The 144,179-nt window shown below is 39.9% G+C and overlaps 4 protein-coding genes and 1 long non-coding RNA gene across 5 annotated transcripts in view; 4 read left to right on the forward strand and 1 right to left on the reverse strand.

The window, feature by feature from the left end:
• Positions 1-6,763: 6,763 nt before the first annotated feature.
• Positions 6,764-7,695, forward strand: LOC129658543 (probable G-protein coupled receptor 141). Its single transcript, XM_055589466.1, has one exon. It carries the CDS (start codon positions 6,780-6,782, stop codon positions 7,659-7,661), a length of 882 nt encoding a protein of 293 aa, XP_055445441.1. The 5' UTR covers positions 6,764-6,779; the 3' UTR covers positions 7,662-7,695.
• Positions 7,696-21,738: 14,043 nt separating this feature from the next.
• NME8 (NME/NM23 family member 8) lies at positions 21,739-61,961 on the forward strand. Its single transcript, XM_055589641.1, has 16 exons — positions 21,739-21,848; positions 22,877-22,916; positions 22,994-23,051; positions 23,241-23,347; positions 27,333-27,404; positions 32,235-32,351; positions 38,054-38,120; positions 39,134-39,207; positions 40,589-40,681; positions 41,792-41,976; positions 48,226-48,398; positions 55,329-55,473; positions 56,147-56,254; positions 59,811-59,962; positions 60,827-60,971; positions 61,724-61,961. The coding sequence occupies exons 2-16, from the start codon at positions 22,884-22,886 to the stop codon at positions 61,959-61,961; spliced, it is 1,767 nt and encodes a 588-aa protein (XP_055445616.1). The 5' UTR covers positions 21,739-21,848; positions 22,877-22,883.
• An 8,795-nt stretch (positions 61,962-70,756) lies between these two features.
• On the reverse strand, positions 70,757-81,423 carry SFRP4 (secreted frizzled related protein 4). The gene is made up of 6 exons (XM_055589467.1): positions 80,704-81,423; positions 79,320-79,400; positions 79,160-79,225; positions 76,723-76,921; positions 74,120-74,183; positions 70,757-71,622 (listed from the first exon to the last, which is right to left on the reverse strand). The coding sequence occupies exons 1-6, from the start codon at positions 81,146-81,148 to the stop codon at positions 71,437-71,439; spliced, it is 1,041 nt and encodes a 346-aa protein (XP_055445442.1). The 5' UTR covers positions 81,149-81,423; the 3' UTR covers positions 70,757-71,436.
• Positions 81,424-89,869: 8,446 nt separating this feature from the next.
• EPDR1 (ependymin related 1) lies at positions 89,870-126,891 on the forward strand. The gene is made up of 3 exons (XM_055590276.1): positions 89,870-90,425; positions 123,877-124,085; positions 125,190-126,891. The coding sequence occupies exons 1-3, from the start codon at positions 90,121-90,123 to the stop codon at positions 125,384-125,386; spliced, it is 711 nt and encodes a 236-aa protein (XP_055446251.1). The 5' UTR covers positions 89,870-90,120; the 3' UTR covers positions 125,387-126,891.
• A 14,697-nt stretch (positions 126,892-141,588) lies between these two features.
• LOC129658545 (uncharacterized) overlaps positions 141,589-144,179 on the forward strand; it is a 4,967-nt gene continuing 2,376 nt past the window's right edge. Inside the window, exons 1-3 of the long non-coding RNA XR_008717399.1 lie at positions 141,589-142,218; positions 142,978-143,055; positions 143,170-144,179. The exon at positions 143,170-144,179 is cut by the window's right edge and continues 2,376 nt beyond it. This is a non-coding gene — a long non-coding RNA (uncharacterized LOC129658545). The remainder of the gene's footprint in view (positions 142,219-142,977; positions 143,056-143,169) is intronic.

The following is a 144,179-nucleotide window of genomic DNA, read 5'->3' on the forward strand; positions in this document are numbered from 1 at the left end:
CTCTTCTTCCTGGTTCTCCTCTGCCCCACCTCCCACAGCTTCAAGCACAGCTGCTTATCCAATCAACGCTTGTTATTCTCCACATAAAAGCTGGCAACCTACAATTAGAAAAGAAAGGAGGTGAGATGGCAAGGAATAGGAATTATTTAATGCACTGTGTTTTCCTTAGTAAGTCTATTCAACAGAACTTTCTGTAATTGAGCATTCGACTTATGACTAAGGATGTGAACAGTTTTAACTTAATTGAAATGGCTGCAATGTGGAGAATGGCTACCATATTGGACAGTATAGTGTAGAGTCTCACAGCATAAAGGATGGTGCATGGTGCGTGGTCTGTGGGACCAGCAGGCTGTGCATCACCTAGGTACCAGTTAGAAATGCAGAATCTCAGGCCCCACCCTAGATCCACTGAAATAGAATTTGCATCTTAACAAGATCACCAGGTCATTCATAAGCACCATAACATTTGAGAAACATTGCTTAGAAAGTTTAATTTTGAAGCACTATAGTGATGGACACCTGTTTATATCCCAGTACATCTGTGGCTATTATTATGCCTGAAGAAGTCTCCTTCTGTGAATTTTTACAAAGTCCTTCTCATTATATTAATTAAATACTTCATTAATCATATCTTGATTGAAGTCCCACTGGATGTCAAAATACTAAGATAAGTCTTTTATTTCAGAAAGCAACTGAGTTTAATCTATTGACCTGAGCTATATCTCATCCTTCTCTTGAGGGGGTATCATGTGTTGTAAAACCACTACTTCCTTTCCTTTGTTCTGAGGAAGTATTATCTTCCTTTCATAAAGGAGTAGAATATAGAAGAGAAAAAAAAATTAAACCACATTGTTCAATAATCTCCAAACAGGTAACCAGCTTGACTGTGAAATCAGGTCACTCCCCAAGGCTTATGAGAAGACTCACGCAAAGCGTTTAAATATTTGAAGCTAAAAAGATTGGAGAAAAAGTTTACGTTGAACAAATGTTTTCTCATTTTCTGTTGAATGTCTCCATGCTCTGGGATCTCCCAAGGGTTAAAGAGACTCAATTTCCTAAAAAAGAGACAAGACTCCTTGGAATATAGTGAAGCTTCCAGAGGTAGTGGCTTGGGAGATGGTCACTTTGGGTGACAGGGCAGGTCATAAAGGAGGGTGGGCTGGGAGGCCACAGAGGCAGGGCGCCTGTGTGGCCTCTACTTGGGCTGCCTCAGTTCCTTCTGTAAAATGAAATATTTGGATTTGTTAGAGCCTCTTTTAGGTCAGTTCTAGCTCTTACACTCATCTTTGAAAACCTGTAAGAATGAAGTTAAAATGATTAAGTCATTATCTGCAAAAGAAGGATCATTTCACAGTCACTTTTAGAAAATCATATACATTTATGCATTTATTCAACAAATACTGAACTCATTCAACAAGTATGTGCTGCACACTGATCTGGGCACTGGGAGGTGACAGCGACGGTACCGTTGAAGTGAAGTGAAGTGAAGTCGCTCAGTTGTGTCCGACTCTTTGCGACCCCATGGACTGCAGCCTATTGGGCTCTTCTGTCCATGGGATTTTCCAGGCAAGAGTGCTGGAGTGGATTGCCATTTCCTTCTCCAGGGGATCTTCCCAACCCAGGAATCGAACCTGGGTCTCCCGCATTGCAGGCAGATGCTTTACCGTCTGAGCCACCAGGGAAGCCCTGCTAAGTCGCTTCAGTCATGTCTGATTCTGTGCGACCCCATAGACGGCAGCCCACCAGGCTTCCCCGTCCCTGGGATTCTCCAGGCAAGAACACTGGAGTGGGTTGCCATTTCCTCCAGTTTAGGAAAGCAGTAAATCAATCAGCAGCTGATAATTCTCAAACCTTGTTTACATGCCTAAGCCATTGACTGAGGCTTTGAAATGCCAGGCAGGGTGCTCTGTTTGATTTAGAGTCCGAAAGTTAATGACACAGCATATCCTTAGGTACGTTCCAGGCAGCTTATCTCAGTAGACCAGAAGGCAGGCGATAGACCCACAGTGAACAATTAAGCAATTAAAACACCTTGTGGAAAATCATATGTAAAAACTTCAACTGGGGCAGTGTGGTGTGTCCCCTGAGCAGTTGCCCAACACTGTGGCAGTCAGAGAGGGCTTCTCAGAGGGGGTTCACATTAGCACTGAGAACTGAATGACCAGAGGCAGCCTGACGTGTGGAAGTGAGAAAAGCAACTCTGGGCAGAGACTCACAGATGTACCTGAAACTAACACAACACTGAATCAACTTTACTCGGCCACAAAAAAGAATGAAATGATGCCATGTGCAGCAACACACATGGACCTAGAGACTATCGTACTAAGTGAAGCAGGTCAGACAGAGAGAGAGAAATATCAGATGGTATCAATATATGTGGGATCTAAAAAAAGACGATACAAATGAAGTTATTTAAAAAACAAAAACAGAAAGCAATATTAAGTTTACCAAAGGGGAAATGTGGGTGGTGAGGGATAAATTAGGAGTTTAGGATTAACATATACACACAACTACACATATATACAAAGTAGATCATCAATAAGGACCTACTATATAGCACAGGGAACTCTACTCAATATTCTGTATTAACCTATTTGGGAAAAGAGTCTGAAAAAGAATAGATATATGTATACGTACAACTAAATCACTGGGCTATACACGTGAAACTAACACAAAACCGTAAAACAACTATACTGCAATAAGTCATGATTACATTATAAACCTAAAAAAAGAAGAGGATTGTATTGTTCTGAACTGGGGAATTTCTAAGCTCTCATACTAAGGTTTTGTTATTTTTCTTAAAAACCTGAATGAAAAGAGCTGAATTCTGAGTATAGTGAGAAAAATACACTAAATACGTGCATTCTTCTAGCTGTGTTTTGACTGCAATATATACACTTTTTAATACTTTGAATTCCTTGTGCTGTCAGTGTGAACAATTAATCTGTGTGCTGGCCATAGTTTTGAATTATAGCTGACTTTTATTTTTAGGCTCCACTGTTGGTCACAACTGACATTTCCTAGTTAGTCCTTCGTCAGAGAAGCAAATCCTAAATATAGCATAGTTTCCATGGGAACATACTTTATCTTGAAGATTCCAAGAAACACATTTTATGTGAAAAATGAGACCTGTCAGATAAAATGTGAAAATCCAGGCTCACAATCCAGATTTTCTATTTTCAATATAATATGATTTAAGAAGAGATGTTTAAAATGGATTGAAAAATTGGCTCCATGAGAAATCTTTCTAACTGAGTTGAATTGGTACAGATCTACTTTTGACTGTAAGAGTTGGAAATCTCATCTTTTATTGTTTTTCTTGAAATAATCAAGCACATGACTCTATTATGTTTAGATTCTATTGTTTTATATCTCTGTGGCAACAAACACTGTTGGGTGATCATCTAGCAGATGGCGTAGGTGGTGATGATATTCATTCTTTCCAAAGTAAATGAAAATTTTATCAGTTGTTACTAAAATGTAGGTCATAATGAGTTTGCTTTACAGGTTATTGAGTTGTGGGCCTTTTAAATACCTGTAGCTGATCAGTAATATGATTTGGGGCTGCATTTGCTTGTGAGTATCAAAGGCGTGTTGGTTTCTTTCATCTTTAGGTGTACTAAACCCAATTTCCTTAAAATTACTCTTTGAGACCTTAAGACAGCTAAAGATGACTGTGCAGTTAGAACAGGAAGTAAGAAAACTGATGGAAGAATATTTAAGACTTTTGAGAAAAACAAAACGAGCCCTCTTGTGGAAGTTACATCACCAGACGGTCAAGCTCCAAAGGAGTCATATCTCCAAATGGCAGTTATTGAGGGAAGGGAGTCTTTGGAAATTGAACACCAGAGAGATAAATAATTTGATCTTACTGCTGAGAATATAAAAGTCTCATAGGAAGTACTTCTCTCCATCATTCTTGTACTGAATATGAAACATGTTGGATATAATAAGTGCAATAAGGAACAGCACTGGGGGTGAAAAAAGCTCTAAATTGTTCATGCTAATAAGAAAAATTACTGCAAAGAAATAATGGATAGTGAAAATGAAAGTCCTAACTTAGGAAGAATGATCTGAGTCTGTCTCATCACTAGCTTTAGAGATAAACATCTGTTGGTGGCCCAGATGCTTTATCTGGACCTTCCATCTTGACACTGTAACTTCGGAAGTTCTCAGTCTAAAGCTTGAGCTCTCCACCAGTTCATTATTCATCCCATGACTTCCCTTGACTGTTCTTAGTGAAGACTTGCTTCTAGAAAACGATTCTTATTACCTGCTCTGATGTAGATCACCAACAAATGACCAGGTTGCCTTGAGTCTTCCACCAGCAGAAAATCATAAGAGGAAAAGAACAAGTAAGTAGTTTGGGTGGTCATTTAATGGTTTCTGCATGTTAAACAGAGCTAGAAATCTCAGTGCTTGGTTTTTACAAGCAAAGAAATACTTAGAAATTTCCTGGGGTTGGCGGCTCTAAGGCTAAGGTCCTGAGAGAAAGGAAAAGGGATGATCCAACTCCTCTCTTTGCTAAAAATTTATCCCAATGCATTTGAATATTTATAGGGTGATTCTGAGAGATAACTTCAAAAGGGTGGAATTTTATTTTATGATATAGCTTTGTATACACTGTAGAAGGAGAAGTAGCATGGAGACTTTTAAGACCAAGTCCATGTCAGGGAATTTATTGGCTCTTTAGACATGGAATCTTTATTATTTCTCATAACATTCTTACAAACTAGATCTCATTCCCATATTTGCGATTGAAGAGGCAACTTCAATGATAAGCGTATAAAAACCACTTAAACTGGTTGGACTTGATAGATTATTTAAGTTTTCCTTGCTTTAAAGTCATTTCAAACTTACATCTTGTCTCCTTAGACTGCAGGACTACCGACACTTTAAAATTTTAGTAGTTTTGTATTTGTTTTTCATAAGTCACATAAAACTATTTTGTTTCACACAAAAAGTATATAAGCATTATGTATTTTATGTATATGTACTTGGCTAGAGTGCATATTTCAGCATATAAAATTTACATTGTTATGCAAAATATAATTATATTTCTAAGTTACAATAAAATCTTATTTGAGGGTAGTCAACCTGACAGGGCCAATGTAAATTTTTTCATAAACAAAGATTTAATTATTCTAAGAAGAGTCCATGGTAGCAGAAGAAAAATTCTAAGATGTTAAGGTATTCATTGTGGAATAACTTCTCCCTCAGAAACATGCTCAAACTTCTTCTGGCCACATGGAGAGCAGATACATGAGGAAAATGGACACAGATCATTCCAGATGGGAAAGTTTGACTTGTTTAAGCCTGGGTCTCATACAATCTAATCAAAGATCTGAAAAAGTTTTTTTTTAATTGTCAAATATTTATTATATACTTAATAATGCAACAACAATTTTATGTAACATAACTGTGTATCTGCCCCTATGTAGAGTAAGGAGAAAAAAGTAAATAATGTCTTTTTTGTCTTTGCTGTTTCACCTTAAGGATCATTACTTTGTGTAGCTCTCTCTCTTTTTTTTTTATATATAGAGTTGTCTCAAACACACTGACTCATTTAATTTTTCAGTGATGTAGGCAGTATGTGAAGTGAAAGTCGCTTAGTCGTGTCCGACTCTTTGCAACCCCGTGGACTATACAGTCCATGGAATTCTCTGTTGCCTTTCCCTTCTCCAGGGGATCTTTCCAACCTGTGGTGGACCCAGGTGTCCTGCATTGCAGAAGAATTCTTTACCAGCTGAGCCACAAGGGAAGCCCGAGAATACTGGAGTGGGTAGCTTCTCCCTTCTCCAGTGGATCTTCCCAACCCAGGAATCGAACTGGGGTCTCCTGCACTGCAGGCGGATTCTTTACCAACTGAGCTATTGTAGGCAGTATGATCTTCTGTATTTCATAGCTAGAGTTCTGTGAGGCCAGATGACTTATGCATGCTCTAACAGTGAACAAATGACCAAGTGGCACTTAGGTATGGCAAAGCACATTGCCAAGCATTCTTGTCTTTCTGCTATACAATCACTGCCCCTTATGCATCCAGTACCTGAAAAACTTAAACAAAAACTAAACAGAACCTACCCTCAAACCCCAAATTTTTACCAAATGTAGCACACCAATCCAGGAAAGTTTCAGAGTTTGGAAGAAGAAAAGAGTGAAGGTAATATGTATATTATAGGCCACTTCTTCCTCAAAGCTGTTCACAGAAAATATTTTCAAGTATCTGATATATCTTCTTACAACAATTTCATGTGACTTACATGATCTCTACAGTATCTTAAGCTGGATTTCCTGACAATAGGAAGGATGGCCTTTGTATTATAGATCTGATATGGATATTTGCTGGGTACATACGGACCCTACCATCATTAAAACTTTATTTTGTTCATCATGATTTTTTTGCATTAGTTTTGATTCTAAAAAATATTGCATTAGACTGTTACTTATTTTGATGACTGAGTCTCTAGCCCTTCCTTAAATTTTATGCCAGAGAATAATATGTCTTATCCTCAGCCCTGTGCTGGTACGTGAATTTAGGCATATCCGTGAACAGAATGCCTGACTGCCCAATGACAAGTTTTATATTTAATCTTATTTTTGTCATTTGGTTTCACTCTCTGTCTTTTCAGTATTTTTGAGTAATGAAGATGAGTCTCTGACAATATTTTTGGGGTACTCAGTTCATGGGCAGTTGCTGTGCAGTTTTAATATATCTACTCTAATTTTATAAAACTTTTAATTTAAGGACTTATGGCCTCCTAAGCATTTTGTGGTGAAAGATGGAGCTGACCAATGTGACCACCCTGTCAAACGCTTCGAACACAGACCTGAGTCGCTGTGACAGGCACTGCAGAATGATTCTCATATCACTGTACAGTGTGGTTTTGCTGGGAGGTGCTGCAGGGGCCATTGCGATGTCTTATATGATGCTCAAAAGGAACAGCCAATCAATCGTCGCCACGATTGTTCTCAATATCATCGTGCTACACTCCATCCTCCTGTTCAGCCTTCCCTTCCGCCTCAGCTATTATGTCTTAGTTGTCTGGGAGTTTGGATCCTTCACCTGCCGATTGGTTAGCAGCATAATATATGGTCATATGTATTTCACCTTTGTTTTCTATGTGGCCATCATCATAAGTCGATTGCTCATGTATTTTAAGAAACTCCAAACTCAGTTCCAAAAGTACCATGTGGTGGTTTTAAGCATTATTATTTGGCTGGTGGGCAGTGTAATTTTTTTGCCAATATTTTTTTTACAATATGGCACCAATCCAAGTTACTCAGAACAACAGTGTTTTGAGTTCTACAAAGACCTCAAACGCAAGGAGTTTATTATCTTGAACTACTCTATGATTGTCATTATGATGACAACAGTTGTGACCCTCTTTCTGATACAGATGTGGGTCATTGTTCAACTGGTAAAGGCTCTTTGGCCAGACATGTGGACCCATCAAGAGTACAGAGCTCAAATCAAGAGCTTCTTCTTCCTCCTCATAATAGTGGTTTGTTTTATACCCCATCATGCCTTCCGGATACACTTCATTCAACATTACTCAGAGACAGAAGATTCTGAGTTAGTTCGTTATAATGAAATTTTTGTTGCTTTAACTACAGCCTGTTGCCTGGATATGCTGTGTTTCGTAGGTGGTGTTCTTCATTAAATACACCTGTGTTACTTGCTTTGTTGATCAGTTTCTCACTATTGTAATAAAATAGTTTCAATTGAGTAGCTGCTTTCACAACTTTGAAATTTTTCAAATTCTTGTTCTTAATCATCACCAAAATGATTTTTTCACAAAAAGGTAATGAGGATTGATTTTTTTCCCTCTTCTCAGCAAACTGTTACTAGTTCTTCACTAACTGAATATGTTCAATTGCCTTAACTCTACACAAGTTGATCCCAACCATCCAGACTCAACCCCTATCTCTTTTTTTCTTGTAATATTTACTTCCACTATGCACAGCTATTGGCTTTCTCAATGTACTCTCTTCTTTGCATTTATTCTCACTGAGCTTTGATCCTAGAATGTTCTTCAAGGTCCAGAGAACCCAAAGATAAAGACTCTACAGAAGCCTTAACTTATTCAACTTATGGTCAACTTGTCAATGACTCTATCTTGAAAATTACTGATATTTTACCATATTTGGAGGAAAGAATTAGCTCAGAAAGTCAAGAGACCTAGAGGAAATTCTTTCGGAATTGATGGGGCATTGTTGTGGTTTGATTCTGATTAAGATATAACAGACAGTCAGGAAGCTGAGATTACCTCCCAGAGCCTCCTTTCCAGACATGCAGCCATAAAGCAGGAAAAGAAATAGAAAAAGGTGGAAAACAACTGGACTTAGTCTAGGCATACTGGCAGACTGTATTAGAGCCATGCCTCCGAGACTGTGGGACTATTCTGAAGCTTCTTTAAGACACCGTATATAACCAGGAAGTGTTAAACAAAATCAGTCAGTGTCAGTTAAACTCAATAAAACAACCAAGACAACCAACTCAGATTCTACTTATCAAACACAGACATCGAGAGGTCCTTATGCTTTGCTTTGCTTATAATTATACTCCATAAAGAGGACTTACCACTTCTTCCCTCTCTAGTAAATTGGCCAGAGGCTTTAGTCTTGGCCAAGACAACTTCATGCCAGGGCACTGAAGAATCTGGCAGGAAGTTCTGACTTGGCTCCATTACCCTCTTATCAAATATCCTTCCCACTCATTCTGGATTTTGGAGAGAAATGGAAAAAGTTCACCAAGAATTATAAACGTACATGCATCTTGAAATTGGCTTCTGAGTTTTCATTGCCTTGTGATTTTCTACTGGGTCTATCAGACAGAAAGTCAAGTAGATTACTGGAAAAGGAGGGAAAATTGTACCCCCTGTGCCAGAGAGAAATTGTGCAGTACCTAAAGTTTACCATACTGTAAGGTCAATATCATAAACCTGTTATATGGGAACAATCTTTTTTTTAAATGCATTTACTTTTGAACAGTAGTCTTCAGAGTGGAGTGGGTACAATAATACCCACTTCAGAGTGGAGTGGATACAATAATAATTTAGTGGAATGTAAAAAGAGTAGTAGAAATTTATTTCTATTTATTTTACATTAAAATATAGTTTATTGTACTGATATTCATAAAGGAACTTATCGGCAATGTATGGGTATAAACTATGTATAAATATTATTTAATGAGGATATATACATTTTTTTTTTACTGATAAAGATGTAAGATCAAAATAATCTGAAATCCACTGTTCCTGAAGACTATTCAAGTAATGATAATATTCCCTGTCAAAATGTTTTTCTCTTAGGGATAAGACCATTCTTTCTTTAGTGAAAGTATCCTGATGAAATGTAATGAAATGTAACTATCAACATAATATAGAAAAGCATATGATATTACCATTGGATACCTAACAAATGTATTTTTACAGACCATCTATTATTGCCCTTGTCAAATTGCCTTATAAGTATGCTGCGGCTGCTGCTAAGTCGCTTCAGTCGTGTTCGACTCTGTGTGACCCCATAGACGGCAGCCCACCAGGCTCTGCCATCCCTGGGATTCTCCAGGCAAGAACACTGGAGTGGGTTGCCATTTCCTTCTCCAATGCATGAAAGTGAAAAGTGAAAGTGAAGTCGCTCAGTCGTGTCCGACTCGTAGTGACCCCATGGACTGCAGCCTACCAGGCTCCTCCGTCCATGGGATTTTCCAGGCAAGAGTACTGGAGTGGGGTGCCATTGCCTTCTTGGCTTATAAGTATGTTTGTGTGTAATTATCTCTTATATGCTCTGCACTTCAGACCAAAGGAATGTGTCTTCTTTGATTGTGTATATTTAATCCTACCTTGAAAATCAAACTGCTCTTGAAGTTAGAAAAGTGTGAAATCAGACACTGGAGGTTGGATATTGTGAGATCTGGGAATTGCAAATTCGGTCCTCAAGTAGTAATCATCTGTCCTATGAGCCCTCTGCCCAGGGTGGAAGCTGCTTACCCAACAGGTAATAAACCAATGACCTCATAAATCCGGTCAGATGGAGGTTTGTGCTGGTATCTCTCAATCTGGATGATGATAAATATTGATATTTCAGAGTAAAAACTACTAAGAACAATAGTACTCTAGATCTCAGATATTAACCAGATCAAGGATACATCTTCAGATTAGCTGATTTACCAGTAATTTTCTTTTTCTCTCAAGCAGTTATTTTGCCACTTGATAGGAAATACATCTTCAATAAAACTCTATGCATAAAAGGTTACTATTAACTCCTTCATTTATAAGGAGCTAAAACAAAGATAAACTCTCTACCCACTTTATTTATACTAAATGCAGAACCTTTAGTGCTTCAGGCTTACAAAGGGGATATAAGTTGGACAAAGTACTGTGAGCGGATCAAATATTCATTTCCTGTCAAGTTCCCACCAGGAAATGAAGTCCCACACAAATTAGGCTAATTCAAGGATAACACAGTGATGAGCGACTAGTTATAAAGAAGTGTATACGACGCAGGGAAATCCAAAACAATGGCTCTCCAAGGCGAGTAATAGTAGTGCTATCACTATCCTTATGCCCAAAATGACAAACGGGGTACTGGTGACCAAAAAGTGGAAACAGGAGTATTGTGGAGTGAAAGTGAAAGTCGCTCAGTTGTGTCTGGCTCTATGTGACCCCATGGACTATACAGCCCATGGAATTCTCCAGGCCAGGATACTGGAGTGGGTAGCCTTTTCCTTCTCTAGGGGATCTTCCCAATCCAGGAATCCAACCCAGGTCTCCTGCATTGCAGGCGGATTCTTTACCAGCTGAGCCACAGTTCAGTTCAGTTGCTCAGTCGTGTCTGACTCTTTGCAACTCCATGAACCCCAGCATGCCAGGCCTCCCTGTCCATCACCAACTCCTGGAGTCCACCCAAACCCATGTCCATCGAGTCAGTGATGCCATCCAACCATCTCATCCTCTGTCATCCTCTTCTCCTCCTGCCCTCAATCTTTCCCACAAAGGAAGCCCAACTGTGGAGTGAGCTGCTTTGAAAGAAGCTATGACCTTGAGCCAATAAATCAATCATCCCACGGCAAAGCTGTACAAAATAAACCAGTGGAATACATACCATCATTTTATTCTTCTCCACCCCTCCAATGTTTTGGTGATGTTCTCTATTTGCTGAATTCACTAGAAGGCAAGGGAGACTGTTGAGGTGGTTAGTACAAGTTAAGCTTTTCTGGGTAGAGAATCATGGAGAAAAATGTTGGCAGACCCCTACTTTCAAAAATATTCTTTATTGACATCATTGCTCCTAAAACAGAAGCAAAAAAGCAGAGCTCAAACTTGATGGTAAGATGTGATTTTTTAAAAAATGTCCAGAAGATGATAAAATATAGGCTGACACATTTCAAAGAATAAGCAACATAAAAATTTCAGAGATGAAGCTCATACTGAAAACTTCATAAAAGAGAATTTGTTTAGAACATGGTAAAGAATCTGGCAGTCAGGATCAGTAAAAGCAAACAATTACATGAAAATTTTTTCAAAAATTAAAAAGAATTAGCAGGAAAATAATTGGTTGTGGACCACAGAAAGGGAGTTCTAACATACATACTGGTATCTTTTTAGAAGTTTCTATTTCATCTCTCTTTTAAAATATAGTTTTGTTGGGCATGGGATTCTAAGTTGACAGTTCTTTTCCTCCACTGTCTTCTTACTTAGAGCTTTGGTTTCAGGGTATTTCTAGCCTCATTAAATGAGTTTGGAAGTATACCTCTTCTATTTTCTGGAAGAGTTGGAGAAAGATTGGCATTAAATCTTCTCTATATGTTTGCTGGAACTCACTTTTGAAGTCATCTGATCCTGGATTCTTTTTCTTTGCAGGGTCTTTGATTAGTGATTTCATTTCTTTACTTATAGATCTGTTGAGATTTTCCCTTTCACCTTGAATCATTTTATGTAATATTATATTGGTAGGCATTTATACATTTAACCTAAGTTATCCAATTTATTAGTGAACTGTTGTTCACTGGAGAAGGAAATGGTAACCCACTCCAGTGTTCTTGCCTGGAGAATCCCATGGACGGGGAAGCCTGGTGGGCTGCGGTCCATGGGGTCGCAAAGAGTCGGACATGACTGAGCAACTTCACTCACTCGTTGTTCATAGTATTCTCTTAAAATCCTTAGTTATTTCTGTAAGCTTGGTAGTAATTTTCTCAGTCTTATATCTGATTTTGTGTATTTGTGTTTCTCCCCTATTTTCTTTGTCGGGTCTAGCTAAACATTAATTTTTATTATGATTTCTAAGAATCAACTTTCGGTTATGTTGATTTTCCCTGTTTTTTATTTATGTCCACTGTAAATTTTATTATTTCCTACCCTCTACTAGCATTCATTGTAATTTCACCTGGTTGGATGTTAGATATTTTTGTTTTTTTGTAAGTATTCTTGAACTTTCTTCTGGGAGGCAGTTTGTTTCTCATTAAGGTGTTGTTTTTAAGATCTGTTAGGCAGGTCCAGAGCAATATTACATCTAGCGCTATTTATTCCACATTATTCAAGCAAGAGCTTGCTGAGTTCTATACCTGGTTCGGTTCGGTTTGGTTCAGTCGCTCAGTCGTGTCCGACTCTTTGCGACCCCATGAATTGCAGCACGCCAGTCCTCCCTGTCCATCACCAACTCCCGGAGTTCACTCAGACTCAAGCCCATCGAATCAGTGATGCCATCCAGCCATCTCATCCTCTGTCGTCCCCTTCTCCTCCTGCCCCCAATCCCTCCCAGCATCAGAGTGTCCCATAAATTATTAAATTCTTCAATATGCCTGGTGGGAACGTGTACTATTCCCAACTCTATGTGAACAATGGGCACAATTCCCACTAATCCTCTAATATTCATTCTTCCTTCCCTAGACAGATCAGTACTCAGCTGAACATTCAAGGAGAGGCTGGTTATATAAGTGTCTGGAGTTCTCTCTCTGCTTTGCTCTCTGTTTTCTGTTACCTCTCCCTAAAAATCCTCATTGCCTGCATTCTCAGCTCAGCCTCCTTAACCCGGGGACTGTGCCTGGTTCCACCTGGGTTGTCCTCCCTATGTGGCACACTAGAAACTTACAAGGCAGTGATCTAAAGCAATCATCTCCTTTCTTTCCTGGCTCTCACTGATCACTGCCCTTCTTTACCTGATGTTCATCCAGTGTCTTGAAAACCACTGTTACATGTATCTTGTCCATTTGTTATTGTTCCAGGTAGTATGTTTAATCTGGTTTCCATCACTCCATCTTGGCCAGAACCACAGGAATTTAATATGTAACAACATGCCATAACTATTCATGATCTTTTTTCTTATCTATGGGCTCAGCAATCTGTCTCAGATACTATCATGGTGCTAGTGGTAAAGATGCACTGGAGAAGGAAATGGCAACCCACTCCAGTGTTCTTGCCTGGAGAATCCCAGGGACTGGGGTAGCCTGGTGGGCTGCCGTCTATGGGGTCGCACAGAGTCGGACACGACTGAAGCAACTTAGTAGCAGCAGCAGCAGCAGTGGTAAAGAACCCGTCAGATGTGGGTTCAATCCCTGGGTCAGGAAGATCCCACTCCAGTATTCTTTCCTGGAGAATCTCATGGACAGAGAAGCCTGGTGGGCTACAGTCCATAGGGTCACACAGAGTTGGACATGACTGAAGTGACTTAGCATACATGCATGAGGATGACCTACTTACAGAGGTTGTAATCAAAATTTTACTTCTTTATTTTATTGATTAATCACTGAATCATTTGTGTAAAAGGATATCAGCATTGATCATCTGAAAACATTTCAGTCATGTAATTCTTCTCCCTTCTCCATGCCCATTCCCATTTCCCCTGCATTCTTTCTCTACCATCTCCATTCAATTCTTAACTAGATAGGAATTTTTGTGAAAAGTTAGTCTCTCAAGTTTTAGGTAGACAGGACTTCCACACAGGTGTACTAATCAAAATATTTTAGAGTTATATCTTTACACGACAATAGAAAACAATAATTGAATACTTGCCATTAGCTGGAGATGGTTTTACGCATTTTATATCTTTTAAATCATTGAATCCACACAGCAGTCATTAAATAGGCTCCATGATTAGCTCCAGTAAAGACTACAGAGTGGCTTCCCTGGTGGCTCAGTGGTAAAGTATCCACCTGCCAATGTAGGAGGCTTGGTTTTGATCCCTGGGGAGGAAGGTTCCCTGGAGAAGGGAATGGCAACCCACTCCAGTATTCTTGCCTGGAACATCCCATGGACAGAGGAGCTTGGTGGGCAACAGTCCATTTGGTTGCAAAGAGTTGGATGTGGCTTAGCAACTAAACAACAACAAATACTACAGAGAGGTTAAGAAACTTGCCTAAGATCGCAAAAGCTACTATATCTAATATTGCTTCATGGGGATTTCATAGAAAATGTGTGTGCTGGGTAGAAGGAGGAGCACAAATTAGCTAGAAAAGCCTTTTTTTTTTTTTAAAGTTTTTTGATGTGGACCATTTTAAAAAGTCTTTATTGAATTTGTTACAATATTTGTTTCTGTTTTCTGTTCTTGTTTTTTGGCCCTGAGGCATATGGGATCTTCACTTCCCAACCAGGGATCAAACCCTGTGACCTCTGCATTGGAAGGCAAAGTCTCAACCACTGGACCACCAGGAAAGGCTCTAGAAAAAGCCTTAGCGTAATAACCTTATTTATTCACAAACTACCAGTCACACAGAGCAAGGTTGAGCTAGAAGGTGTGATTACTCAAACCTAATGGGATCATGCACAAGGGCTTTTGCACAATTACTTGTTTTCTGGGGATTTGACTGTCAATAGTGGTAATGAGTCTTCTCTTTCCACCTTGTCATCCTAAAACCTGAACTCACATTTTTCCTTCCAGGTCTGATCCTTCTTTTGTATCTCTCATTCATGTGAAAAGCATCATTCACTCACTCAAACCTGAAATTTATTTCTATTTTTTCTCCCACTTGCTCATCTTGACAAAGAGTTGGTCTCCAAGTCTCACTGATAACAGCCCCCAAGTATTCCACAAACCTGTCTCTTTTACCCTGTACCTCCAGTCTCTGCCTTCATTGAGGTCTTTAGCCCAGCTCTCCTGGGTGGCTAAAATAGTCTTCTATCTATTACCTCCTGTTTCATCGCCCCCTCACCGATCATATTTGCTTCTATTACCAGGCTGATGTCATGGTGGTTTTCCTAGAATTGAAACCTTTTTACGTTAACTGTCAGTTTTAAATCCTCCCACTTTAAGCCTTGAGAACATTGACACCGTTTTCATATGAAGCCCACACATAATCTTGTTCTTATGGGACCTCTGTGCTCCAGCCACAGATGGCCTTTCTGAACTCATAGGGACCTCACCCAGATCCTTTATTTCAGGCCAACCATCATAATCACAATTCTTTCTGTGTCTGACTCTTTCATCCTCTATGACTTGGCACATCCTGTTTTCTCCACCTTGTAGTCACCTTCCTTCCTGGTACCCTCTTCATCCCAATGGCCTCACTCTGTGGTCCATGCTCAGCTTTGCCATACCTTCTGCTCTTGCCTCGAGTCCTTCACGGCGAGTGGAGGGAGTAATTAACTACGGTAAGTCCCTACATATGAACCTTCCTGTTGGGAACTTTCAAAGATGCGAACGTGTGTTCACATGTTTTTTTGGTTGCAACTTACCCTCCATCTCCTATTGCTGATGATCCTTCAGTTCTACATCTTCCACCTCCTCTCCCCGCTCCAGTCAGTTACTCTTCTTGCCTGCTCACTTGGTGCCAGCCCCTTTATGCCAACTGCTGTCCTGCACAACTGTACTTTTCAAGGTACTGAATATAAGGTGAAAAAAATTTTTTTTTATGTTTTGTGTTTGTTTCTGGTGTATTATTTGTGTGAAAGCATTGTAAACTCATTATAGTACAGTACTATATAGCTGATGATATTAGTTGGCTAACTTTGTTGGATTTCTGAACAAATTAGACTTAAGAGCATGCTCTTGGAACAGAACTTGTAGGGGACTTACTGTATTCTTGTCTTTTCCAAAGGCACGGGCCCGATCTCATGGTGCCCTTTCCCTATTTCCAGACTGAGTTATGAACTTCTATTTAACCAACCCCCCTGTTATCTTACATAGGTCTCTATCGCAGCACCTTTCCTCTAGCAGGATAAGCCTCAGTGTCAGATAGTGAGAGCAGAGAAGAAACTAAATGACATTTATTTCTTTATCTTTAGGCTTTATCATATTACATGTTTTAATTATTCTCAGAACCTTAATTTTTTATTTAGTGTGAAAAGAGAGTGTTATTATTTGAATGACATTTAAATTGGCATTCAGAATCTAGAATGTTTGATCTGAAGGAGATAGGGAAGATTAACAAAAATGTACATAAATTTCTCCTACATAGAGAAGTTTGTTTCTATGTCTAGCTCAAGTGATGAACTTAAAGTAAATCCCTACAGTATTTATTTTCTTTATCATCTAATGACCTGGACCAGAGTGCTTAAATTTAAAAATAGGAATTTTGTTTAAAATTCAAAAACAGGAATCCTCACTAAGCAGTTTGCACATGTGTCAAGAATGTCTGCTGTTTCCAAATGCACTAATTTGCCAACTAATTTTTGAGTGTTTTTGTGCAAGTGATGTTGCCAGGTGCCAGAGATAACCACAAAAGGAGAGCAAAGTGAAAACAATTTGGCAATTTTACAACCCAGTTCCTCTCCTATGGGCCTTCATATATATTCAGAGATCCAGAGAACCTAGAAGTGAATCAGTAAGATACTAATAAACCTATGCTGCTGCTGCTGCTAAGTCGCTTTGGTCGGGTCCGATTCTGTCGACCCCAGAGACGGCAGCCCACCAGGCTCCCCCGTCCCTGGGACTCTCCAGGCAAGAACACTGGAGTGGGTTGCCATTTCCTTCTCCAATACATGAAAGTGAAAAGTGAAAGTGAAGTCGCTGAGTTGTGTCCGACTCTGAGCCAAGAAAAAAATGGAATGCTATAGATAGTGCTGTGTGAGGACCAAAACAAACAAACAAACAAAGTGGCAGGTCAGTGTAGGAAAAAGCATTTTGAGTGAAACCTGAAAGATTCTGTCTTTCAATTGAATTGAAATGAAAATTGAATGAAACTTGAAAGATAATGTCAAATATACTCTAGAAGAAAAACAAAGTACTAGATTCTTCAGGAGTAAAACCTCTCAGAGACTTTTTGGCATTTCTAACTTACACTCTCCTTTAATCAAATATAGATACATTTTCTTTTAAATAACAGTTTCAGAGTGCACTTGTCCTTGCCGTCTCTACTAGGAAGACCCCAATCAAAAGCTTATCAAGTTTATGTTTCAAAACCTCAACATTCAAGCTTTGTGCAATTAGTAGGAATGATATTTAAAAACTCAACTTCACCTATTGCCCTGCATGTCTTGAACTCTGGTAAATGTGATCATTTGAGAATAGATTGAAACTTTTTTTGTAGTAGCGAGGTGTTCCCTTAAATAGTACAAGCATTATGTGAAGATATTGAAACATGTGCATGAACATTTGTGGAACTTGCTAAATGCTTCCTGTAGTTGCTGCACAATAACATCTTTTCAGGTTAACAAGACAAATTTCATTAAAAAAAAAAAAGATTCTCAGATTCTGCATATGGGTTGGAGTACAGGAAGCAACTATAGGGTTAAGAGATGTAATGGATCTTTGTAGACAGGCTCCTTATTCCCACAGTGGACCAAGTAGATGAGCAGAACTACCTGTAAGAGAATTTCTGAATATGACCTTACCCTATCAAGGATATATATCAAGAGGATGTATTGTCCCTGCACTTCACCGTCTGGTGTTTTAGAAGGAGTATTATATGTTTTCAATCACTGCTGCTTCACCAGGGTTAGATTGTCAGTAAATTGACTGGGATTCATCTCAATAGTTGTCAACAGAGAAAGAGCTTCCTAAAGAGGAAAGTTCTGGTACCTATGTTGTTGTCAACATGAGTCCAAAGGAAAACTTGGGTTCCCCAGAGGTTTACCAGATGGCTTCCTGGGGTAACCTATGAGAAGAACTGGGATAAAAACACTAAAGCTTGTGAAATGGACTCCAGAAATTAGGTTGACTGCTAGCCTAAAATCAAGAAATAGTTACATATATTATAAAAACAAACTATAGGACATCCCTAGCAGTCCAGTGGTTAAGACTCTGTGCTTCCCTGAAGCAGGGGTGGGTTTGATCCCTGGTCTGAGGAGTTCTGCCTGCTGCCATGGTGCAGCCAACCCCGCCCCCCTCACCCCCCAAAACAAAAAACAAGCAAACAAAAAACCAAAACCCCAAACCCAAACAAATTGTGAATGGAGCAACTCATAGTGGGAGGTGTGTTTCCAGCCTGGATCATCGGAATCAGGATGAACCTGAGTAGGAATTGTTGGCAGTTAAGAGTTGTATTTTGGAGAAGGCAATGGCACCCCACTCCAGTACTCTTGCCTGGAGAATCTCATGGATGGAGGAGGCTGATAGGCTGCAGTCCATGGGGTCGCAAAGAGTCAGACACGACTGGGCGAGTTCACTTTCACGCATTGGAGAAGGAGATGGCAACTCACTCCAGTGTCCTTACCTGGAGAGTCCCAGGGACGGCGGAGCCTGGTGAGCTGCCGTCTGCGGGGTTGCACAGAGTCGGACACGACTGAAGTGACTTAGCAGAGTTGTATTTGTCCTTCTCCAGAAAATCAGACAACTAAAAAGCTAGTGAGAAAGATGCCACCTCAGAGGAATGGAGTGACCCATGTGAAACTTGCTAAAAACAGGGAATAAACTGGAAGTTACACACATGGCTTGTACTCTAAGTATAGATATTACCAGAGAATTCACCACCACCCCCCGCATAAAAGTGGGTACAGAATACTTCCCAAGCCAAGCCAGCCACTCACCCTATCAAAATAGAACAAGTCTCACACTGAGGAGGGGTGATGAGAAAGAACACATCATGGGGCAATGGGAAAAGGGAGTTAGACCCCTGGAGAGGCAGGAGCTAAGGACGCCTCAGAAGTACCATCTCTAAGAATTACCTATTGTAGGACACTAAAGAAAACTTGAGGAATGTTGGATTTTTAAGCCAAGTTAAAAATCATAAAGTGATAAGGGAAGCAATAATCACAGAGGAAGTCATGATAAAAAAATCAGCAGGCTAAGATCCAGTCAATGTGGTTGATAGAGCTGCTGCACAAAGATGCCCAGTTTAGGTCTAAATATGTGGAAATACTGAATAAAATAACTCAAATTTTTAGTACAACAATTTTAAATTTAGCTGAAAACTAATAGAAAGAAATATCTAGGAGAGAGAAGCACCACAGGAAATTGAAATCATGGGGTGAGCATTACTGGACCCGAAAGGATTCATCGGAGCATTAGAATGGAGAACCAACTTTCATAGACGGGGCTGGGATCCTGACCTCTGCATCCCTGCCAGTCCACACACTCGGGCTGAGAGGCTCTGATTCACAGTTGGCTGAAACCACTTGTATACTGCTAGAAATAAAGACGAGCTATCCCATTTCTGGAGTGGGACTATAAGCATTTCTCCTCCAATTGGTTTAGTGCAGGAGGTGCTTGCCATCCACTGGAATTCTATGTGGATTAAAAACTCACTGATGAGAAATTCAGGTCCCAGAGTTATGCTAATCATAGATATAGATTTGGGTTTTCTGCTGAGGGAAGTAGGAAATCTAATTTGAGAAATTAACATACAATCTGTCTGGTGCTGTAAATAATGATGGACCATGCAAAGGCACATGGGACATCATTGTGTCACCATGCTTCTGCAGCCCTGTCACAGAAAGTGAAAAAAAGTGAAAGGGTCAGTCGCTCAGTGGTGTCTGACTCTGTAACCCCATGGACTGTGTAACCCTCCATGATCATGGAATTCTCCAGGCAAGAATACTGGAGTGGGTAGTCACTCCCTTCTCCAAAGGATCTTCACAACCCAGGGATCGAACCCAGGTCTCCTACTCTGAGCCACCAGGGAAACCATGTCACAGATGCTCAGACTAAAAGCAATCTCTGCAAGATGCACAGTATTTTATACAGAATAGATAAACAGAAAGGTACTACTGTATAGTACAGTGAACTATATTCAATATCCTGGGATAAACCATCATGTCACGTAGCTGTGCAGCAGAAATTAACACAACATTGTAAATCAACTATACTTGAATAAAATAATAGTTTTTAAAAGGCATTAGCATTAGCATTAAGTCACTTCAGTTGTGTCCGACTCTGTGCGACCCCATAGGCGGCAGTCCACCAGGCTCTGCCATCCCTGGGATTCTCCAGGCAAGAACACTGGAGTGGGTTGCCATTTCCTTCTCCAATGCATGAAAGTGAAAAGTGAAAGTGAAGTCGCTCTGTTGTGTCTGACCCTCAGAGACCCCATGGACTGCAGCCTACCAGGCTCCTCCGTCCATGGGATTTTCCAGGCAAGAGTACTGGAGTGGGTTGCCATTGCCTTCTCCGTTTTAAAAGGCAATCCCTGTTAAAAACTAACTCACAGAAAAAGTCATAGACACCAAAAAAACAACAGCAAAAAATCATCATGAAGAATAGTGAGCTGACCTAATGTATTTGGTGTATTTGAATCCTAAGAATAAGAAAAAAGAGCAAGCTGAAAAGGCAGTTAAAGTAACTTTAGTGATCAAATTCATATGGCATGAAAGGGAAGTATATATTTTTTTGTTACTTTAAAAATTTCCTGATATAAATTCTGCAAATGACATAATGAAATAACACACACATACACACATACTCACACCCACACCAAGGCTTTACAAGATAAAGATAGTCCAGAAGAATGGTTCTAGATGAGAGAAGAGCAAGGAAAGGTAAATGAAATGTGGAACCCAGTCCCAGACCAGGAAAAGGACATTCTTAGGAAAATGGAAAGGACCTGATGAGGTCTGTAGTGTAGCTAATATTGTATCAACATTAGCCTCCTGGCTTCAATAATTATACTATGATTGTGAAAGATAAGGTAAGGGGAGACGATATAGAAGCTCTGGGTATTAATTTTGCAATTTTCATTTGAGTCTAAAGTGCTTTCGTAAATTACTTTTTAAAGATGAAGGGAGGTAGGCACAAGGGAATCTGGAGGATTGGCTGGGCTGGACTTTGGGGAGCCCTTCTTTCCAACCAGAGGCGCATAGGGTTCACACTGCCCTTGGTGAGCAGCCATGTCAAGTGCTGGAGATGACGGAATCTGCGGAGAAGGCAATGGCACCCCACTCCAGTACTCTTGCCTGGAAAATCCCATGGACGGAGAAGCCTGGTGGGCTACAGTCCATGGGGTCGCTAAGAGTCGGACCCGACTGAGCGACTTCACTTTCACTTTTTACTTTCATGCATTGGAGGAGGAAATGGCAACCCACTCCAGTGTTCTTGCCTGGAGAATCCCAGGGACGGGGGAGCCTGGTGGGCTGCCGTCTATGGGGTCGCACAGAGTCGGACTGAAGCGACTTAGCAGCAGCAGCAGCACTGAGCAACACACTTTGGAGGAGGAGGGGAGACGCTGAAGGTACCCAGACGCAAGGAGGCAGCAGGAAGTGGACGAACTTGGGAGCCAACTGCTCTGTAACTGCCGCCCAGGTCTGTGCTGGGATTTCGGTCCGTGGGTGGCTGGGACGGGGCTCGCGGGCAGGGGGACGGGTGGAGGGAAACGTCGGCGTTCTTCCGCTGCCGGAACCATCCTGGCATTCATCCTCATCCTCGGGACCAGTACCAGCACCAGCATCGGCGCCACGGAAGTCCGGCCACCGCCCAGGCCTGCTGCGCACCCCCAGGGACTTGGGCTTGGCTGAACTTACCCGGCGAAAACACAGGCCTCGGTAAGGGATTGATGCCCTCGGTGATTTTGAGTTCCTGTTCTTGATCCGTCAGAATTGTCTGTTTTGTGCAACGCTCGTGAGAGAATTCCCTTTGCTGGATGTAGTCTTGTTTGTGGTCACTCCTTTGTTCACACTAGTGTCCAGTGACACACGCAGTTGGAGCCATGTGTAAACAACCTTGACACCAGGGAGCAGGATATTTAGGCCTCACTGATTTAACATCTGCACAAAGTTTATGCTGTGCCCCAGAACACACTGGTGGCCTTGCTCTAAAAATTAAATCTCCCTGGAAAGGAACCCAAGGAAGATCCATGTTCATGTTCATGGACAATTAACATCTGGCACACAGACACTCTATAATCCTCCAGGAAAAACAAACAAAACTCTGTTTAAGTACCTGTGTCTCCCGACAGTTCTGACTTCTTTTTCTTAGAAGCTACTGCTTTATGGGAATTCAGTGCCAGGAAATATAGAATGAAGGACAGAGAGTTCATTATTGAGCTGGCCATAGTTTTGCAAAACTGGCTGCCCACCTTATAGAGCACCTTTAAAAAAAAAAGTTCAAAATTTTATACAATTTTTAAAGGTTACTTTCTATTTACAATGATTACAAAATATTGGCTGTATTTCCTGTGTTGTACAATATGTCCTTGAACCTACCTTACACCCAATAGTTTGTACTTATTACTCACTATCCATATGTTGTTCCTCCATCTCTCTCTCCCCACTAGTAACCAGTAGTTTGATCTCTATATCTGTGAGTCTGCTTCTTTTATGACTTACTTTACTTCAGAATTATTGGGAGGGTAAGATAGTATGGCTGCTACAAGCATTTAGCACAGATCCCAGCCTGAAGAGCTCTTCAGAGACCATGACTCCTCTCTCTCCAGAAGAGGGGAAAGTACATAATCCAATACTGCTGAGGGAAAATTTCTGCAGTACTTAAGATGCTGCCTGAATGAATAAACAACATTATTTAAATTTTCTTTTACATGTTTTCTATTTTTCTTCCCTCTTTCGTGTGACAGTGGATAAATGGCAGGCAAAAAGCGAGAAATCCAGTTACAGGTAGGCAGACACATCAACAGTTCTTTACTTAGAGCATTGGCCCTTGAAGACTTTTGACAGCCCCTTCCTTTTTGCAGGCGGTCGTCAATAATCAAAGCCTGTGGGATGAGATGATGCAGAACAAAGGCCTAACAGGTACTAGGCTTCCCAGGTGTTTACCTTCCGGAGTTAGGCTCAGGGCATCTTGTGGTACGCCAACACTGAGCGCCACTCCCCACTTCCCAGAGTAAAAACCTGCTGTCTTTTCTCTGCCCTAAGAATTGGGAGAAGCTGCTATTTAAGACTCTTTGCCTTTGTTCTTTCACGAATATTGTCATCTTCTAGTGATCGATGTTTACCAAGCCTGGTGTGGACCTTGCAAAGCAATGCAAACCTTATTCAGAAAATTGAAAAATGAGCTGAACGAAGATGAACTTCTGCATTTTGCTGTAGTAAGGATTTCCACTAAACTATTATTTTATTACTTTAAATGTTGAGGGTTGTCTTAATTTAAGCAATCTGTCAATTCTTCAAAATGGACAGTGTTTACTTGGTAATTTACTGTATATTTAATTCCCTAGGTCTGAGAACAAATGTGATTTTTGTCCCATTCCTATAAAGCTAAAGTCATTTACCATGGTTTTGAATGTTAGAAAAACATAAAAATGGGTATCTGTTTATTGCCATATTTATTTTCACCAGAGCATATGGTGTGTGTTCAGAATAAGGATTGCAAATGGCATTTACTAGAAAGCTTAGGGTAGGACTCTGGTCATTTACCCAGTTAATATTAGATATGTGACTCTACCTCTTTGAATTTATGAAATCTAATTAGAAGTCAATTATTTATGATTAAAATTTAGCCCACAAATTGAGATGCATCCTAAGTATAAAATACAAGAATGAAAAAAAGAATGTGAAATACTTCATTAATAATTTTTTACATCCATTACATGTTAGAATCATCATTTGGGGATATATTGGACTAAGTGAAATGTATCATTAGATTGTTTTCACCTGTTTCTTTTTAGTTTTAAACTGTGGCCACTGGAGGATTTAAAAGTATGTATGTGACTCATTTTCTATTTCTATTGGACAGAAACATGTCCAGACCAGCTAGACCTAAGATGCAAAAGCAGATAACTCATGTATTTTTACTTCTTATCCCTAAAACTCATAATCCCCGATACAAATATGAAGCCTCAATCTACTGCATGTTCTCATGTATACAGGCCTTCCTGATTCCGCCCAACCCCAACCTTGTGATGAATTTGCTTACTGACCTTAACTTACATTTGTCCATCCTCTTCTGCAGACACATTGTTTACAGGGCTTCTTTTTCTTAGTTCAAGGTTACAAATAAACAGTCTAAAGCTTAGAAACTCATCTTTTATTATTTTTTCCTCTTAAAGAAGGTGGGCTGCAAAGAAGGAAAAAAAAAAAAGCCTGAAGAACCAACAAAGAGAAAACAGAAAGAAAAGTTTTAAAAAAAGAGAGAGTAGGTGGTTATATACAATCATTAACTCATTTTTGCAAGAGATTGACTTTGTCTTTTAAAATAAGGGCCATATAAGTTTTTAAAGGGCAGCATTATATTACAACCTTAACTCTGAAGAGTCAGGCCACCTGAGTAGAACTGAATTGTGATTCTAGATTTGACTTGACTTTGGCCATCTGATGTGAAGAGCCAACTGATTGGAAAAGACCCTGATGCTGGGAAAGATGGAAGGCAAAAAGAGAAGGGGGCATCAGAGGATGAGATGGTTGGATGGCATCACTGACTCAATGGGCATGAGTTTGAGCAAACTCCAGGAGATAGTGAAGGACAGGGAAACTATGATGTCGCAGAGAGTCAGACATGACTTAGCAACTAAACAACAACAACAGGGAGAAAAACTAATTTCAGAGGACAGAGAATGAGGCCTAAAGGGAATTGCCATATGCAATAGACGGTGGGTTGGTGTAAGAAATTATAAGACAATAGCAGAAGGATCTAATAGCTGGGAAATGGATCTTGGAGAATCAAGGGTCAGAAAATTCTCGTGACTCATGGCAATCTGTGTGGAAGTGATAGGAGTGCAAGTTCATGGTCTAGAGATTATGAAGAAACTCCAGATCAAAAAGGAAACTGGGGTCAATGGGGAGAGACAGCAAGGCAGAAGCACTGCTCACTTGTCTGGCTACCGGGAAGGGAATTGGTGCATAGAAAGCAAGGCGAGAGGAAAGTATTATTTGATGCTGTGTTCCCAGGTGGTCTGGAGTCATTAAATCCCTCCTTGTTCATAGAGCCTGAGTAGGAGCAGACCTGGGGTATGTGTGTGGGTTGGGCACTGTGGTGGAGGCTGAGGAGTGGGTCCAGGAGGATTGGCCCATGTGGCTTTTTGGGCTATCATTTCAGCACAGCACAGGGCTATGTGAGGACACCGGTCTTCATAGTGCCTCCTCCCACCCAGAGCCTTCTGAGTGTGTCCTCCCAGCAGTACCCCAGCCAGCCAGACTTCCTCAACCTGCCTCACACGAATCAGTTTCATCACTATATCTATACCACCAGGGAGTGCTAGTAAACTTTCTAAAACATATCCCAAATATGTTCATATTGTTCTTTTGTTTAACAACAACAAAAATGTGTGCATTGTCTCTAAATGGCTTCTCTTCTGTTTCAGCACAACCAACAATAGTACATTCACTTAGACTGATGCTATTTTTCTTCTATGACCTGCTTATTAAAAAAAAAAATTATGTATAATAGCTTCCAAACCTCCACTGGGAGCAATGGAGGGGCGACCTCTGCTGGATATTCTATTTCCTGACATTAACTAAAGAAAGACCCTTTTTGAACTTGTAAACTTGAATCCAAAACTAATACCTATCAGGTTAATTACCTGATAGTGAATAGTGAATAGTGAAGTCGCTCAGTCGTGTCCGACTCTTTGCGACCCCATGGACAGTAGCCAACTAATCTCCTCCGTCCATGGGATTTTCCAGGCAACAATACTGGAGTGGGTTGCCATTTCCTTCTCCAGGGGATCTTCCCTACCCAGGGACCGAACCTGGGTCTCCCACATTGTAGGCAGACACTTTACCGTCTGAGCCACGAGGGAAGGCCAATTACCTGATAGGTATTTTAAATTAATTACCTGATAGGTATTTTAAATTAGGGTGATTGAAATCACCCTAAATTGCATGGTCAGTATACAATTTTTTCTATTATGTGGTCTTTTAAAAGACTTGAACACTTGTACTAACATTGTGCCTATACATATAAAAATTCAGTAAATATCATGTATTACAGTTTATAGTTTTTATGTATTATAGTTTTTAATTATATGCCTTATTTGCTAGTACTTAACTATAATATTAAATTGCAACAATGATGACTAGACTACTTTTAAATGTAATCTTTGACTACTGTCCTTTACTATTATAGATTAGTTCCTTTTAAGTTTTTTCTTTCTGTTTTTGAAAGCAGTGAAGCCTACTTTTTTGAAAAGAGAAAAATAGAGAAAGAGGAAGGAAAGAAAGGGAAAGAAAGAAAGTGATTTAGAATCCAATGTGTTAAAAAAAAATGATTACAACATAGCCCCTCTGGCTGCCATAGGGCTGAGGGACCCTGCCTTGGCTTGCACCTCACTATCCTTGGCCATGGTTGGGGAACCTCTAGAAACCCAGTTTGGAAACAATCACTCTATATTCCAAAACCAACTCTTATATAGAAGATCCTATAACACACATCCTGATAGCTGGCCCAAGGGATGTTACATTAATTTGCAAGAACACTATTATTTAATACATAGTTGTTGATAATCAATTTAAGACAACTTGAAATTTGTGAGAAAACTTTAAAATCAAAGGGTTTTAAATCTGACAACCAGTTTATTAAAAAAACACTTAGGAAGCTCTGACTGATAAGGTGGGGGGTGACATGCGAGGGTGTGTATGATTCTCTGTGCATGTAGTTCACTTTCTAACAGAGGACATGAACTAGGTTCGTACAACAGTAGTACAGGATTGAAAGGGACGATTGGTGCCCTGAGAGAAGGGCGATGAAGTGTTATGTGGAGGGAAGATGATTTACAGCAGAAGGGGGAGCAAAGCAGAGTTCTTGGAGGAAGGACACTTGAGCCGGGTTGGAAAAGGAAGGGAAGGAGCAGGTAACAAGGGGAAAAGCCCTCATAGACTGAAGCAGTCTATGAGGAAATGAGTTTAGCTGCAGGCTGGGAACTGTAAGGATGAAGATTGGGAAGGAAGGTTGGAGCCAAATGAGATAGGGTCTGAATTGCCAGAATATGTGTAACTTGATTCTAAATACAACTATAACATACTCAGGAAATGTAGTAAACATAAACATAATTATGTATCTCTGCATTTTTTGAATATAGCACATCAAATGACTTGAACATAGTGTCCTTTATCATTATATGAAATAATTTTTTTTAGGCAGAAGCTGACAGCATTGTGACTCTCCAGCCATTTAGAGACAAATGTGAACCTGTTTTTCTCTTCAGTGTTGTAAGTGTGTTTATCATCTCAAGTGTATCATCAGACTCCAATTCACAGCTAAAGAGCAAATAACATTGCACAATGACTGGAACTCTTCTCTGATGATAGTAATTGTAGACTTCTTTTGCCTTACATTTGCTTGTCTATTAACATATTTCATAACTTGACGTGTAGGAGCTCATATTGCATTGTGAAGATTAGACTACCATACACTGAGTTTATCATGGAAAAGAAAAACAAAATGGTATTTACCTTTCCTAAGAAAAATAATCAGAGATTTTTATTATAGAATGAATTATTATAGGAGTGAAAAATTGGAAATTTCTTAGGTACCCAGTAGAAGAGAATTGGTTATAAATATTCATATATATCAATGCAAAGAAATATTTATATGGTCACTATTTTGTAATATAGTTTGCTTTTCTCTATTTATAAATGTATAGAAAGAAGGTAGGTAGCACCAGAATGCTAATAGAAGTTTTCTGTGTATGGGGGAAGTATATATAATTTAAATTTTTGTCTTATACTTTTCTATATTTTCCAAATATTCCAAGATAAGCAACTTTAATAATCAAAAAATATTATAAGTGCTGGTTTCTAAAAGAAGAGTCAGGTAACTGCTTGCTTGTGTGATACAGAACAAAAAGGAAATTCTTCCCTGAGAGGGTTTGGACCGTGTCTTTGCTGTTGAAGAGACCGTTTTTGATATTATAAACAGTTATTTTAAAAACACTTCTCAAATATAACTTTTTGCTTCTGTTAAACAATAATCTTGCAGCTCTTTTAGGGAAGTGAACGATACGGTTAACTGAATTTTAAAAATTGCACTATAGATCTTGCTGTCAACTGGATAGGAAAGATTTGATGATTTATCTGAGGGGTAGCAAGCTGTTGTTTATATGGGGTCAGACAGTAAGTATTTTCAGTTTTGCAGAAGTATCATCTCTGTACAGGTCATAGTTTGCAGACCCTTGGCCTAGATATAATTCAGGGAACCAGAATGAATACCAACCAGAGGCAGGAATGGGCTTGACAGGTTAGCGTGCCCTTGAGGTGGCTTCAGTAGCAGCAGTAGTTGGGAGCCTGGGACTCAGGAGGAGAGGCTGGGCAGGTGGCCCACATAGAGTCTGCAGCTTTGGGGTGGCCATCCCCTGCCAAGTGAGGCAGGTCTGAGCAGCAGACCCACGTCCACCTGAAGACAGGGCTCAAAATCTTCCTTTCATGCTCACATGCTATCATCATCCTGGGACTGCGGGATCCTAGCCTCTCCTAACTACCAATGAACTTCTCTTCCAACTCACTTCCTGTAGTTATGCCTCACTTTGTTATCACCCATTGCTCCCATATTCAAAATCCTAATTCAAGAATCTCCATGGGAAATATAGCCAATATTTTGTAATAACTGCAAATGTAAAGCAACCTTTAAAAATTGTATTAAAATTAAAACTTAAAAAAAAAAAAAAAAAAGAATCTCAATCCATGACTACAAAACCACCTTTGTTTTGGGCAGTGTTCTTAGCTGACAACAAATTCATTCCAGCCTGTTAGCAGGAAGGGCTTTCTCAAGGGATATTAGAAAGCTCATGGAGGTCCATTTTAGTGGTAAATGGTAATTAGAGTGTCAGTTTTCATTCACATCTTTCTCAACTGGATTCTTCTCTTTGGCCTTTGAATATGATTAAATCTTTCCAATTAAAAAAAATTTCTTTTGATACTATGTCCTTCTCCAGCCTCCACTCACCTCTCTGCTCTACCTCAGAGCTAAATTTCTTGGAAGAGTTTCTATATTTTCACTCCATCTCTTCTCATCCCATTAATTCTTCAACCCATTCAATCAAACTTCTTTTAGATTATTCCACCAAACTGGCTGTTGCTAATGTATCCAGTTACCAGCCTGTTGTTAAACAGAGTGAATGCTTTCAGGTCTTCATCATTCTGTACCTCTCAAATGTATTAAATGTGGTGGTCATGCCCTCCTTTTTGGAACAGTTGCTTCTTTTGACTTTTGTGACTTGGTTTTTCTTTTGCTTCCTAGATGCTACTCACCATCCCCCCCACCCATTCTCCTTTACAGGTTCACCTTTCTTTATTCAGCCATTATATATTGACTTCATTATGCTATAAATCTCCTTAGAAAACTTCTCCCACAGTTCAAATTGTCACCTCTTATATATCAATAACTCAAGTATATGTCTTCAGCTAAATCCTACACTTTGAGCACCAGACTTGTGTATCCAACCGGTCCTTTGATCTTTCCTCTTGATAGCTCAAGGACATCTCACAATGAACTGGTCCAATACTAGACCCCTCCTGCCCTCCGCGTCCCCATTGGAAATGTTATCTTCTAGTGTTGCCTCATCTGGTGAGTAATATCTTAACATACCCAGTTTCTCAAGCCAGAAACAGAAAAGTCATCTTAGTGACTTCTTATATTACACAGCATCCACACCAGACCTTGGTCCTGTCATTTCATCACCCAAGCTTGCCTCACACTCATCTCCTTGTTTCCATTTCTAACAGCACTGCCATAGACTGAGCTCCCATCTCTCCCATTTCACCTCTAGAGTAGCTTCTGATTTGTGTACAAACATCCTCTCTTGGTCCATCTCTAACCTTTTCTCCATATGGTAGGTAAAATGATTATACAAACAGAAGTTCTAATTGTGATCCCTGCCTCTGTTTAAATATTTCAAAGTCTTTCCACTGCACTTAGGATAAAGGTTGCATCCTCCCAAGACCCCCAAGCCCCTGCACATTCTGGCTCCCCTTAGCTATTGGGCTCTGTCTCATATCAGGCCTTCCCTTAGTTTCTCTGCTGGCCTTCTTATTTACCATGTTTCTTTCCAGCCATAGGACCCTCACGTCTCTATTCCCTTTTGCCTAGAATGATCTTTCTTCTTTTTATTTCTTACCTGTCCTTCACATTTTAAACCAAGAATCACTTCCTGACATTGATAAGTACTTTTACTAATCTACCTAACCAGAATAAACTTTTCTAGGTGCTCCCAGCTCTTTGTACCTCCCTTAGTGGTTCCTGTCATGGTTTTAATCTCACATGGGTTTGTGGTTTTTTTCTTTTTTTTAAAATAATTATATGGTACCAGGACTACTGGCTTCCCCAGTGGCTCAGTGGTAAAGAATCTGCCTGCAATGCAGGAAATGTGGGTTTGCTCCCTGGGTCGGGAAGATCCCCTGGGGAAGGAAATGCAACTCACCCCAGTATTCTTACCTGGTAAGTCTCATGGACAGAGGAGCCTGGCGGGCTACAGTCCATGGGGTTGCAAAGAGTTGGACACAACTGAGCAACTGAACAACAACAAAAACCAAGACTATTATCTCGTACCACCATGCCTGGTACAATGATAGTACACAGTTCAGTTCAGTTCAGTCGCTCAGTCGTGTCCGACTCTTTGCAACCCTATGAATCGCAGCACGCCAGGCCTCCCTGTCCATCACCAACTCCCGGAGTTCACTCAGACTCACGTCCATCGAGTCAGTGATGCCATCCAGCCATCTCATCCTCTGTTGTCCCTTTCTCCTCCTGCCCTCAATTTTTCCCAGCATCAGGATCTTTTCAAATGAGTCAGCTCTTCGCATCAGGTGGTCAAAGTATTGGAGTTTCAGCTTCAACATCAGTCCTTCCAATGAACACGCAGGACTGATCTCCTTTAGGATGGACTGGTTGGATCTCCTTGCAGTCAGAGGGACTCTCAAGAGTCTTCTCCAACACCACAGTTCAAAAGCATCAATTCTTCAGTGCTCAGCCTTCTTCACAGTCCAACTCTCATATCCATACATGACCACTGGAAAAACCGTAGCCTTGACTACACAGACCTTTGTTGGCAAAGTAATGTCCCTGCTTTTGAATATGTTGTCTAGGTTGGTCATAACTTTCCTTCCAAGGAGTAAGTGTCTTTTAATTTCATGGCTGCAATCACCATCTGCAGTGATTTTGGAGCCCCCCAAAATAAAGTCAGCCACTGTTTCCACTGTTTCCCCACCTATTTGCCACGAAGTGATGGGACCAGTTGCCATGATCTTAGTTTTCTGAATGTTGACCTTTAAGCCAACTTTTTCACTCTCTTCTTTCACTTTAATCAAGAGGCTCTTTAGTTCTTCTTCACTTTCTGCCATAAGGCTGGTGTCATCTGCATATCTGAGGTTATTGATATTTCTCCCGGCAATCTTGATTCCAGCTTGTGCTTCCTCCAGCCCAGCATTTCTCATGATGTACTCTGCATATAAGTTAAATAAGCAGGGTGACAATATACAGCCTTGATGTACTCCTTTCCCTATTTGGAACCAGTCTGTTGTTCCATGTCCAGTTCTAACTGTTGCTTCCTGACCTGCATATAGGTTTCTCAAGAGGCAGGTCAGGTGGTCTGGTATTCCCATCTCTTTCAGAATTTTCCACAGTTTATTGTGATCCTAAAGAAAGGCAATACCAAAGAATGATAGTACACAAGTGTTCAGTAAGTATATGTTATAAAACAAACAAAAGGGAAATAATATCAAAAATAATGAAGGAGAGTAATGTTGAGAGGCCTGAACAGAGCTAGTAAAATTTAATGCATGGATGGCCTGTCTTTGGTTGTAGGAGAATTAGTGGTAGATCTAATCATCTAACAGATGAATTAGAGGTAGAACTCCAAGAGGTGGATTTACCAAATGGACATACTTTCATACCACTAATATTTATTTTAAAATGGCTAATTACAGTAGCTAAAAAAGGATTGGTGAGGATGTGGGTCAGAGTGGGGTGACTTAGTCCAGTTGAAGTATTAATTCTTGACTTATCCTGAAAATGAATTTCCTTCCTGCTTTTATTTCCCCTTATAGAATGGCACAATTGTTGCAAAAATCCAGGGTGCAAATGCACCACTTGTGAATCAAAAAATTATTGCCTTGGTCAATGAGGAGAGGAAAATTGCAGCAGGTGAAATGGTTCGCCCTCAGGTAATACTTTGAATTACTAACAATTTTATTTTAAAAAATTTGTTTTCAAAATGATGTATTTCATCTTTTTTGTTGTTTTCCTGAAGTGTTTCCCCTAGTTTTATAACTATCTAGGTATCTAAATGGTGCAACCTTGTTGGGAATATTTTGATAATATGAATCAAAGGCTTAAAACAAAACATGTATCTTTTGACTGACAATTACATTCCATTACGTTTCCTTAAGATCATGAGACAAAGAAAGAAAAGGCTATTTATTTCAGTGTTGTCTATGTTACTAAAATTTTGGAACCAATCTAAATACCTAGCAATAGTGAATATATGACATAAATGTTGTAATGTGTCATAAATTATACGAATTCATACAGTAAAGTATTATTTAGTACATTCTATCTCTGTTTATTGATATGAAAAGAGGGCCAAGATAAACTGACAAATGAACAATAAGTATTATACTTTAATATGATGCTTAGAATAAGATCCTATGTGTGCAAAGTGTACTGCTTGGTAATAAGAAATAAAATATTTTGAAATTTTGAAATGAATCATATAGCATGTAGAGCTATGAACATAATATACCATAAGAAAGAAAGCCACATAGGAAAGTGATTACAGATATAGACAGATAAATAGGACTGACATATTGAAACATGCACACACATATACACACACAACAACAAAAACAAGAAGTGTGAATTTAAGAAACAAAAAGTAAAGACTAGCTGAGAAATAATGAAAAATAAAAACTATGAGAAGGTATAGGCTCAAGGCTGTATAAGTATCTGCTATAAAAACTATCAGCTTAAATCTGGAAAGGATTAAAAATTCATAAAACAGTAATACTGGGCTATTTATATAAGAAAGTTATATCGTTTCCTCATGGACATAAACAAATTTCATATGAATGAAAGACCTATGAAGAAACAAAACATAAAAGTATTAGAAGAAAATATTGAAAAGCATTTATTTTGTCAAAGGTTGAGAAAGGCCTTGAAAGTATAATATAAAACATATCAAAAAAGAAAAAAATTGATATATTTATTTAAAAGTTTGAATAAAATATAAAAGTAAAGCGGCAAACTTGGAGAAATGTTTGTACTGTGTCTCAATGCGCTAATATCCTTAGTGTGTACAAAGTATAAGCATTAAGGAAAAAAATGAATATTTTGATGGTAAACTGACAACGACAAGCATAGGGGATTTACATTTACAATAGTCATTTTTCTCATCCAAGCGCATTTTCCTTTATATTTTCAGGTTTCTTGTTTTTCAGGGAATCTTTGTCCTTCCTTTCTCTCTGTATCTCCCTCCCTCACTCTTTCCACCCCCTCTACTTCTTTTTGAAGTTATAATAACTAGGAATTTTTGAGGACTTACTGTTTGCTAAGATTTTAAAAAAGATATCCTCATTTAATCCTTACAGAAACCATTTTACTCCTCACTTTTATTGAGATATAATTGACAACTAATATTTTATTAGTTTAAGGTATACACCCTAATGATTTGATGTATGTGGATATTAGGAAATGATTACTACACTTAATTGGACATAGCAACCGAACAACAACTACCACACTTAGTTGACATTTGTCATGTCATTTTTTCTGAAAAAAATTGTCACTAAAAGTTTTAAAAATCTACTCTTTCAGCAACTTTCATATACACGATACATATCATTACCTATAGTCATTATGCTATACATTATGCCCTCCAAACTTATTTGGAGGTTTTACCTTTTGACCTCCTTCACCCAATTCTCCAGTTCACCACGCTCTGCTGCTGTCAACTACCATTCTGTTCTCTGTGCCTGTGAGTTCATTTTTTCTAGATTCCACATATAAGAGAGATCATACACTATTTATCTTTCTTTGACTTATTTCACATAGCATAATGCCCTCACGCTCCATCCACGTTGTCGCAAATAGCAAGATTTCTTCCTTTTTTATGAATAAGTAGGATGTCATTGTGTATAGATACAATACCTTTATCCATCATCAGTGTCCATTAGGTTGTTTTCGTATCTTGGCTGTTGTAAATAAGGCTGCAATGAACATGGGAGTGCTTTTTGAGACAATCATTTCATAGTTGGTCATAATAGTCTTTTAAGATCCTTGTGTTTCTGTGGTATTAGTTATAATGTCTCCTCTTTCATTTCTAATTTTATTTATTTGAGTCTTCTCTTTTTTTCCCTCACAATCTAGCTAAAGTTCTCTTTTGTGTATTTTTTCAAAATCCAGCTTTTAGTTTCACTGATTTTTTTCTATTGTCTTATAGTCTCTATTTTATTTATTTCCGCTCTGATCTTTATTTCCTTCGTCCACTAACTTGGGCTTCATTTAGAGCCAAGCACTGGGGGCCCCATCTCTCTGTTGGAAGTCTTAAAGTTGGGGGTACTCAATGTTGGTGTCAAGCCCTTCACTCCTTTGGGGGATGCTGGGAGTTGTGAGTCCCCTCTCCATTTTATGCCTCTGGGTAGGGGAGGGAGTTTATGGTGAGACTGTGACTCAGCCTCTCCTACCCAATTTGCATGTGTTTTTTTTCCTCATCTGTCTGATGCATAGGAATTGTCCAGTTGTTTTCTGGATTTCACTCGGAGGGAACTGTTCCACAAATAACTGTAGGTCTGGTGTGTCTGAGGGAGGAGGTGAGTTCAGGAGCCTCCTATGTTGCATCTTGAATCTGAACCTAGGGGAACCTTATGAAGTATTTGTGCTCAATAAGACAGGCTTAGAAACATGTCCTTTCCTTAGAAACAGGTAGCTAGTAGGCTGTATTTGAAGTCAGGCAGAATGACTTTTAAACATTTCTCCTAATTACTATACTGCATCTGGCTTTCGCTATGTGTGCTCTGTACTCTGGTTTTATTGTTATTCTCATTATCCTTGCAGAATGACATCTTAGTTTAATTAATAATAGTGGATATGTAAGAAATTTATTAATATCTGATATTTATTTTATCTTATTCCATTTTGTTGGACACTTCTATTATTTAGGTTTCTCATCAATTGCCTTGTGCAATGGCACCCCACTTCAGTACTCTTGCCTGGAAAATCCCATGGACAGAGGAGCCTGGTGGGCTGCAGTCCAGGGGGTCGCTAAGAGTCAGACACGACTGAGTGACTTCACTTTCAGTTTTCACTCTCAAGCATTGGAAAAGGAAATGGCAACCCACTCCAGTGTTCTTGCCTGGAGAATCCCAGGGACGGGGGAGCCTGGTGGGCTGCCATCCATTGGGTCGCACAGAGTCGGACACGACTGAAGCGACTTAGCGGCAGCAGCAGCAGCAGCAGCAGCAGTGCAATAATAGTAATAAAATACAAGCCATAATGTGAGTCACATACATAATTTTAATATTCTACTAGTCATTTAAAAACAATAAAACAGGTGAAATTAATTTTCAAACATCTTTTCTTGCACCTGACATATTAAAAACATGCCCATTTAAAGATGTATTCAATATAACTTACAAGATTTTGCACAATGAGGTAATCCATAGACAAAACGAGAAGACAATGTATGAACTGGGAGAAAATATTTGCAAATGATGTGACCAACAAGGGCTTAGCTTCCAAAATATACAAAGAGCTCTTACAATTCAATAACAACAACAACAACAAAAAACAACTCAATTGAAAAATGGACAGAAACCTAAATAGACATATCTCCAAAGAAGACATACAGAGATCTAACAGGAACATGAAAAGATCTTCATTACTAATTATTAGAAAAATGAAAATCAAAACTACAATGGGGTACCACTTTACACCTGTCAGAATGGCCATCATTAAAAAGACTACAAATAATACATGCTGGAGAGGGTGTGGAGGAGAGGGAACCTTCTTACACTGTTGGTAGGAATGTAAACTGGTGCAGCCACTATGGAGGACAGTATGGTAGTTCCTCAAACAACTGAAAATAGAGTTGTCATATGACCCAGAAATCCCACTCCTGAACATATACCCAGACAACACTATAATTCAAAACAATACATGCACCCCTAGATGAATGGATAAGGAAGATGTGGTGTATGTATATATATATACACACACACATACATACACACACAATGAAATATTACTCAGCCATTAAAAAGAACAAAATCATTGCAGCAACATGGATGCATCTAGAGATTATCATACTAAGTGAGGTCAGTCAGAAAGAGAAAGATAAATATCATATGATATCACTTATATTTGGAATCTAAAATATGACACAAATGAACATATCTATGAACCAAAAACAGACTCACAAATACAGAGAACAGACTTGCAGTGTCTGAGGGAGAGAGGGGGCCAAGGAGGGGAGGATTGGGAGTTTGGGATTAGCAGATGCTAGCTATTATTTATTAGATGTATAAACTGTACAGCACAGGGAACTATATTCAATATCCTCTGATAAACCATAATGGAAAGGACTATGAAAAAGTATATATGTATAACTAAGCCACTTTTCTCTATAGCAGCAATTAAACGCAGCATTGTAAATCAACTATACTTCAATAAAATAAGAAAAAAGATGTAGTCAATATAAGAAATAAGGTATTCCACATTCATCTTTTCAAACTAAGTCTTTGAAATGTGCTGTGTATTTTTTACTCATAGCACATCTTAATTTGGACTAACCTCATTTCAAGCTCTCAAATATAGCCTTATGTGGTTAGTGGCTGCCCTGTTTGTCAGGGTAGATCCAACAAATACAAGACAGGTCACTATGAAGTTATAGCTGGCATAATTATCTTATTTCTGATTATAACAGAAGTGAATGCTTTCCATATAGTTATTTACAAGTATTTTTGATTATGTAGTCCATTAAGAATCTATAATTATACAAACTTCTTGCCCTCAAAATGTATATATGTAAATATATAAACTTTTCAGGTAGTTTACAGAATCACAGAAGCATTTTCAGGGCTTCTCCAGAAACTAAGACTCCCTTAGTTATCCTAGGGTTTTACTCTATAGGAGGAAATTGGCTATTGTTTTGAGAAAGATTTATTTTTATAAGTTAAGGAAGTATCTTTCTGCTCCTAATTACTTGGAGCAATGGTCAAGAATGGATCCTGAAGCTTACAAATGTTTTCAGTTTTTAACATAATGATTATGTGCTTATTGCTTTCTTGTTAATCTTTTCTTCTTATTTTATTCCTTGTGCTCTTAAGTTTTAAAGGTTTTGTTTTTAAGAATTTTCCATATAGCTGCTGCTACTGCTGCTAAGTCACCTCAGTTGTGTCCGACTCTGTGTGACCCCAGAGACGGCAGCCCGCCAGGCTGCCCCGTCCCTGGGATTCTCCAAGCAAGAACACTGGAGTGGGTTGCCATTTCCTTTTCCAATGCATGAAAGTGAAAAGTGAAAGGGAAGTCGCTCAGTCGTGTCCGACTCTTAGCAGCCCCATGGACTGCAGCCTACCAGGCTCCTCCGTCCATGGGATTTTCCAGGCAAGAGTACTGGAGTGGGGTGCCATTGCCTTCTCCATATAGCATATATGCATTATTCCTGATAGTCTCCACATCCCAACTATTTAAATATTCCTTATTTTATTTTAGTGGAAAGGTTGGGGAAAAGTAGTGTTAGATAAATGCAGGCACATTTCCACTTTAATTTCTATCCCTTTGATTATACATATTTACTAGAAACAAAATTTCTAAAAACTCTCTCACTATCATATTAAAATATAACTGTTTTATTTGCTTTCCTTTTTCACAGTATCATGAAATTGTGTTTGTAGACTCAGATTCAGAGGATGCTGGGGAACTAAACTATGAAAGCGTTGGCAAGTAAATTTACTATAAAGTAATAGTGAAGGATTGGTGTACATGAATAATGTTCATTACAGCATCACTTGCAGCAAAAACCTTGTAATGACATTAATGTTAATTGATAAGGACTGGTAGGATTAATGATGATTTGTGCAATACCAGACTCAGCTCTTAAAAAGCAATCTCTTTTGCTCCCCTTGCCTTGCCTTCAGTCTCTATGCCTGGAGTCTTTCAGATATTACACTTGACCGGGGGCTTCTGTCCCCTGTGAGTAATCTGGACAGTAGTTTCCTCCTACTTTATCCTTTATCATCTTTCCAAAACTTGTAAAAATTTCTTCCCTGATGACCTGCACTTCTAGTTTACTTTATGGACGAACAACTTCCTGCCTTCATTGGATTGTTTTGAGTGAGTGAGTGAATGTGTGTTCATACCTTGGAGGGATCAGAGGCAAACAACATGCTAGGTGAGCTATTCTGCACTAAAAACTAGTTATAAAAATGTGTAGATAAATGTGGATAAATTCATAGACAGTTAAGCCATTGGTTTATAATGTTTGCTTGCACTGAAACTCCAGCCACTAGTGATACTGAGCTGGGTGGATCATTGGTGTGATTCTAATGCACGTGAATTGTATTAAAATAACTAGTGCTGGGAATTCCCTGGTGGTCCGGTGGGTAGGACTTCACATCATCACTGCCGAGGGCCCGGATTCAACCCTTAGTTGGGGAGCTAAGATGCACAAGCCATGAAATGTGGCCAAAAAAAATAAAGTAACTAGTACCCACCTACACTTTTTTTTGGCCCTCTGACTGTAAACTCTTGTGAAAGTTTCTCCTGCATGCAAATACAGGAAATATACTTTGATTCTAAGTAGAAACTCTTTGGTAGTTGCAATGCCATAAGGACAAAGCTGTTGATGGACAAAATTCACTGGACATTAGTAGTTTACGCTTGCAATTGTCAAATCCTTCGTTATCTAGACTTTGTGCCAAGAAAATGAAATCCATCCATTGTTTTTTCCTAGACCAAATATACACTATTGTTATTATCAAGCCTGATGCTGTGGCTGCTAGAAAAGTTCAAGAAATTAAAGAAAAAGTAAGTAATATTTCCCAAAAATAGTTTAAATTAATTGTAAAAAAAAATCCATTAATTTTCAATGTAGAGGCAAGCTTATCATTTAGAGTAAACTAGAACATAAATAACATCTGGTACTAGGTACCTCTAAAGGCTTTGGATGTTTTGTCTTACAAAGGCTCAACCTACTCAACATCCTTATTTAAATAACTCTGCTCTACTAGCATCCAATATAAAAGATAAAAATTGCCATTCTTATGTTGGATGATGACAAAGTCTTTGTATTTAGTTATCATCAGTGCAGACTTGCTATAAGCTCACCTTAGCTTGCATTATCCCCTGATGTTGTCACAAGTATATGGTCCTTTTAGATACATGATAATTTAAAGAAGCATTTAAGGTTTTGCTTTTAGAGCCCAAAGAAAAAATTTTTGGAGGAAAATTGCATTCTAATCCAAAGGTCAGCCAGATAGTAACTATTTTCAGGCTTATGGGGCATATGATCTCTGCCACAGAAGTTTAACTCTGCCATCATCTGGAGAAGGCAACAAGACAGTAAATAAAGGGGCGTGGTTCTAGTAAACTTTGTTTCTAAGCATGTGTGGTGGAAGGGGCTATGGTTTTACTGACCCCTGAATAGAGATTTTGTGTTGAAACAACAAAATTATATTAAAATTTGTAAGAATGCTGCATGTGCAATAGAGGAGGTCACATGGGAAGCTATGTCAGGAGGGATTGGATATCTCATTATGAATTTCCCATCATGCATTCTTTCTTCAGCCAAAGCAGCATTGATTAAACTACAATAAAGTAGATGGCACATTTTATACATTGTTATACTTGAGTGACATACACACAATTTGTCATTAAATTAAAAAATTTTAAGACAAAGCATGGCTGAATTTTAAATACTATTCTTCCCTGTAATTTGGATATTTTTGTTGCTGTCAGAGTAAGATATACTAGATTATGAGTTACAGATTTAAGAAAGGTAAGCCTTGAAAAAAGTTAAGAAGGTTAAAATAATTTTGAAAATAAATGGTTAAAAGTGCTTATAAATGTATGTCTTTTTGAATAATTTAGAAAGCTGTGATATCTTTCCTTAGAATTCAGTTAGTTGTTTTTTTTTTTTTTTAACCTGGAAACAATTCACTTAAATAATAGAAGTAGTGTGGAGTCTCTCGTTCAAGCCACGAAAATTTAAACACTGAGGTTGGTGGGGGGGTCATGAAAAGAACCTTCTTTGTTTACATATTTTTGGGCCTCTTGCAACTTAGTGCCTTATGGATTGTGCTGAGGCAAAATCATGTAATGCATTCAAATCTGGATGATTTGTTAAGCCTAAGAAACAAATGTCCTTGACTTTTACCCATTTGGATCTGACCTGGCTCTCTAATTGAAGATTATCAAGGCAGGATTTGTCATAGAAGCAGAGGATAAGAAACCGCTTACTGAAGAACAAGTAAAGCACTTCTATAGTCAAATAGTAGACCAGGTAAGAAAGTTTTTTTAAAAATCCACTGTGTGTCAAATACAGTGGATTCCTCTAAGTTTAGTATTCTCATTATAGAAAAAACAAATAAGTCTGACCAACAACTAAGCTCCAGATTTCCTTGGCGGTGTCCATATCATGGTTAATCCAAAGAGAGCGACTATGGAGAAAGCTCCAGTAGACATAGAGGCAGCCAAGCAAAAATGGATGCTCTGATTGTGTTCTATAGGAGCAAAGATCTCTTTATGATATGTGTCCTCTAAGACTCTGTGCATCAGCCCCCAGGAAGTGAGTATCCAGACCTTTCCTATAGATTCTGATCCCAGTTTGAAGGCTCCTTGTCATAAACTTCATAGGAAAGCTTTAATCCTTTCTTTACCTACACGCAAATCCTTTTCATCAAGCTATTTTTAAAATTCTCTTTTGTCTGGGGTAATACAGTAAAGACTTTGTATTTGCAAGTGCAATGGCTTGGGTGTCAGGAGATGTAGGTTCTAGAAATTCACTGTCCAGTATGGTAGCCATTAGATACATGTGGCCATTTGAACTTAAATTCATTACAGTTAAAAAAAGTTAAAAATTCAGAGTCTCAGTGGCACTAGCCATTTTTCAAGTGCTCAGCAGCTGCCTGTGGTTACATATGCTGACGAGCACAGAGCATGTTGGTCATCAGAGAAAGTTCTACTGAAAAGCACTTTGTAAACCATCTGCACCCCCACAGACCATCTTTCTTGGCTCTGGAAAAGGGTTGGACCAGCAACATCAGCATCACCTGGGAACTTTTGAGAAAATCCAGTTCCCAGGCCCCACCCCAAACCTACTGAATCATAAAGTCTGGAACTGGACTCCAGAAAACTGTGTTCAACAAGCCCTCCAGTTGATTTGGAAGCATCCTATAGTTTAACAATTGTTATTAGACTGCATTGACGATCAGTCCCTGCCAACTGTGAACTTCTGTCCCTCAGAGATGTGTTAGTTAACAGGAGGCTTGTGAGTAACTTTCTCTTGACCAATAGTCATGAAGGGGAAGAGGTCCTTGACTTGGGTAGGGGTCACCATTGTAGTCTATCCATTTCATGAGCCTAATAATATTATTTTTATTTTATTTTGTAGCCTGACTTTGAGGATTTTGTTTCTTTTATGACAAGGAACCTAAGCTATATTCTAGTTGTTTCACAAGCAAAGGAAAAACAGCCTTCCTGGGATGAAAGTGAAGTTAATTCTGAGACAGAATCTAAAGAACCGTGGGATGAACAACAGGAGATGGCCAAGCCTTCGAGGATGAAGGAGAGGAAAAGGTAACTCCAGGCCAGGAAGCGTATTGTTTACAATGTTTTAGCAGGTAACATAGTATAACATACAGATATCTCAAGTCTAAAGACAAACATCTTTATGTCAAGGCCACAGGTATTCTTTTCAGTCCAAAATTTTATATGATCAACAAAGCCGGAGTTGCCCTGAAAGTTTACGTCAAGCAGTTTCGAAAGGGAAGAAATTCCTGTTTCTTTCTCTAACACTGGGTGCACCAATCTGGCTTCATGGCCCTGGACTCAAGGGTTAGAATGGGACCAAGGCTGGTCCCTTCCAAACCAGACCCCTTTCCTGTCTCTCTACATTCCACTTCTGCCTCCCCTTGTCCTAGAAACAGCAAATGTCCTCTGTCCTTTTACTCAAGGCAGTTAGTGGTGATAAACTGCTAAGAACTAAATAGTTGTACAGTTTTTGTTAACAGTTTGTAAATATTCAAAAGTGAACGTAAGTCACTTACAGAACGTTGGGTTTATGCAGTTGCCATCTGTGCCTTTTATTCCTCTGAAGACTCAGAAAATCCAGCGTTTAGTCCATGAGTTGTCAGGGTCATGTCTGAAAGAAAGGTGGGTGAGCAGGAGCAGGTTCCGAGTAGCTGAGTCCTGAGGCTTCCTAATGTGTGTCTCCTCCTGCTGGGCAGCCCATCTCCACTGCGTGTTCTGGTTGAGCATCTCCAGAACTCTCCTTGCTATCTTATTAATAAATTAGAGCAGTTTTTTTTTTTAGTTGGTCCATCCACTGGTTCCTAGCCATATCATAATTTTTAGGTAGCAGGGAGACCCTAAACCATTAATTCCCAGTTTTAAGTGAGATAGAGGGACTGGTAGGATAAATCAAGTGCTGACAAAGGACTTTGTAAACAGTATGAGTTACTGTGAGAGTTTTAAGAGAAAATGATACTTAGCGGTTGGGGAGCAGGCTATACCAGGTTGCATACCTGAATTTTTGAGCCATTTTTTAAAGTGTTGTGTGAAACACTATTAACATAGCTGGCGCAGGGGGAGTCAGTGTCTGTTGGTGCTGTTGTACAGGTCGGGGTCTATTGCATCCAACATTCAGAAGCAGTTGTTCAATACACACGTAATAAGATAATTTAAGCACTTGGCAGGATAGGGGTGGAGTGAGGTGTGTCAATGTTGTTTTGCAAAGTTTGCAGCATTTTCTTTTTAATATTGGCCTGTGTTTATACTGAGTATCAACCTAAGCAGGCAGCATGAAGTTGTGGGTTAGGGAACACATTTTTCTGGGAATCAGTTTTTACAGATCTTATTCTACAGACATGGCCTAACAGGTGCTGTGAACTTTCACCTGCCATTTTTAAAGTAGATTCAAAACCTAAAGGATCAAGGACACAAACTCTCATGTAGAATAAACAGTATATATAAATTTTTGTAGCCGGGTATATGACTGCTATACTAAATATGAAAAGGTTAACTATCCCATCAAATACAGAGATTACCAGATTAAGATAAAAAAATTAAAAACTACCTAATGATAATTAATGCAGACAGGAATCATCAATGAGTGCTAAATCCATTGTATGAATAATATATGGATTTTCCAATAGTGCCCTTTCAAATAATAAGGATAAATAAATAATAAGGATATTATTTACAAAGTGAAAATTGTTGCTTTTCAGTGGTGAAAACTGGGGGTTCCACTTTGACTATGTTATTATAATTTCCCAGTGATGGGAAAAACTGACATTGTGTACCTCCTATTGTGATGTTTCATGAAGGATACAGCACCACTGATGTGATATTCCTATAGAGTATCATACCCAGAATGTAATAGGAAACTATGGGGCCATTCCATAGTTTGAAACCTTCTAAAATGAGGGCTGGCCTGGAGTCTTCAAAATATCAGTATCATGAAAGACAAGAAGGGCTGAGGCATTTGTTAGAGGCTGAAGGAGACTAGGGCTAAGGGCGACTGCATGCAATATATGATCCAAAATTAGGAAAAATTACTATAGATAGGTGGTTTCCCCAGTGGCTCAGCGAATCTGAGCTCAAAGAATCTGCCTGCAATGCAGGAGATGTAGGTACTATCCCTGGGTTGGGAAGATCCCTTGGAGAAAGGCAAGGCAACTCAAGCCAGCATTCTTGCCTGGAGAATGCCATGGACAGAGGAGCCTCTCTGGCTATAGTCCATGGTGTTGCAAAGAGTCAGACATGACTAAAGCAACTTAGCATGCATGTATGTACTATAGACAGGACAGATTATAAAACTGCTGAAACTTGAATATGGATTGTTCATAAGATAATACTCTTGTAACAGTGTAAACTTCCCTCGGGTATTTAGGAGGGTGAATGGTGAAAATATCTGCAGCCAGTTCTTAAATGGTTAAGTCAAAATACACACACACACACACACACACCCCACACACTCTTGAATGGGGGTGGAGGGAAAAGAGAGAAAGAACAAATGTGACAAAATGCTGACAGTTGATGAATCTAAAGTTCAGTATCTTGGCCTTAAAACTTTTCTGTCAATATACATTTTTTCAAAATAAAAAATTTTAAAAACTGTACTCATCTATATTCTGCTTCTTTGCTGTTGTTCAGTCACTTGGGTGTGTCCTTCACCATCTCCAGGAGCTTGCTCAAATTCATGTCCATCGAGTCAGTGATGCCGCCCAACCATCTTGTCCTATGTCGTTCCTTTCTCCTTCTACCTTCAATCTTTCCCAGCATCAGGGTCTTTTCTAATGAGTCAGCTCTTCACATCAGGTGGCCCAAGTATTGGAGCTTCACCTTCAGCATCAGTCCTTCCAATGAATGTTCAGGATTGATTTCCCTTAGCATTGACTGGTTTGATCTCCTTGCTGTCCAAGGGACTCTCAAGAGTCTTCTCCAGCACCACCATTCAAAAGCATCAGTTCTTTGGCACTCAGCCTTCTTTATGGTCCAACTCTCAAATTCATACATGACTACTGGAAAAACCATAGCTTTGACTAGATGGACCTTTGTCAGCAAATTAATGTCTCTGCTTTTTAATATGCTGTCTAGCTTGGTCACAGCTTTTCTTCCAAGGAGCAAGCATCTTTTAATTTCATGGCTGCAGTTACCATCTGAAGTGATTTTGGAGCCCCCCAAAATAAACTCTCTCACTGTTTCCGTTGTATCCCCACCTATTTGCCATGAAGTGATGGGACCAGATGTCATGATGTTAGTTTTTTAAATGTTGAGTTTTAAGCCAACTTTTTCACTCTCCTCTTTCACTTTCATCAAGAGGCTCTTTAGTTCCTCTTTGCTTTCTGCCATAAGGGTGGTGTCATCTGCATATCTGAGGTTATTGATGTTTCTCCTGGGAATCTTGATTCCAGCTTGTGCTTCATCCAGCCCAGCATTTCTCATGATGTACTCTGTATATAAGTTGAATAAGCAGGGTGACAATATATAGCCTTCATGCACTCCTTTACCAATTTTGAACCAGTCTGTTGTTCCACGGCCAGTTCTAATTGTTGCTTCTTGACCTGCGTACAGGTTTCTCAGGAGGCAGGTACAGTGGTCTGGTATTCCCATCTCTTTAAGAATTTTCCAGTTTGTGGTGATCCACACAGCAAAAGGCTTTAATGTAGTCAATGAAGCAGAAGTAGATGTTCTTCTGGAATTCTCTTGCCTTTTCTATGATTCAACAGATGCTGGCAATTTGATCTCTGGTTCCTCTGCCTTTTCTAAACCTGCTTGAACATCTGAAAGTTCTCAGTTCACGTACTGTTGAAGACTTTGAGAATTTTGAGCATTGCTTTGCTGGCATGTGAGATGAGTGCAATTGTGTGGTAGTCTGAGTGTTCTTTGGCATTGCCTTTCTTTGGGATTGGAATGAAAACTGACCTTTTCCAGTCTTGTGGCCACTGCTGAGTTTTCCAAATTTGCTGGTATATTGAGTGCAGCACTTTGACAGCATCCTCTTTTAGGATTTGAAATAGCTCAGCTGGAATTCCATCACCTCCACTAGCTTTGTTTGTAGTGTTGCTTCCAAAGGCCCACTTGACTTCATACTCCAGGATGTTTGGCTCTAGGTGAGTGATCACACCATCGTGGTTATCCGCATCATTAAGAACTTTTCTCTATAGTTCTTGTGTGTATTCTTGCCATCTCTTATTAATATCTTCTGCTTCTGTTAGGTCCACACCGTTTCTGTCCTTTATTGTGCCCATCTTTGCATGAAAATGTTCCCTTGGTATCTAATTTTCTTCACAAGATCTCTAGTCTTTCCCATTCTATTGTTTTCCTCTATTTCTTTGCATTGATCACTGAAGAAGGCTTTCTTATCTCTCCTTGCTATTCTTTGGAACTCTGCAGTCAGATGGGTATATCTTTCCTTTTCTCCTTTCCCTTTCATTTCTCTTTTTTTCTCAGCTATTTGTAAGGCCACCTCAGGCAACCATTTTGCCTTTTTACATTTCTTGGTCTTGGGGATGGTTTTGATCACTGCCTCATATACAATATTACGAACCTCTGCCCATAGTTCCTCAGGCACTCTGTCTATCAGATCTAATCCCCTGAATATATTTGTCACTTCTACTGTATAATCATAAGGGATTTGATTTAGGTCATACCTGAATGGCCTAGTGGTTTTCCCTACTTTCTTCAAGTTAAGTCTGAATTTTGCAATAAGGAGTTCATGATCTGAGCCACAGTCAGCTCCTGGTTTTGTTTTTGCTGAGTGTATTTGGTTTTTCTGATCACATGGGTCACAGCCTTGTCTAACTCGATGAAACTATGAGCCATGCCATGTAGAGCCACCCCAGATGGATGGATCATGGTGGAGAGTTCTGACAAAACGTGGTCCACTGGAGAACATAATGGCAAACCACTTCAGCATTCTTGCCTGAGAACCACATGAACAGTATGAAAAGGCAGAAAGATATGACACTGAAAGATGAATTCCCCAGGTTGTTAGGTGCCCAATATTCTACTGGAGAAGGGAGAAGAAATAGCTCCAGAAGGACTGAGGAGGCTGAGCCAAAGTGGAAACAACGCCCAGTTGTGGATATGTCTGGTGATAAAAATAAAGTCCAATGCTGTAAAGAACAAGACTGCATAGGAACTTGGAATGTTAGGTCCATGAATCAAGGTAAATTTGAAGTGGTCAAATGGGAGATGGCAAGAGTAAACATTGACAGTTTAGGGATCAGTGAACTAAAATGGACTGGAATGGGCGAATTTAATTAAAATGACCGTTATATCTACAACTGTGGGCAAGAATCCCTTAGAAGAAATGGAGTAGCCCTCATAATCAACAAAAGAACCTGAAATGCAGTAGTCGGGTGCAATCTCAAAAACGACAGGACGATCTCTGTTCATTTCCGAGGCAAACCATTCAGTATCGCAGTAATCTAAATCTATATTCTGCTTAGAAGAGACAAAGAAAAATAAAAAAATTAAGAGATGGCAACAAAATAGCCAGAAAAAATAAAGAATTAGAATTGAATATTAAAAGTGTTAAACTTGATAAAGAAGGACATGATGTAAAAGAAAACATTTGTGAAGAAGATATAGTGGTCAAAAAATTTATTCCTGAAACCACACAGATGACATAATAAAAATATAAGTATTAGAAAGATAATAAGAAGAACTGGATAAAAGTAACATTATGGTCATAGATCTCAATACAAAGCAGACAAAAGAGCAAGGATATATAGGAATGGCAAATATGTATTCCATAATTGTGTATAATAAATGATCTAAAATATATGAAATATGAACATGTATAACCTTAAATCCCACAAGTAAATTTGCTTTGTTTACAAAGAAAACCTAAACACATTTTTAAAAATTAAAATCTTACCACATACATTTCCTGATTATAATCCAATAAAGTTGGAAGTAAATAAATAATAAATTTCAAATAGAAAGCATCTTACCTATTTGAAAACATGAAATGTGCTCCTATATTAGCCTAGATTCAAAGACAAGATTATAAGGAAAATTAGAAAGTATCTGGACTGCTTTACATAGAGGAAAGAAAAAAATTTTTTTAAACGTACGTTATTTTGGTGTCTTTAATATACTCTCATGAAATCAAACATGTGATTTCATGTAATTGATTTTTGTGTTGGTTCAATAAAAATGGAATTAAATGCATATTCTTTGATGTAATAGAGATGTAACTTATCTTTATGTGAAGTTCCATATTCATTTGTTTTATTTGTGAGGATATATTATAATTTTAATTTTCAGGCATGATTATTAAACTTCAGTTTATAATTATGTTTTGGATTTCAACAGTTTACAACAATATCTGGAAATACAACAAATATCTCAGTTTTGTGATGTTGAAGAGAATATAACTAATACTAAGTTTATTGATGTCTTAATCCCTGATTTTAAAAAAATTAGAGGCATAAAATTTGAAAAGATACTGGCATTACTTCGACCAGCCCTTGTTAATGAAAGAACAGGTAAGAAATAAAGTGTAAATTGTTTAACTACATTGTGCATATGATTTGAATAATTATATTAAAATACATTAGTTTAAAATTTAACATTCAAGAAAAAGCACTTGAAGTAAGAAACTTAATTGACACTAATTTACTAATTTCTCAATAAAAAGAATAAAACAATTTTATAGTTAAAAAGTTCAGAAAGTGCTTTCTAACCTAGGAATTTGTTAGGGTAGATTTAACATACAAGAATTATTATTGTATATAATTATTATTATAGTTATTATAATAAAGATTAGAAGTATTCATGTCTGAAATGCCTAAGTTCAACACTTAGGTAAACCTCTTATTACTAGTGTGATTTGGAAAAAATGTACTTTACCAAATCTTTCTTCATGTTTAAATTGAGAAGGTTAAAATGAGAAAACATAAAGTGCCTAACACTTAAAACATGCTAGCTATTTTTAACCACACATAATAGAGTATTATGTGAATAGAATATTGGCAGAGCAAGAACAGAAACTATAAAGTAACACTGTTAATTCTTTTTTATATCCAGTGTATGGAAATAAATTGATACTTGTATGTTGACCTCATATTCTCTGACTTGCTAAACTACTTGGTTCTAGGAGCTTTTTGACATCATTTCCTTGAGAATTTCTGTTACTAGGGTTTCTGAAGGCTTTTCAGGTGGCACGAGTGGTTAAGAAGCTGCCTGCCAATGCAGGACACATAAGAGAGGAGGGTCGGGAAGATCCCAGGGGGTAGGGCAAGGCAACCCACTCCAGTCTTCTTGCCTGCAGAATCCCGTGGACAGAGGAGCCTGGCAGGCTACAGTTCATAGGGTCACAAACAGTAGGACATGACTGAAGTGACTTAGCACAGCACAGCACAGGATTTCTGAACATCAGACCTACTTACCTTCTGGGCCAGGTAATTGCTGACGGTGTTGCGTCACGAACGTTGGAAAATGTTCAGCACCATCTTTGGCCTTTGCTCACTTCGTGTCAGTAGCATCCCCTCAACTCCTAGTTGTGAAAATCAAAACACATCTCCAAACATTGTTAAATGCACTTTGAAGGACTGAGAACCACTGATGTAGACAATAATATCTAAAACTTGAGACAGTTTTGCCTCTTTCTTTTTAATACATACACTTTTTATTTCTTTTGCTTGCCTTATTGGACTGGCTGGAACTTCCTGCATGATGTTGAATAATAAGCGAGATGAGAGTACACAAGTTACCTTGCTCCTGATCTTACAGTGAAAGCATTAAGTCTTTTACCATTAAGTGTCATGTTAGCTTTGTATGCCCTTTATTTAGATTAAGGAAATTCTCACCTACTCCTAGTTTGGGGAGGTATTTTTTTAAAAATCATGAATGGATGTTATAGTTTCTCAAAAAAATTTCCCTGTATCTACTGATATTTTTTCCTTGAGTTTAACAATATGGCAATTATTTTGATTTTTAAATATTTAACCAGCCTTGCATTCTCCAGATAAACTATACTTGGTTGTTGTTTATTTTCTTTTACTGTCCTTTTTAACATATTGCTGGGTTTGAATTTTCAATATTTTGTTGGGGACTTTCTTGTAATGTCTTTATCTGGTTTTGGTATTAGGGTAATGGGTAAATGCAGATTTCATAAAATGAGATGAAAGGTAGTCACTGTTTTATGGAAGAGATGGTGTAGAATTGATATCGCATCTTTTTAAAATCTTTACTGGAATTTACCAGTGAAGCTCCCTGGGCCTAGAGTTCTCGTCTTTGGAAAGTTTCATTTGGCTTTTTAAACCTTGAACAATATGTATATTTTTTTAGATAAATAGACTTTATATTTTAGAATAGTTGTTGATCTACAGAAAAATTAAGAAAGATAGTACAGTGTTCCCATATGCTTACCCCCATAATAATTTCTTCTAGTAATATTTTATTGTAACACATTCTTATAACTAGTGAACCAGTATCAACACACTGTTATTAACTAAACTTCATAGTTGATGTTAAGGTTTGCTCTTTGTGTTGCACATTCTGTGGGTTTTGATAAATTCAGTGTCATGTGTCCCTTTTACAGTATCATACATGGTAGAACCACTGCCCTAAAAATCCCTGTTCTCCTATTTATCCATCTCCTCCTCCCAACCCCTGTTGTGATCTGACCTTTTTACTGTCTCTGTAGTTTTGCATGTTCCAGAATGCCATAGAGTTGAAATCATATAGTGATAAATTTCTCTTATATAACTATATACATTTAAGTTTCCTTTGTGTCTTTTTGTGGCTTAAATAGCTTACTTCTTTATAGCTGAGTAACATTATATTGTATGAATATACCAGCATATGTCTAGTTACTTATTAGAGGACATCTTCGTTGCGTTCAGTTTTTGGCTATTAGGAGTAAAGCTGCTATAGGCAGCTTTATTATGAGCATGTAACATTGGTGATAAGAATATCTCTGATGTATTGAGTCACTAGGGTTTTAGGTTTAATTTTCTACACAATATAATCTTTATCCTACCAGCACAACAACCTGCTGCAAAATGCATCTCAGTTCAGTTCAGTCACTCAGTCATGTCTGACGCTTTGTGATCTCAAGGACTGCAGCACGTGAGGCTTCCCTGTCCATCACCAACTCCCGGAGCTTGCTCAAACTCATGTCCATTGAGTCAGTGATGCCATCCAACCATCTCATCCTCTGTTGTCCTCTTCTCCTTCTGCCTTAAATCTTTCCCAGCATCAGGGTCTTTTCCAGCAAGTCAGTTCTTCGCATCAGATGGTCAAAGTATTGGAGTTTCAGCTTCAGCATCAGTCTTTCCAATGAATATTCAGGATTGATTTCCTTTAGGATTGACTGGTTTCATCTCCTTGCAGTCCAAGGGACCCTTAAAAGTCTTATCCAACACTACAGTTCAAAAGCGTCAATTCTTCAGCACTCAGCTTTCTTTATAGTCCAACTCTCACATCCATACATGACTACTGGAAAAACCATAGCTTTTTTGGACTTTTTTAGTAAAGTAATATCTCTGCTTTTTAATATGCTGACTAGGTTGGTCATAGCTTTTCTTCCAAGGAGCAAGCATCTTTTAATTTCATGGCTGCAGTCACCATGTGCAGTGATTTTGAAGCCCAAGAAAATAAACTCTCTCACTGTTTCCATTGTGTCCCCATCTATTTGCCATGAAGAGATGGGACCAGATGCCATGATCTTAGTTTTCTGAATGTTGAGTTTTAAGCCAACTTTTTCGCTCTCCTCTTTCACTTTCATCAAGAGGCTCTTTAGTTCCTCTTCACTTTCTGCCATAAGCATGGTATCATCTTTGTATCTGAGGTTATTGATGTTTCTCCTGGGAATCTTGATTCCAGATTGTGTTTCATCCAGCCCGGCATTTTGCATGATGTACTCTGCATATAAGTTGAATAAGCAAGGTGACAATATACAGCCTTGATGCACCCTTTTCCCAATTTGGAACCAGTCCATTGTTCCATGTCTGGTTCTAATTGTTGCTTCTTGACCTGCAAACAGGTTTCTCAGGATGCAAGTAAGGTGGTCTGTTACCCCCATCTCTTGAAGAATTTTCCACAGTTTGCTGTGATATACACAGTCAAAGGCTTTGGCATAATTAATAAAGCAGAAGTAGAGATTTTTCTGGAATTCTCTTGCTTTTTCTATGATCCAGCAGATGTTGGCAACTTGATCTCTGGTTCCTCTGCCTTTTCTAAATCCACCTTGAACATCTAGAAGTTCACAGTTCATGTACTGTTGAAGCCTGTACATGAACTGCTGAAGCAAAATACATCTAATTGATAATAACAGCTGAGGGTGGAAAGCACTATGATAAGAGATGCCTCACTGGATATCAAATAGGATATGCAGCCCAAAATTGAGTGGAAAGATAAGTATGGCTTAATTAACCAGGGACAGTTGCATAATACTTATGGAAGAAGCACCGTTTATGCAGAGACTAAAAAGTCAAGTTTGAATTAGCCAGGAAAAGGAAAATCTTGAGTAGTTTCAGTGTAGTGCTTGCCACAAAAGTCAGTCTCAAAACTGGGGTGAGAGATTATATACAAAGAAGTCAGAACAATTCAGAATTAAAGAAGTAATATTTGACAGATTTGTAAATGTTATTTTGAGATTGGAAAAATCTGACTGTAGATTAATGCTCATGGGAAGGAACCAACCAGTTGAAGTTACAAGAAAGAGAGAAAAGATTAGGACAGGCCAAGGTCACTGAGAGTCAGGAGGAAATAGTTTCTGTAGCAGATGTATAGGATTGGGCTGAGAAGAGATTTTTATTCTATGTAGCAAGAGAGAAAGAGGGCTGGATAGACACAGATCCAGTTTATAGATTTGTGACAGGAAGTTGAGGGGTTTGTCTTCCGTTACTTGGTTTCTCTGTAAATAAGAAGCAATGTTATTGGCTGAGAGGAGAAGAGGCAACCCTGGTATGGACATGATCCATCCAAGGCCAGCCCTTTTCTTGATCTATGTATGCCATTTCTACCTGCTTTCCTGAGTGTTCCACACTCGAAAATGTCCCTTATTTTCTGGCAAAAAATCACTTTCTCTCTTGTTACTGAGTTTTCCCTGTTAGCTCAAAAACATGGTCCAACATAATAATAAACAAAATTCAATGAAATAAAAACAAAACCAGAAATACCGCCTTGGATCCTCTGCCCCCTCAGCTGACACCCCATTTCTCTACTTCTCTGCAATGGACACTTCTCAAGGAGTTGTCTGTGCTCAGTGAATCGTCTTCTTGACCCTCACCCACTCCTGAAGCCCCTCCAATTGAGCTTCTGTCAGAACTACCCTAGTCAAGTTCACCAATGACCTCCAAATTGCCAAATCTAACTTTCAAATGGCCTGCATTCTGTTCATAGTGCTTAGTAGTATTTAGCAGTTTCTGCTTCCACACTGGTCACCTGGTTTGGATTGCCCCTGAAATCCTGACTCTTGTTCCCGGGAAACAAATACAATTTTTTCAGTTTTTCTGAGCAAAGTAAATCTACCTCCAACCAAGTTGCAAAGATCTCACCTTCTACTCAATAATTTGTTGAAATAATTTTTCCCAAACAAATACAGTTTTCTCCTACAAAGAATTTTGGTAATAGCTGTTAATGTCATAACATATTGCTATTGTGATATGCAAACCATACTGACATTTAAGGATGGCATAAAGGTGTTAATTGAAAAGGGGGAAAAACAAAATTTGAAGTTGGTTAGTCTCTTATCACTATCCCTCTCCCTCTTGCTTGACTCTAGCCTCAGTTTTTGATTATTTTGTGTTTACTATGTTTGCCATTTGGTAGCAAATGGTAATTCATCACTCTTTAAATAAATGTTGACCTTCATTGATATTTAATATTCTGGGTCACCTCAAGAAATTCTAAAGCAAAGTCTATGTGGATTATTTAACTTGAAGAAAACAGACATCTTCACCATATTCTTAGGAATTTTCAAGAAATACAATATACCTCTTTTCAACTCATCTATTGCATCTTTTATTCAGATATAATAGTTTTCTTCATTATAGTTCTTGTTATCTTATTTTTCAAGTAAATATGGGAATATATGTAATGTTCTTTGCTCTAAAGTATTCACTCAATAAAAGGTAAGCTGTTCATAGTTGTTGTTTTAGTGCCAGCTCTTTCTTTTCAGCATTATTCCTAGTTTTTAAGCCCATAGTGAATGACACTTCCCCCCAAAACTTATTTTCTATGTAAGAAAGATAGTGGCTTTTGTAAATGTTTACTTACTGACTCCCTTACTGAATTATAATATTTAATACTATTAACCTTTTAAAAATACTCCTGAATTTCCCAAACAGCTTATATGCAAACACTGTTATCCATTTTGTTAAATTTTGTTATTTTTATGTATGGCTTAGTACTTCCAGAATAACTATTAAATAATTAAAGGCCAGTATGATAACATTTTGCCTTTATTCTACCCCTGACTGCTTTTAATGCCTCCAGTGATTTCAATTATGATGTTTGCTTTAGCTTTTAGGCAAAAATATCTATACTCTAAAATAGTTCTATCTGCCACATGGTACAAAAAGATTTTGAATGTAATCCAATAGCATGTCTTTTGATGGCATATTTTGAAATTTATATTTTGTTTATAAACATGTTTACAGTGGATATATTTAGAATTTTTCTTATATAAACTAGTTTTCATGCTTTTCACAGTCCTCAGGTCCATTAATTTCCCACTTTTTACTCAACTGTATTTCATCTTTCAGTTATCTAGAGCCTATATTTAAGCACATTAAAAAAAGATATGTACCTAGTTATTTTGTTTTCTGAAAGTGAAAATCACTCAGTCATGTCTGACTCTTTGTGACCCCATGGACTTTATAGTCCTTGGAATTCTCCAGGCCAGAATACTGGAGTGAGGAGCCTTTCTCTTCTCCAGGGGATCTTCCCAACCCAGGGATCAAACCCAGGTCTCCTGCATTGCAGGTGGATTCTTTACCAGCTGAGCCACAAGGGAAGCCCAAGAATACTGGAGTGGGTAGCCTATCCCTTCTCCAGTGGATCTTCCCAACTCAGGAATCAAACTGGGGTCTCCTGCTCTGCAGGTGGATTTTTAACCAACTGAGCTATCAGGGAAACCCAACTCTAGAACCCTAGCATATCTGAGAATGTCAGTATATCACCTTTATGTATGAAATAAAACTTATCTGACTGTACACATTTTTAAAAATAAATCCCCCATTCTCAGATCTATAGATTTTGTTTCACTGAAGAACTGGAAATGGCATCATAAATTTGACATGTTAAGAATACTGTTCACCTTAAATTAAAAATCGAATAATCTATTTTTGTAAACTTAAATTTCATATGAGAATGAAATACATTCTATGTCCTTATGATAATATAGTCTGTATTGTGTATACAATCAATAACCTAGCACTTTAAAACTTATGTGACTTTTTATTTAGAGGATGTTTTGAATAAAATTCAAGATGAAGGCTTCAAAATACTGCTGCAAAGACAGATAGTATTATCAGAAGAAGAAGCAAAAACACTGTGCAAAGAATATGAAAATAAAGATTATTTTGGAAATGTTATAGAAAACATGACCAGGTAAAATAGAATTCAGGTTGAGAAAGCGCAGGTTGATTTATGTTTGAATCATTTAGCCTTTTTTTAACCCTGCTTTCTGTTCAAGTTGCCAAACCTCTCAATTCTGTAAAGATGTGCTGAGTTTACTTCTTTGCCAATATTACTTCCATTTTGATTGCCTGCTCAACTGTGTGTCTTCTGTGGTCCCCCCGGAATGTTATTAGAGCAATGCAGGTTCCCAGTGAAGCCTCTGGAGTCTAGTTGAGTTGAATAGCCAGTTTGTGCAGCATCATCAAGTCTAAGTAGACAGCTATGACTGACTCTCAAGGGTTTTGGTAGTCCTAAAGATCACTAGTCCAAGGAGATGAATGGGTTTCTAGCAGAATAAATGAAACAGCAGCTAGACCAGAAAGCCAGCAAGCATGTATAATATAAATCAGCAGGGGCATGGGGACAATACCTGTATTGTCCGTAGACCACTCGATCAGAACCAAGGCCCTTCTTTTCCCTTCCTTTCTCTGCTTCCTTTCTTTGATGAATATACTCTTGAGAGTACACTAACAGAAATTAATTTCATACTCTTAGTAAAAAGGGCTATTTTACTATTTTCATCTAACAAATTCACTTGCATTATTTATATCTATAATTAGCTACAAACCATAGTTTCATTAACTTTTTTTTTCTTTTCTAACAGTGGTCCATCGCTAGCCCTTGTTTTAGTAAGAGAAAATGGCTTAGGACACTGGAAACAGTTAATTGGACCAAGCAATGTTGAAGAAGCCAAAGAATATCTTCCAGAGTGGTATGATTCAGATTTTTTCATGGGAGCCATTTTGATTTCCTTTTGAATATAGGGTACAGAAACTACAGCTCTCATCCAAAGTAGGTTCTCAGGAATGCTCCTTTTGCTGGGTAAGGAGTGGGCTATTTATGACTGAAAGCCCAGCCCAGTGCTAACCTGAATATGGCCAAGGCTTTGCAAGAGAATGTTGTAAGCTGCTTCATTTGGGGCTGAAAATAAGTGGTAGCTACCCAGCCAGAAGTCCGTATCTTGGCAGAAATATCTGCCCCATGCACTGTTTAGGAGAAATTCTTTTGAGAAGGGCATAATAGTCCTGTAGGTTATTTAATTGATACAGGAGTTTTAAGACAATGATGACTAACTTAATATATAGTCTACAATTTGGTGGGAACATTTACAAAGTAATTTACTGATGAGTCTTAGAATTTTGTAATCAGCTCAAAACCTGGCATGTTACCTGTTACCTAGTTCAGTTCAGTCGCTCAGTCATGTCCGACTCTTTGCGATCCCATGAACTGCAGCACGCCAGGCCTCCCTGTCCATCAACAACCCCCGGAGTTCACTCAAACCCATGCCAATTGAGTCGGTGATGCCATCCAATCATCTTATCCTCTGTTGTCCCCTTCTCCTCCTGCCCTCAATATTTCCCAGTATCAGGGTCTTTTCCAGTGAGTCAGTTCTTTGCATCATGTGGCCAAGTATTGGAGTTTCAGCTTCAATATCAGTCCTTCCAATGAACATCCAGGACTGATCTCCTTTAGGATGAACTGTTTGGATCTCCTTGCAGTCCAAGGGACTCTCAAGAGTCTTCTCCAACACCACAGTTCAAAAGCATCAATTCTTTGGTGCTCAGCTTTCTTTATAGTCCAACTCTCACATCCATACATGACTACTGGAAAAACCATAGCCTTGACTAGATGGACCTTTGTTGACAAAGTAATGTCTCTGCTTTTTAATATGCTGTCTAGTACCTGTTACCTAGAGGCACTTTAAAAAATATTTTTTGATCTTAGCTGCTGGGCTTGGTCTCAGCCAAGGGAAGGAGATAGCATCTCATTCATCTCTGTTCCTGGCATGTAGCTGATGGAAACAAACTGACTTGCAATTCACCTAAATTCTTTGTGTTAATTTCAGAGTAGGATTGAATTCAGGGGAAGAAAAGCCCTCCTTCAAGTGAGCAAGAATAAAGATGCTTCGTCAAACACAGGAAATGTTTGCATCCATGCTACCACAATAAATAACAGGACTTATGAGACATCATGTATATAGAGTTGAAGTGTTTTCTTTGGGGTATAAGATCTTGAGTTGGACTTGTCCTGAAGGAGGCATTTTGTACTCTTTTGACCCTCCTCTCTTATGTCTTTGTTCCTGTGCCAGAAAATTACTGTAAAGGATAATATGGCTTGGACACTCTTTATGTGGTATGAGCAGGGTGCCATAGAACCTCTTAATGAAATGCAGCAGAGAATGCAATACATGGCATCAGAGAGAAGAATCCTTATCAATACCTGGCCTATACAAAGCAGAGACATTACTTTGCCAACAAAGGTTCATCTAGTCAAGGCTATGGTTTTTCCTGTGGTCATGTATGGATGTGAGAGTTGGACTGTGAAGAAGGCTGAGCACCAAAGAATTGATGCTTTTGAATTGTGGTGTTGGAGAAGACTCTTGAGAGTCCCTTGGACTGCAAGGCGATCCAACCAGTCCATTCTAAAGGAGATCAGCCCTGGGATTTCTTTGGAAGGAATGATGCTAAAGCTGAAACTCCAGTACTTTGGCCACCTCATGCAAAGAGTTGACTCATTGGAAAAGACTCTGATGCTGGGAGGGATTGGGGGCAGGAGAAGAAGGGGACAACAGAGGATGAGATGGATGGATGGCATCACTGACTCGATGGACACGAGTCTGAGTGAACTCCAGGAGTTGGTGATGGACAGGGAGGCCTGGCGTGCTGCGATTCATGGGGTCGCAAAGAGTCGGACACGACTGAGAGACTGATCTGATCTGATCTGATACATGTAGGCACACTCTTCTAGAAATTCTGGCTCCAAATATGGAGGCTACATACCAGCACAGAGACATTTTCTCCAAGTGAAGGCACTCAGTAACTGTCCCTCTTCTCCCCACTATTATAGTGAGAATTTAAATCCTAAGCCCTTATGATCCCTAATGTTGCCACAAGTTCACAATGACTCTTAGCCATTATTTTTGATTGCCTCCTTTTCTAAGTTGCCTTAGAAATAACTCCTGCACTTGGGCATCAGACTGTTTACTCTCCCTTGCTTAATCTGAAATATGGTCACTTGCATACAAGAGAAACATAGCAATCCTTCTCTGCTATCCTTACATGCAAACACACACACACAGACACTTTTTCCAAATACCATGTCTAACAGCCTAATAGAGGGTCTGCTTGTAGTTCTCTGCATTGAATGGATTCAGTTCTGGTGATGTATCATTCATTGTACAAATCTCCCTGACAATCACAGGCTCTTAGTCTACAAATATCTTCAAATCAGAGATGTGAGAGCAGCCAAGGGCTGAATGGGAAGGTCACGTTAGATAAGGAAATCTGAAATGGTCACTGAAAAAATTAGAGATTTTACCAGCTGAGCCACAAGGGAAACTCAGAGATAAGAAAGGGGTTTTAAAACTTAGGACAGAAAGCCAAGTTTCCAGTGATGTCAGTCTGTTAACAGGAAGGGAGATTATTTGCTGTGGCTGGATTTTGTGGGTTGCTTGCTCAGGGCTATGTTTAAAGGGCAGAAAATCAATGAGCAATGAACGTCACTTCTACTGAAATATAAATAGATAAGCAGAGGGACAGAAAGAAAAGGGTGCAACTGGAAAACACTGAGGAATAACGGTTGACTTTGGAGATGTGTATTCATCTATCGTACAAAAACAGAACTGGAAGAAACTACCCCAGCAGGGCTTGTCCATTAACATCAATGTCACTTCTGCCTTGTTCCACAAAGCTGTTTGGTATGCTCCTCTTTCAGTGCTGCTTTCCTTACCTGGAGGGTTCCACTGCCATGTCTCCTGGATTCAGTGTTTATAATTTGGTATCTTTGGAATAGGTCAAATGCCATCTCTAGTGCTTGATATTATTTAGTGATTAAAGAAGGAGAAGGAATTTATTGACAGCTTAATATGTCCCATAAATTTCAAACACATCATCAGATTACATCTTCAAAGACTTCCAAAACAGGGTTTATTATCATATTCATATTTGAGACAACTGAAGCACAGACAAGGAAAATAGTTGATCAGTATCATGTAGCTAGCAAGTGATACCACCAGAATTCTATATTCTGTTCTTTTCCACTGCACCAGGGTGTTCATTCCATCTTTGATAGTTGTCAGTATCCATTATCATGATTACTGAAATGTTCAACTCCTTTCTTTCTAATGACTGCTACCTCCTTAAAGGTAATAGCATGCCCCAAGCCATTCTGCAGTTACTTCCTTCTGTAGAATGCAAATATGAAGTTTTACACTGTGTTATGTTATTTTATATGTTATAACAGTTTTTGACTTGACTTCTTTTTCAAAGTTTATGCGCACAATTTGCAATAGAAGGTTTGCCTATCAACCAGTTGTACGGAAGTGATTCACTAGAAGCTGCTGAAAGGGAAATACAATATTTCTTTCCTCCTCAACACACTGTGGCACTGATTAAACCTCATGTAACACAAGAACAAAGAGGTAAATATATAAAGATAGAACCAATGTATACGTTTTTCTTCAACTTCTGTGGAATTTTGCAAAGTAAAGAAAAGCTGAAAGAATAAAGCAATGAACACCTTCATTATCAGGCGGTAGTGCTCCAAGTTTAGGCTGTGAGAGATTTTGACCAGATTTCCTTTATTTAATCACCTTAATGGTGCCCTGCCAGTTCAGTGAGAAGAGTTCAGGTTGGCTGTCTCTTCCAATCTATATCTAGAAGTTCTATATCCAAGAAGTTCCTTGGCATTTGCAGTGTGGAGATGAAAACATGTCTTCACTTTTGGCATAGAAACAGATTTCCTCATTTATAGACCACTAGACATTTCAGGTGGTTTCTGGAAAGATGGATCCCAGAAACTGAACATCTACATTAACATATTGAAGTTCTTCTGAATGTCCCTCTGGTGCCTTTTCAGTTTAGTTTAGCACAGTTTTGGTTTTTTTAAAACCACTGTATGCAAGTGATACTATGACCTTCCTTAGTTATTGAATCGGAGAAGGCAATGGCACCCCACTCCAATACTCTTGCCTGGAAAATCCCATGGGCGGAGGAGCCTGGTGAGCTGCAGTCCATGGGGTCTCGAAGAGTCGGACACAACTGAGCGACTTTATTTTCACTTTTCACTTTCATGCATTGGAGAAGGAAATGGCAACCTATTCCAGTGTTCTTGCCTGGAGAATCCCAGGGACGGGGGAGCCTGGTGGGCTGCCGTCTATCGGGTCGCGCAGAGTCGGACACGACTGAAGTGACTTAGCAGTAGCAGCAACAGTTATTCAATCTACTTAAATACAGAACAAAAATGGAGGCAATCTGCAAGACTATCAAATATCTGTTTTCCCTAGAGGATATCATGAAAATTATTAAAGAGACTGGATTTGATATAACACAGATGAAAGAAACACTCCTAACTGAAGAGGAAGCAGAGAAAATTTATTTTAAAATAAAAAGAAAAGCGTTTTATAAGGATGTCTTGGATGTTTTAGCTGAGTAAGTTTCTGATATATAAAAGTTCTTTGCATTGTAGACATAGTAACTGTTTGTTATAGAAACTTTGAAAAATACAAAAAATTCATTAAAATATTTTATCCAATCTAATTAATGAGAAAAGCACCCTGGTAATATTTGGAGTTCATGTTTATGCTAATTCCTTTTTTTCTTCTCTGTTTTCTGTTTCTTTGTTTCTTTAGTTCTTCACATTAAATATAGAGGCTATCTACTTTTAAATATCTGCTTTGCCAACATGTTTGATCTTTGCCTTAGTTTCCTTATCCATAAAATGGGGATGTTAATAGGACCTACCTCATCGGCACTGTTGTGAAGGCTAAATAATTGATACATTGAAAGTAACTGGAATAGTGCCTAGCATGTATCCCTAAAATTAAAAAAAAACAACAAACATTCTTCTAGAACAAAAATCCTATTGAAAGGGACTTCCCTGGTGGTCCAGTGATTAGGACTCTGTGCTTCCACTGCAGAGGGCACGGGTTCAATCCCTGGTGAGATAACAAAGACCTAGCAAGCCATGCAACATGGCCAAAAAAAAAACCCAAAAAACCAGAAAACCTATTGGGTGAGGGAGAAGTTAAAATTTTTTTAAAAAAGCAGAAAAATCACACTGATGAGGACAAAGAATAAAGATGAGCTCTCTGGATGAAGCTGTGGCATTCTGTCTTTAGCTGTGTATTCAGTCTCTACAGTTACCAATAGTCCAAGTCTTCTGAAAGCATTCTTGTTTGCAGGGGTACATCTTTGGTCATGATTCTGACCAAGTGGAATGCTGTTTCAGACTGGAGACGATTGATGGGTCCCACAGACCCAGAGGAAGCAAGACTACTGTCCCCAGATTCTATTCGAGCCCAATTTGGAAAAAATATTTTGAAAAATGCTGTCCATGGTGCATCTAATATGGAGGAGGCAATGGAGACGATTAGTAGAATGTTTGAAGACTTTGTTCCTGAGAACCTTGAGGAAAACTAAAGTACAGTACCTCTTGAATTATTATTATATCTCCTTATTACAGTGGCTAGACCTAGGACAAGGCTGGTCCATAAAGACCAGAGTTCTCCCCATACTCCTGAATCAACTTTATTTCCTGCCAGACACACTCTGCAGGTCTGTAGCAGCCTGGGAGCCTTGTAGATGCCAGGGACCTGAGAGACAGTAGGGCAAGTGAGACATCTGTGGATTTGCCAGCCTTGGTTTTAAACCTATGGGTTGGCAAGCCCTGGTCTCCAGCTGTGTCTGTGCCATCTGCTATGACTCAGTCTCATCAGTCTCTCTCCTTTCTTCCCCTCCACTTCTTCACTCTGAGTGGTCAAAGTCTCATTCAGAAGCCTCAACTCTATCCTTTAAGTGTCTGGAAACTTGGAGCCTATTAACTACCTGTGGGTACTATATGACCATGGAATAGAATAGAATATTAGAAAGCATAGAATAAAAGGCAATCAGTTCTATTCTTTGGCAAAGAGGTGCTTATTGGGGAGAGGAAGTTACATAAAATGTATGTGAATTGAGTCTTGCTTAGTTGTTGATTGAAAGCTTTTCCATCTTGGACAATATGGGAGATAAGAGTGTAAGACAGATAATTTTCCCCATAAAACCTACTTTCTTTCTTTAGTTTCAAAGAGAAGGCTCACAAATGTACACCCATGTGGCTCTGGTTGCTGACTTGAATGTGGAGTACAGTCCCCACCTGGACAAGCCAAACTGAGAATCAGCCTCCAGAGCATAATGAAGAAACAATGTGAAATGGAGCAATCCCTTCACACCCAACTGGTTGCTCAGGGAGAGATGAGCAAGCACATTGATTCCTAATATTATTGATAAGCTATGATTTCTCTAGATATAAGAATGTTGTATTAATAGATTATGCATAGAAATAAAGGTAAATTCTGGCATAGTGCAGCTCATTTCATTAGTCTAGCTCAGTTATAGACCAAAGCATGATGGTACAACCCTTGACCACTTATGTTGGAAAAATAGGTATTGTATATCTGCTTGAACTGTGGGTTCTTAGTTAATACAAAACTATGGGTTCTTGGTTAATAAATAATAATTAAGGTTACCTTCAGGGAAATACAAATATGATGAGGAGACAAAAATCACAGAAACAATGTCTGATTATAACTAATTATTAAGCATGTCAGTGATGAGTGCCTGTGGAGCAGGTGGTGAGTAGAATTACATTCTGTTTATAGTGTCTATTAGAAATATAGTGTAGATCTAATGTCAACATACCTCCCTCCCTTTTGTGATGAGGGAAACATTATGAATAATATGGGGGATTTTTAATTAGTGTATATTTCAGTGCTGAATTGATAGGTGTGTGTTTGATGGGTAGGAACTGGAGAATGTAATGGATCAAATAGATCTTGAAAAATGGGTAGGATTTTCAAAATCAGAGGTAAAGAAGCAAGAAAGGAGTTTTATACACACACACACACACATACACAGGCTTCCTTGGTGGCTCAATTGGTAAAGAATCCACCTGCAATGCAGGAGACCTGGGTTTAATTCCTGGGTTGGGAAGATCCCCTGGAGAAGGAAATGGCAACCCACTCTGGTATTCTTGCCTGGGAAATCCCATGGACAGAGGAGCCTGGTAGTCTGCAGTCCATAGACTCACAAGAGTTGGACATGGCTTAGTGACTAAAGCACGACTACCACTACACACATATATTCACATTTTGCTGGTTTCTGTCTTATGCTGTCACTATATCATAACTCTCAGGGGGCCAGTATTGTGGGTATGTTTCAGACATTCAAGAATCATTTGGCTCTTTTTGGACACTGTTGCAGGGCTGTATATACACAGTGCTTGTCCTAAAGGAGCTTAAGACTCTAAAGGCTGGAGATGGAAAATTAATATGTGTTCTAGGATTCTTAGAGGTAAGCACAGAGTGAGCAGATGCATATATGTGACACAGAGGGAAAAAGAGATTGAAGTTATACAGAGAGGAGGCACTGCAGTAATCAATGTGGAAGTCAACAGCAACACAAAATAATGTGGAAATGTGAGTTAGTGACAAGTGAAATAATCAGAGAATTTTTAGAAAGCTGCATGGCACCCACAAGACTTGATAACTGGCTACAGTTCTACCGCATTACAGTTGAATTGTCAAAAGCCAAAAAAAAAAAAAGAAGACTGAAATTAGAGAGCAATAAGAGAAAAGCACTTGTTATGTACATGGAATCCACAATAATAGCTGATCCTCATCAGAAATCATGGAGGCCAGAAGGCAATAGGATAACACATTTAAAATACTGAAAGAAAAAAAAAATCAACCAAGAAGCCTATACCTAGCAAAACTATCCTTCTAAGACATTCCTAGTTAAAAAAAAAAAACAACAAAAAACTAAAGGAATTCATTACTACTAAGTCTGCTCCACAAGAAATGCTAGAGAGGGTACTTCAAACTGAAATGAAAGGTCACTAGACAGTAACTCACACATGAAGAAATAAAGAGCACTGGTAAAAATGTAAAAGCTAGTATTACTGTACTTTTGGTTTCTAACTCTTTTTGCCCTCCTATGGTATCAACATATAAAAAAGATGATAAAATAATGATTATAAATATATATTGATGGGCACACAGTGTACAAATATGCAGTATGTGCCAACAATAATATAAAAGGGGAGAGACAGAAAAGTTTAGGAGAAAAGTGTATATTATTAAAATAAATACTAGTGGTGTATTCCATTATATACTATTGAAATTGGTATTCTTCACAGTAGGTTGTTATAAGTTGTTTTTTGTTTTGCTTTGCTTTTGTTATGAGTTTTAGAATGTTAATTGCAATTTCTGAGGAACCACTGAGAAGTTTTATAAACTACTAGGAAAAAGAGGGAAGCAAAATGGTGTGCTAAACATAAAAAGTCAACCAAGTGAAAAAGAGTAAAGGAAGAACTGAGGAAGAAAAGCACACAGGACATATAGAAAACAGATAATTAAATGGCAGACATAAGTCCTTCCTAATCAGTAAGTACCTTAAATGCACATGGGTGAAAGTGAAAGTATTACTTGCTCGTCGTGTCCGACTCTTTGTGACCCCACGGACTGTAGCCTGCCAGGCTCCTCTGTCCATGGGATTCTCCAGGGGGTCATCCTGACCCAGGGATCGAACATGGGTCTCCTGCATTGCAAGTAGATTCTTTACCATTTGAGCCACGAGGGAAGTAAAATGAAAGTGAAAGTCACTCAGTCGTGTCTGACTCTTTGTGACCCCATGGACTATACAGTCCATGGAATTCCCCAGGCCAGAATACTGGAGTGGGTAGCCCTTCCCTTCTCCAGGGGATCTTCCCAACGCAGGAATCAAACCCAGGTTTCCTGCATGGCAGGTGGATTCTTTGCAAGCTGACCCACTAGGGAAGCATGGAGTAAGTTCTCCCAATTTAAATGTACATGGAGTAAGTTCTCCAATTTAAAGGTGGAGAATAACAGAATGGATTAAAGCATGTGATCCATTAATATGTTATCTTCAAGAGACTCACTTTCAATCCAAAAACACAAAAAGCTTGAAATTAAAAAGATGGAATAGAATATTCCATGCTAATAGTAACTAAAAGAAAGCTACGGTACCTATATTATAATCAGAAAATTATATTTGACATCAAAGAAGTTTATGCAAAAGACAATAAAGGACATTAGATATTGAAAAAGATTCAATTATCAATAAATTACAATTATAAACATATGCACAATAACAAAAGAATTCCAAAATACATGAAGCAAACTTTGACAGAAGAGAGAAATAAGTTCCACAGTAATAGCTGGAGACTTCAATGGAACTCTTTCATAATAATAATGGATAGAACAAGACAGAAGATCAGCAAGGAAATGGAGGACTTCAGCAATACTATAGTCCAATTAGACCTAAATGACACACTGTTATTGCCTCAGGACTGGTCCAGGACTCCAGTAGCATTAAAGCCAAAACTCTTAATAACCAGCAGATGGCATGCTTCACTCAGTTGTACATAGCTGTTCAAAGATTTTAAAAGCAAGACATAGGGACAGGCTATTTTTTTCAGGTTGTAGAATTAGGTTTAAGTAGTCAGAAATATAATAATCAATGTCCAAAGAGATATATTCAGTTAAACTTTAGTTTATGTTGGTGTTGGTCTTGAGGGGTTTGAACTTAGTAAAGTGGTATGCAGCAGCATGAGGCAGGCATCTGGGGGCTGGGGTTGGTGGTATCTGGGAGTATATTCTTCCCCAGAGGAAGAAAGGTTAGAAAAGACTAGAAAATTGCCAGGGCTCCAGCTCACTGGATCTTGAATCTTACCTGGACTTTAGGCAGCAGATGTATGTCATTGGCCATTGTGGCTGAGGTAATCGGTGTATATACCTTAAAGCAGTGGGCTGAGATATGTAAACAAGATGAGAAGCGCATGATGGTGGGACCATGGGTCCAAATACAGGGACTAGCTCAGAAGGCAGGCAATGGTGTGTCTGTGAGGGAAGGAAGCACCTCTAACCTGACAGCCAGACAGAGCCGGGGATGAGTCTCATCTTCATGAACTATACAGTACAGAATAATCTCCAGCCTCTGGCACTGGATCAGTCATGCACCTTGACCTTGAAGCCAGAGTTTCCTTCATTGCCCTACTTAGCCCTTGTAGCCTGTTTCTAACATAGGAGACCAGAAGCATTGTTGATTAGAGGCTACTACCTTCCATGATACCCTACCTGGATCCTGTTCCTTGTAAGCAGATGCTTTGCAGAAAATGGACCAGTTCCCTAAAATGTGCTCTGCTCTATTCTATGGCTCTCTCCCTGGAGTCTGTTAGCCCTGAGACACCAAGAGTTGATCTGTTGCTAATGATGCTTGCCTGTACAGTGTTCTAACTTGCTCACCCCTTGGAAGTTACTCTGAGAGACCTCCAAAGCCAGTTCTTTTTTCAATGCTTTTAAGAAAGAAGAAAGTTTACTAAGCAATGGTTTATGTGATTTTCAGCTGCTAAAATATTTCAATGACATAATAAATACTTGAAATTATTAGATGACTAAATGGTTAATGAATTTTAAAAATCCATCTGTTTGATTCAACAACAGCATTTGAGAGATCCCTTGATACCATGATGAAACTTTATTCATAATACCATGTTTTGCTTAACCTCAGTGTTCTGAACCTCATACTGTTATTCATGTTATTACAATTTTGTGAGATTTGGGATCGGCCCTCTGGCTATGAGTCTTCTCTCTTATCTAAATGTAGTTGCTGATCAAGTATGCTCCTTTTCCCTCTAAAATATATCACTTATGTGATTTAAATTTGCCATTACAAAATGGTTCTCATCTAGATATTACAGCTGCATGTTAGAACTACTAGTTATAAAACTACTCTCATACAAATATTGCAACTAGATATATTAGACTTACGCCTATACTGCCTGAAGTTGTAAAGGCAAAATTACATACCATAGAGATTCTTACTGCCATTGACATCCTTTCAAAAAAGGTTTCTTTACATGCTAGTAGAAACAGACCTCTCTTAGATAGAAGAGTAAATAATGTAAGATATGTAGGATATGAAGGCAGAACTGTCCCTGGGAGACAAGGGAGTCCCTGATGGCTGGCTTGGGTCAAGGTTCCCAGTAGTCTTGACAAGCCTTCCTTAGACACTGAAGCAGCCTGGAGTGTTTCTTCCCCAACTTTCTGTCCATCTTCCTTCTGTCTCAGCTCTCCCAGCCTTATTCAACTCCCTCCTCACTCTTTTTCACAGGTGTTTCCTCTAATAGGATCCATATTTGATTGAATTCCATTTTGGTGCCTGCTTCTCTGAGTACCCAGACTAACACACATGTAATCAATAAAAGTTTTCATGTCTACCTGGCTTGCTGCTACTGCTGTTGCTAAGTCGCTTCAGTTGTGTCCGACTCTGTGCTACTCCATAGATGGCAGCCCACCAGGCTCCCCCGTCCCTGGGATTCTCCAGGCAAGAACACTGGAGTGGGTTGCCATTTCCTTCTCCAGTGCATGAAAGTGAAAAGTGAAAGTGAAATCGCTTACTTGTGTCCGACTCTTAGCGACCCCATGGACTGCAGCCTACCAGGCTTCTCTGTCCATGGGATTTTCCAGGCAAGAGTAGTGGAGTGGGTTGGCATTGCCTTCCCTGATACCTGGCTTAAATCCATACTATATTTCATCACCCTCTTTCTCTCTCTGGTAATATGTTTGTGCATACATGCTAAGTCACTTGAGTCATGTCCAACTCTGTGTGACCCTATGGACTATAGCCTCCCAGTCTCCTCTGTCCATGAGATTCTCCAGATAAGAGTACTAGAGTGGGTTACTGTGCTCTCCTCCAGGGGATCTTCCCACACACGGATGAAACCTGCATCTTGTATGTCTCCTGCATTGGCAGGTAGGTTCTTTATCACTAGTGCTACCTGGGAAGGCCTAATATGTTTACAGTATTTTCTAATTATAAAAGCAACACATGTTCATTAGACAGAGTACAAGGAAGCATTTATGGCTTGTACTCTTCTGTGCCACATTTTTTTTTCCTGGTTCTGAGAACTCAGTAACAGTAGGAAATTATCTGTGACATGAAAATCTGTCCTCCCCTCATGCCTGGGGAGCCACATTCAGAAGTCCATTCTCACAAGTTATTGACAAAATAAACTAGTCATTCATTGCCCAGCTGCCTGGAATGTGGAGAATGTTGTCAGTTGAGGGCTCATAGATGAAAAGAGACATCAAGTTTTCAGCTCAAATTTATGTTATAAGAAGGTGAAGACAATCTTAGTAAGGAGCTGGAAAATCACTTTGATACACCTATGGGCCAAACATTCTGCAGGATGACTGACAATAGGATCAAGAACTTTCCTGGCTGGGCATCCTCCTCGGCCCAGCAATGTCCCTTAAATGAACTTATCCCCCAGGACTAACTAAGGATGTGCATGGATATTAGCTGTCAAGCTGTTTGAGTTATTCAGTACATACAGTTAAATCTCTAATAATATGAAGGTCTAAGTGATGCTCATCATTGAATACCTCATGGCCATTATAAATAAGCTGGCCTGGGTTTTAGTGATGTGAGAGCTAATTCAAATAAAGGGCTGAGTGAAGAAGGCAGGTTATGAAACAGTATAACCCGTATAATAGGTTTTGTTTTTTATCATATAAATGCACAGAGGGAGACTGCAAACTGCGAGAGGAGTGACTGTCAGGAAGTGGAAATTTGGACACAGACCTACCCATAGGAACACTGTGTGACTACCAAGGCACAGGAGTTATCCTGCCTCAAGCCAAGGAATGCTCAGGACTGCTGGCAACCTGCAGAAGCTAGGGAAAAGGATTTGGTAACCAAACTGATGGATGCTGAAGGAATTGGAAGTTTTCTGAAGGAAGTAGCTACAAGGTGGTGGAATCGAGGGACCCTGGGCTTGCCTCTTCTCATGAACACACCCAGACTGCAACTAACTACCAGACAATCATCAGTAACAAAGATTGGAGCCTACCCAAAATGATATTCTACATCCAAAGAGAAAAACCCAACAAGATGGCAGGAAGGGTGCACCGTTATACAATCAAACCCCATCCCCCCAGGTGAGCGATTTACCTCTCATAAGTATTTAGGTGGAAACAATATTTTAAGGGAGAAAAATTTGTGGCTCTCACACAAAACCCACTTCCACACTTGTTATATTACTCTCAGTGTGGGCTGATGTTCATTTTCAACTTTTTTATAACAAATAAACAGTGATTATCAATTAAAGTAATTAATGTACCTTATTAAGTTGTGATATGCAGTATATGATTTCAGTTAAATATTCAAATGAAACAGTGTTTAAAATTGTCAAGCCATTTCCAAACTCTCGTTACATCATTTTGCACTTAAAAAAAAGTTTTGCAGGGAGTTTTTTCATTTCCATTGAGAGTTCTAACTCCCCTCCCCACCCTCCAAATTCCTACTATGCTAAGGAGGTAATCTAGGGTATCAATGGCTTTTCATGGACTTTCCTAGATTTCTTTAGATGCTATCCTAAATACCTGTCTGGTTTTCCTTAAGGGCCAGAGTGGTTTGTTTTTTAGACAGAAACACACATGGAGTATTTTATTGATACCTCTGTGTGGGTGTTTATATTGGATTCCTTCAGCTCTATTGCCGTGGGGTAACAGGATGCAGATGAAGTTACACTTTCTGGAGGAGATGGGTGCCCGTGCCAGCACTCTCATTAACGCTGTTTTCTTCTCTCTGCCCTGGCTTACCCACACACCTCACCTCTGTGTCCCAAAGCCTACAGAGATGAAATTAAATTATCTGTTTAATCATTGTGTGTGAATGCAACATGTAACTTACCCTTACTCTGAGAAGCAGCAACAATGGTACATCTAAAGGAGATTTTACTCTTAAGCTTGCAGTTTGTTCTTCTATATCCTTGAGTAGTGGATGGACAAGTGACTGCAACTGTCTTTTCCAAGTACGGAGCTGGTGTGTGGCAAGGGTGCCATAGCAGGCTGAAGACCAGGGGCTCTGGATCCTGACCCTCCTACCTCAGGCCCAAGGCACCCTTGGGGGCACCAGCAATCAGCATAGAGGCTGGGCGTCAAGATACCTGGGATGTCCTGGGAAGTGAGATGAGCATCACACCCACAGGTGTAAGATGCTTGGGGATGACTAATTGGTACCCGAATCATAGAGAAGAAACAAAGTGTTTCCAGTACTGCTTAAAGGGGCTGTAAGAAACATGGTGCATATGAAACCAGAGCATCTCCACTGTGGCATGGTAACCAGAAAACAAGGGTCCAGACTTTGTCTGTCTGCCTTTCCCTTTTATTCATTTAGCAATACTGTTGTTTTAGTTTTAGGGTTTCTAGCTGAAAACAGAGCAGAAAGGCTTCTTTGTAAAAACAAAAACCATAAAACCAGACTGATTCTGATTTTCCACATCCTACTTTTCTAGATTGTTCAAAAATCCCCTTTGATCACAAAAATTCTTCTGCAAACAGTAAAGATCTTTGAAACATTCATTCCTCTTGCTTTCCTCTTTAGAAGCATTATATTTTCAATCACATTTTGAAAAACTGCTCACATCCTAACCACCAAATAAAATAAAACATATTGTAAAAAAAAAAAATTGGGTGTTTGGTTTGTATTATGGCATTTATTTTTCAATGCACATATCAGGTCAAATTGTAAGAACAAAAGCATCTTTGCCCTTGCGGAGCTCTCACAGAGTCTGCACACAGTTTACTCTCAATACGATAAGCTTATTTGACCAGCTTTCTTATACCTTGCATACCAAAGGGCATACCTACCACTATGGTTTGTAGTGACTTAAAAAGAAAAATTGAAGCATATCATTAAGAAAAATGCTGCAAGATGTGTCTATGAAGAGGACTGTGGTTGTTAAGGCGAGGGGTGTGTGGCCTTCTACAGGCTGTTGGGTGATGCCTGGCCTCACTCTGAGAGGAAGTCCCCATTGCAGAAAGCAGTTAGCTCACGCTCGTTTTGGGTTTGTGCTCTTTGGAGCACTCCTAGCTTTGATGTTCTTCTTGGGGCTGGCTGGTTTGGGAGCAGGTGGCTTCCCCTTGGGCTTCGGGGCGTTACTGCGGCTGGTGCGCCCTGCTGTTCGCTTCTTGTCCGGGGCTGTCCTCTGCTGTTCCTGCAGCCTCTCTTCCCACTGCTGGGAGGCAATGTGTACATGTGACCATCAAATATGTCTCACCTCTTCATGCTATTAAACTAATATCCAAAATAATGCGTATTTTCACTGTAATATACTCATCATGAGATTCATGATTACCATAGCTACTCTACCCCGTGATGTTGAGCATGTATCCTGTAACAGGTGCTTTGGAAAGCACTGGATATATATGGTAATGTCTTGACATACATTTATTTCATTGAAACAACAGCCCTTCTAGGTAGACACCATTGTCATGACCGGGAAACAAGCATACTGATGTTATTTTCAGAGCCGACAAAGTCAGAGCTGGGATTCAAATTTACCAGCCTAACTCCACAGCCTAAGGCCCTTTGCTGTTGTTCAGTTGCTCAGTCATGTCCAACTCTGTGACTCCATGGACTACAGCATGCCAGGTTTCTCTGTCCTTCGCTATTTTCTGGAGTTTGCTCAAACTCATGCCCATTGAGTTGGTGTTACCATCCAACCATCTCATCCTCTGTCATCCCCTTCTCCTCCTGTGAAGGCCCTAATGTATGCAATTTTTCCCATAGGCCCTGTAATGCAACTTTCCTATACAGCCAATCATTCAAAAAGGCTTTGCCAAGGCTAAAAGCAGAAATGGATACAGCCTCACTAGGAAGCTGGGATTTCTTACCACACTTATAGGTTCACCTAACTCTCTTATATCTGAAAGAAAATGGAAGCCCCACCCACATTTAGTAATCCGCTCATGTGTTAGCTACCCAGAGCTGATGAGAAATGCCATTCTAGACAGTCAAGATTCCATGATAGAAAAAGAATTTACTCTTTAAATATGAAAATGTCTAAGAAAAAAAAATGAAAAAGAGTCTATTTGAATAGACATTGCTTTTCATTATAACACATATGTCCCTACTTTATGTTAGAGTATAAAAATTAGACCACAACCATAGGTCAGGCAGTAAAAATACAATGAAATGAAAAATGCAGTCCCCACCCTCCTAGGGCACAACTCTAGTCCTAAAATAATAAACTTATTACTGTGCATTGTTATACCATGGTGATATTTTCATATTCTTAATACTGTATTGGAGTATTTGCTGCCAAAGTGAATGACCCAGTTATGATTCTTGAAAGCTTTCTTTCCTGTCAACAATCTCAGTTTTCAAGGCGGACTTACCTTCTAGATTGATTCTTCTAATCTACTGCAGTCTTGGAAATCAGATAAGCAACTCTGCTAGAATTTTCTGTTCAGTAAGACAAAGTGTGCTCCTGAGAAGCTCATGAGTGTTTAACTTAGATGCAGCAGCAGTGTTTGGGCCTGTTATTTAGAAAAGGACTCAGTAGAAGAGGTTGTGTTGAAACTGCCTTCTCTATGCATGCAAGCACGCTCAGTTGCTCAGTCATGTCCAACTCTTTTGTGACCCCATGGACTGTAGCCTGCCAGGTTCCTCTGTCCATGGGATTCTTCAGACAAGAATACTGGAGTGGGTTGCCATTTACTCCTCCAGGGGATCTTCCCAACCCAGGGATTGATCCCATGTCTCCTGCGGCTCCTGCACTGGCAGGCAGATTCTCTACCACTGAGCTACCTGTGAAGCCCACCTTCTCCATAAATCAGTATTAATATACACTCTCTCCTTGCTCAAGAATTTTCATTACTGCAAACTAAGAAAACACAGGCAGTTGCAGTATCTTTTCTGAACTGGGTAACACAAACTCTCCTGCATACATCTAAACATATTTTAAGGAAAAAGGATGCTTTTAAAATCCAAACCAATAACCTGATTTCTTTAGTTCTGGAATGATTTCACATCTCTGGGCAGAAAATTATTCTAACTCCTCTAACTGAGTGACCGATTTTTCTATGATGTTACCATTAAATTATGGATTTGACCACAAAAGTATTACTTTTTGTATATGATTTATTTTGACAAAAGTCTTGAAGTTATCTTAAATACTTATCTTAAAGGGAAAGAATCTTCTCTGTACAGTGACAGTATGAATTTCAAAAGCAGATATTCACACCCATATATGTCTGTATTAATACCACTGTATATTAATTCTGTTCAAGCACCTGACTGACTGCTAAACAAATTAAATATAATACAATAAAGAAAGCAATAAATAAATTTAATCTGGAAATATTGAAAACCAGTAGATCAGTATTGAATGCAACCAAATCACCTTTGAAACTGAAGAGAAACTTATGATAAAAACTCCAAATGAGAAAAGTTATTCTCTTAATTATTTATTCAAAGACAAATACTGCTACTGTTGCTGACTCCTATCATAGCCTAGCTGGAGCTAGGTATGGCAACCCACTCCAGTATTCTTGCCTGGAGAATCCCCACGAACAGAGAAGCCTGGCGGGCTACGGTCCACAGGGTCACAAAGAGTCGGACACGACTTAGCGACTAAGCACAGCACATGATAGCCTAGAGATGAAAGAATGTGAAGAATTCCCAAATACATGCATTTCAATCCATATCTGTGAATTCCTAATTATACTTACTATGGATCTTTTACTGAGTTGGTCTCTCCATTTTTCAACTAAACAATTTTCAAGAAGCATCATCCTGAAAAAAGTAATTTATCTTAATAAGCAATGCTAATTATGAAAGTAAAAATTTCAAAAATACAGAAGTTCAAAAATATAAAATACAAAAAATTGTAAAAACCAAAATTCTTCAATAACCATTAGCCCCACAAGTCCCCATTTATATTTTACTAATATTTTCTTTCAGTGTATTTATTTTACTAATATTTCATATTTTATTAGATCACACTGTACATTTAGATCATACTGTATATTTCCTTTCAGCATTATATGCATTTTCTTATATACCTGAAAAATTAAAAAAATATAACTTTCCTAACTATATAAATTATAACTATGGATATCCATAATGTATTTAACTATTTCTCTACAGTTGACCCTCCCTTTTGCTTAGCTATTATCATCAGCATTGCACTGAATATCACTAGTGTGCACTGGCTAATTATTTCCTTAAGATAGATTTATGAAAGCAGAAGAGTATGTATTTTTTTCTTAAGGTTTTCAATGCATAGTGCTAAATTATTTTCAAAATGGTTGAACTGTCACTTAATTCACCAACATTAAGACTAAGTAAGAATGGAATCTTGCTTTTATTTGGGTTGGAAAATTAAGGAGGTAAATATTTTAATGTTTATTTACTACTTGTACTTCTTTTAGAACTTTGTATAGACTTCGTACATGCATTTCTATATTGTAGTCAATGTTTTAAATATTGATTTAGATGTAAATTTATACTTACTTTTTATAGAGTAAATCACTATCTTTTGTTATACCCATTGCAATAATTTTTTTTTTTTTGTCTTTCTCTTTCTAAAAAAATTTTTTTTGGCTGCCTGGCACACAGGATCCTAGTTTACAGACCAGGGATTGAACCCATGCCCCCTGCAGTGGAAGTTTGGAGTCTTAACCACTGGACCTCTAGGGAAGTCCATGTCTTTCTCTTTTTATTTTTGATTTTAATATGCACAATATTGTCATCAGATATGTGCACTGACATTTTCCCTCATAATTTCTTACATTACTTTTATGTTTACAGACTACTTTATTTTTCAGGTAGTACACATTTATTTACTGAACTTTATCCTTTTTGATTAAGTTTTTAAAATATTTACTTTTTTACCCCATTTAAAATTTATTGAGTACAAAGTGAAAATACATACTATTTTCCCAAGTAAAGCCATTTGCAACATTTACTAAACAACAGTTTAATTTCTATTGATTTGCCACATCTCTTTCATAATAGAAGTTCTTGCATGCATTATAATCTGTTGCAAGATTTTCTTCTCTGCTTTATTTATCTACATGTCTACTGTTGCACCACATGACTTGAACAAGTGTAGCTTTATGCTGACTTTGCTTATGACATAAGGCACATTTTCGCTCATCCTTCGATTTTCAAAATCTCCTTTACATGTCCTTACCACTTTATTCTTCCAAATGATCATTAGCACTATTTGTGAAGACATAAATCTCAATCATCCAAAAGATTTACTAGGATTTTGATCAGAATTACACTATCTATAATCTAACAGGGAAAATGACACAAAGGCTGTTATTTAACTCATGTATTATCTATTCACCTGTTCAGCAATCCGGCACATCCTCAGAGCTGCTTCTAGTACTGGAGCATATATAAGCATCATAGAGGAATGAGCCCAGAAACAGTCATTCAAAGTTCATTCATTCAATGTCTTTAGAAAGACAAGATATAAGCAGTAAAACAGCTTTAAAGCCGAAAGCACAAGAAGTGTGAAGAAGGTACTAAGTACTGATAGACTGAAGAATAAGAAAGTATTCAAGTGAAGGCAGTATCAAAAAGTGGTTTTTTTTTGAGAAATAGAATCTTGAGCTGTATATCCAGAAGGAATAGGAACATTATTAATGGCAGAGAATCAAAAGGAAGACTTTTTAAATAAAAATGAGTAGTTTTGCTGGAGAAACGAAGTGAAGCAAGTTATGGGGCTCTTTCTGGAACCTGTGCTGAAGTGTTTGATTTTTATATTTTAAGGACTTCTTATGTTGTAAGGATATATATAAAAAGATGTTATGGAAAGATAAGTGAGGAGACACACTCCCAGCTGGAGAGATGCATACAATACATGTGTGTGAGTGTATATATGTGTTTATATAATACTCAAGTAAACAAATGTAAACTAAGTGTGGAACTGTGTTTCAAATGGCCATCGTTTCTTGATTCATAATTTATTTAAAAGGTCTTAAAAATTCATATTTGCTACAATAAGATTGATTTGAAAAGAACTGGTTTTACTCAATTTATTTGCTTATAAGTTTCTGAAATCCGGTAATACATTCTGAAATTGATTTTTAAAGAGTCCACTGAAATGCTCATGCTTTCATTTTTCCTTAATTCTATAAAGAATTAAGCGATGTTTAGGATATATGATATCCCAATCAAACCATCTAATAAAACTGATTTTTTTTTAAAAGCTAGTGCTTTTTAAAAAAAAAAAAAACAAAACACACAAACTAGGACTTCTAAGTGGGATTCATGGTTTTCCTAAGCTGTGTGCAGTTTTTTTCTGCCCCTCTGTGCCTACCGTGAGCGCCACTCGTAACACATGATGAGAACATCTTGATGAGGCAGGATGTGTGGACACTGGCAGGAAGAATTCGTAATAAGAGGGACTTGAGTCCGAGGGATGGGTGATGAGGACTTGAAGATCTCTTTCACATCCACCACTGTCGTTACTTCATTACAGCCACTCCTCTGCACGGCTTTTATTTTTGCATGAATGACTGCAATTGAAAAATCGATTTAAGTGTTGCTGAAGCTTTGGAGAGAAATATGGATGGTGTATTCCTGCCAACTCTGAGCCTCTCTTAAAGAATCACTCCTGTAATTATGGTCATGTCCAAGCTGCCCGAATGCAGGCAAAAATGCCCACACAATCATATGCTAAATGTAAGGCCTCCCATATTGTCAACAATGTCTTAAAAGTTCTGAATCATGCTGCAAGATAGAAAAGGAAATTCACAAGCGGGCTTACTCTGAGATCTGTCTTTGGGTCAGTGACTGCTCCACATGGGGCTACAGATAGAGTTTCAATACAGAATCCCATGGATTCTTCTCAGCCCTAGAATTCTATAATTCTATGATGAGGGGCTTTTTTTGGGAGGGTGCAGAAGGGAACATCAGGAAATTTAGTTACATAGAAGGTTGACTAAACTTTGTAGAAATAATACTACTTTGTCTTTCTACTCTGTCCTGTAATGATTTGAAGTGAGAATCATATATTCTCAGATTCAGAAGGCACCTAAAAGTTTGTGTGGTTCAATCACCCATCTGCTGCTTGAACTGTTCCAGAGAAAGTTGTTATAGTCCTAATATTCTCATGCAGGAAGGAGTCTCTGAAGATGACTGTTCTCAATTCTTTAATTTCCCAAACCGCCAAAGCAGGGTCTGTGGTGGGCAGAGGTGGAACTGTTATTACAGATGACTGGTAACGTCACTGGGTCTTATCATGCTTGCAGTTCTGACCTCCTTGAAAGTGAAAGTGAAAGTGAAGTTGCTCAGTCGTGTCCGACTCTTTGCGACCCCATGGACTGTAGCCTATCAGGTTCCTCCGTCCATGGGATTTTCCAGGCAAGAGTGCTGGAGTGGATTGCCATTTCCTTCTCCAGGGGATGTTCCTGACCCAGGAATCGAGCCCAGGTCTCCCTCATTGCAGGCAGACGCTTTACCATCTGAGCCACCAGGGAAGCTCCTTGACCTCCTTGGTCCCTTGCTATTACCACCTGCCATGGAGTTGTAATCAGCCTAGGATGGATCTGTCTTGGATTCCATCCTAGCAAGCTGGTTTATGAAGGAGTTGAATAATTTAAATAGAAAATAGTTTCATCATCAATGTGGTTACGAAGCAATGATGCCCTAGAGAACAGCATGACAGTGAAACTCAGACTGGACAACAAAGTAACTAAGGCTGGATGGTGCCAGACAAGGGGCTACGTGGATTAGATTAAGATGATATCTACATATAACAGGTTTAAAAAACAGTAACAAGAAGCTACTAGAAAAGACAGTGTTTTGCTTTGTTTTGTTTTTTTTTTGGGGGGGGTTGAATTACCCATTTTGGCTATGTGTGGTTCTCAAATATGACAACCTAAATAAGAGGTTATTTTTTCAGACTTTTATAGTGCCATGATCTTCCTGCTTTTATGTGGGTTGTATAATACAAAGGTTCTTATGATATAAAATTTCAGTTTGAAATATGGAAAACTAAGTTACCAAATAAAACAAACATTTTTACCCAAATAGTTTCCACTATTTCAACAGAAATAATTTAAAAAACACACAAAAAAACCCATGAAATAGCCCAAAAAGATATTTTAAAGGAACACATTTTTAATTAAATTTACTTTCAAATTATGACACTAGAATTCACTGAAAACATTCAAGACAGCATGATTGACTTATTCTCTGAAGAAAGTGCCAACTGGGTCTTTCAAATAAGAGAACATTTTAACTATGTTAATACTTACAGCTGTAGGTCTTGTGATTAACATATTCCCACAGTTTTTTAAAAAGTGTTTTTATAAGTAAAAAGATACGTGTGCACATCTTAATTCTTTGGTCTCTGGGCCTCAGGTCAAATCCACAGATCACTTACCCATCCTTTCCACAGCAGTGAAACTTTTTTTTCCGTCCCCTCCCACCGCTGCCCTAAGGCCCTGTGGTGAAACCATGAGAGAAGTGAGGTGATGTCCTGGCTGACAGAACTTCTGGACAAATAGGACAGTTAGGATCAGGATGTCACACTTGTAATCTGATTCACAGCACTGCCCTCACCCAGGTACTTTACTTAGTTTTTACTTGATTTACTCAGAAAAGCAAGATATATTCACAGTTGTTATTGTGCCATCTAGGACCCACATGACTGAGAGAAATCACCAACCCGCTTTTTCACTTCATGACTAGCAGACCTGGCTGTGTCATGTGCCAAGTCCCCAAGCCAATGGATTCAGCAGATGATTTACCGTAACTGTAGTTTTTGCTTAGATACGTTGCCAGGGTTGGCTTCACCTTTTTGCACTTGCACCGGTCTAAAGAAGACAAAACAAAGGCAATGTTGAAAAAAGGTTCAGAAGTCACTCTGGAGAGAAGAAAGAGATGGAGCCTTGAGGCTAATGAACTTACCCGGGCTTAGGCGTTTACAGTCAATATCAAGAGGCCTTTCCTGTACCATCATGTCTGGAGTGATGTCTATCCACTTAACGTCTGAAAAACACACAGGGACACATGGGTGTGGTCAGTGATTCCAGCTGGAGTAAGGAATCATCTGGAGACACTGACTAACACGGCAGCACACACAAACACACACAAATCCTAAACAGCAAAAATTATATGTGATTGTCAACTACTTCTTCCATATAGACTCTTTGGGCTTAGGAAAGAAGACTTATGGCTGAGACTGCTTATCCAGAACAAACTGAAGTGAAGGCACATCCATTTAAACTGGTTGATATATACAGCCAACCTGGATTTATCTGACATTTATCCAACCTGGATAAATTATGTCATTCCCCCCTAAATCTATTTTAAAATGTTGATTTTCCAAGTTGAGAGCTTACACTAATCAAAATAACCAAAATAGTCCCCAATTCCCACCTCACATTTTGCAGAAACAGTCCAGAGCTACTCCCTAAAGAAGCATAACCCTGTATCATTTCTATAATTAAAGAAATACATGTTTGTTTGTTTGTTTTTTTAAAACTGAATTAGAGAGGAGCTTAAATTTCCCCCCCTTCATTTCACTTCTCCACCTCCACGTTTTGGGCAAGGCTCTGAGATATAACTTCAGAAACGACACTAAAGCAACACCATAATTTCTTTAAATGTGTAGCAACTTGAGTCAGGGATAAAAGAAGGCAAAAATATTCTTAGGTTTTATTTCAAGAAGTGGATTTAAACCTGCCTCTTCTTCCTAGAAAAGCATCAAAAAGACTAAAGAGAAAAGAAGGAAGTGGTGGTTGAGTTCGAGTTAACTAAGATGCCACAGACGCTGGCATTGGGTCAAAGACCATGAAACAGACATCACAGTTTTCCAGGGCAACTAAATTTATAAACTGTACTCCTGGTGGGAAGTGACTAGTACTGCTTTTTCAGAAAGAGCTTTCAAGAACTAACGTTAAGTGGAGAATCCTGGTAGGAGTGTTTTGTTTATTAAATGATGTAAAAAAAAGTGCTCAAAGCTGGTTCAGACCCAGTCACTGCTATTACTATTTTATTACTACAAAGAAAAAATTCTCTAGTGTCACCTATCTAAGCAAAGTCGCCCATCCCTCTTTATGGGGACATGGTGTTCTTCAGCTCCTGAAATTCCTGTGGAGAAAGCAGACTTCCAGAAGTCAAGTCACCAGCCCTTCCCACCTCCTCCAATTCACCTAAGAAGAATGGGGCGCTGCCCGACCACCCACTGGCAGCTGTCGGGTTCTCATGTGGCAGTGACAGTCCAGAGTGCCCCCTCAACCGCCCCCGCCCCCCCCCCCCATCACCACCTTGTTCCTTCCCCAAGTCTCACCGTCAGGGAGGTCAGTGACGATGGCCTCAGGCGAGATGCACACACCCCGGTCGTAGACAGGCAGCTCATCGCAGGCCAGGCTCTCAGGCCAGCTGTGATTGTACATCTTCATGAGGGGCTCGCAGTCGTCACGCGCGCGCTGGCACACCGACTTGCACGGCTTAATGGGGTCGTGCAGGAACTCCAGGGTGCAGATGGGCGCGTACATGGCACAGAGGAAGAAGCGCAGCACCGCGCTGCAGTTCACGTCCACCAGCTCCTCGTACTGCTCGATGGCCAGGATGGCGTTCTCCTGCGTGCTGTGGTGCAGGTGATTGGGCATCCGCGTGATGTTCCAGGCCATGTGCCGGCACATCGGGATGCGCACCGCCTCGCAGGGCGCGCCGCGCACGCCCAGCGCCAGGCGCAGCCACAGGCACAACGCGGTCAGGATGGAGAGGAGCATGTTACTGCCCTCCCGTGCCGCCACCCCAGTAGACAGAATGGGCCCCCTAGTCTTTCTCTCTCCCTTCACGAAGGAAGAGGTGCTTTAGGGCACAGGGGATGTGCTCTACCCAAACTCCCGTGGGCAGCAGTGCGCGGCCTCTGGGGCTGGCCGGGGGTATCCGCAGTCCGGCGCGCGCGGCCCCAGTAGTTCCAGCTCTCAGCCTCCCAGGCGTGAACCCGCCCTGGCAATTCCAGTCCCCGGCCCGGCAGCTCCGAGCGCAGCCAACCCCGGCCATTGCCGGACCTATTTATCCCGACACCTCCCCTGACGTGGGCTAGGAACGCTCCCTTGGCAGCTGCAGGCTCGGCGCGGGCTCCCCGTCGGCCGCCCCACCCCCCAGCCCTCTCTTGCAGAAGCGGTGACATCATCTTCTCCGGGCCGCAACCCAGGGCTTGAATCCTGCATTCCCCCAAAGTCCCTCCTTTTTAGTCTAGCCAGTCCTTTTTCTTCAAACCAAGAAAAAGAGCCTCTGGCAGTCGTTTTGGACACCGGATCCAAGAAGGTGCAAGATACGATTTCAAGAGAGGGAAGAACCGTCTTTCGAATCAAAGCTGAACTTTGCGCCCTCTGCCTTTTGAGTTCCCCAACTGTGAAGTTGGAGGGAAATGGGAACTTTTGCTGCTCTTTACCTCTTAAACGTACTTGCTTTCTCCAGTAGGGGGCATGAGAAGCGCCGAGCGGTGAGACGTGTAGGACCAGGAGAGTGCAGTTGGAACAGGATGGACACATTATATAAGCAAACCGCCCCCTCCCGGCCCTGAGTTGTATGGAATTTGTTTTTGTGATTACTGTCGTGGCTAGTAGACAGTACTTTGGGCTCAGGTTTTTTTCCAGAATGGCCTTTGAGCTGTACCTGCTCCAGGAAAAGAACTGACCGAAGGTGTCGCAGCATCTTCCAGTTTGAGAAATGTCTTCCGTCTAACATTTCTCCCTCTTTCTCCTACTCCTTGTTCCTCTTTTCAACTTGAACGAAAGCAGAAAGCCAAGACGACTTTGATATCACAATCTGAAAGATTTTTTTCCTCCTTTATGCCAAGTGATTTCCAATCCAGCTGTCTAACATCTTGATTTACTTGGAAACTGTTATTTAATGAAGTAAGAAGCTGTGTACCATGGAGATCAATGATGTATGTTTTGTTCTCTCTTTTATCTTATTTTTATTCGGACAGGTAGTAGAATCCACTGCTGGCTCAGCCATCCCCAGAAAAGGGAGGCTTTATTGTTCCAAGTATACACTGTAAGATTTATGGTATATGATATTTTCTTAGGGCATTAGAATATGAAAGTATGTTATCTGAATGGTAATCTTCATGGTTTGGTTGGAAATCTGAACTTAAGGCAGACATTGATTTTCTCTCCAAAGCTTAGATAACAGAATTAATTTAGTTTTGATTCTGATTGGGACTGAGGATTAAAATAGCCCAATAAAGGAAAAGCACAGCTGTTTACTGAGCATGTACAATGCACTTGATGTGTAAATGCATTACCTTATTTATTTTTTCTGGGTACATGAATCAAATATGGTTAGTTGAAAAGGTAAATGAGACAAACACATTTCAGGATTCACCCAAGGAGTCCAGTTTTATTTGTGGGAATCCAGGGTAACCAAATACAGCAGGGCCCATCTAGAGAGGTATCTTTTTTTCTGTAGAAAACCAAGCTTCAAATGCCAGTGCAGGCTAGTGAAATAGCAAGCAAACAGGATAGCCCAGATGAGATCTCAAGCTGTTTTCAGTATTAGATTCTAGTAGGTCTAAACCCTGGTTTAGTGAAAATGAGTTTCAGCCCAAGTTCCTACCAGGGAAGAAGATACAGTTTTGAGAATGAACTGGGCTCCCTGCCCTTTTCCTAGGAATCAGCTGAGGAGGGCAAACTTGGGGAGGACTCAAACTTCTACAGCTAGTTTGAACCTGCTGCATTAGTTTAGCTCTGCAAGTACCAAGTCACGACATTTCAGGTATTTCCTTGATGTTCTCAGATGGAATGTGCATTAAGAAAGGGAGGGGAAAAGCTGAGCACCCTTCTCATAAAGCTCCTTGCTTACCCGATTAGGTCTGTTGGTAGTTTGGCTTTAGTGTTCCTAGGAGAGGGTGGCAGCATTGAGGAATTCATCTGGAGAGTGTGACAACCAGCCTCCCTCTTCTTGCCTGGCTTTTAGCACTCAATCCATTACCCCATACTTGACATTGATTTGCCAAAATCTCATGTAACTGGGGAAGTTCCCCTGGTCAGTGGCTTCTCTCTGGTGGCTCCTCTTCAGTCTCCTCCAGGGCCTGCTTCCCTGCCCATCCTTTCAATGTCGGGAGTTCTCTAGGGCTCCATCCTCAGCCCTCTTCTCACTCTCTACACTCCCCACTGCTCCAGGTTGTCTCAGTCGCAGCACTAGTGTCAAAAGCGCTGGACAATTCTTTTTTTAGTGAGCCATGGGAGCTGGGGTGGGGAGGGTTGTCCTGCACACTGTGGGTAATTTAGTAGTGTCTTTGGTCTCCTCTCACTAGATGCCAGGGCCAGCTTGCCCTCTATCCCATTGTAATAGTCAAAATGTCTCTAGATAGTGCCAACTGTCCCCTGGGAGACAAAATCACCATGAGTGGGAAACCACTCTTCTACTGTCCTTTCTGGGTTCAGTGACCAACTAAATGCCAATGGCTTCCAAATCCAGACTCCTAGGCCTGCTGGGCTTCCCAGATGGCCCTAGTAATAAAGAACCTGCCTTCCTGCAGGAGACATAAGAGACGTGGGTTTGATCCCTGGGTCAGGAAGATCTTCTGGAGTGGGAAATTGCAACCCACTGCAGTATTCTTGCCTGGAGAATCCCATGGACAGAGGAGCCTGGCAGGCCATAGTCCATAGGGTCACACAGACATGCCTTAAGTGACTTAGCAGGCACGCATGCAAGCCTGCTGGTCTCTGGAAATGTTTATCCAATTGTCCTCTGGGTATTTCCATCTGTATATCCCATAGTCATCACAAAATCAGCCAATCCTAAACTGAATTTATCTTCTCTCACTCAGGACTGAACTTCCAGTGATCCAAACCACTCAAAGGAAGTGGTCTTCCTCCAAGTCTATCCTTTTCTCTAGTCCCCAACTCTTCCATCCTCTGTATTGCTACTACCAAGGTGTTAACTCAGACAGTAGCTCTTGTCTAGATTGTGACAGCATCTTCCTCTTCCCCCTGCCCTCTGCCTTGCCCTGCCATTCTCCACACTGACCTGGGGGAGCTTCCTAAGACTTCTACCTGATGACACTCCCCCTAGCTTTACATTTATGGTTGGCTCCAAAACTTTGGAATTAATAATAAATCCTTAAAAGGATTTTCAAGGCCCTGAGTGATCTGGCCTCAGATTACCATCTGCCTCATACTTGATCCCCCAAATCATACTCATTTCCTCTTGCCCCGCATCTGTCTCTCATTCAGGAATGCTCTCTCCCACGTTCACCTGCCTCACTCTTCATCTTTGAAAAGCAGATCAGGTGAAAAGACTATATAAACTTTGAAAACAAGGTGTTTTTTCATTTTTGTTTTTTTTTTAATTAATTTATTGTTTTAATTGGAGGCTAATTACTTTACAATATTGTAGTGGTTTTTTGCCATACATTGACATGAGTCAGCCATGGGTGTACATGTGTTCCCCATCCTGAACGCCCCCCACCACCTCCCTCTCCATCCCATCCTTCAGGGTCATCCCGGTGCACCAGCCCTGAGCACCCTGTCTCATGCATCGAACCTGGACTGGTCATCTATTTCACGTATGATAATATACATGTTTCAATGCTATTCTCTCAAATCATCCCACCCTCACCTTTTGTTTTTTAAACAGTTGCTTTTTATCGAGTCCATACTACAGATTCTAACCTTACACAGACATAAACCATAAACCCAGTTAACGTTGTTCTTAACGACACTAAACTTCCAGACACCAACATGTAGGTCTGTGGTATTGTCAGGTGATGGGTGAGGAGATGGGTCTCACTGCAGATGTGGCCACCAGGTGTGTTCCTGAGTCCTCAGCCCAAGAGCAAAGGCATAGTGTCTAGTCCCACAGGGTCTAGGGTCTAGACTAGTCCCCATAGTATCTAGTCCCACAGGCTCTCTACTGGCTGCCAAATGGCCATAATGAATGACTGATGTCATTTCTACAGAAAGAGACCCTTTTTTCTACTTTTAATTTGGAGTTAGCAGCTGGTAATTTTGATAAACTCAGCCATGGCCACAGGACTGGAAAAGGTCAGTTTTCATTCCCATTCCAAAGAAAGGCAATGTCAAAGAATGTTTAAACTACTTACTGTACAATTGCACTCATTTAACATGTTGGCAAGATTACGCTCAAAATCCTGCAAGCTGGTCTTCAGTAGTAAGTGAACTCAGAACTTCCAGATGTACATGCTAGATTTAGAAAAGACAGAGGAACCAGAGATCAAATTGTATCATAGAAAAAGCAAGACAACTCCAGAAAAACATCTACTTCTGCTTCATTGACTATGCTAAAACTTTGACAGTGTTCAGTTCAGTTCAGTCGCTCAGTCGTGTCTGACTCTTTGCAACCACATGAATCACAGCACGCCAGGCCTCCCTGTCCATCACCAACTCCCGGAGTTCACTCAGACTCATGTCCATCGAGTCAGTGATGCCATCCAGCCATCTCATCCTCTGTCGTCCCCTTCTTCTCCTGCCCCCAATCCCTCCCAGCATCAGAGTCCTTTCCAATAAGTCAACTCTTCGCATGAGGTGGCCAAAGTACTGGAGTTTCAGCTTTAGCATCATTCCTTCCAAAGAAATCCCAGGGCTGATCTCCTTCAGAATGGACTGGTTGGATCTCCTTGCAATCCAAGGGACTCTCAAGAGTCTTCTCCAGTACCACAGTTCAAAAGCATCAATTCTTTGTCACTCAGCTTTCTTTACAGTCCAACTCTCACATCCAGACATGACCACAGGAAAAACCATAGCCTTGACTAGACAGACCTTTGTTGGCAAAGTAATTCTGCTTTTGAATATGCTATCTAGGTTGGTCATAACTTTCCTTCCAAGGAGTAAGCGTCCTTTAATTTCACGGCTGCAGTCACCATCTGCAGTGATTTTGGAGCCCAGAAAAATAAAGTCTGACACTGTTTCCACTGTTTCCCCATCTATTTCCCATGAAGTGATGGGACCAGATACCATGATCTTTGTTTTCTGAATGTTGAGCTTTAAGCCAACTTTTTCACTCTCCTCTTTCACTTTCATCAAGAGGCTTTTTAGTTCCTCTTCACTTTCTGCCATAAGGGTGGTGTCATCTGCATATCTCAGGTTATTGATATTTCTCCCGGCAATCTTGATTCCAGCTTGTGCTTCTTCCAGCCCAGCGTTTCTCATGATGTACTCTGCATATAAGTTAAATAAGCAGGGTGACAATATACAGCCTTGATGGACTCCTTTTCCTATTTGGAACCAGTCTGTTGTTCCATGTCCAGTTCTAACTGTTGCTTCCTGACCTGCATACAGATTTCTCAAGAGGCAGATCAGGTGGTCTGGTATTCCCATCTCTTTCAGAATTTTCCACAGTTTATTGTGATCCACACAGTCAAAGGCTTTGGCAGAGTCAATAAAGCAGAAATAGATGTTTTTCTGGAACTCTCTTCCTTCTTTGATGATCCAGTGGATGTTGGCAAGTTGATCCCTGGTTCCTCTGCCTTTTCTAAAACCAGCTTGAACATCTGGAAGTTCACAGTTCGCATATTGCTGAAGCTTGGCTTGGAGAATTTTGGGCATTACTTTACTAGCGTGTGAGATGAGTGCAATTATGTGGTAGTTTGAGCATTCTTTGGCATTGCCTTTCTTTGGGACTGGAATGAAAACTGACCTTTTCCAGTCCTGTGGCCACTGCTGAGTTTTCCAAATGTGCTGGCATATTGAGTGCAGCACTTTCACAGCATCATCTTTCAGGATTTGAAATAGCTCCACTGGAATTCCATCACCTCCACTAGCTTTGTTCGTAGTGATGCTTTCTAAGGCCCACTTGACTTCACATTCCAGGATGTCTGGCTCTAGGTCAGTGATCACACCATTGTGATTATCTTGGTCGTGAAGATCTTTTTTGTACAGTTCTTCTGTGTATTCTTGCCACCTCTTCTTAGTATCTTCTGCTTCTGTTAGGTCCATACCATTTCTGTCCTTTATTGAGCCCATCTTTGCATGAAATGTTCCCTTGGTATCTCTAATTTTCTTGAAGAGATCTCTAGTCTTTCCCATTCTGTTGTTTTCCTCTATTTCTTTGCATTGATCGCTGAGGAAGACTTTCTTATCTCTCCTTGCTATTCTTTGGAACTCTGCATTCAGATGTTTATATCTTTCCTTTTCTCCTTTGCTTTCCACTTCTCTTCTTTTCACAGCTATTTGTAAGGCCTCCCCAGACAGCCATTTTGCTTTTTTGCATTTCTTTTCCATGGGGATGGTCTTGATCCCTGTCTTCTGTACAGTGTCACGAATCTCCATCCATAGTTCATCAGGCACTCTGTCTATCAGATCTAGTCCCTTAAATCTATTTCTCACTTCCACTGTATAATAATAAGGGATTTGATTTAGGTCATACCTGAATGGTCTAGTGGTTTTCCCTACTTTCTTCAATTTAAGTCTGAATTTGGCAATAAGGAGTTCATGGTCTGAGCCACAGTCAGCTCCTGGTCTTGTTTTTGCTGACTGTATAGAGCTTCTCCATCTTTGGCTGCAAAGAATATAATCAATCTGATTTTGCTGTTGACCATCTGCTGATGTCCATGTGTAGAGTCTTCTCTTGTGTTGTTGGAAGAGGGTGTTTGCTATGACCAGTGCATTTTCTTGGCAAAACTCTAATAGTCTTTGCCCTACTTCATTCCGTATTCCAAGGCCAAATTTGCCTGTTACTCCAGGTGTTTCTTGACTTCCTACTTTTGCATTCCAGTCCCCTATAATGAAAAGGACATCTTTTTTGGGTGTTAGTTCTAAAAGGTCTTGTAGGTCTTCATAGAACCGTTCAACTTCAGCTTCTTCAGCATTACTGGTTGGGGCATAGACTTGGATTACTGTGATATTGAATGGTTTGCCTTGGAAATGAACAGAGATCATTCTGTTGCTTTTGAGATTGCATCCAAGTACTGCATTTCGGACTCTTTTGTTGACCATGATGGCTACTCCATTTCTTCTGAGGGATTCCTGCCCGCAGTAGTAGATATAATGGTCATCTGAGTTAACTTAACCCATTCCAGTCCATTTTAGTTCTCTGATTCCTAGAATGTCGACATTCACTCTTGCCATCTCCTGTTTGACCACTTTCAATTTGCCTTGATTCATGGACCTGACATTCCAGGTTCCTATGCAATATTGCTCTTTACAGCATCGGACCTTGCTTCTATCACCAGTCACATCCACAACTAAGTATCTGTATGGATCACAACAAACTGGAAAATTCTTAAAGAGATGGGAATATTAGACCACTGTACCTGTCTCCTGAGAAGCCTGTATGCAGATCAAGAAGCAACAGTTAGAATTGGATATGGAACAATGGACTGGTTCAAAATTGGGAAAGGAGTATGTCAAGGCTATATATTGTCACCCTGCTTATTTAACTTATATGTAGAGTACATCCTGTGAAATGCTGGACTGGATGAATCACAAGCTGGAATCAAGATTGCTAGAAGAAATATCAACAACCTCAGATATGCAGATGAGGAACTAAAGAGCCTCTTGATGAAGGTGAAAGAGGAGAGTGAAAAAGCTGGCTTAAAACTCAACATTCAAAAAACTAAGATCATGGCATCTGGTCCCATCACTTCATGGCAAATAGATGACGAAAAAGTGGAAATAGTGACAGATTTTGTTTTCTTGGGCTCCAAAATCTCTGCAGACAGTGACTGCAGCCACATAATTAAAAGATGCTTGCTCCTTGGAAGAAAAGCTATGACAAACCTATTAGCATATTTAAAAGCAGAGACATCACTTTGCCAACAAAGGTCCATATAGTCAAAGCTATGGTTTTTCCAGTAGTCGTGTTTGTGAGATATGAGAGACCATAAAGACAGCTGAGGACTGACAAATTGATGCTTTTAAACTGTGGTGTTGGAGAAGACTCTTGAGAGTCCCTCAGACTGCAAGATCAAACCAGTCCATCCTAAAGGAAATCAATCCTAAATATTCATTGGAAGAATTGATGCTGTGAAGCTGAAGCTCCAATACTTTGGGCACCTGATTTGAAGAGCCGAATTTTTAGAAAAGACCCTGTCTGGGAAAGATTGAGGGCAAGAGGAGAAGCGGGCTACTCCTCCTCATCCTAAATGCTCCGATGAGATGGTTGGATGGCATCACTGACTCAATGGACAAATATTTGAGCAAACTCCAGTGAAGGACAGGGAAGCCTGATGTGCTGCAGTCCATAGGGTCGCAAAGAGTTGGACATGAGGTAAGGGACTGAACAGCGACAAAAACAATTTGATAAAGGGACAGGGTTATGTGGGGTACAGCAAGTGCAGTGATCCAGCTTTCTTGATCTTGTGTTTGAGTTTGTCCTCCAGTGTTGGTTATCTGCTGAATACTCAGCAGAAAAACACTTTCCTTCTCACCCCACCACCCCATCCCCCTTAAAACGCGGATACCCTTCAGGATGCTAGTGGCACCACTGCCACTGCATTTCCTGTTGGCAGCAGAGAGCAAGTGAAAACCGTAGCGGCAGCGGGCAGCGGCCCAGGCAGAAACAGCTCTCACACGATTCAGGGAAGCTTTCCCGTGGCCGATCCCGGCTCCCAGGCCTTGCGCGTCCTGATCCCAACAGCTGGAAAGGCCGCCGCCGTGACCAGCAGCAACTCGGCCAAGACCGCCCTCGGGCACAGTTGGAGAAAGCCCCGCTGAGTGCCTGGGCTGCTCAGCGCCCCCTTGGGCGCGGGCTGGCTCTCTGGGGACTGCGGCCGCGGCAGAAGGCGATGCCTAGGCGCGCTCCCCTCCGCGTGGCCCGAGGGTCCCTGGACGCTTGGCTGCTGGGCGGCCTCTGGGTCTGCGCGCTGGGCTGCCTCTGCGGCGTGGGGACGGCGGCGCCGGGGGCCGGGGCGGGGGCTGGGGGCTCCCTGGGAGCTCAGCGCCCTTGCCAGGCGCCGCAGCAGTGGGAGGGACGCCAGGTGCTGTACCGGCAGAGCACCGGGCGCTACAGTCGCGCCCTGCTCTCTTACGACGGGCTCAACCAGCGCGTGCGGGTGCTGGACGAGAGGAAGGCGCTGATCCCCTGCAAGAGGTACGCGAGGCGGGGGGGGCAAGGCCAGGGCGGCCCGGGGAGGGCGAGGTCGAGGGAGCTGCGCCGAAGCGCGGGGTTTCCAGCAGCTCGCGTCGCCTTCCTCCCATCAAAGAAAAACTTCGCGGAGAGGATCTCTTGGGGACAGCAGAGTTGGGGGCTGGGTGTCGGGCTGGCCCACTGGGGGCGGCCTGCTGGCGGGCACTCAGTGAGACCTCGCAGGGCGGTGGCCGGTGAAGAAAGGTGGCGCCCCCAGGCCCTGGTTCGCCCACATTCAAACGCTGCTGAGTCAGCCTCCTGACTCCTGGTGCCCCCTTCAGCCTAGGGCGTGTCTTCTGCACTATCGCAGCTCTTTCAGGAGCCATCTGTGAAGGAGACACGCCGAATACATATTTTATACGAGGTTTTTTTTGTTTTTGTTTTTTTTTTTTCCTTTTTAAAGGAATATGACAACTCAACCAAAAGTGTGCGGGATCAGTTAAAAGAACTGTCACAACCGTTGAAATTTTCATCTACCACCTTAAAATTTCTTTTAAGCAAGTTTTACATTCGGTGATCAATAAGCCTGTATGTCTGTATCTTTTTTATAGAACATCATCTCTTACCTGTTGTTATTTGCCATTTTAATAGTTGCCCCCTACCTATTTTTAATGGCCGCACAATATTCCACAGAGAGGTTATGCTACAATGCTTTTTAACTACTGGTATGATTCGTCACCTTTCTGCATCTGTTATGACAAAGGACACCCTCTTTCCTGAGACTGCAGTTTGTTCTGACCCTATTAAAACCTGATTTCTATTTTGGGATCGCCACCTGTCAGTTCCTTCTGCCTCATTCCTGTTTCTCTGTGTGTGTTCCTCCAAGGGTTATGCTGGCCTCTCATATGGAGTTGGCATAATTAGGAGGTGCCATGTGAATGTCCACAGTTTAAGGCTCCCGTGGGCAGTAAAATGTGGAGAAAATTTGATATCATTTCACCTAAAAGTGTTTGTTGAAGTATTAGGTATCTTGAGGACAGTATGCAAATGCAAGATTTGTTCAAAGCAATATATTTGAGAATGCAAAATAGTACATGATTGTAAACCACAAGTGCTGAGGAGGCCTGGAGTAGCTGAGTCATCATGGGGTATTGGGAGTATCTTTTCTCTTTCAAGAAGATGAATGTTTTCTGTTAAGTCTTGAAGAACTTTGTAATAATAATAGCAAAATCCAGCATTTGAGTACTTGTTATGTACCAGGCATGGTCCTGAAGATGTTCCACATACTGTATTATTTAGTTAAAAAATCACAACCACTGGATAATGCAGGTGTTATGATCTCCATTTTACAAGCAGAGAAATCTGGGGTCAAGGGAGATTAGATAACTTTCTCAGATCAAGAGCTAGGACTGGAGGAAACTGAGTGGATTCTGACATCTATGATATACTGGGCTCTTGTTCATTTGCTTATTCATTCAATCTGCATTTTTTTGTGTGTCAGTCATTTTGTATAATCAGAGTGGGTCCTGGGTTTCAGGGAGGTCATGGTGTGGGGGTTGAATCATATAAGGAAGAATTCCCATATAGTGGGGTAAGGGATGGGCTGGACTTGAGAGCACCCCAGACAAGCAACTAACCTGGAGGTGCTTCCTGGAGGAGGTGGAACAGGAGTGAGTCCCAAAATCCCTGGACGGGCTGACCATTAAGGGGAAGCAGGTGTGGAGGGAAGACTGATCCAGGAGGATCCATCCAGGTTTATTTTGGGACATCCTGCCACAGGCAAGGCTGAGAATATTCCAAGAACTGCAGGCCAATCACTGTTAGACTGAAGCATGGAGTATGGTGGGAGGTTGGGGATCCAGGGAAGGATATTTAAACAGTGGAATGCCATGGCTGGGTTTTTAAAAGAGCACTGGATGAATGGTTGAGAATAAAGAAGAACAAGAGAAGAAGCCGAAACATGACTTAGGAGATGTTTGTAGAGAGATCCAGGTGGAAGATGGGGTGTGGCAATGTGATGGTGAGAAGTGGACACTTTTGAGAAATTTTAAGGATACTGAAGAGGCTTATTGAAGAAGGTGCAGAGGATTAGATGGTATGCTGCAGGGTGGTGGTGGGGGAAGTCATTTCTGGCTTGTGAAAGCTAACGGTACTGACGGCATTGCGTAGATGGTGATGCTGTTTGCTGAGACGGGATTTGGCTTCTGCACTTCTGAAGAAGGGTCAAGTACTGCTTTTTGTGTGCACTGTCCGGAAGCCTTGTATAGTGGTGGCTTTCGGATGAGTCCATGTCAAAGACGGACTAGGATTGAGACAGACCTGGGACCTGGGACCCTATGCTCCAGTGCTCACACATGGACATACTTCTCCTCCAGCAATAAAATACAAAGAAACTATATGGGACTAAAAATAACTGTGTGCATGCACAATTAGGGTGAATTCTGGATAAAGGATACAAAGAGAGCCAAAACCCAATCCCCACATTTGAAAGAGCCTGGCGCAAAAGCAGCCTATTATGTACATTCCCCTATACAAAACACCACTGATTAAGGGGTGGGCAAACCACCTAAGCCATCCCCCTGCAGCCCGACCCCTGGATACACCCCTAGCCTCATCCTGTGTAAGGAACAAGCTTGCTCCCCTTGGGGATCTGTTTGTTCTTGTTCCCCTTGCCCCCTCTACTGCAGCAGCGGCTCCTATAAAGCCTTGCCTGAATTTCTTGTCTGGCCTCTGATCAGTTTCTATTGATTAAGGAGGCCAACAACCCTGATCGGTAACAGGATGGCCCAAAGCACACTGCTGACATAGTGGAGTGAGGCCAGGAGAAGGAAAGGAGGATAGGGTTTATCTCCCCACCTCCCAGAGGTAGGATTTTCATGATTTAAGGGATTAGGTTTTAGAGTTAGATAAATCTGCCTCTGAATTCCAATTTCTAATGCAGGTCTTTAGGTTACTAGATGGGAATGCTACTAATGCCTAATGTATTGCTTTGCTGTGGGGATGAAATGAGTTCAACTATGTACAGCACACAGTGCAATGTAGAAGGTGTGGCCACAATTGTCCCTCTGGCCACCACCATCTTCGCCATCCCGGTAAATTTACCATAGCCCAGAGACTCGCTGCCAGCCCCATGAGCTCAGAAACTTAGACCTTGTGGCACCCTCCAGGGCCCTTTCTTTGGGAGCTGACTGAGAATAAACAAGCTCAAGTGTGACACTGTATATCTCAGTGAGTGCTGTAGCTGGCATGGGGGCCAGAATTCTCAAATCTGACTAGGTCATTCTCTCCCTGTAGGCAGAACTATGTAGAGAGCCAAATTCTAATCAGGAGGCTATGAGCAAAGAGTTGGAGCAAATTCATGGAGTCTAATGACTGCCTGCTTTAGGCTGGGCTGTGTGCTCAAAGTTGAGCTTTCCATCATACATAAGAGGCCAGCCCAGCAGAATCAGGCTAAGATTAAGCATGCATCATTTTCACTAGAGAAGTTAGAAGCATAGAAGTCCCTGATCCTATGCTATCCCAACACTGCTGGTCCAGACCCCCTTCACTCTGCATAAAGCCTGGGTGGGTATTGCTCAGGTTGTCTTAGAAACCTTTCTTCTTCTGTGACTCCATGATCAATTAATAGAGCCTTCAGATGTGTATATTATAGCCTCACTGAGGTCACAGCCAAATCTTGCTGGCCTGGAAGCTTTTTTGTCCCCAGGTGGTGATTTCTTTCTTTCTTTACTTTTTAAATTGAAGTACAGTTGATTTACAATGTGTGGGTTTCTGGGTACAGGAAGGTGATTCAGTTTTACATATATGTTCATGTCCTTTTTCACATTCTCTCCCATTATGGTTTATTACCAGATATTGACTTTTGTTCCCTGTGTCCATGTGGTGATTTCTCACTTCTTCACACTTGCCCTGATCCGTCAAGTGTTAATCTCACAGTTTAGCTTTTAGAAGGCAATTTTACTCCTTTTCTTCCCAATTTCTTGCCAAGGTTTTATCTTACAGTCCCATCTCTGGCCCTAAGTCAGATGCAGAAAAGAATGGTTAGCGCACAAATGCATTTTTAAGCTTTTAAATGTAGATTTATTGGAACAAACTCTGAAACTTTTTCAGGTACTAGCAGTCTGGCCAAGAAACCTGATACGATTTGAAGAAAATATGGATGGGTTGTCTCTTCATATTTATTAGTAAGTTGAGAAGTAAGTTTTAGAATTGGATCAACTTCTTAAGATTTTTATTTTGCATCCAGATAGTTATGGAAAATCCCACTGATAGTTACTGTGGAATGACTAGGATTTTCCAGGCTTTCTTCTCCCTGAGATGATGGAAAAGATTAAATAACTTTACAAGCTTCAGATAAGACAAGCCTTAGCAGAGAATGGGAAATATTAGTAATTGATACTATTTTGTTTTCTGTTTCCAACTGTTTTTTCCGGTAAACTCACAAGTATTACATTTGGAAGACTGAAGGAAAGGCAAGATTATTTTGTATTTCAGTGACTCAGTGAACTTCATGGGAGAAGCAGTCTAGATACTGAATGAATTTTGTTAAGACTACCAGTAACTTACTGTTCCTGTTTACAAAATGGTAGATTGGGAATGGGAATTAATCAAGCTATTGATGCAAAGGGAGCAGAGTGGCGTTGAGAGGATATGCACTGGTAAGTTAGAAATGTATCTTAGAGGACTATTCAACTACCAATCCCCACATGTTTGAGGATTTCTTTTTTTTTTTTTTTTTTTCACTAAAGGATGAAAAGAAAAGTATGTCTTAAATGGAGTGACAAGTATCCACTTTATCTTATACAAATTCTGATTAGTTCCATCTCTGTCTCAGATTTTTCCAGAGCATTCTACTTCTTGGAGAACAGAATATCGTTTCTCTTCTCTATTCTTAGAGAAAACCACCTAGTGTAATAGAGAGCAGTGGACATCCATTTAGACAGTCGTGGGATGCCAAACATGGCTTCTAATCCTGGCTTCACCTCCACAAGTTCCTTTGCTTCTTGGAATAGCAGTGCTTTTCATCTTTTAATTTGATTTTAATGATATCTACAGTATTTATACTAAATAACATTTCGGGCTTCTTAAAAGCTAGGTACAAATAAAATTATATGATACCATGAGAACACTACTTGTACTTTTATTACATTAGGCTGATTCTTTTTTCTTGCAAGATGCAATGAACTTGACATAAATTCTAAATTTATTTTTAAACTTGTCCCTTTGTGTAGATAAATTCAGATACATCTCTTTCTTCTTTCACCTTTCCACCAAAACTTGTGTTCATGGGTAGAGATGAGATGGGCTGCCTTTCTATGCTTTGGCTCCAAACTCTTTGGCTGTCCTCTCCGTGGAGTCTCCTTGTATACTGTGGGATTGAATGGGACTGCTTACAGGAGTGTCCCTCCAAGGATCTGCTGTGGAAGATTCATTCCAGGGGAAGTTATCACATGGGGCAGCTTCGACAATCATATGTGTTTGAGAATCAGGATAAGGGTTTTTTCCTCCAAATGCACAATTTTATTTTGAAATTACTTTACACTTACAGAAAAAGTTACAATTATAGTCTGTAGCCATTTTTCCCTGAGTCTCTTGAGAGTGAGTTGTCAGCTTGATGCCCCCATGGCCCCCCAGTATTTCAGTGTATATTTCCTATAAATAGGGACATTGTCTTGGGACACAACCATGGAAACCAGGAAATTAGCATGTGTTCCTTGCTACCATCTGAAATTCAGGTCTCACTCAAATTTTGTCACTTGTGCTTTTGATGTTCTTGTAGCAGGAAGGACCCAGTTTATATTAAGCATTGCATTTAGGTATGCCTTTTTAGTCTCTTTTTGTCACTAACAGTTCCTAAGACTTTCTTGTACTTCAATACTTTTGAAGATGACATGCCAATTATTTAGTAGAATGTTCCTTGATTTGGGTTTGTCTGATGCTTCCTCATAATTAGATTCAAGTTATTCACCTAGGGTAGAAACAGCACATCTGGATGTTTACTTTGATAACTCGATGACTGATGTCTGCAATATTTCTTAAGTGTGAAATGATACTTTTATATTTTATAATCTGTAAGTATTTTATAGGGAGATATTTTAAGACCATGTACATATTCTGTTCTTCACTAAAGTTTCAAGTTATTCTTTTATTTTTATCAGCATGAATATAAGGATGCTCATTGAATTCCATTTGCTTTCACTATTTATTTGATGTTTCAGATTTGGCCAGTGGGAAGCCCTTCAAGTTGGCCTCTATGTTTTTTTGACATGTCTCTCTTCTTTGAACATATCCTCAATTTCTGCCAAGATATTCCAAGATCATCTGTACTTTCCTTGCTGGAGTATTGGAATAAGTCATTTCTCAGGAAGATCTGGTTATTTTTACTAGAGAATAATATTTGGAAGCCAAGGTCCCTGCTCTAATTGTGCTCATGGTTATTGGGTGGCACTTTCCAGGCACCCTCACTAGACAAAGCAAAAAGATATAGGTTTGAATACATATACACACACACACTCACTCATTCACACATATGTACACAAATTTACATCCACATTTATTTCTAAGCTTCCGATTTTAATACACAGAGATATTTATACCAGTATCTCTAATTCTGATCCACCACCACGGATCATTCTAGATTTCTCCTGTTCATTTTTTGTAACTCCCTTTTCAGACCATGAGAAAACTGGCTCCCTTTATTCAATTGCAGTAGGTATCAGGCATAGCTATGCTACCCACTCCCTACTTGGATGTCTTCCTGTTGGGCTCTGCACTCCAGGCCAGGCCATGCAGAGACCTACCTTGCTTGACCCTGCTTAATGGCTCTAGACTAAACTATTTAATGAGGGGAAGGGAAGGCCAGGTTACATTTTTTCATATGTTTTTCTTTGGGATTTCTTGGGGCTAATATCGTTGTAAATTCTCAGAATGTGTCTGTGTGCTGGGGGAAGTAAATTAGTATGAAATATTCAACAAATTTATTTGATCCTGAGCCCTGTTTTGCACGGGTTAGGCTTTCATTTGAGGAACTCCTTTCAGAATTTCAGGAGAATTACTCTTTTGCCCTTACTCCCTCCTCCTTGATCTCTGAAGGCTGGAGCCAGTATTTTCTTTTATTAGCTCAGGAAGTCTAAATGCTTGTGGCATTTTGATCCTCGAAAAATAAACCATGCTGGATTTGTAATACTGAGTTTTTCTTTACGAAAGAGATTTTCTTGGAAGCACATAAAGTTTGCTTTAAGAATCTTAATTCTGTGGGTCTATTGACCCTGAATTTCAGAGGATTGATGCTGGGATGTGGAAAAAATGGGATGCAGGGATGATGAAAAATAAATTCCAAGGAAGATAAGCCCAGGAGATTAAAGGCACTGGTGGAATAGGAGGCTAATTTATAAATAGAAGCCAGAGGTGGTCGCCATACTGCTTTGGAAATATCTTTATTTCTCTCCATTAACCTTGAACTGTTTCTTCCTGATTCTGACCTCAAAGATGGTGGTCAAGGGCAAAGTGCCCAAAGATCTGAAAATATTCCACCAATTAGTGGTTTGTTTTTCCTGGAATAAATGTGATAGGCTTATATTTCCCCAATTCCAGTAAAAATCTTCTATTTTCCCCCTTTATAATTTATTTTATTTTACCCAGCTTTCAAGAAAAAAAATCTTCTCTTGATCTTCTTACTAACTGAAACTACATTCTCTCCATCTATTTAAAGCAAATCTCATGCTGATTCCCATTTTTGTCCTCCCATGTTCTCTTGGACTCTCTCCAAGCAAACTTTCTCCATCATAGCTCTACTGCAACGGCTCTGGTGAACGACGGTATGCTCCACATTACTAATCAAGTGATCTTTTATCTGTTTTCATTTTACTGTTGGTCATTTCCTCCATCTTGATGTATTTTCTTCTGTACTTTTCAGGACATCATGCTCTTCTAGTTCCCCTCCTTTTACCTCATTTTCTTACCTTCTCTTTCTCTTTACTGTCACACATCTTTACTGTCAGGCTGGTCCAAACCTTCATCATTCTTGCCTGGGTTTTTTGCAACAGCCACCTAACAGGTCCCTACTTCTGCCCTTGCTCCCTTTGGTCTATTCTCAACCTTGCAGCTTGAGTGATTTGCTAAAATTGTTGTATCATGTTGCTTGTCTGCTCAAAACCCTCCTGTGTGTTTCTATGTCTCAGAGTAAAGGTTTTGCAAGGATTTGACCATCCTGTGGGATCTGCTCCCCCAGCCCCTCCACAGTTTGTCTTGACCTCTTCACTCTATCATCCATCCATTATCACCTCATCACCAGCTCACTCACTCAGCCCATAGCCTCTGCATGCTCACTCCTTTGGCACTTGAGTGGTTGATTCCTCTGCCTGGAAAGCCTTTTCCTTGAAAAGCTGTATGACCCTCTTGCAAATTAGACTGTCCTTTCTCTCCACGACATATACTCTACCTCACTACCTTTTATCTTCAAGATATTTACCTACTATTTCATATTTTATTAACATACTATCTTAATATTTTATTAATATGCTATTTAATTTAATTTAAATTTTAAAGTCTGTTCCCTCATTTCCTCTGCCACCCAAAGTAAAGCTCCATTAGGTCCAGGATTTTTCCCCTGGTTGTTGCTGTATTTCCAGCACCATAGAATAGCCCTGATTAAATTTTTTTGAATGAGAGAATGAATGACAATGATAACATATATTCATTGAAAAAGGATATCTAAAATATAGATATGCAAAGAGTAAAAATTATCCATAACTACCAAGCCAATATGACTACTGGTAACATCTTCTAAATATCCTAGGAGACTTTTCAGTTCAGTTCAGCCGCTCAGTCGTGTCCGACTCTTTGCGACCCCATGAATTGCAGCACGCCAGGCCTCCCTGTCCATCACCAACTCCCGGAGTTCACCCAGACTCACGTCCATCGAGTCAGTGATGCCATCCAGCCATCTCATCCTCTGTCGTCCCCTTCTCCTCCTGCCCCCAATCCCTCCCAGCAGCAGAGTCTTTTCCAATGAGTCAACTCTTTGCATGAGGTGGTCAAAGGACTGGAGTTTCAGCTTTAGCATCATTCCCTCCAAAGAAATCCCAGGGCTGATCTCCTTTAGGATGGACTGGTTGGATCTCCTTGCAGTCCAAGGGACTCTCAAGAGTCTTCTCCAACACCACAGTTCAAAAGCATCAATTCTTTGGCGCTCAGCCTTCTTCACAGTCCAACTCTCACATCCATACATGACCACAGGAAAAACCATAGCCTTGACTAGACGAACCTTTGTTGGCAAAGTAGTGTCTCTGCTTTTGAATATGCTATCTAGGTTGGTCATAACCTTCCTTCCAAGGAGTAAGCGTCTTTTAATTTCATGGCTGCAGTCACCATCTGCAGTGATTTTGGAGCCCCCCAAAATAAAGTCTGACACTGTTTCCACTGTTTCCCCATCTATTTCCCATGAAGTGATGGGACCAGATGCCATGATCTTCATTTTCTGAATGTTGAGCTTTAAGCCAATTTTTTCACTCTCTTTCACTTTCATCAAGAGGCTTTTTAGTTCCTCTTCACTTTCTGCCATAAGGGTGGTGTCATCTGCATATCTGAGGTTATTGATATTTCTCCCGGCAATCTTAATTCCAGCTTGTGTTTCTTCCAGTCCAGCGTTTCTCATGAGGTACTCTTAGATGCACAATTTACATACTGTAGCACACACTGTTTGGTAATAGGCTGTTTTTCATTTAACAATATTGTGCAAGCTCATCCATACTGACTAGTCTGCTTGTATCACCTTTGAACTCCTGGCTTTTCCCCATTCAGGTCTTAGCCCAGAGGGGCCTTACGTGACTGTCCAATAAAGCCCTCCCCACTACCCACTCTCCATCACATCTCATTCTGTTTTACTCAGGACACCATCTCTGAGTGACATTGTCTTGAGTCTCTCTTCCCAGGAGTGAGAGGAGAAATTGATCAGTCTGGTATAGTACCGAAACTCCAACACCTAGAAGTGCTTGGCACATAGTATATCTCAATAATGTTTACTGAATGAATAAATACCATTTTTATGACTTTTGGATTACTAGTATCATACATGTTCGTGGTGGAAAATCTAGGTAACCAAGAATAGCAAAATAGAGTAAAGAGAATCATGTTGTCCAGAATTAACAACCCTTATATATGTGCTTCTAGATTTTTCAATTTCTATTTCTGTATATACAATTCTAAAATTAAATTAGAAACATGCTATGTGATTTTTAAAAATTTAACAAAACATTCCATATTTTCATGCCACTATGCAATCTTTAACAGAATCATTTTTAATGACTATATGGTATTCTGGCTAATGGATGGAACACAGTTTCTATAAGCAATCCTAAATAGGGGACAATTAGATTTCTTTCTCCTTTATGTTTCACTACTATAAATGACTACATGTATAACCTTGTATTTGTGTGCAATTTACTTTAAAAATTTTTTACACAGATTCCTGGATAAGAAAATGGCTGAAAAGGGATTACACATTTATTAAATTTTTACCACTTTGCTTTTCAGGAAGGTTGTTCCAGCTGATATTTCAACTGGCAAAATATGAATGTTCTTATTTACCCCACTCACACCTAAAAGGAGCCTCATTAATTTTTAGCGATTTCAAATATGATAAACAAGAAACTGAAAGGCAGAATGACATACTGCAGTGATGTCACACTCCCTTGTCATGAGTCTCACTCTAAAGTGAATGCCTCTAATTTGCCACAGTTAAGTCTCCTACAGGCTGCTGGTTTAACAAAGACACACTATCATGTTCAGTAAGTATTTTTCTGACCTATTTTATAAAGAATTTATTCTAATCAGGATGAGTCTTAAACTTCCCCAGCCTAGTGATTTATAGTAATAGATTGCCTAACATTTAACCATCTTTGCATTCCTGAAATAAATTCTGTTATTATGTTTTATTTTTTAATAGTCTGCTTGATTTGCTAATATTTAATATTTGTTTTTAATCCATAGCCATAATTTAATTTGATCTATTGTTTATATTTGTGTTTTCTATATATTTTTTTTTTTTGTACTGTGGTGCTTTTTTTTCTTTCTTTTTTTTTTTAATTTTATTTTATTTTTAAACTTTACACAACTGTATTAGTTTTCTATATTTTAATGTCAGAGTTTCATAATTTTGTAAAAGAATTGGCAATCTTTCTGTATTTCTGTATGCTCTATAGCCTTGAGGTTGGAAAAAAATGATTCATGAAATCATGTGGACCCAACTATTTTTGAAGAAGTAACTCTTTGATCTCTTTTTAAGATCAAAGATCTAAGATCTCACTAAGCTATTATAAGGATTTTTCCTCTAGTTGTTGACCAGCTTACCTTTCTGCTTAAGTCTGAGTCAGTTTTCGTTGTTTATATTTTCCTAGAAAATCTTTTACTTAATAAACATTGTATTTATCATCATAACAAGTTTGCATGGTATTTTCTTAACTCTTAAAAAAACTTCACCTTGTCTATCAATATCCCCTTTTCTTCCCAATATTCTATATTTAAATTTTCTTTTTTTCCCTCTAAATTACATTTTAACAATAAGCTAATGGATTTGTGTGATGGTTTTATGGTTTATTATTCATTTATATTTTACATCCAATATCTTTTTTGTTAAGAATAATTTTAAATTATTAAGAATAATTTAAATAATTAAATTTCAGTGTCTACCCATATTTTGAAAAGTTTTGAAGAGGGTTGTAGTGGAGCATACACTCCACTACAGGTAGAAGGGCATGCAATGACCAGTACATCCCCCAGATTCCTTTCATGCATGAGCTACTCACAGCTCTTCTCTCATCAAACACTCTTTACAGTGCTTCTCCTGCTCCTCACCCTCTGGTTTGGAGAATTCCTCCTAATATAGGCATAGGAAGTTCCCCCACCACCAATGGTTTCCTTCTGAAACAGTACCTCTTAAACCGAGAGGCCTTCTGAAGAATCAGACCCCTAGCAGGGTGACTGCGTTGCCCTCAGACCTTCCAAAGAAAAGAGGAACTCTTGGGACAGATGGCTCCTAAACAGAAGCAGTAGCTGCCCCTGGACAAAAAGGCTGCAGTTCCTTGGATGACCCCTGTCCTTTCATAGCAGGCTGTTTTGTTGGCTAAAGTTAGGTCTACTGGGAAAGGTACAGAGTGTGAATTCTGTCAATGAGTGAGGACCCTCTTCTGGGTTTGAGTTTTCACTGTATCTTCACATGGTGGGCATGGTCAGCTAGCTCTTTGGCATTTCTCTCTTTTTTTTATCCATTCATAAATGTTATAAAATTTGAGGGAGACATATCAATCCTACCAAAGTTATTATTAAAAAGGAAGACCAATTCAGTTCAGTTCAGTTCAGTCACTCAGTCATGTCTGACTCTTTGTGACCCCATGAATTGCAGCACGCCAGGCCTCCCTGTCCATCACAAACTCCCAGAGTTCACTCAAACTCACATCCATCGAGTCAGCGATGCCATCCAGTCATCTCATCCTCTGTTGTCCCCTTCTCCTCCTGCCCCCAATCCATCCCTGCATCAGAGTCTTTTCCAATGAGTCAACTCTTTGCATGAGGTGGCCAAAGTACTGGAGTTTCAGCTTTAGCATCATTCCCTCCAAAGAAATCCCAGGGCTGATCTCCTTTAGAATGGACTGGTTGGATCTCCTTGCAGTCCAAAGGACTCTCGAGAGTCTTCTCCAACACCACAGTTCAAAAGCATCAATTCTTTGGCGCTCAGCCTTCTTCACAGTCCAACTCTCACATCCATACATGACCACTGGGAAAACCATAGCCTTGACTAGATGGACCTTTGTTGGCAAAGTAATGTCTCTGCTTTTGAATATGCTATCTAGGTTGGTCATAACTTTCCTTCCAAGGAGTAAGTGTCTTTTAATTTCATGGCTGCAGTCACCATCTGCAGTGATTTTGGAGCCCCCCAAAAAATAAAGTCTGACACTGTTTCCACTGTTTCCCCATCTATTTCCCATGAACCAGATGCCATGATCTTCATTTTCTGAATGTTGAGCTTTAAGCCAATTTTTTCACTCTCCTCTTTCACTTTCATCAAGAGGCTTTTTAGTTCCTCTTCACTTTCTGCCATAAGGGTGATGTCATCTGCATATCTGAGGTTATTGAGATTTCTCCCGGCAATCTTGATTCCAGCTTGTGCTTCTTCCAGCCCAGAATTTCTCATGATGTACTCTGCATATAAATTAAATAAGCAGGGTGACAATATACAGCCTTGACGGACTCCTTTTCCTATTTGGAACCAGTCTGTTGTTCCATGTCCAGTTCTAACTGTTGCTTCCTGACCTGCATATAGGTTTCCCAAGAGGCAGGTCAGGTAGTCTGGTATTCCCATCTCTTTCAGCATTTTCCACAGTTTATTGTGATCCACACTATCAAAGTCTTTAGTATAGTCAATAAAGCAGAAATAGATGTTTTTTCTGGAACTCTCTTGCTTTTTCCATGATCCAGCAGATGTTGGCAAGTTGATCTCTGGTTCCTCTGCCTTTTCTAAAACCAGCTTGAATATCTGGAAGTTCACGGTTCACATATTGCTAAAGCCTGGCTTGGAGAATTTTGAGCATTACTTTACTAGCGTGTGAGATGAATGCAATTATGTGGTAGTTTGAGCATTCTTTGGCATTGCCTTTCTTTGGGATTGGTATGAAAACTGACCTTTTCTAGTCCTGTGGCCACTGCTGAGTTTTCCAAATTTGCTGGCATATTGAGTGCAGCACTTTCACAGCATCATCTTTCAGGATTTGAAATAGCTCCACTGGAATTCCATCACCTCCACTAGCTTTGTTCGTAGTGATGCTTTCTAAGGCCCACTTGACTTCACATTCCAGGATGTCTGGCTCTAGGTCAGTGATCATACCATCGTGATTATCTTGGTCGTGAAGATCTTTTTTGTACAGTTCTTCTGTGTATTCTTGCCACCTCTTCTTAATATCTTATGCTTCTGTTAGGTCCATACCATTTCTGTCCTTTGCATGAAATGTTCCCTTGGTATCTCTAATTTTCTTGACGAGATCTCTAGATCTCTATACAGTCAGCAAAAACAAGACCGGGAGCTGACTGTGGCTCAGATCATGAGCTCCTTATTGCCAAATTCAGACTTAAATTGAAGAAAGTAGGGAAAACCACTAGACCATTCAGGTATGACCTAAATCAAATCCCTTATGATTATACAGTGGAAGTGAGAAATAGATTTAAGGGACTAGATCTGATAGACAGAGTGCCTGATGAACTATGGATGGAGATTCGTGACATTGTACAGGAGACAGGGATCAAGACCATCCCCGTGGAAAAGAAATGCAAAAAAGCAAAATGGCTGTCTGGGGAGGCCTTACAAATAGCTGTGAAAAGAAGAGAAGTGGAAAGCAAAGGAGAAAAGAAAGATATAAGCATCTGAATGCAGAGTTCCAAAGAATAGCAAGAAGAGATAAGAAAGCCTTCCTCAGCGATCAATGCAAAGAAATAGAGGAAAACAACAGAATGGGAAAAAGGAAGGCCAGAACTTATTCCAAATATTTTTTCATACCAGGATTATTTGATAACAAAATCAAGCAATACATTGTAAGAAAATCACAAATTTCTTCATGAGTATAGATGTAAAATTCTTAATAAACCATTAGCATATTAAATCCAACAGTGTATTCGTGCATGCTCAGTTGCTTCAGTCATATTCGACTCTTTGTGACCCTGTGGACTATTGCCTGTCTGGCTCCTCTGTCCATGGAAATCTCTAGGCAAGAATAGTGGAGCGAATTATCATGCCCTCTTTCAGGGAATCTTCCAACCCAGGGATTGAACCTGCATCTCCTACGTCTTCTGCATTGTAAGTGAAAGTGAAAGTGAAGTTGCTCAGTTGTGTCCAACTCTCTGCGACTCCATGGACTGTAGCCCACCAGACTTCTCCATCCATGGGGTTTTCCAGGCAAGAATACTGGAGTGGGTTGCCATTTCCTTCTTCAGGGGAATCTTCCCCACCCAGGGGTTGAACTCAGGTCTCCCGGATTGCAGGCAGATGCTTTACCCTCTGAGCCACCAGGGAAGCCTTCTGCATTGTAGGCAGATTCTTTATCCACTGAGCCACCTGGGAATCTTTAAATCCGACAGTATGTAATTTTATATACATATATATAAATATATATATATTTTATATACATATATATAAATATATGTAATTTTATATACATATATATAAATAAATATATAAATATATATGTATATAAAATGGATCTTGACCTAGTGATTATGCAAGTTTTATTTAATATTAAAAATTCAGTCAATATAACTCATTATATTTATAGAATAAACAAGAAAAATTATACAGTCATCTGAAGAAATATAGAAAGATCATTTGGTAACATTCAACATCCATGGCAGGAAGGCCCTGAACCCAGCCCCAGCAGGGCCTTCCTCTGCTTCTGAGTGCTACTATGTGAATTTTTTTTTTAATTGGAGGATAATTCCATCTGTGAAGGCTCTTGGTCAAATCACCTTCCAAAGACCTCACTCCTAAATACTCATCTTGGGCTTTAGGTTTTCAACATAACTTTGGGGAAGAAAAAAATTCAGGTCATAGGACCCAGAGAACCTGCTCTTGAGCATATCACAAGTCGTCAAGGAAGATGCTAGCCGATGGGAAGATAGTGGCACAGGGCCAAGGGGCACGCAGGTTCCTGGGTCTGAGGTAATCTTGTCAGCTATAGGTGAGATATAACTTACGAGGACTATAGGAGGCATCATGAACCACCAGACTAGTTGGTGTGGCATCCAGGAACAGCCTTAATGAATGCAAGGGCTTCAAGGTTGCTTGAAAATACTTGCAGGGAAGACTGTGGTTAGCAGGACCATCTGCACTGATGCCAAAGCTACTAAAACATTGCCCCCAAGTCCCTTAATGGGACACCTCTTATATCCTTTGGAATCATAAGGCCTGCTGCCCAGAGTCTCACTGAGAAGCCAATAACCCAGGATCCAAGCTGGAAAAGGCAGACATTCCTCTGAGGAAGATGCCCGACCACCATGGAGCTGAGTTGGCTGAAGTCAACTGGAAACAGCATCTGCTTCAGAATCTCCAGGACCACTCTTGGCAGAGAGGCCCTGGTGGAAGTGGGGAGGCAGAGGCAGTAAAGGCAGAGAAAGCCCAGTGGGATAGAAACTCTCATTTCAGGAGAAACAGGTAGTGGACCAGTGGAAATTCTACAGCCTGTGCTCTTGGGAGCACAGGATGCTGGGGAGAGAATCCACCTCATATTTAACACCCACTGAGATGTCACGTTACGTGCTGTGTTCTGGTATGGTTTACATGTTTCCTCTGGATATGGGAGTCCTCCCTTTCAGTCGAGCTCTTTGTAACAGATTCTATTGTGGACAGTGATTCTCCCTGCAGCCAGTGTTGGTTATTGTCTGGCTTACCCCTGAGACCCCAGAGGAGCCACTCTCCTGAAGGCTTGGTCCTCTTTGGGATCTGCTTTTCTGGTGCCAGAACACAGTTTCTTTTGTAAAAGACAAGTATTTATTTAGGTCCCACTTGGTATGTGGAAAAGAATTTAAAGTGTTTGGATGGCTTCTTGTCTTTCCTTCTTTCACCACACTGAGTCAAGCCTCTAAAAGGTCAACTTCTTCACTTGTTAAAACACAGAGGAATTTTTATAGTGTGTGTTTGTATAAACTGCTAAGTAGCTTTGCCACAATGTCCTCTGTTGAATGAGAAACATGAATTATTTTACTACTTTTATTATTCAATGCAGTTTCTTTTATATTTATATTCACATTCACCTGACTCCTAGATTTGATTCATGTTTTGGTCAGCTAGAGAATATATTCAATTAATTTTTTTCAGCTACGGAATTGCTGTGGTGGTGTAATTTCAGAGATTTTGAATGTCAGAGAATATCTTATTGTTTTTTCACATAATGATAATTTGGGGGTGCATATAATTCATTGGGTAATAATAGTATTTTTGCTTAAATTTTTTATGGCATTTAGAATTCTAGAAGAGAAGTTTGATACCAAAGTAATTTTTGTTTAGTTTTAACAATTTTTTTCTGCCCAAGTCTTTGTACACTGTATTTTGTTAACCTTGAACTTTTTTAAATTAAAAATTTTTATTGAAGTATAGTTGATTTACAATGGTTTAAGTATACAGAAAAGAGGTTCAGTTATATATATATAATATATAAATATATATATTACTTTCCAGATTCTTTTCCATTATAAGTTATTATAACATATTGAATATAGTTCCCTGTGCTACATAATAGGTCCTTGGTGTTTGTCTATTTAATAGATAGTTGGATGTATATGTTAATCTTTGAACTTTATTAATATCTCTTGGTTAATGTGCAGTTCTAGGGAAATTTCTGGAGGCTTGATATTTTGTCTTCTCTATTTGTTGCTTGTAGAATATCTCTCTATTTATCATGTACTGATTCTCATACACCTGCCCCCCCCCCCCCATTTTTTATCTTTTCATTAGCCTTTCATCACTTTTTATGTTTTTTTCACTTGAGTTCTGGAATAGTGCCTTTAAACTCATTGCTTCTGCTTTTTGTTTTTGTTGCTTCCCATAGCCAGTCTGCTTCATACTACTTTCACTGCACTTTCTATCTTGATAATCATGTTTTTCAGTGGAAAGCTATTCTTGTGGTCATACATTATTCCTTTTTTTCTTAAATGCAAAATCCCAAATCCTAGTGAAAGTGAAAAATAAGATTTGTATTTTTGTTTTGTTAACTGTTAGCTGGAAGGCTGTGTGTGTGTGTGTTTTTTTATTTCAACATAGTGTGTGCTGTGTGCTAAGTTGCTTCAGTCGTGTTCAACCGTTTGTGACCCTGTGGACTGTAGCCTGCCAGGCTCCTCTGTTGATGGGATCTCCAGGCAAGAATACTGGAGTGGGTTGCCTTGCCCTCCTCCAGGGGATCTTCCAGACCCAGACATTGAATCCGTTTCTCTTATGTCTCCTGCATTGGCAGGCAGGTTCTTTACCACTAGCGCCACCTGGGAACTATTATTTTCTGCTGAAAAGCAGAGTGCTGACTATATGACCCTGACTATGCTTGTATCCTCCCAACCTCCTTAATACCCCTGATATGAAGTTTTAGAAATCACCACGTACCATGGCAACATGGGTATCTCAGTGCTAATGAGGCGTTTTCTTTTAGTGGTGGTAGAAAAAAACCCTCCTTGAATTATTGCCTCATGAGAAATTTTTTTATTATTATCTTTCATCAGATGAAAGAATATATGCCTACACGTTGCCAGTATTCATCCAGATACATTTTTTTTTGGGGGAAAAAAATCTCTTTAGTTTCTTGAGCATCCTTTTCTTCTTTTGAACTAGAATCCAAGTAGTGGAGGCCCATCACCTTACAGCTTCTTAAATTGCACACATAATTATTCTTTGACTTGACTTTTCCTAGGGCTGCATTCTCAAGTAATTGAATTTTCCTTTTGTTATATGTGGTTGGCATCAGCCTGCATGATGAGTTGGTGTCTAACACGACAATTTTGAAATAGTGTTTTTCTTTTATGTCTCATGATTACTGTAGGGTGTAACTCGATCTTGGTATATGCCAGAATGTCAAGTGGCCGCAGCTCAGTTCTTCCTGCTGAGAGTCAGAGAGCCGGCATGCATTACTAATCTATTGTACTGCATATTAAACAAATCCAAAATTTGTCCAATTTCTTCCATAAAAGCCAAAGTACTTTTGTAATCACAATATAATATTTGTCCACTCCCTTTTCTGTAATTTAGTATATCTTGGATGGCCAAGTACTTCTACGTGAATGAGAAAAATCATTCCTTTCCCCTGTGGAAGGAGGCAAAGAGTGTGGTATTAGTGAATTAGAGCGAGTCTGATTGGAGATCGCATCTTGGGTTTGATCATGGCATCATTATTTACTACTAAATTATGCTCCGAGCCTCGTATTTTCTCCTCCATTTTTTTTTTTTAATGAAAAAGGCTAATAATGTCAGCCAGCTGAATTTGCCAGTTTGTAACTTCTGCCCTATACTGTTTTTTTTTTTTTTTTCTGACTACCCCAATTCAAGACAGAAAAACAGTTGCCTTTTGGCTGTGAAGGCAGTAGCTTTTGAGTTCATTTATGCCCAGGCCAGGCTCTGGTATTTCGAGTTCTAGGATTAACCAAATCCTTGGACGCTGCTCATTCTGGAAGGGAAGGCTTTCATAGACTTGTTGTTATAAGGTATCCAACAGGTAATATCTATGAAGTATTTGTTTTTACTTATTTCTCCTTTTGGCTGCAGAAAATTTGACTGTCATTGGCTTAAATTGAAAGGATGTTTACTTCAGAATTCTGGTGATATGTGTTTGTAGGTTTGACTCAGCAGTTTCATCAGGGGTCCTGGTTCTTCTCCATCCATCCACTTTGCCACTCTCAGTATGCTGACTCATAGTTGCAAGAGGGTACGCTGACATGTTGCCTCGCGGCTTCAAGATGGCTGCCTTTACTCCAAGCCTTATGTTCTTACTCAACTATGTTCAAAGAAAATGAAGGAAGTGGAACAGAGATTCTCCTCTTCTATTTTTTGAGAGCAAAGAAATTTCCAAAGGATTCCCTTTCCCCATAGACTTATTTTTAGGTCTCCAAGACCAGAACTGATAACACTCCTAGCTTCAAAGAAAACTAAGAAAATAAGTATATGAGTATACTTTCTCAGCCTCTATATTGAGAGGCAGGTCAGGAAGAATGGGTGAGAATGCCTGCTATGTCTTCCACAAAAGGCCTCATTGTGCCTCAGAAGTGTTGTCTCCTTCATCTCTCCATTTCATCTGAATGAATTAACCTTTTGCTACATAGTAGATCACATCTTAATGTGTACATGTTAAATGAATAGTTTACTTGTTAAACATTAACTGATTATGGCAAATCCAACTGTAATCAGATTTTCCTACAAAGCTATAAATCCTTGCATTTATGCAATAATTTCACATTCATTATCTAAAATTGTCTTCATAATAATGCTGTGAGATTTAAAATTTTAATCTCTCTTTACATATGGAAAATATAGTTTAAAATTATGATGATATAGTTCACCATTGGTAGACTGGGATCCTTAATTCCTTGACCAAAACTTCTTTACAGTGCTTTTAACACTGTATGTCTGTAAACATTATCCTGAGGTAGAAAAATTAGACAGAAAGGTTTTCTCCCATTTTCTCACAGTAGCATACACTTTTAGTACCTTTTCCAATGGGAGGAAATTAATGATACTCTACACCCAGTTAAAAATTCCACTGTTCCTTTTTGGGAAATAGTAATACCTCATATCGGAGAAGGCAATGGCAATCCACTCCAGTACTCTTGCCTGGAAAATCCCATGGACAGAGGAGCCTGGTAGGCTGCAGTCCATGGGGTTGCTAAGAGTTGGACATGACTGAGCAACTTCCCTTTCACTTGTCACTTTCATGCACTGGAGCAGGAAATGGCAACCCACTCCAATGTTCTTGCCTGGAGAATCCCAGGGACGGGGAGCCTGGTGGGCTTCCGTCTATGGGGTCGCACAGAGTCGGACACGACTGAAGTGACTTAGCAGCAGCAGCAGGAGTAACTCATATAATATAAAATGGGAATTTCCTTTTGATCCAACAATCCCAGTTCTTAAATTTTATTTATTTTATTTTAACTTTACAATATTGTATTGGTTTTGCCATATATCAAAATGAATCTGCCACAGATATACATGTGTTCCTCATCCTGAACCCTCCTCCCCCCCTCCCTTCCCATACCATCCCTCTGGGTCGTCCCAGTGCACCAGCCCCAAGTATCCAGTATCGTGCATCGAACCTGGACTGGCAACTCATTTCATATATGATATTATACATGTTTCAATGCCATTCTCCCAAATCATCCCACCCTCTCCCTCTGCCACAGAGTCCAAAAGACTGTTCTATACATGAGTGTCTCTTTTGCTGTCTCGTATACAGGGTTATTGTTACCATCTTTCTAAATTCCATATATATGCGTTAGTATACTGTATTGGTGTTTTTCTTTCTGGCTTACTTCACTCTGTATAATAGGCTCCAGTTTCATCCACCTCATTAGAACTGATTCAAATGTATTCTTTTTAATGGCTGAGTAATACTCCATTATGTATATGTACCACAGCTTTCTTATCCATTCATCTGCTGATGGACATCTAGGTTGCTTCCATGTCCTGGCTATTATAAACAGAGCTGCGATGAACATTGGGGTACATGCGTCTCTTTCCCTTCTGGTTTTCTCAGTGTGTATGCCCAGCAGTGGGATTGCTGGATCATAAGGCAGTTCTATTTCCAGTTTTTTAAGGAATCTCCACACTGTTCTCCATAGTGGCTGAACTAGTTTGCATTCCCACCAACAGTGTAAGAGGGTCCCCTTTTCTCCACACCCTCACCAGCATTTATTGCTTGTAGACTTTTGGATTGCAGCCATTCTGACTGGCGTGAAATGGTACCTCATAGTGGTTTTGATTTGCATTTCTCTGATAATGAGTGATATTGTTAAATAGGAATATAAAAACAGAAAGCAAAAGGGCTTATGTCCAATTTGTATTTAGTATTGTTAATACTAACAAACTGTGAAAATAATCTAAGTGGTCATGAGTAGGGAACTACTGAAGCAAATTATGGTGTGTGTGTATATATACATACATAAAAGAGAAATATGCATCTAATAAGTATTGTAAAGCATTGTCATGTAGGAAAATTGATGGAATCATTGATTACAAATTACTAAATAGTAGACTGAACCCAATGCTGCTGCTGCTAAGTCACTTCAGTCGTGTCCGACTCTGTGCGACCCCATAGATGGGAGCCAACCAGGCTCCCCCGTCCCTGGGATTCTCCAGGCAAGAACACTGGAGTGGGTTGCCATTTCCTTCTCCAATGCATGAAAGTGAAAAGTGAAAGTGAAGTCGCTCAGTCGTGTTCTACTCTTAGCGACCCCATGGACTGCAGCCCACCAGGCTCCTCCATCCATGGGATTTTCCAGGCAAGAGTACTGGAGTTGGGGTGTCATTGCCTTCTCCAAGACTGAGCCCCATAGCACATGAAAGAAATAATATATTATGATTGAGGTTTATTCCAGGAATGTACAGATGATCCTGTTTTAAGGAATCTATAAACATCTATGAAAGGTGGATGATAAAACTCAATTAACAATCTTGATACAAAACATTCAATAAGAACAAATTGATGCTTCCTTAATATGATGAAATCTGTATCATTTTTAATGTGCTTAATGTTGAAACCATAGCCCCTTTCCCACTAAACTCAGGAAGAAAACAAGAATGTCCATTAGCTCCATTTTATTTAATACTGTGTTTGATTCACTGGCCAATGTAATTAGAGATAGAATATTTAGAGACATGAGAATTAGAAAAGAAGAGATAAAAATGATCTCTGCTAATGATATGGACGTGAACCATGAACCATGAACCATGAACCGTGAACTTCCAGATGTTCAAGCCGGTTTTAGAAAAGGCGGAGGAACCAGAGATCAAATTGCCAACATTCGCTGGATCATGGAAAAAGCAAGAGAGTTCCAGAAAAACATCTATTTTTGCTTTATTGATTATGCCAAAGTCTTTGACTGTGTGGATCACAATAAACTGTGGAAAATTCTTCAAGAGATGGGAATACCAGACCACCTGACCTGCCTCTTGGGAAACCTATATGCAGGTCAGGAAGCAACAGTTAGAACTGGACATGGAACAACAGACTGGTTCCAAATAGGAAAAGGAGTCCGTCAAGGCTGTATATTGTCACTCTGCTTATTTAACTTATATGCAGAGTACATCATGAGAAATGCTGGGCTGGAAGCACAAGCTGGAATCAAGATTTCTGGGAGAAATCTCAATAACCTCAGATATGCAGATGACATCACCCTTATGGCAGAAGTGAAGAGGAATTAAAAAGCCTCTTGATAAAAGTTAAAGAAGAGACTGAAAAAGTTGGCTTAAAGCTTAACATTCAGAAAACTAAGATCATGTTATCTGGTCCCATCACTTCATGGCAAATAGAAGGGGAAACAGTGGAAACAGTGTTAGACTTTATTTTGGGGGGCTCCAAAATCACTGCAGATGGTGACTGCAGCCATGAAATTAAAAGACGCTTACTCCTTGGAAGGAAAGTTATGACCAACCTAGATAGCATATTCAAAAGCAGAGACATTATTTTGCCAACAAAGGTTCGTCTAGTCAAGGCTATGGTTTTTCCAGTGGTCATGTATGGATGTGAGAGTTGGACTGTGAAGAAAGCTGAGCACTGAAGAATTGATGCTTTTGAACTGTGGTGTTGGAGAAGACTCTTGAGAGTCTGTTGGACTGCAAGGAGATCCAACCAGTCCATGCTAAAGGAGATCAGTCCTGGGTGTTCATTGGAAGGACTGATGCTAAAGCTGAAACTCCAATATTTTGGCCACCTCATGCAAAGAGTTGACTCATTGGAAAAGACCCTGATGCTGGGGGCAGGGATTGGGGGCAGGAGGAGAAGGGGATGACAGGATGAGATGGCTGGATGGCATCACCGACTCAATGGACATGAGTTTGGGTAAACTCCAGGAGTTGGTGATGGACAGTGAGGCCTGGTGTGCTGGGATTCATGGGGTCGCAAAAAGTCGGACACGACTGAGCTACTGAACCAACTGAGTGAAGGATATGGATGTAGTATACTGGAAAACACAAAAGGCCTAAAGAATAAAACTAATTCAAACAGTAAGATAATTCAGTAAGGTAACTGTATATAAAATTAGCCTGAAAAATCAATAGCCTTAATATATACAAACAATAATCTAGAAATAGCAAATAACAATGGAAGGTCTCATTTAAAATGGCAACATCAAAAACAACAAAAGACTAACTACTTATGAATAAATTTAAAGAAAATGTTAAAAACATGTATAAGAAAAATTTCAAATACTGCTGATACATACAAAATGACAAAACGAGATTTGAAAAGATGTAAAGACATGCAAGGTTGAAAGTACAGAAATGGTAAGGGCCTAACAGAAGCAGAAGAGATTAAGGAGAGGTGGCAAGAATACATAGAACTATAAAAGAAAGGTCTTAATGACCCAGATAACCACGATGGTGTGGTCACTCACCTACAGCTGGACATCCTGGAGTGTTAAGTCAAGTGGGCCTCAGGAAACATTACTATGAACAAAGCTAGTGGAGGTTATGGAATTCCAGCTGAGTTATTTCAAATCCTAAAAGATGATGTTGTTAAAGTGCTGCACTCAATATGCTGGCAAATTTGGAAAATCAGCAGTGGCCACAAGACTGGAAAATGTCAATTTTCATTCCAGTCCCAAAGAAAGGCAATGCCAAAGCATGTTCAAACTACCATACAACTTCACTCATTTCACATGCTAGCAAGGTTATGCTCAGAAACCTTCAAGCTAGGTTTCAGCAGTACGAGAACTGAGAACTTCCAGGTGTACAAGCTGAGTTTTGAAGAGGCAGAGGAATCAGAGATCAAATTGCCAACATTTATTGGATCATGGAGAAAGCAAGTGAAAGTGAACGTCACTCAGTCGTGTCCAGCTGTTTGTGACCCCATGGACTATACAGTCCATGGAATTCTCCAGGCCAGAATACTGGAGTGGCTAGCCTTTCCCTTCTCCAGTTGATCTTCCCAACCCAGGGATCAAACTCAGGTCTCCTTCATTGCAGGCAGATTCTTTACCAGCTGAGCCACAAGGGAAGCCCAAGAACACTGGAGTGGGGAGCCTGTCCCTTCTCCAGCAGATCTTCCCAGCCCAGGAGAACCAGGGTCTCCTGCATTGCAGGTATATTCTTTACCAATTGAGCTACAAGTTCCAGAAAAACATCTACTTCTGTCTTATTGACTAAAGTCTTTGACTGTGTGGATCACAACAAACTGGAAAAATTCTTAAAGAAATGAAAGTACCAGAGCACTTTACCTGTCTCCTGAGAAATCTGTATGTGCGTCATGAAGTTAACAGTTAGAACTGGACATGGAACAGCTCACTGGGTTCAAAATTGGGAAGGGAGTATGGCAAGGTTGTATACTGTTACCCTGTTTAACTTCTATGCAGAGTATATCATGTGCAATGCCAGACTGGATGAAGCACAAGCTGGAATCAAGATTGCCAGGAGAAATATCAACAATCTCAGATATGCAGATGATACCACTCTAATGGGAGAAAGTGAAGAGGAATTAAAGAGCCTCTCATGAGGGTGAAAGAGAAGAGCGAAAAATCTGATTTGAAACTCAACATTCAGAAAACTAAGATCATGGCATCCAGTCCCATCACTTCATGGCAAATAGAAGGGAAAAAAGTGGAAACAGTGACAGATTTTATTTTCTTGGGCTCCAAAACTACTGTGGACAGTGACTGCAGCTGTGTAATTAAAACACGCTTGCTCCTTGGAAGGAAAACTGTGACAAACCTATTAGCATATTAAAAAGCAGAGACGTCACTTTGACGCCAAAGATCTGTATAGTTAAAGCTATGGTTTTTCCAGTAGTCATGTACGGATGTGAGAGATGGACCATAAAGAAGGCTGAGTGCTGAAGATTTTTTGAATTGTGGTGCTAGAGAAAACTCTTGGACTGCAAGGAGATCAAACCAGTCAATCCTAAAAGAAATCAACCCTGCATATTCATTGGAAGGACTGTTGCTGAAGCTGAAGCTCCAATACTTATGCCACCTGATGTGAATAGCAGACTCATTGGAAAAGACTCTGATGCTGGGAAAGATCTAAGGCAAGAAGAGAAGGGGGTGGCAGATGATTAGATGGTTAGATAGCATCACTGACTCAATGGACATGAATTTGAGCAAACTGGGAGATTGTGGAAGACAGAAGAGCCTGGGTGTGCTGCAGTCCATGGGGTTGCAGAGTCAGACACAACTTAGCAACTGAACAACAACAAGGACTTTTTTTTTGTTTGCGGGGAAATAGAATAACAATATCATACAGGTATCCATTCTTCCTTGGAGTAGGAAATGGCAACCCACTCCAGTATTCTTCCTGGAAAATTCCATGGACAGAGGAGCCTGGCGGGCTATAGTCCATGGGATTGCAAAGAGTTGGACAGGACTGAGCACATCCAATCTTCCTACATTAATATTGAAAGTTAACTCAGTCCTCCCAAATGCCAAAAAGGTGGTTTTTTCTGAAGCCAAATAAGTTAATTCTAAATTTCATATCACAAAATTTAAAAAGCAAGTATTTAGGAAAGCCCTGGAAAAGGAGGACACTATGGGAGGTCTAGTAAATTCTATGAGATTATGAAATGGCATTCTAGTAAGTCGCTGTAATTAAAGCAGTGTGACACAGGTGCATGAATAGATAGACAACCCAGTGGAATAGAGTTCTGGGGTAGACCAGTGTACATCTGGAATTGGTGTATAAGGAGGGCAGCATCTCAAGTCACTGCGGCAAAGATGGACTTTTAAATCAATAGAGTTAGAACAATTGGGAAAAGATAACATTGTACCCATATCTCACATCATACACAAGAATAAATACCAAATGAATTAAAGATCTAAATGTTAACAAAAGAAAACCATACAGGGATAAGAGAAATCATCGGTGAATTCTTTTATAACCTGGGAGAAGGGAAAGGTTTTCTAAATCTGACAAAATCTGAAAGCAGTAAAAGGAATCTGACTTCAAAAATATGCATTGTAGGAAAAAATGCAAATAATGTGAACAAATGGCAGAGAAAAAATATCTGCAACTAAGACACAAAAGGCTAAGTCACTAGCTACAGAAAACTGAGACAGTCATATGGTCCTTAAATGTATGAAAAGATATTTCAACCGAAAATAATGAATAAAGACAAATTAAAACTACACTATTTTAAATTCAACAATTTGTCCTTGGTAGTGGGCTTCCCTGGTAGCTCAGTGGTAAAGAATCCGCCTACCAATGTGGGAGATGGAACAGACAAGGATTCGATCCCTCGGTCGGGAATATCCCCTGCAGGAGGAAATGGCAACCCACTCCAGTATTCTTGCCTGGAGAATCCCATGGAGAGAGGAGCCTGATGGGCTACAGTCCATAGGGTTGCCAAGAGTCGGACACGACTGAGCAACTGAGCACTATTCTATTCATTGTGGAAGGGAAGTGTCTGGGAGGGGCCAGAGAAGACTTCAGAGGTGCCACAACTGGATATGGATGGGGGATCCCAGTTCTTCAGTTTGTAAACTTTATCATGCTCTACACTTTAGATTTACGCAGTCTAGTGTATGCTTATTATGCTAACCCCCAAAGGAAAATATGTTGTTTTTTTTAAAATCCTGACGTTTCTTACTTATCAGATTGGCACACATCCAAGTTTGACAGCATGATCTGTTGGCTAGACTACAAAGGAAACAGGTGCTTTCATTTATTATTGATAGAAGTGCAAAATTGTACAACTCTGTAAAAAGAAATTTGATAATATTTAACAAAATTCTGTTGTCCTTGTAGTTTCATATCAGTGATTTATTCAAAATGTATACCTCCAAAATGGCACAAGATTATTCACTGTGGTGTTTGGGGCAATATCATAAGAATGGAAACAAGCCAGTGCTCACCAGTAGGAGACTGACTAAATAATCAATGCTACTTACAATAAACTATTGATATGACCATAAAAAAGAATAATGATAACCTCAGTGTATTAATAGAGACTGGAAAAAGCAAGGTGCCAAAAGTGTATGTAGTATTCTACCCCTTTTATAAAGAAGAGAGAGCAGTAAGAGTACATACATGTGTTTGCTTATATTTTTGAAAGGAAATAAAGGAAAATAACAGGGAAGCCAATGAAAAGTGCTGTTTATCGGGAGATCAAGGGATGGGGCAGGGGTTGAGATGGGAGACTTCTCTGAATGTGGTTTTTTATATTTTTCTGAGTTCTGAAACATGACAATTTTTACATATTTAAATAATAAAATTAAATCAAAGAGGAAAAGTGTGAAGTCCTTGAATTGACAACAAACAAATGAGCCTAATGACATATCAACCTGGAAATGTACCTGCTCAGGGAATAGGCTTAATCCAAGTGAATATTTACTGCAGTATTGAGTTGTATTCTAAGCATGAAAAGAATTACAATGATATTTTAAACTTCACTGGGCAGTTTTATTCTTTGATAACACTTTTGAAAGTATTTCAAAGCTATTGTAGGATTAAGCAAATAAATTTGCTATGTTTTTAGATTATTTTAAGAGAAAATATATACAAACATTAAAAAATGATAGAGAAGAATCTATAACATTAAATTTAGATTGGAAATATCTGTATGAACTCACGATTTTTTTTTAAATGTACAAGGCTCCAACCACTAAAATATTCTCAAAACAAAGACATCCCAATGATAATGAGCACATCTGGGGCCCTGATGTTGGTTTCCAAGTTATTTCCCAGTTAGATTCAGGGATCCTTAGAGAAATGACTGATTTTAGATTTAGTGCAAGAGAAGTCTAAGATGAGTCTGGGACACTTGTGTCACAGAAGGCCATGAGTCACTCAAAGACTAATGAAGTCATGTTATAAGTCACAAATATCAGGTAGAAGGAGCTCCTACTGACAAAATTGGGATACTTTGAGCATCAAATGGAATAATGAGTTTAATTATTTGTTGTATGTTAAATAAAAACCCAAGAGTGCAAAGTGATACTAGATCGATGGATAGATGCTGTTTGCTACACCACTGGTAACATTGTATCAGCCACCAGTGAAATAATTGATTCAGGAAATGGTTTTACCTAAAATGATTGGGTGACAGATATTTTCAGCATCACAAGGTATTACCCACCAATTACTTGGCAGCTGGGGCTTCCCAGGAGGCTCAGTGGTAATGAATCTGCCTACCAATGTAGGAGACACAAGAGACACGGGATGGGTTGGGAAGATCCCCTGGAGGAGGAAATAGCAACCCACTTCAGTATTCTTGCCTGGAATTCTCCTCTATAGACAGAGGAGCCCGGCAGGCTATAGTCCATGGGGGTCACAAAGAGACAGACACAACTTGGCAACTGAGCACGCAGGCACTTTGGCAGTTGCAAAAAGAAATGCCTTTATGATGGAGACATTTGGAGTAATCACACGACTTGGTGATCAAAGTTGGTAGCATTAATAGTGGAATGGGACATCACTTGTCTTCTGATGTGATGGGACATGAAGTACAGAGTCTTATTTGTAAGAGATACTTGGAAAATAGAGCAAATATGATGAAATGTAAAAACTGTTGAATTCAAAATGGCAGATATAAGGGTGATCATTGTACTCGTTCTTCAATTCCTGCATTTTAAAAATATTTCATAGTAAATTAGGGAAAATGATTTGACATCTGTATTTTTTGGAAATACTTGGAAGAATGTTGTTTTTGTTGTTGTTTAGTTGCTAAGTCGTGTCCAACACTTTTGTGACCCAATGGACTATATAGCCCACCAGACTCCTCTGTCCATGGGATTTCCCTGGCAAGAATACTGGAGTGGGTTGCCATTTCCTTCTTCAGGGGATCTTCCCGACCCAGGGATGGAACCCATGTCTCCTGCATTGGCAGGCAGATTCTTTACCACTGAGACTCCAGGGAAGCCCACTACCAAGGACAAACTGTTGAACTTAAAACACAGGTTAGAAAAAATATATATAATTATTTTTGTAAAATGTGGTTCATACACTAAAAATTAATGTATTTGCATACTTATGTTCATAGCAGCACTATTTACAATGCCAAAAGATGGAAACAACCCAAGTGTTCATCCTCGAATGAATTAATAAAAAATATGTGATCTATACATTCAGTGGAATATTAGGTTTATAAAGGAAGGAAATTCTGACTCATGCTACTCCTGCTACTCATGAATCTTAAGGACATTGTGTGAAATGAAATAACCCCATCACAAAAAGGTATGATTCCACTTATGTGAGGTACTCAGAGTAGTCAAGTTCATAGGGACAGAAAATAGAATGGTGCTTGCCAGGAGCTGGGGAAGGAAGAAAAGTGTTGTTTAATGGGTATGGTGTTCCAGTTTTGCCAGATGAAAGAGTTATGGAGATTGGTTGCACAACAATGTGAAAGTACTTAACACCACTGAACTGTACACTTAAAAATGGTTAAGGTGTTAGATTTCGTGTTATGTGTATGTTACAATTAAAATTAAAATTGAGAAATCAGAAGATTTCTGGCATGCACAGAGTTGTTCTTTCTGTAAATTAGAGTTTCAGTTTTTAGGAAAATGGATTTTTCAGCAAACAACAGAAATTGTCCATGCAGCCTGAGAATTTTATCAGAAGCCACAAAAATCCTTTGTCCCACAAGGTGGGAGGCAAAATGGTGCACTGGGCATTCCTCTGCAATCGGGTTGCTGTGGAAAGCTTGGCCTGCCGACCCCTTGGCTGGACCTGGAGAGCCTGAGATCCCGGCGTCGGGGCCCTCCTGGGAACAGTGCTTTGCTTGGTGTCTGGCCAGCGAGGAGGCTGCGTTTACAGGCTGTTTTTGACCCAGGGCTGGCCTGCCTGCCTCGTCCTTCACACCCATTCTAGCCCCCCACCTTGCTTGACTGTAACCCAGGGGTGTGGTTTGTGACTCCTGTCCTCACAACTTCCTTCTCTTCAGAGCCAGGCTTTGATCTCACCTCCCAGGACCCAGTTTCTGTTGAAGTCTGTTACTCTTTCAGATCCACGGGTTATTACCCGCACAGCATCCCAGACAGATGATTCATTTCAACCCTGGCTGATCTCTGCATTGTGACCTTCTGGCTTAATTGGGCTCCAGGCCCCTTTATCCTGGTTATGATAGAGAACCCACATCTTGACTGTGAAAATGTTCATAGAAACATACAAGCCATGAATGTCTTCTTTTCCAAAACTTTGAATGGGGCAGTACTAGCATTAATATCCATATGGAATTTTGAAAAGATGATTATACAGTTCTATTTTGCTTCCCATTCAATTAATATTTTCTGTTTTACTTGAGGCACTGTCAACATAATGTCAGTATCAGACTATGCCCTCTTTTTTTTTTCAAATTAAATATTTTGAAAACTTAGAAAAGTACAGAAAACATCATAACAAACACCTGTGTTCAGACCACCCAGAATTAACAAATGTTAACCTTTTGCAGTGATTGTTTCAAGTCCAGAATTCTCATTTTTAAATTAAATTTTACTTCTGTGTATGGACAGATCTGGCCTCGGGCGAACAGTGAAGTTGGCAGAGTTCCTTTTCTGCTGCCCTCCTCCCTTGCCCCACGGGTGACTGACAGGCGTCCATCCATGCCCTTGGCTCTGCCGTGGCCTGTGTGGTGCCTCTCCCAGAACAGCTGTGCTGGCAGCTGTTCCCGGGGCTCTCAGTGGAACAGTGATCCTCAACTGTATTAGAAATGAGTCCTGGTTATGAGTCACACAAAAAGTTCCAAGCAGAAAAAGGGAAGTTATTAGAACAAAGGAAACATCATAATTCTGCAGGTGGATCTGTAGGCACTGGGCCTCAGAGAGAAAATACATTCAGAAAATGAATAGCTGTTGGAATCCCAGCTTGTTGCTGCTTCTCTGTTCCTTCTTTACTTTTAGTTCACCTATTGCAAATAAGCCTCCCATGACTTCTGAGCTTACGTATGACACGACCAGCCATGATAAGTGACTGACTAGTAGACGTTTGGTATCAATTCCACACGTCTGAATGAGAGACAATCTGGTTGTTTCCCCCACCTCCCCACCCCTCCCCACGTCAGATGTCCCCCTGTGCTCTCTGAAGCTCTGTGGAGGGTGACCAGCTCACATACATAAACATGGCTGCCAGGCTTCCACTTCTGTGCTCACGTGGATTCTCGGGCTGAGTTTCAGGAAGGAAGCTCCTTTTTCCTGCACCTGGCTGCATATCTTTCAGTTGCATACAACTAGAGTATCAGCCAAAGCTAGGAATGACTGTAGCCTAAACGCCTTAAACTTGGGGAAGCACAATAAGATGAAGCTGGTGGTGAGGAGAAGGACGATGGAGACTACCACTCCTTGGGGCATACAGTATAGGTGCTGCTCTCACTGAAAGGGTCATGGAGCAGGATTTGTGTATGAACAAGGAATCCCCTATGATGACTGGACTGTGCTCTAAAGTTGATGCAAATATTTCTGTATTCCTTCCATGAATGTTTAGACTCTGATGTGCCACAGTCCAACTCCAAACTCCTCCAAAGGACTTATAGTTTGACGTGAACCCTGCTTCTATATGAGAGATTTGCTCCAGTTTTGAGCAATAGCGCATAAAATGAACACTTCCTTTTCTTCCTCCAGTCACTCCCACTTCTCAAAGTCTGTGCTTGGGTTTTACTCTCATAAGCCATGTCAAACATTTACTGGAATAAGCAGGGTCAATATTTCTAAATACATAAAATGGGGTTATATTCATATTTTTATCCTAGCTCATATGGTACTATTCGACCATATAGAAACTTATCATTTACAAAATTTTTTTGAAGAAAATAAATTTCAACCCCTGACTTGAGATGGAAAACAGGCATCCTCTGGGGGGTTGTGGGGTGGAGTGAGCCTTATGTACCACAGATGAACAGCTGACTATTGTTATTTGCTCATGGAAAGCTATTTCTCTGGGCTCTTCTGCCTTCAGATGTTTAAAATTTCACTTTTGAAGTCAGGGTTGCAACCTCACTCCACTGGGTCAGCAACAGTGCCCTGAGTTTTAGACTGACAGTTGAATGCATGGAAACGCAGCAAGCTTCATCCAACATCAAGATGGCTTAGTTTTAAGAAAGATACAAGGCTGATGACCACACAGCATGCAAGGTGATGGCAGGCAGTCTGTGAGCTCAAGCACAGCCTGGGATACTTCCGGCTTGCTCTGCACAAAGTGTGTGCACTGGGCGTGAGGGAAGAGGCTGAGAGCATGCAGACAAACTCAGTCCAGCGATGCCATTTGATTGGGGTCCCTCAGCTTTTGTCCTTGCCTGTCTCAGCTCATTCCCAGTGCAGCTGCACCTCACCGAAGCCCATTCCTATAATGACAGTTGAGACAGTGGGGCACAGTTGCCTGGTACATCCTCAACTCTCGTCATCCTGTCTACAGCATATCCCTGGAGTCCCTGACTCATTGCTGTAAGGACTCAACGAAGGCCAAGAGTCAAATCCTCCTGTGTCTCTAAGGCTAAAATGTCACAAACCAGCTGCTAACTCAAGGTCTCACCTCCTTGTGTTTGTCTCCCAAGCAGAGGGTCTGTCATACAATAGGTACTTGATAAGTTAATAGGTAATTGATAGGTAATTGTCTCAGGAATATTCAGTTTTGACCTCTGAGCTTTATTTTCTATTCAAGTTGTTTGGGTGCCTAGTGGTTATAAATAAGTAAATAATTGCCTCACAAGCAAAACTATTTTTTTCTATTTTAACAGTAATTTGTATCAAAGGCCTTTGACTTTTATGCTGATAAAAGACATGGTGATTGCAACATAAAGTCCTGAATGTTCTCTCTTAATCTATCTTCCAGATTATTTGAATATATTTTGCTCTATAAGGATGGAGTGATGTTTCAGATTGAACAAGCCACCAAGCAGTGCTCCAAGATCACCCTGACAGAGCCCTGGGACCCTCTGGACATTCCTCAGAACTCCACCTTTGAGGACCAATACTCCATAGGGGGCCCCCAGGAGCAGATCACTGTCCAGGAATGGTCGGACAGAAAGTCAGCCAGATCATGTAAGGGTTCAACAAAGTATTCAAGTATTGCATCTCAAGAGGCAGGAAGGGAAAAAAATGTTTAAGCTCATTAAGGAAGGTAGTCGTTAAGGAAATTTAGAAGCTTAATCAAATTGTTTAACTCCATTGAAGTGCCCACATGTACTCTATTAGCTGTGTAATGCAGGGATCTCAGCATCACATTTGAAACCCCTCAGCCTTCTAAGACCCCCACCTCCCCATAACTTTCTCCACTTTGACTGTTAAGGGATGCCCCCAAGGTCTGTGACATGTTTGTCTAAGGCACAGGTTAGAACTGGGCGCCTCCTTTTCCTTCCCCCAAAACACTAACTAAAGTTGTAGTGACCATATAGACCGCCATTATATGTCTTTTATACAGATATGTGAAGCTCTTCTCTGCAATGCTGCCCACACACCTCCCCCAAGAGTGTTTCATAAACACGGGCCTTTATTGCTGTGGAAAACAGTATGATGGCTCCCTCTGAAATTAAACATAGAATTATCATATGACTTAGTAGTTCTACTTTTTGGCATATACCCCAAAGAACTGAAAGCAAGAACTTAAAGAGATATTTGTACATCCATATTCACAGCAGCACTATTCATAATAGCCAGAGGTAGAAACAACCCAAGTTTCCATCAGCAGACAAATGAGTAGACAAAGATGGTATACACATACAGTGGAATATTATTGAAACTTAAAAAGGAAGGACATTCTGATACATGCTACAACATGGATGAACCTTGAGGACATTATGCTAAGTGAAATAAACCAGTCACTAAAGGACAAATACTGTATAATATCACTTATATGAGGTATGTAGACTAGTCAGACTCATAGAAACAGAAACTAGAATGGTGGTTGCCAGGGGCTGAGGGAGGGGAGAATGGGGAGTTAGTGTTTAGTGGGCACAGAGTTTGAGCTGGGGGAGATGGAAAATCTCTGAAGATGGATGATGGTGATACTTTCATAACAATGTAACTGCATTTAGTGCCACAGAACTGTACTTAAAAGTGGTTAAAATGCTACATTTTACCACATTAAAACATACTGTATTTTGCCTGTCTTCTACATTAAAGACTCAACTTGCCTTCCTCTTATAGATGAAACTTGGATTGGCATTTATACCGTCAAGGATTGTTATCCTGTCCAAGAAACCTTCACCAAAAATTACAGTGTGATATTGTCCACACGGTTTTTCGATATACAGCTGGGCATTAAAGACCCATCAGTGTTCACCCCACCAAGCACATGCCAGACAGCCCAACCAGAGAGGATGAGCGAGGAATGCTCCTGGTAAGCCTGCAAACACCGAAGGGACAGCATCGGACATCAGATACCAACGGCCCCAGCTCCAGTCAGATTTGAGACTTGAGAAATGAGTGTCTTCGTTGGAGATAAATATCATAATTCTTTGATATGTTTTTTTTTTTTAATGTATGGTTTTTGACTACTTGAGCTAGGTTTAAAAAAAGGAATGGAATGGAGAATATGTGGTAATATATGAAGAGATGGCAAACACAGGGACCTCAGGTATTTCCAGAGCCTGTTTGGGCCCTGCACTTTCTGCGTATGCAGGTGTATAGGTCGTGTGGTGGCACACACAGGATGAGGGAAGGGTCATCAGGGGCGAATGTGTTATTATTGACATTACTGGGACTTGCTGGATTGCTGGCACATGGTGATAAAAAGAGCAAATTGACTGTGGTCAGTGTTAGTATTAATTTTGAAGCTCTCAATACACACTGGCCCCCTTATTGCCTGTGCCAGGGTAAGGATTGCTTCCACTGCTCCATCCCTCTAGCACCTCCTCCTTTTCCCCCACCCTGTGCTCCCTTGGTCTCTGACACAATGATCTCTGAAAATCCCTTCTGGCCTTAAGAGCTTTATGGCATGACCCAATGGATGTAAATACTTGGGGAGGAAATAAAATGCTATAGTAAAAAGAATGATTCCTCTAAAGATATATTTTTACATAGGATGGTTTGGAAAATCTTAATGTCTATTTCTGGGTAAGCATGAGCCATGTATTCTTCCTTTTTTCTATGCAAGAGTATTGATATGTGTGCTGAATCAACTCGTCAAGAGACCAAAAGAGACAGGTAGCATTCTAAAAATAGCACAGTGGGATTCAGGAGACTGTTGTTTCTGAAATCCAGGATGAGAATTCTCTTGTACTGGAGCTCCTTTGATTCACTAGATAGACTATGTTTCCTCTTACATCCCTGGGGCAGCATTTCATAACCTCTTTTTTGGTCTGACTTCTGCTCATCCTTCCTAGGTCAGCTCATGCATGGCCTTCAGAGGCTACTCCCAAGCCTGGACTGGGTGCAACTTGTAGCTTGAACATGTTATTCTGATAATGCTTACTAGGCTGTGTCAAAATTTCCTGCTTCCTGGACACTCTGACTCACTAGCCTGACTATGAGTGCCATGAGTATGGTTACCATGTTCTGTTTACTTTTATATGCCCAGCACTAAGTGCCTGGCACATGGTCAGTGCCCTAAAGTTTGTAGAATGGAGAATGATAGCCTCTCTGGTCCTTATTTCCTCATTTGCTAAATGGGATTGGGTTTGCTCATCTCTAGGGAGACATCTAGTAGTAAAATTTATCATTCTAGATTCTTTCTAATATTGTGTTTTATCTGGCCATCTATCTATCCATCATCTATTGCCAGGAGAAATGTGTGACACCTATGTTATGCTGAAAACAATCTGTATTACTCACAGTTTATCTATACTGTATCAATAAACTAATGTAATTGCACTTCTCAGTGTTCTTTGATATATTTGTTTTTGTAATAAATATGTATTCAGTTCAGTTCAGTCACTTAGTCGTGTCCAACTCTGCGATCCCATGGACTGCAGCATACCAGGCTTCCCTGCCCATCACCAACTCCCAGAGTTTACTCAAACTCATGTCCATTGAGCTGGTGATGCCATCCAACCATCTCATCCTTTGTCGTCCCCTTCTCCTCCCACCTTCAATCTTTCCCAGAATTAGGGTCTTTTTAAATGAGTCAGTTCTTTGCATCAAGTGGCCAAAGTATTGGAGTTTCAGCTTCAGTATCAGTCCTTCCAATGAATATTCAGGATTGATTTCCTTTAGGATGGACTGGTTGGATCTCCTTGCAGTCCAAGGGACTCTCAAGGGTCTTCTCCAACACCACAGTTCAAAATATGTATTATCTTATAATAAATATGGCTATCAGTTCAGTTCAGTTCAGTCACTCAGTCATGTCTGACTCTTTGTGACCCCATGGACTGCAGCACACCAGGCTTCCTGGTCCATCACCAACTCTTGGAGCTTACTCAAATTCATGTCCATCGAGTCAGTCATGCTATCCAACCATCTCATCCTATGTCCCCTTCTCCTCCCACCTTCAATGTTTCTAAGCATCAGGGTCTTTTCAAATGAGTCAGTTCTTTGCATCAGGTAGCCAAAGTATTGGAGTTTCAGCTTCAGCATCAGTCCTTCCAATGAATATTAAGGACTGATTTCCTTTAGGATTGACTAGTTGGATCTCCTTGCAGTCCAAGGGACTCTCAAGAATCTTCTCCAACACCACAGTTCAAAAGCATCGATTCTTCGGTGCTCATGGCTATAAGGCATGAGCCTTATACGGCTTATATATGGCTATAAGGCAGTCAAAACACTCCTCTAATGAATAAAGTGCTTCCTAAGATCTACACCAAATTCATTATATTTTCTCAAAAGTCTGCTTTTCCTCTTTAAAGTCCCAGTTTCCTGGGTTGGAAGCCTCAGAGTCATTTTTGACCCATATTTTCTCCTTCAATCCTCATAAGCGCTCAGTGTCCTGAGTTTCAACAAAATAGTTCTTAAAGGTACAGCCTCTTGTCCATCCCCTCAGTCACATGCACATCCCAGCTCTTAGCATTGCTGATCTTTGCAAGATCTTTATACCCTCTGTCCTTTTCCTTGTTCTAGAAACCATCCTCTGTTCATTCATTCATTCATTCATAAGCCAGTCCTGAACCCCTGCTATCTCCATTGCCTATGCTGGTTCCTAGAGTCACAGAGAAGAATGCACTGTGACCAAGGCCAGTCTCTGGACTGCACAGATGGGGGAGACTTTCACAGCTGCCTTCGAGGTGGTCCAGCTTGATAAAGCCTTAGTGACAGTGTTTGACCTACTTCTTTTCTCTCCACCCACAGGATAACCCTGCACCATTTCCCTTAGCTCTGCAATTTTGCATTCACCCACCTCAATCTATACCACCACTCGAACGAGAAAGGAAAGGAACTCCTCTTATTTTATTCAGAACATGTGAAGTTGGCACCCTTCATTTTTCAGTTTGTCCACTTTGGGAGTTAAGCCATTTCCCAGTTAAGCTAAATCTTCCTTGCAGAAGGATTCTGTGTCCAGTGGGACCTCAGTACACACCTGATGTTGCCCTGCTTATGTGGTTCTCCACTGCCTCCAGGAAAAGTGGAGGCTCCATAGCCTGGTGTCCAAGGCCCCTTTGATCAGGCCCTGATTCCCTCTCCAGCCTCAGCTCTTGGCACCGGTCTCTCTTTTCAAATGGCCATAAGAGCCTGGGAAATGAAACTTGAGTTACTTCTGGGTGCAGGGGGTTTTATCAGTTACCAGTCTTGTATAAAATTCTCCAGTGGCCAAAATAGTAAAAAAAATAAGAGGACTCTCGAATAGGGAAGGGACTGGTTCCTATTAACAGAGAGGAGCATCCGGTGCCTCACTTAATCTGCAGACAGTACTGACATGGACCAGGACCAGGGTTGGGTTTCACTTTGTGGACCCTCTGACTTGTGTCTCTGACCCTTTATATTATTTCACAGCAACTTCTTTCCACCCCTCCCAAGGCAAACTGCCAGGATCCATGCAAGCTCAGGGGTCTTCTCTACCCTTGGCCTTCAATTCTCAAGGCCCTGCTTGGAGACAGAGCCATTCCTCCCTCTCCCACTGGCTTGTGTGGAATCAAAGGGGCCTGGCCTTTCTGCCCGCAAGTGCTCTGATTATCAGGGTGACTTTGTTGCCAGAGGCTTTGCAAATTGAGATAATGCTGCATTTCGTAAGACTGGGACCCAGTATTCAAAATATAAAATTATTTAAATATTTTAAAAGGGCAGAAAGTTTAGCTCTCTGAGGAGATTTCCAGTGACATACTGAGTTTCCCATTAAGCTAAATTCCACACCATGTGAAAACTCAATACTCACTCCTTGCTGGATTTTCTTCACTAACTCCACCCTCTCAATGTTCCCTCAGTTATTTTAAATTGCTTTGCTGGTATAGACACCTGTGTCACACGATTGTATCTTTCACTTTTTTGAAGTGTGTAGATTGTGTTTCTGTCCATCTACTGAAGGCACCTTAGATGCAAGAAGGGCATCCTTGCCTTTTTTATTGATGAAAAATGACTTCAGTTGGAGATTATGAGCCTCCTCAGCCAAAGTCTTGTGAGTAATTTGTGAGATTTAAAGGCCTTGTGAGTGGAAAGCTCTAAAAAAATAAACTTAACTTTAACATTATACATGGATATCCTAGTATCAACAATCATTTTTTTGGTGGGGGGGGGGTTGCTGCGTAGTTTGCAGGATATTAGTTCCCTGATCTAGGATTGAACTCAAGCCACAGCAGCAGTGAAAGCACAAAGTCCTAACCACTAGACTGCCAGGGAATGACCTCAATAATCTTTTGAGAACTATGCTAGGATGATAACAACTGAAATATACTTTTATTTGTTTTAAAGCAGAATTATTAGTTCAGGAACATGTACAGAAAAAAAACTGGGCTATAATTTGCAGTATATTTTATTCAAGGAGAATGACACATTTATATCGCTATTCTTAAATTCATATTGCTTTCATTAGGGCAAATATTAACACAGTTACCGTATTTATTTCCTATTTAAAGATGAGACGTGTAATGCATTTTCGACAGTCAAGCAGTGGGATATAATTGGCGGTGGATACATCTTCCCTGGAGGCTAAGATGGTAAAGAATCTGCTTACAATGCAGGAGATGTGAGTTCAGTCCCTGGGTTGGAAAGATCCCCTGGAGAAGGGAATGGCAACCTGCTCCAGCATTCTTGCCTGGAAAATTCCATGGACAGAGGAGCCTGGTGGGCTATAGTCCATGGGGTCACAAAGAGTTGGACACAACTGAATGCACACACACAGCATTCTTGGTATTTGGGTAATCTGAGTATATGTGTTTGTGTGTGCTACACTTCAGTTGCAGCTATAACATTCCCAGTGGTATGTTGTATATTTATTTTAACATATCATTTGCTCAAATTGGATAGCTAAGTGTTCTTTTCCTTCCTTAGGGTACTTTTTGATGATAAAACAAGTACTCTTCTTATTAAAGTATGACTGTTATCATTATAACCTCACTTGAGCTCTATAATATCAATAAACAAAACTAAAGAAAGCCACAATAAGTCACAGGTTTTCTTGTGAAATGGTTTTTCAAATCTACAGTATATTATTTAATAACCTCTCAGCCTAGTTAATTAGTTTTCTCACCTTGGAGAAAGGCTGAGAAAACATTGGCATTAGTTTCCCAACCAGAAGGCACCAATCTAAACTACTGGAAAATTCCAAGTTAGCTAAATACACAAACTTGTTTGATTAATAGTATAGTCTTGGGATAGGGTAGGGGGGTTATATAAAATAGATATTTAGGGTCTCTTGATTTTGCTTCATTTTTGTGGCAGAAGTGGTATCTTTGTTGTGGAATCATGGTATAGCTGTCCTATCTTATGGAACAAGTACCCTTAGCAAAGTCAAGTTTTCCATTAAATTCTACTGCAAAATTTAACACAGTTAAATTCCAGGAAAAACAAAGTTGTATAAAAGCTAAATTGAAAACTTTTGGTGAGAAAAAGACTAAAAGTTATTTCTGAAACATTCTGTGATCACATTAGTTGATGGGCATGCATGATCAACAGTTGCAATTTAGTATCTTATTATCAGGGTCCTTTGCTTTTGCAAAACATTTTGATTCTAAAGTATTAAGTGGCCTTTCGTTAGTAGCTCTGGTCGCTCCAAGGGCTTGGGGGTAAAAAAGTGAAAACATAAACTGATCTGTCTTGCAAGACTTTAGGAAATTTTAAGACCTATGGTGCACATTAGCATCACAGGAGTGAGTAAAGTGGTGTTTCAAACCCAACAAAGGTGCACACTTTCATGACGTGTCTTTTTAGTTAAATTTCTCTCACTTAACAGTTTTAATCAGATCAGCAACCATGTGTATTCTTATTGCCATAACTCACATTATATTAAAGCAAACAATAGCACAGCAAAGATTTTAGATGGACCCCAGTACTTCTGGTAGCTTGACATTAAAGGCATTGCTTAGATATTTAGGTGTCTAATATAAAAAAATCATGATTATAGCAATCCAATAAATTCTAGCTCAACTCAATTTATGTCCCAAACAGCAAAGATAATTGAAGAGTAAGAATAAGGGTAAGAATAAAAGAATAGGAGGAGAAGGAGGAAAGGGGGAGGAGAAACCATTTGATATATCATCATAAATTCTCAATCCAAAGTTACTGATATATATATATATATCAGTTCAGTTCAGTTCAGTTGCTCAGTCATGTCCGACTCTTTGCAACCCCATGAATCTCAGCACGCCAGGCCTCACTGTCCATCACCAACTCCTGGAGTTTACCCAAACTCATGTCCATCTAGTCGGTGATGCCATCCAGCCATCTCATCCTCTGTCATCCCCAATCCCTCCCAGCATCAGAGTCTTTTCCAATGAGTCAACTCTTCGCCTCAGGTGGCCAAAGTATTGGAGTTTCAGCTTCAACATCAGTCCTTCCAATGAACACCCAGGACTGATCTCCTTTAGGATGGACTGGTTGGATCTCCTTGCAGTCCAAGGGACTCTCAAGAGTCTTCTCCAACACCACAGTTCAAAAGCATCAATTCTTTGGTGCTCAGCTTTCTTCACAGTCCAACTCGCACATCCATACATGACCACTGGAAAAACCATAACCTTGACTAGATGGACCTTTGTTGGCAAAGTAATGTCTCTGCTTTTCAAAATGCTATCTAGGTTGGTCATAACTTTCCTTCCAAGGAGTAAGCATCTTTTAATTTCATGGCTGCAGTCACCATCTGCAGTGATTTTGGAGCCCCAAAAAATAAAGTCTGACACTGTTTCCACTGTTTCCCCATCTATTTCCCATGAAGTAATGGGACCAGATACCATGATCTTCGTTTTCTGAATGTTGACCTTTAAGCCAACTTTTTCACTCTCCTCTTTCACTTTCATCAAGAGGCTTTTTAGTTCCTCTTCACTTTCTGCCATAAGGGTGGTGTCATCTGCATATCTGAGGTTATTGATATTTCTCCCGGCAATCTTGATTCCAGCTTGTGCTTCTTCCAGCTCAGCGTTTCTCATGATGTACTGTGCATAGAAGTTAAATAAGCAGGGTGACAATATACAGCCTTGACGGACTCCTTTTCCTATTTGGAGCCAGTCTGTTGTTCCATGTCCAGTTCTAACTGTTGCTTCCTGACCTGCATATAGGTTTCTCAAGAGGCAGGTCAGGTGGTCTGGTATCCCCATCTCTTTCAGAATTTTCCACAGTTTATTGTGATGTATATATAGATAAATAAACATAAGAACAGTTCAAGCCATACTGGAGCAGCACCTTAGAGATTTTCATTTCAAATGTCTCTCTATTAAGTCATCCTAATATACAGCATTTCCAAACTGAATGTTCTTTCCTAAGCCACTAACCATTGGTCTCTTCTGTCAGAAATTTAGAATTATTTTCATGTCTGTGGATCTGTTGACCTCATAGTAGATGTTGTCATTTAATGATAAAGAAAAACAGCCTGAATGAGAGAGTCTACTAATTTGGGGAGTACCGACTCCGCTTTTTCAGTTCAAAAAATTCAAAATGACTTTTATTTTGTCAGAACAACTAAAGTTCAGTATTTTTGTGTGTTCAAGTGTGTAGCAATTAAACCTTGGAGGACACTTCTTAGTTTAACATTGTGTGGAAATTATATTAAAATGTAGATAGTTCTTATTTAAAAATGGATTATCATACAATTCTAAAACTCATGAGTCTATTTTACTCTTTCTAAACCCCTTATCTTTCTAGTTCTGTCATGAGAACTTTGCATTTCCTGGATTAAAGGTTAGGAAGAGGGGGAAACAAGTCTTTAGGTGATTCAGTTAGTTCCAATAATATAAGACTGATAGATTAAAAAAAAAAGTATTTGCAGCGGGTGCTCCTAGAATGCAGATAAAAATTTCCCTAGGTTCTTGCCCTATATAACCATTTGGTATGACCAGTTTGTTCAAAAATAAACTATTTAATAATTTTTCTATTTAGATAGATCCATATATCTCTAGGGACGACAGAGCCTGGTGGGCTGCCGTCTATGGGGTCGTACAGAGTTGGACACGACTGAAGCGACTTAGCATAGCATAGCATAGCATAGCATAGCATATATCTCTAGAAGAATGTTAGTAGCAAATTTACTTAATGAAGTCAGATACAAATAGGCTAAACTTAATTGCTTCCAAACTCAGAAATAAGGTTAAGCTCTGTGATTGGAAACATAGGACCAATAAATACATAATGAATGGATAAAAGAGTTATTTAGATTTAAGCCATGGAAAAAGAAGGTCTGCATATTCAGGGCTGAAAAACTGGAGAAATCATGAAGTCCTATTAAAGCAAGATTGCCATTGGAATGCTATTTCATTAACATGCTGTGGAAACTGGGCTGATATGAAAGAACACTAGCATGTTCTCATTTTGTCTGAAGACAAAGTGGTTTAGCAGAAGGAGGTTGGTTTATGTGGAATTTAGTTAGGGAATCTAGGACCAAGGATTTGGCACTGTTTGCATGCAGGAGAGAAAACTATGGAATCTGGCAGATATCTGGAGAACACTGGGGACAATTTTGAGATTAAAATCATGTGTTGTTACTTTGGGCAAAATCCATGAATATCCAGATTTTACTCCCTCTCTTGTCAAGGATCCATAGAGGCGCATGCTCAGAAGACAGAGCCAAGTGAACCATCACCATTATTTAGCTGGGACTCTGGCCCCCAAGTACTTCTGTAGGACTCTGGGGAATTAGGCGAGATCAAGCAGAGGAAGTAGAGGCCAAGGAAGCCACAAACCAGAGCGGGGTAAATTACTAGGTGTGTCTGCTCTACTACCAATCCCAACTCAAGTAGATCTTATCATCCTGGGTCAGCCAAAGGGCAACACATCAGACCCTCTGGCAGCAAAGGAAGGGAGCAAGGACACAGGAGAAAAGTATTTGCCTTGGTGCCTAATACCACCTACCCTAGACCCTGGCTTTTCAGAGCAATAGCCAACCTGCATGAACAGAAACACCCAAAAAGGAGAGAAATATTTAACTAGCCCTATGGATCAGGCATAATTCAATAAATTCCGTGGCCAAGAAGAATTACTCCTCCAGATTAGGTGGATTCCCTTCGGATTAGAAATTTTACTTCTTAAATAATTTGTTATCACAGGCAAGTATTCTACTCACTGAAAAGATTCAAAGCACCATTGTAAAATAATGCATTGTCATTCTAGTTTATACGCCCGTCTCAACAAAGTTAAGTTGCTTAGTATTTGTCAGTTTCTAAGAGAGACTGTGGACTATAACAGAAAGGAAATGGGCTTGAAATTATACAAGCATGCATGGTATGTTGCTTGAGTCATGTCTGATTCTGTGATCCCATGGACTGTAGCTAACCAGACTCCTCCGTCCATGGGATTTTCCAAGCAAGAATACTGGAGTGGGTTGCCATTCCCTCCTCCAGGGGGTCCTCCTGACCCAGGGATCAAATTCCCATCTCCTACAGCTCCTGGATTGCAGGCAGATTCTTTACTGCTGAACCACTGAGAAAGCCCTGAAATTATACACACTTGAGTTCAAATCTGCATTCTAAAGGAGATCAGCCCTGGGTGTTCTTTGGAAGGAATGATGCTAAAGCTGAAACTCCAGTACTTTGGCCACCTCATGCAAAGAGTTGACTCATTGGAAAAGACTCTGATGCTGGGAGGGATTGGGGGCAGGAGGAGAAGGGGACGACAAAGGATGAGATGGCTGGATGGCATCACCGACTCGATGGATGTGAGTTTGAGTGAACTCTGGGAGTTGGTGATGGAGATGCGATTCATGGGGTCACAAAGAGTTAGACACGACTGAGCGAGTGAACTGAACTGAACTGACTTCAAATGCTGACTAGGTCCCTTATCACCTTGGACAAGTTATTGGAACTCTCTGTGAGCCTAAATTTTCTCTAGGTCTACTAAAGGATTTTGTTAGGATTGAATGAAACAGTATAAAGTATGTAGTCAATAACTCTGTAGGTAATAGGCCCTCAAAATGGTAGATACTTCCTACTTTGGTTTCTTTCCCCTGAGAGTCTGACCAACCCTTCATTGACCAACAAAATCAAGCCTTTATGACTGTATAAATCTTCTAAGGATCTTACCTAAGGTGACCTATGAAGGTAGTGCCTTCTATGTGCTCATAGATCCACTAGCTGGCCTGTCCTCTGGGATACCTCTGTCCAGTCTCCATTGCTTCACACCCATAGGCAGAAATGTACCCACTCTTAGCCATACTCAGGTACCATGAGGGATAATATAAGCTTAGTTTTAAAAGATAACAGTGACTTTCTCTTAATAAGTGTGGCTCTTGTAGTTCTTGCCATTTTTCACAGAATATATTAAGGATACATAAAACTAAAATAGTATCAACCTCAATCTTAAAGAACAGCAACCAATACTTACTTTATGTCAGGGTCTCTGTTCAGAATTTTATACTGATTACTTCATTTAATCTCTGCAACAACCTTTGAGCTAGAAACTTATTATTATTATTCCCATCTCATAAATGATAACACTGAGGTTCATATCAATGTCCTTAAGAGGACAACTGATAACAATTTTTAACTATTATTTGACTTCCTAGGTACATGTTGCTAGAACATTACTTATAAAAGTCATGTTTATTAAATGAGGAAAAGACTGAATGATTACATTAAAACACAGTTCTATACATTCAGTTTTGAATATGAGTTGAATGTAAAACCACAACCATCATCTCTGTTTAATTGACAGCACTGCCTGTGGACTTCTGGGTTGTGGTAGAACTTTATCTTTCCCCCAACTTCATGGTCAAATGTCCATTTAAACAAACAAACAAAGATACAAAGCTACCATAGTGCTAGAAACAGGAAGAATCCATCAGCAGTTTATCAATCTGCAAGAATGATCACTAATTAGCTATCAGAGGGCTTAGCTGAGCAATGGCTAAGACTATTCTGCCCCTAAGCTTTGAAAAGCAACAGGCAGGCAGGAATAAGGTAGAAATGTTCTCACCCACTGTTACTACTTCTGCCAAAAGCGTGTCCTGATCAGTCAGAAAGCCAGCAGGTATCTCTGCAGTGGGAAAATATTTCTGGAGTAGCCAAAGTCATCCCTTTATCCTCTATTTTCGTGCCACTTCTCAATAACATCACTTTCCTGAATTAATTCCAGGTAATACTATTTCTGGGGCTTCCCTGGGAGGCTAAAGTGTCTGCCTGCAATGTGGGAGACATGGGTTCGATCCCTGGGTTGGGAAGATCCCCTGGAGAAGGAAATGGCAACCCACTCCAGTATTCTTGCCTGGAGAATCCCATGGACGGAGGAGCCTGGAGGGCTGCAGTCCATGGGGTCGCAAAGAGTCGGACACGACTGAGTGACTTCACTGTCACTTTCCTGGTGCCTCAGATGGTAAAGAATCTGCCTGCAATGCAGGAGACTTGGGTTCAGTCCCTGGGTCTGGAAGATCCCCTGTAAAAGGGAATGGCTACCCACTCCAGTATTCTTGCGTGGAAGATTCATGGACAGAGGAATTTGGTGGGCTACAGTCCATGGGGTCACAAAGAGTCTGACATGACTGAGTGGTTAACAACAATAACAATGTTATTTTTAACAGCAGCCAGGAGTGAAATAGAACAGACAGTGGGCCATCGTTAACAGTATATGAAGTCCCCGGAGAGAGAAAAGGGTCCTGGGATTGTGGTTTTCAGACTGAAGAAGCATCATCAGTTCATAGTCTCAGGAATTCATTTAATCATTAAGCTTTACTGAAATGCAACTACGCATAAGACTCTCTTCTAGGTACTGGGATACAGTGAAGGACAAGACAGGCCAGGTCCTGTCCTCAGGGAGCTTCCATTCTGGTGTTGGTGAGTGGGCAGGCAACACACAGACCATTGAAAAAGCCAGAGAGTGAAGAGAACTATACAGAGAAAAAAGAGTGATGGAGTAGAGTGAATAAATAGCCACTTTAGATGGGACAGTCAGGGAAGGCCTCTCTGAGGAGGTACACTTTAACTAGAAGCTCAATGTCAAGAAGCACCTCGTTACGAAAAGATTCCATCAGTATGCAATAAATTCATCTTGTGTGAGGAAAGATACAGGCTGGCATTATGGAAAGCAGGTGCACAGCTTCTGAACAGAGGCCCACTTTCCCCTGTGCACAACACCTGTAAACTCAATGTGTCTGCCTCTTAGGGAGACTGGCCTCTTGTTACTCAGTTGAACATCTGTTTGGACAGAAGATATTTTGAAGGTGAATTTTTTTTCAATCAATAGTTTAAAAAAATAATAGACATAATCAGAAATAAAATGAGAGCAAAAATTATAACTCACTTGCATCAGGAAAACAAAGACTCCTGGAAATAACCCTTAGAAGAAATTTGTAGAAACTATATGCTAAAAAAGATACATAAACTTCATAAATGTGCAGCAGTATATAATAATTTTAATTAGTTCCTGAAATTACCTACTCAGCAGTCTATAAATTTTTCCACTTAAAATAGGGGTTAAAAATATAATTCTAATCCAAACGCTTTCCTTTGCAGTTTCACAAAATAATTTTAAATTTTGTTTTGGAAAAATAAAAAATCAAGGCTAGAGAAGAAAAGAAAGCACGGTTGTGCACTTTCCCTATGAAATGCTAGTTATAAAATGAAGCGATATTTGGCAAAACTAATACAATATTGTAAAGTTTAAAAATAAAATAAAAAAAAATAAAATGAAGTGTTAGACAAAAAGTTGGACAGACTGTTGAATTCACATATAAATCATTAGGCACAACAGTCTTGAAAGAGACACACAAATTTAACATTTCAAAATAAGCATCATAAGCCCATGGGAAGGATGGGTTTTCTTACTAAAAAAGTATTGGGAAAATAATTCTTTTTTTGAGAAACAAAATATAGCTGTAGTTTTACCCATACCATGCACTGAAATAAATTGTAGTGCATTAAAGACATGGATATTAAAATAGTATAAAACCACTCCAGGATTTCTAAAATACTAAAATAAAACATAGGAAAGCAGCCTGATGTTGGATTCCAGCATTTAAGCAAAAAAGAGAGTGAGAGAAACAGATTGACTATATAAAATTGTCTATATAAACACTGACACAAAATATATATAACCCTATATTATATATAATAGACTATAATATTACATATATAAATAATATAATAACAAAGAAGATTAAAAGGCAAATGACAAATCGAGGAAAACATTTACAACACTTCCTACAAAATATGACATTTTATTAATCATTAGTCTTCATTGTTCACTAGAAAATAAGCAAAGGACATAAGTAGACAATTCATAAATAAGAAAGACAGATGTCTAAGAAACATGTTAAAATGTCCAACTTCAGTAGTAATCAAAGATGTGCAAGTTAAGCTGTATAATACCATTTTCATCTTCTTTGATTGATAAATATTAAAAAGTTTATAATTCCCAGTGATGTTTGAGGGCTGATGATGGAATAAGGACTCATGCACAGCAGCTGACCTGTATGTTGGTGAATTTCTAGAAAGCATTTTGTGATATGAAGTTGAGAGCCTTACAAAGTTTCTTAAGCCACCCTCCCTAAATCCTCCCCCCAAATTAAGATGATAATTTAGTGTCACCAACTTAAAAAAAAATTCCAACTAAATTCTTGTAGTCCAGCTGTGACACTTTTAGGTTTTAATGAATACTCTGACCATTTCTTGGCATAGGCTCATTAGTTTTTAAAGAAAACGTTGGTACTCCCTTGATTCATCTTTGAGAGTTGGGGCAATCTTCTTAGTATCGGTTTTCTAACTTTTATCAAAGGTGTTAATTCAACTTGATGGGCTATTAAAATCTTGGAGTCTTCCATTTGCTGGCAATGGAATCATTGGGTCCTCTTATCTCCAAAACACACATATTCAGGAGAATATATTTGGAGAACCGCTGGCCTAGAAGCGAGCAGGACAAGTAGTCATTTGATTTTTTTTCTTTTTTTGGAGGGAGGGATTGGCAAAAATCTGAGTTGAAAAGTGAAATTATGATGTGATAGTTTCAATCACATTTCAGCCAGTGTATGAGAGCTATTTTGATGCCATCCTAACACCCTAGCTGGACTTGGACAGTCACATACTACTTTTAATGTGAGACCAGTTCATGGTTTCCCAGCTAGACCTTATTTTTCTCAAGAGAAAGTCCTGTCTTCAACTTTAAAAAAAAATTCTCCATAGTTATTTGCACAGATAAATGATCAGTATAGATTTGCTAAATGAACTTAATTCATAGAACAACAAACTCTGAGAAGAGCCTATAGAAAGTTCTGGGAGCCTACCCACAGCAGCAATTTAGGATTACTGAGTAAGCTTGTTAAGGAATGTCACGAAATCTTTATCTTTTCATTATCCCAGTTGTAGCTGAGGATAAGCTGAATAAAGTTTGAGGCTGAAGATTTTAATGACCATAAAACTCCTTTAAAATTCTCTAGATGCGCTCCACCTCAGGGTGCCAATAACAATGGCAGATAATCATGGGACTAAAATGGTATTATCCAGTTCATCCAGATCCTTAATTATGCTATGGGGAAAATGAGAGGGGGTGTGAGAGACCCAAATAAAGGAATTAGCTCTTACTGGAAAACAATTTTTAAAACCCAACACTTCTCATGTATCTGCTTTGGAGGTTTCTTTTCTTTTAAGGGAAGATTTCTTGGAATGAGCTATTGAGGTTGGGTATTGAATGTTCTTTGTCTTGTTTTTTTTTATACGTATATTTATTTATATGTATACACTTTCAGACCAGAGATCTTGGGCAATATCCGATTTTGCTCTGATTGTTAACGAAAGGTACAGTTTGGCTGCCTACCGCTCAAAAGCCAGTAAACAGGCCAGATTGGTGAAAAGGAAAGTTTGTTTTGTTTCAGATGCCAGCAACTGCAGGGGAGTGCAGACATCTGTTCAGAGGCTGACTCCCCCCACCCTACAGCCCCCAACCCCCCACAACTGGCATCCAGTGAGGTAAGATCTTTTACAGACAGAAGGAGGCAGAAACAGCACAGTCATCTCTGCCAGCCATCTTCAAATTGGTCATCGGTGGTCTGACCAGCATCATCTTGGTTGTTTTAGGTACAGTTAATCTTCAGTTCCAGGGTCCGTTTGTTCCCATTCCTTTGAGGCCAGTTCTTGGAATTATGGTTGCACATGTCGTGGGTACAGTCTGGTTATCATGTAGCTAATTTCTTCCACCTGGGATTTCAGTAGCTATAAGACAGCTCACAGGATATGGCTCAGAATATTATCTATAGTTCTTGAGAAGGATCTAAATGTCCTTGACTATGCTTCATGACTACATTATTATTATTTGGTTATATATTATTATTTGGTTACATATTATTATTTGGTTATATATATTTATTATTCATTTCAAATAATAAATTGAAACAATTTTGACTGTTTCAAATAGTCAGAAACAAATTTGAACTGTTTTCCTTTGTTTCTACATTTCTCATTTCTCTTATTAAACTTATTCTTTGGTTAAAGTTTTCCACAGACAAAAGGCAGGCAAAGGACATGGGGTGAGGATAGGGTGGGCAGCAAGGACCATAAAATCCTGCTCTGTTGAGATTTTGAGATGTTGAGATTTTGCTCTTTCCAGTTATAATAACAATAATGGCTAACTTGTTTATAGCACTAATTAATCATCAGGCACCATCCTAAGTATTTCACAAATACTAATTCATTTAACTTAATGTAGTCTTGTTAGATGGAGAAGGCAATGGCAACCCACTCCAGTACTCTTGTCTGGAAAATCCCATGGATGGAGGAGCCTGTAGGCTGCAATCCATGGGGTCGCGAAGAGTCAGACACGACTGAGCGACTTCACTTTCACTTTTCACTTGCATGCATTGGAGCAGGAAATGGCAACCCACTCTAGTGTTCTTGCCTGGAGAATCCCAGGGACAGGGGAGCCTGATGGGCTGCCGTCTATGGAGTCGCACAGAGTTGGACACGACTGAAGCGACTTAGCAGCAGCAGCAGCGGCAGTCTTGTTAGATGAAAATTTTTTATTGCCTATTTTATAGTTAAGGAATTCGAAGCACAGCAAGATTAAGTAGTTTGTCCATTGTCACAGAGCCAGGTAGTGCTAGTGCTGGGCTTCACACACGTCAGGCTCTTCCTGCAATGAGGTAGAGGGTACAGGGAGTCTGTTGACTTTTGAGTGAAACTGTGCATATGAAAATCTGGTCTGATCTATAGACCTTTCCAGGCTGTATTTTCCATAGTAGTAAAAATGAGAATCATAATTACTTCCTAAGTTTAATAGAGTAAAAGATCATGTATGAGCCAATAACTACAATAGGTCCCTGAGCATGGTGGATACTCAGCATATATGAGTTTTTGTCTTTAATGACAAGAAACTCTCTGAACAAAGAAAGTCTGCTTTCTCTGGTAGCCATGTTATCTAGGGCTTCTGTCCTCATCCTCAGAGGCCCGGTGTCAGGAAATAAGAATAGGCTGAACGTGACCTTAACTCTCATGTCCCACAGCCTGCATGTTTGGAAGAGCTATCACTCACACCTGCACATATTTTGAGTAACTCTCTAAAAGTGCATATAAGGAGATGAGAGTGAAGTCCTCAAGTGAACTGAATCTCCTGGGACTTTTCTATGGTGATGAAGCGGTGTGTTATTTTTAAGTACTACCAGCCATAGGCCTCACCAAAGCGTCTAAGTTTTTTCAAAGCTGTAAAACAAAGTATAAGACATGGCATAAAGATTCTGATGCATGCTTCTGGGGTGAGTCTCTACCATCTCAAAGCAACCCCTAAACGAGATGAGCCTTGGCGGGCCCCAAAGTGAGAAGGAGGGTGGGCCTGCCAGGGCCACTGGCCTGCAGTTCACTGTTGAGCGTCCAGTGCCCTGAACTCTGCCTGCTGCCCCTCCCTGATGCAAAGCCTGGACAGCCTGCCTTCCACAGACCTGGAGATCTTCAGATCTTGTCTGAGGATGATACGAGGAAAAACCTCGCTCTCTGACCAAGGTGGAATAGGACAAACCTGTTGGAAACCTGTGTATGTTCCGGGGGCTAGAATCAAAGCGTCACCATGGCACTTGCCTCTGAGGAGTTCTCTGGAAATGGGTGGAATGAAAGGCATGGTGTTTAGAATGCAGCACCTGACAGTAATAGGGCTCCCCCAGTCTGGCCCATATTACTGTTATGATATAAAAGCTGATGCTTCCTGGAACACTATTCTAAGAGTATTGCATGAAATGACTCATTGAGTCTTCACAATGGCCTTATTATCTCTTACCATGAAGTAACAGAGACTCAGAGAGCCCAGTAGCCCTCTCCTCCTCAGCTGCCAATCTTTATTGACCTCCCCCTGCTCTCTGGGAGAAACCAGTCTCCATCACACAGCTGCTGCTAAGGCCCTTCATGACCTAGCTTCCAAACAGCCCTTGGGGTAAATTATTTTTTCCCCTTCACATTCCACATTCAGGTTGTGATGAATTGGGTTCAGGTCTTCAAATGTATTATATTCTCCATTACCGCAGGACCTTTGCACAGGACCTCTGCCTGAAATCACCTCTCTTTTACTCCCTAAGCAGGATAATCACTACTTGGACTTTGAGGTAAACTTAGATCCAGCAGTTATTCCTACTGTTTATTGTTTACTCTTCTTTGCTTATCAGACACATTTTACTTTATTGTATTGACTGATGTAACTGTTGATTTCTACTCTCTAGATTCAAGGCTCCATGTGGCCAGACTTTCCACAGACCATGGAGCATACCATCGAGTGGGTCCTCAAAAAATGTTTTTTGATGAATGAGAGATTGACTTTCTTTTGCTCTGCTGTCTCAGCCACACTACTGTTCCACCCCTGAAAACCATAATTTAAAGTGCCTGTTGATAATTATCATTATCAGTTTGACTTAATTAATCCTTTGTTGTCTCTATCCTTGCCAAGCAAAAGCAAAAATCTTTCTATGCCAAAATCCTTAGTTCAAAAGAAGTTATAATGTCAAACAATGAAGGAAAGCAGTTAAAAGAAATGACTTTTTTTTTTTTTTTTTATAGCTATTCTCCTGTTTCCCTCGAAGCCACTGACACATGCATAACCCTGGTCTCTCTGTAACCTTACAGCCCCGGAAACCACACATCATGTGCTTTGGATCTCACATATCACTCATGCTCAGAGGCAGGGCAAGAATGGAAAAAGCTTTGGTTTTAGGGTAAAACAAACTCAGGTCATATTCCCAGCAGAGCCACTCTCTAGATTTTGTGCATGAATTTGTGCATGAAGTTAAATCTCTCAGGGTCTCAATTTCCTCTTCTCTGAAATGGGGATGCTAACATCGACTTCATGAAGTGGTTATGAGGGTTCAAGGAAATAAATGTCAAGTGTCTGGTGAAGGGACAAACTTATAGCGAACAGTAGCTGATGCCAACTTTCTTTTCTCTCTTCTTTCTTTGCCTTATCCCATGGGATTTTGGTCCAGGAACTTTATAGCATCTTTGCAGGAATTACTGACTGGGCTTCAGTGGATCTGTGAACACCCTGAAATTACATGAAGACTGTGGAAGTTGATAAGGGCTTTTATTTCTAGAAAGTATCTGGATCAGTTTCCTGAGGCTGCTGCAACAAAGGATCATAAACTTGGTGGCTTAAACAATAGAAAACTTAGGCCTCACAGATCTGGAGGCTAGAGGTCTGCAATCAAGGTGTCTGCAGGGCTGGTTCCTTCTGAAGGTG

The sequence above is a fragment of the Bubalus kerabau genome, chromosome 8, assembly GCF_029407905.1.
Source record: "Bubalus kerabau isolate K-KA32 ecotype Philippines breed swamp buffalo chromosome 8, PCC_UOA_SB_1v2, whole genome shotgun sequence".
Classification (NCBI taxonomy): Eukaryota; Metazoa; Chordata; class Mammalia; order Artiodactyla; family Bovidae; genus Bubalus; species Bubalus kerabau.

Coding starts and splice junctions, on each gene's coding strand:
- LOC129658543 (XM_055589466.1), top strand. CDS start 6,780: ATGGAGCTGACCAATGTGACCACCCTGTCAAACGCTTCGAACACAGAC.
- NME8 (XM_055589641.1), top strand. CDS start 22,884: ATGGCAGGCAAAAAGCGAGAAATCCAGTTACAG. Junction 23,348..27,332: donor AACTTCTGCATTTTGCTGTA/GTAAGGATTTCC, acceptor AATTTTTTTTAG/GCAGAAGCTGACAGCATTGT. Junction 59,963..60,826: donor TGTAACACAAGAACAAAGAG/GTAAATATATAA, acceptor TGTTTTCCCTAG/AGGATATCATGAAAATTATT.
- SFRP4 (XM_055589467.1), bottom strand. CDS start 81,148: ATGCTCCTCTCCATCCTGACCGCGTTGTGCCTGTGGCTGCGCCTGGCG. Junction 79,226..79,319: donor CTGTAAACGCCTAAGCCCGG/GTAAGTTCATTA, acceptor TGTCTTCTTTAG/ACCGGTGCAAGTGCAAAAAG. Junction 76,922..79,159: donor AAGCAAAAACTACAGTTACG/GTAAATCATCTG, acceptor TTTCAATTGCAG/TCATTCATGCAAAAATAAAA.
- EPDR1 (XM_055590276.1), top strand. CDS start 90,121: ATGCCTAGGCGCGCTCCCCTCCGCGTGGCCCGAGGGTCCCTGGACGCT. Junction 90,426..123,876: donor GCGCTGATCCCCTGCAAGAG/GTACGCGAGGCG, acceptor TCTATCTTCCAG/ATTATTTGAATATATTTTGC. Junction 124,086..125,189: donor CAGAAAGTCAGCCAGATCAT/GTAAGGGTTCAA, acceptor TTCCTCTTATAG/ATGAAACTTGGATTGGCATT.